Raw genomic sequence first — 144179 nt, forward strand, 5'->3', positions numbered from 1 at the left:
CAGGGACTTGTGACTTGAGTATGGCAGAGATGAATAAGAAATTTTCAAGTGGATCATAACAGAAAATGTCTGAAACTTAGGAAAAAAATTTAAATGCAAAGCAAAAATAAAATAAAAATACAAACAAAATAAGGTACAAGTGGGTCAAAGCTCATCAGACAGATTTAACCAAGTCTATGCCAAGATGTATCTTAAGGTAGCAATCACTCAAAAGGAGAATCCTCAACATAGATCTCTCAGACCAGTGAAGAGGGGCCTAGGATTTTTATAATGCTAAAGGAAAAGAACTGGTGATCTTTTGGCACTCTGCCAAGATAACATTTAGAAATGAAGGAGAGAAGGATACAGACCCAGACACACAAAAGCTGTGAGAATATGTCCCATCATATTCCTAAAATAAATGCTAAAGGGAATTCTTCACACTGAAAGAGAGACATTGAAAACTCATAGGAAAACATGGGATATTAGAAAACATCTCAGTAAGAATAACTACACAGACAAATAGAGAATGCTCTAGTATTATACACATGGTGCACAAACCATTCATATCTTCAGTATTATAACTAAAAATAAACATTAACATAATAAGCACATTAGTGTGTTAAAACATAGGTAATCGAAAGATGTAAAATGAGAGATTGAAAATTTAAAATGTAGAGAGGACTGGAATACAAGTATGAAATTCTTTGTTAGTATATTTTCTTTTCATTTGTTGCTTCCATTCTACCTTTTATGAAGACTTAATAATGTTGTTATCATTTCAAAATAGCTTATTATAGTCAAATATTTTTTATAAACCTCAAGGGACCACAAAGCAAAAATGTATAATGGATAAAACAAAAATAATAAATGATAAATGAGGCATCAAAACACACTACTATAGCAAATCATTTCACCACAATGAAAGCCTGTAAGAAAAGGAGAATACATAGACCAATGGTACAGAATAGATGATACAGAGACAAACCCACATAAATACAGTTATCTCACACTAGATAATGGTTTCAAAAACATTCAGTGGAGAAAAGATAGTCTCTTCAACATATGGTGCTGGGAAAACTGAAAATCCATATGTAGCAAAATGAAATTAAACTGCTCTCTCTTACCCTATACAAAAATCAACTGATAGAAAAAAAATATAGACCCAAATCTCCACCAATTTAGCTTAGAAACTAACTTCCTTAACAAGATCCCTAAATCACAAGAAGTAAAATCAAGAATCAATAAACGGGATGGAATCAAACTAAAAAGCTTCTTTGCAGCAAAGGAAATGATCATTAATGTGAAGAGAGTGCCTACAGAATGGGGGAAAATATTTACCACACACACCTCAGATACAGCATTAATATCCAGGATATATGAACACAACAAAAATTAACACCCAAATCACAAATAACCCAATCAATAAATAGGCAAAGAAATTGAACAGACAATTCACAGAAGAAGAAATACAGGAGATCAACAAATATATGAGAAGATGTTCAATACTACTCTAAGATTTCATCTCTACTCCAGTCAGAATGTCAATTATCAAGAACACAAGCAATAATAAATGTTAACAAGGATGTGGAGAAGAGGCACACTCATACATTGCTGGTGAGACTGCAAATTGGTGCAACCACTCTGGAAAGCAGCATAGAGATTCATCAGAATCCTAAAATAGAACTATTATTTGACCAAGTCATCCCACTCTGCAGTTTATACCCGAAGGACTTAAAATCAGCACATTACAGTGAATACAGCCACATCAATATTTATAGCAGCTCAATTCACAATAGCTAAACTATGGAATCAACTAAGTGGCCTTCAACAGATGAATGGATAAAGAAACTATTGTATATACAAAAGAATAAAATTATGGCATTTACCAGTAAATGAATGGAACTGGAGAATGTTATGCTAAGCAAAATAAGTCAATTTCAAAGAAACAAAAGCTGAATGTTTTCTCTGATATGAGGATACTAATTCAAAATAAGGAGAAGGGATGGAATAGAGGTATTTTGTATAAGACAGAGGGGACTGAAGGGATGGAATGTGATTTGGAGGTTGGAATGATAGTAGAATGAATCAGGCATTATTACCTATGTGCATATACAACTACATGGCCTATATAACTCTTCATCATGTATAACCAGATGAATGAAAAGTTATACTCCATTTATGTATGATGTGTTAAAATGCATTCTACTGTCATGTATAACTAATTAGAACAAATAAAAAAGTTAAAAAGTTAAAAAAGGAAATAGATAAATGCTAGAAAACAAGTTATCAAACAATTGTAGTAATATCATTTTTTATTGATAACAGTCTTAATTTGAAAATAGACTGAATACCAATTTAAAGTCATAGAGTAATTGAATGAATAAAAAAGAGAAGCATCTCTCTACAATGTGTTTCATTTTTTTTAAGAGAGAGAGAGAGAGAGAGAGAGAGAGAGAGAGAGAGAGAGAGAGAATGAGAATTTCAATATTTATTTTTCAGTTTTTGGCGGATACAACATCTTTGTTTGTATGTGGTGCTGAGGATCGAACCCGGGCAGCATGCATGCCAGGTGAGCGCGCTACTGCTTGAGCCACATCCCCAGCCCATACAATGTGTTTGTTTCAAGCAACTTAATTCAACTTTAAGGTTCACAAAGATGAAAGTGAAGGTATGTAACAGAATATTCCACAAAAATGAAATCCAAAAGAGATAAGGGGTCATCATACCTCTGATAAAATTGATTTTAAATCAAAAGCAGTACAGACAAGATAGATCATCATATAGTGGAAAGGTAGCCAATAAGTAAGAGGAAAAATAATTCTATGTATATATGCACCCAATATCAGAGCAAACAAATATATAATGCAATATTAATAGACCTAAAGGGAAAGAGAAAAGATAACACCATAATAGTAGCATTTTAACACAACACTTTCAACAATGGATAAATGGTCCAGATGGAAATTCAACAAGGAAACAATAGAGTTAAAGTTGCACTTTAGAGCTGGGGGGCCCAACTGACATCTACAGAACATTTCCTACAACCATAGGATATAAATTCTTCTCATCATCATATAAAACATTCCCTGGGATAGATGACATGATGGCAATGACAAACATCAACAAATTAAAAATACTGAAAACATATTGAGATCCTTTTCCGGCCAAAATGCAATAAACCTAGAAATCAATAGCAAGAAAAAATTAGGAAGCCATCCAAATACATGGAAATTAAACAATTTAGTCTTAAGCAATCAGTGAATCAAGACGAAATCAAGAAGAAAATTTTAAAAATTTCTTACAACAAACAAAAATAGAAACACAATATACCAAAACCTAATAAATGAAGTAAAAAGGGGGGATTTTATAGCAGTTGATGCATATATCAATAAAGCAGAAAGATTTATGGGACAAAAAACAACCCTTTCCTGCATCTCAAGAAAGGAGTAAACCAAGAAAATAAGAAAAAAGTAAACTCCAGATTAATAAAAAGAAAGAAATAATAATAAAAACAGAAATAAATGAGATACAGAATAATAAAAAATAAAAATATAATGAAACAAAAACCTGGTTCTTTGGAAAGATACATTAGTTTGACAGACCCATAGCTAGACTAAAAGGAAAAAGAAGACAGTTAAAAAATTGGAGATGAAAAGATGATATTACAAGTGATGTCACAAAAATGCTAAGGATCACTAAAGATTATTAAATACAACCATGTTTCAAAAAATTTGATAGGCCAGAAGAAATGGACAAATTCTTCAACTCAATCACTTTACAAAGACTGAAAAGTGAAGTAACACAATGCTTGAACAAATTAAGAGTAACAAGATTGAATCAATAATAAAATCTCCAATCTAAGAAAAGTCCAAGAGAAAATGGCTTCATTTCTACAAAACAAGAGAAGCAAATTCTTCCAAGCTCATTCTATGAATTTAGAATTAGCCTGATACTAATCCAAACAAGTGTACAACAAAAATGAAGGCTATAAACCAGTATCTGATGGACATAGCTAAAAACTTGTTCACCAAAGTACTAACACACTGAATCCAATAACACTGCAGTAATTATTCTCCATGATCAAGTGGGATCTAATTGAGGGATGCAAGGGTGATTAAACATGCAAATTAATAAATAAATGAATGTAATGCATCATATCAACATATTGAAGAACAAAATCTATATGTTCATCTCAATATAAACAGAAAAGTTATTAGATAAAACATCCCTTCATGGTAAAAACTCTGAACAAATTAGGAATGGAAGAAGCATACTTCAACAAGATGAAGATTATATTTAATAAACCGATAGTTAACCTTATGTTGAATGGGGAAAAAAGCTCTTTCTCTAAGACCTGGAATAAGACAAGGATACCCATTTCTACCACTTTTTTAAAACAATGGGTTGAAAGTCCTAAACAGAGTGTTCAAGCATGTAAAAGAAGTAAATTAAATCAAATGAGAAAACAGGGAAATAAATAGTCACTGTTTGCAGTTGTCACCAGAATACATTTAGGAATAATGAAGTAACTTAGTAATTATACAGAGTATAAAATTAACATATAAAAATCAGTACCTTTTGTTTATCAACCAGTAGAGAATTATCTGCACTAGAAACCAAGCAAGCAATAGTATTTCAATAGCTATGAAAATAATAAAATGCTTAACAATATATTTAACCAAAAAGGTGAAATAGCTCTATAATAAAAACTATAAAAAAATACATGAAAGAAATTGCAGAGGATGGACAAAAAATGTGGAAAGATGTCCTGTGTTCATGGATTGAAAGAATCAATATTATTCAAGTGTCCATACTACCCAAAGCAAGATTCAATGTAATCTCTTTCACGTACCACTGAAGTTCTACACCAAGATAGAAAAAAACAATTACAAAATTTGTTTGCAGCCCTGTGTAACTAAAACTACCTTGAAAGAAATGAACAAAGTGGGAGGCGTTATATAACCTCACCTCAAACTATACAACAAAGCTCTAGTGATAAAAGAGGATGGTAAAGAATAATAAGAACAACAAAAATAAAACATGGAATTGGCATAAAAATATACACACAGAACAATGAAACAAAATAGAGGCTTAGAAGTAAATCCACATATCTGCAGCCAACTGATTTTCAGCAGATGTGCTAAGAACACTGTGGAGAGCAGGATGTGCTGTCATCTGAGTCACTCCATGAAGGAGAAAACAGATGTTCTCAGGCTGTGTCTACACCTTTATACTCTGTTTAGTAAAGCAGTAGTTTGCCATGAGCTATTCCACTTTGAGTTTCTTTGCTGAGGTGGAATGACGTATTGGTACAAGGAAACAACAACCATCTGCCTGGAACAACAGTAAGGCATAAACTGATAAATAAATTAATCATGCCAATAATAATGAGCACATGTAAACTTATCAAATTACTCGGAAGCACGTGGATACATGGAGTTATCAAAATTGTATTGGAAAAATTAGGGCTGCCAGCTTATTGAACATACCAGGCCACCAAATGATGCAAACTCTCACTTGAGACACATAAAAGGAGGGGCACTTCCAGACTGGATATGGCATCCTGACCCCATCCCCTGGTCACTCCTCACAAGCTTTGCTCAGGAAAATTGCCACAGCAAAGAATTTCCAAATCTCTGTCCTTGAGCTTATAGCAGAGTGTGTTTCTTCTGCCTGTGAGAACCGTGCAAGTCCCACTTCAAGCTTATAACCTCACTTTGACATTCTGAGCCAACACTGAAACTGCCATCCATCTAGACCTCTGTCTGGAATAAGTTCATGAGCTCTACCCCTGAAGTAGAGAGCTTCAGCTGGTTTGTACTCTTATCTGACCACCTACAGTGACTCTGCATCCATATCTGCTGTCTGCCTTTGATCTCAGTTCTGAGCCCCTGTGGGCTGCCATAAAACTTTCTTAGCTTTCCCATAAACCTCAGATACAAATTTGATTCTAAAAATTAGAATTTAAATAAAAGAACTTTGATTGCCCAGCTTATGACCACTAGGTGACCCACAAGTATTCAGTGAACAACCCCCATTGATTAAAGTGATTAGCCTATGAATTTATTGTTGTTCAATAAATTCTGTCAATGTGAAAAGACACAGATCCATTTGGTCTATGTTAGTGACATAGCTTATGACAAATACATAATGGAGAAAGGTCAGCTCTTTTATTTTTTTTTCAAAAAAAATGGTGCTGGGAAAATTGACTATCCACACATGAAAGAAATTAGACCCTTATTTCTCACTAATTACAAAAATCAAACAAAACGGATTAAAGGTAAATGAGAGTCCTGAAACTGAAACTACAAGAAGAAAACAGAGGAAACATATTAGAACATTGGAAAGGGTAAGGACTTTTTGGACAAGAACCCCAAAGTACAAACAACAAAATGGGATTATATCCAACTAAAAGGTTTCAGCTCAGCAAGGGAAACCATCAACCAAAGGAAGAGTCGGTCTACTACTTGATGGGAGAAATTAATTGCAAACTCTATTATCTTATCACATGTTGGTATCCAGAATATACCTCAGAATACAAAAGCAAAGGAAACACACTAGTTTAAAAATGCTCAACATACTTCAATCAACATTTCTCAAAAGAAGACATACAAAAGACCAGTATGTATATAGAAAATTGCTCTGTGTCTTTAACCAACAGGGAATAGTAAATCAAATTTTAATGAGATAGCACCCCAGAACACTAAGAATTGCAATTATGAAAAATACAAAAGATAACAAGTACAATTAAGGATGTGAAAAAAGGGAACCCTGAAAACTGTTAGTGGAGCTATAAATTAGCACAGCCATTTATGGAAAGCACCGGAGTACTGCCTCAGTAATTCAATATAAAACTACCATATGATCTGGCAATTCCAATGCCAAATATGTAGCCAAATACAATGAGATCAACCTGTCAAAGAGACAGCTGCATTTCAGGTTAAATTGAAGCATTATTACTAAAATCAATCTTATTTTTTAACTTAAAAATGTATTGGCTTTGTTCCTTGATGCTATTTCAACTGTGTATGTGTATATAATTTTTCGCATGTGTTGTGCTTTGGGGCTGTCTCAAATTTCTTTATATATCCTGGGTAATTGGTGCTATAAACTTCATTATTCATTCTGTTAATTCATGCCAAAATTATTTAATTATGATTCTTATGTGTGTGTGCATTTTGGCCCTACAGATTTGTAATTAATTTCATTGCCATCAAGTAGAATTTTTATAAAGTATCCAGCATGCTTTGTAATGCTGCAATTTCCTAGGCTGCCAAATGCATTTTTCTTTTCCCCTGTGAGGGCAAGCTTCCTCTGGAGCCACATGATATCACTGTGTTGATTGGAAATGATATTATATCCATATCAGCCACTTCGTGGTAAGATGAATGTATAACTAATTTTAAATCACAGTCATTCTAGGGGGTGTGACAAGATGTCAAAGAAGCACATATTCCTTATTTTCTTCCTCAAACCAAACTGGGAAAAACCATAGAAGTAAAAAAAAAATAGATATTGATTAAAACAATCAAGGAAAACACAATTAGAGCTCTCTTCGAATACAGCTGGCCTCTGTGTTTGGGATTAAAACAGGAAAATCTTACCCCAGGGGTCTGGAGCCCAAGGTTAAAGGAGAAGTTTGAGGCCCCTTTCCCTGAACATGGTACTGGGTGGATCATTTCCTACCTTTTACCACTTTTTGGCAGAAGGATAGTCTCAAGAACAGGAAGGATTTGAATGTTTGCCCTGGTTTTTATACAGAAGTCAGCCACAGTATTTTGGATAATGGCAGAAGACCTACAAGCTTCAGTGCAATGAAAAAAATGTCGTTTTATTATACACAGCATTAGAAGCAGCCTGAGTATAATAATTTTCTTGCTGTTTCCCAAAGGCTTGATTCGCACAGGGCAATGTGACAAGGACCAGGTGACACAACAAGGATAGATGATGCATGCCCTTGTAGTGTTTCATCTGAACCCTGAGCGGAGAAAACCTGTATCTTTCTTAATGGGCTGTAGACGAACTTCCCTCCTGACAGGGTGAGAAATATTGAATCATCTTCCAAGGCTATAGGCAAACCTACTTTTTCCCTGAAGGGAGATTCTGTCTTCCTCTTAAAAAGCTGCTCACCACACAGTCATCAGTAAATAAGCACTCTCAAACCAGGGCTGCCAGTGCCTCTGCTTGAAATATGTGCATCAGTGTGAGGGACCCAGGAGTATTGCATCCCTACTGATAACAGCGGAAATTCAGGGCCCCAGGGTAGTATTGGGTGGCAGCAGAATCAAGCAGGAGTAGAAAGTAGATTATAATTAATACAAACACATTATCTGCCTCTGAGATATCCCTTGTCAACACCTCTCCATGTTTACTGAGGTCAGAGCTATGAAATAAAGAGAGAGCAGAGCTCTAAGAAAAATTTTAAAATAAGGAATGCTAAAAAAACAAAAACAAAAACAACAAATACACAAAAATCAGCCAAGTCAAATACAAAGAAAATTAGAGTTACCCTATTAATATCAAACAAAATAGAATACAAAAAACAAAACAAAAAAAACACAAAAAATAGCTTAAAGGGTATGGAAGGCTGTGGCATGAATTTTAAGAGGAACAGTCAATTAAGAAAAAAATGCTATTTGATAAATGGACACATAGCAGTTTAATCCTAAAATATAAAATAAGGTATTTATTTTATGCATATGATGTGTCTAATATTGCTTCAAACTTTAAAAAATTATTTTCTCTGGATAATTTTAATAACTCTATAGAGTAACTAATGTTATGCTGACTTTTAAAAAATAATTAGAACACCAATGCATAAATTAAATAATTTGTAATGATTTATATGTATACATAGGCATTGGGGATGCTATCATTGAATAACATTCCCAGCCCTTTTCTATCCCTATTTTTCATTTGGAAAAAGGCTCTCACTAAGTTTCTGAGGCTGGTCTTGACCTTGTAATCCTCCTGATCCTGCCTCGGCCTCTGGAGTTGCTGGGATTGCAGGTGTGAGTTACTGTACCCAGCTATGAAGTTAATAAATATGTTGTCCAGACTATAAACATTGAAAAATAAAGCCATCAATCCTTTTAAAACCCTCTTTATAGTGCGAATAATTATGAAGGTGCTCAGGACATGTTAGCTCTAGTTATTTAACATCTTACCATAATAACTAATATCATCATAAAATGCTTTGATCTGAGTTATGAAATTATAATTATCCTGTAGGAAGAAATAGATTTCTTTTCTTCCCTTGGCAGGATCAAGTCATATATATATATATATATATATATATATATATATATATATATATATACATATATATATATATATATATATAATTTTACTTGAGTCAAAAGTTACTGTCATGCTTTCTACATAATCTAAACCTAAACATCATATCCACTAAGTTCCTCTTTCCCTCTCTTTAGCTACCAACAGTAGAGGCACTTTAGTCATCACACTTACAATGAAAAGCTGCTGTTTAAATTTGCCCTAAGATTCATACTTATTTTTAAAAAATTATTCTCTGAAAGTATAACCTTATATCCACACTAAAATTGATGTTAAAGTTTCACAACTTACTTTAAGTTTTATTTCAAGTATAGATAAAAGTTTTAAATGATTTTCAATCAACTGAATTTTACATAGAAACTTGTGAATTTATTATTTTTAAAAGTTAGAGATGGACACAAAATTTGATAGGTACCCAAGTTTACAATTCTCTTGGCTTTATTATAAGTCTATTCCTTGGTAATGTATACTGTAGAGTGAATTTTCCATTGATTTTTAGCACATCACATAACTACTCTCTTAGTGGTATTGGGGGAAACAAAAGGAGGAAAACTTATATCCCTGTTTATAAGACTTGTCATTATTTAAAAAATACACACATTAAGAAAAGAAATACACATGAAAGTCTCCATAGATCTTAGAAAATCATTTGGCAAAATCCAATACTTAATTACTCATGATAAAATCTCTAAGAAAACTAGGAATACATCTTGATAAAAGGTATATGCAAAATGCCTACAACTAAGATCATAATTGAACATGCAGAACTGAATGCTTTATCCCTAAGATAAATAACAATGCAAGGTGTTTGCTCTTACTTCTTACACACAGCATTGTATTGGAAGTTTTAGCCAGAGAAGATGAGAAGTAAAATTGTCTTCATTTGTAGAAAACAAGATATTGCATTTAGAAACACTTAAAGAACACACACACACACACACACACACACACACACACACACCACTACTACTAAAATTAATAAAGAAGCTCAGTATGGTCACACAGTACAATACCAATACACAAACAGAAAAATTCATTATATACAACGAAAAATGGGCAATCCAAAACAGAAATTGAAACTAATTTCATTCACAAGAGTTATTCAAAAGAATAAGACAGTTAGAAATAAATATGAAAAATAAGTACACACTGAAACTACACATTATTGCTGAAAGAAATTAAAGATCTACATAAATCAAGTGAGATTCTACATTCATGAATTGGGGGGGGTCAACATTATTAAGATGGCAGTTCTCTCTGAATTTATGTAGAGAGCTAATATAATACCTGTGAATATCCCAACAGAATCTCCAGACATATGCAAGCTGACCCTAAAATTTATATCAAAATATAAAGGACTGAGAACAGCCAAAACAATGTTGAACGCAAACAAAGTTGAAGGATTTACATTTTCTGATTTTAAAATTTACTACAATACTATAGTAATAAAAATAATGCATGGAATGTTGAGTATAGTTGTTAATAGTTTAGGACAAAAGCTAAATGACTGTCTAGAAGGAATAAGCAATACAAATTGTTATTTAAAAATCCTAAAGTAGTAGATTTTAAATGTTCTCATTATAAAAACAAATAGAAGTGAGAAATGTATTAATTAGCTTGATTTATTAATTTCACAATGTATATGTAGAGCATTAATGCAATGTAGGCATTCCCACATTGTATGCAATTATTGTCAATTAAATTGAAATAAAAATATACAAAACAGTGTAGTGTTCATATAAAGATGGAATTTTAGCTCAGCAGTAGAGCACTTGCCTAGCATGTGTGAGGCACTAGGATCGATTCTCAGCACCACATATAAATAAGTAAATAAAATAAAGGTTTATCAACAACTAAAATCATTTAAAAAGAGATGATATTTAGATGTATAGAACATAATTGAAAGCCTATATAAAATGTCATAATCTTATAAACCTAAGACTTGTGGTCAAATGTCTCTGACAAAGACGTGAATTGTCATACCAAACACAAGTATTGATACCAAATGAATAAATATTTAAGCAATTAGGAGGGCTTAATGAAAGCCAAATGACTTGCTTGAAACTTTGAGACTTTTCAGACTTAATATTCTTTACTGTAACTTCTCTTATTATTTCAGCACCCTGGACATGGTCATGACTTAATTTAAGGAAAACTCAGAGGCAATTTTGACTGGTTTATGAGCACAAAAAAGTAAAAGTCAATATTAATTACAGCTTATGATTTTTTGTTTGTACTGGGAACTGAAGCAAGGGGTGTTCTGAGCTACAACCCAACCCTTTTTCCTTCCTGCCTTTCTAACTTACATTCATTTTTTTTAAACAGGGTCTCAATAAATTGTTGACGATGGCCTTGAACTTGTGATCCTTCTGCCTCAAACTCCAAATTTGTGGGAATTTCAGGCATGCATTTTTGTGCTGGGTGCTAATACTGGATTTTCCCATTTGAAATGACAGATCCCTTTGAAGATGCTCTATGTCAGATTTATTTTGTTTTCACATAAAAAATGAGAAAGTGTAATATTTGAACACAAACATATAAAATTTTGGTTAATTATAAAGAAGAATCATTTTCTGATTGAGGGTTGATAATTCAATTTTTAGATATTCTTAGGCACTAAAAATGTAATTTATAAAAAGAGTATAATATTTATTAAAATTAATTAAATTTTATTTATAAAGTTTCACTTTTCAGCAAACTTTCTTTGGCATAATTACCACTAAATGTTTCAACGCTGTCCTTAAGATTGTGGGATGTGATAAAATCATAGCTTCCCAGAATGTCACTTTACCAATGAAGCATTTTTTTTCATTAGAATGAGTCTATTGAACAACTCTTTCTCTATGTACATAGGTAAAAAGCAAAAAAAAAAAAAAAAAAATCAGAGATTATACCCTGTTTATATAATCATATGAATTTAGCTTCCAGTTATTAAAAAAACACTTTGTTTTATTTACTTATAAATCAATTTTGGAAAAAAAATTATTTATGAAGACTTTTACTTAAAAGATATTAGGATATTAAAATTCTATTTTAAAAGATGCTACCTTTAAATATTTTTTAGCCATATCCACTGACTACATTTCTAATTTATAATGTTCAATTTACTTAATTATCACAAAGCTGAAATATTTATCAAGGTATATGTGAGCTAAAATATCACATAAAGGGCATGCTCATTAGTCTATAATTACCAAAAAATGCAAATAATGTAGAGAAAGGCATGATTAATGCATCTCTGATTAAGACCCTAAATACTCAGAGCACTCATGTTATGCATTATTGTGGAGAGTAAGGCTGCAAAATGATTTTGAAACAATTCACAGAAAGTTACTTTATAGTCATTTGTTTAATAGCAGCATCAAACAGAAGAAAATATGATAGTACAATAGGAGAAATCTGCAGCATACAGAAAAGATTCTAACTCTCAGGTGCATTAGACACTGGGAAAGGCTGCTGCTACCACTTTCCAAGATCACCATTGCCCTGGCAGATGGTTTAGACCTGAAGTCCTCAGCTGGGGACAAGTCCTCTCTCCCTGACTACGAACATCTGGAGATACTTGGTTGCTACAATTAGGGTCAGAGGGTAGACAGGTTACTGCTGGCATCTATTAAGGAGGACTGACAGGCTTCTACACATTCTGCAGCTCACTGGACAGTCCCCCTATCCTCCCACAATACACACACACTGCCAGGACAAAGGATTATCTGGCCTCAAATATTGATAATTCAAGGATTGAAATGCCCAAATAAGACACTGTTTTACTTCAAGAAAATGAAAGGATTAACTAAACTCTCAAGAACTTGTTCATATGTCTCTTAGAAAAATTTTGTTTGGTATTCACCAAGGTAATTCATATAAAATAAAAACAATGGTATAAACACTCTATCATCTACAGGTACCTAATTATTCAGAGAGTACAAATCAGCTCAAACAACAAACTACACAGTTAAGGGCCACCTGCTTTCATCAAAGCATTGCTATAACTCAAACACCATGCTGAGGAATTTGATGCATTACTTCCTGATAATTCAAATAACATAAGCATATTTTTTTTCCAATAGAACTACAAGTTTGGAAAGCTTATGCAACTCATCAAATTATATATTGCTGCAAGGGGATTCAAGCACTATTTTATAGTTCTTCTGATGTAAAAGGATTGTATAATTATTAATAGGTAAGAAATAGTAACAATATTAATTTTCTCATTGTACCAATAAAAACTTTTAGCCAAATGAGAAAGCAAATTGAGAAATAAGGAAGGTCATGTATCATATCATGTATCATATTTCCGTTTTAATCATTCTTGAACTAACATTATCTCTTCAATGTCCTCACGTAGCAATATCATAGACATGATCTGAACTCTTGTGAAAGATTTCATCACACTCTGTTACAGCTTTCCTTTTCCCTGCAAAGCTCCTCCACTTGTATTCTTGGGATATCCATCCTGGTGTTCCCCATGCAAAGTCAACCAGAGGAGGAAAGGAGGACTTGATTCAGTCTTAAAATCATTCACTCAATAAAAATATACTATTTACACACAAGTATTAAAATTGTATACCATAAACACAAGCAGGGAGTTCAACATAGCAACAACAACATTAAAAATACCCTGCTATTTAGTGTAGACTACAACATGGTTTTCTGTGTGTATAAACTCTTCTTTTCATCAAGGAATAACACCCACCTTACTTGAGGTAAACTTTCCCTTTTCCACCTGAAATTTCATTTTGAGGATCTAATTTTGATGTTATAAAATATTGTAATACATCATACTGAGTAACGCAAATGGCTCTCACCAATGTGGGTGGATATCATCCAACCCACTGGATAGCACATGATAGAATTTTACTCTCTGAGACATCCATCTTCTCAAACTAGCAACATTGGTAGTCCTGCTTCTCAGTTTTTCTGATCTAGGGATGGCTGATAAACTCCAATAGGTTCAAAGACCTGCTCACTAGATAAAGCTCCCTAGGACTATTGTGTGTCTCCACAAGGCTCATTGTCTCCAGCAGGGAAGAAAAACTGCTGACTTTGCTCATTTTCTCCAAAATGTAGTATCCTTACTGCATTTTGGTATAGGCTAGTCTATGTTCTACACTCAGACCTTTACCTTGGTCCTTTCTATAAGGTAAACCAAGAAGCTGGTGAGGAAGCCATCTAGCAAGCTGTGCCATATTCCCTACCTTTGGGACTGCCACCAACCTAATGAACTCTTTAAGGTGAAAATGTCTGTTTACACTTTTTGTTTTTTTCCAGTAATGCTGTTGGTATCCCATTTGGTCATGTGACTCTGGTTCCATTATCATGTACTCTGAAACTAATCTGGGTCATGAGTTCCTGTGGATAGTCTGCAATCTGACAATACTGTACCTATTATCACCAAATCTACTAAATAAGGTAATGATCAGCAAGGTGTTTAATGATCTTCCATTCTCCCTGTCATCTTCAAGAATCTGATATTGTTTAGATGAGGTTAGTCTCTGAAGTCGTATACTCAAAAAGATTTCTGATTCTACCTCCCCCACTTCCACATAGTTCACACACCATTTGATGGTTGAATATTGTTCCAAAAGAGGGCATGTATGTTCTTGTACTTATTCAGGATTTTTTTGCTACTTCTCCTAAGAGCAGCCATAGGCTGGTATCTGGCTGTTGTGACTCTCCATGTGTCAGGCTGTTCAAGAGAATCTTAGGGATTTAAACTCAATTCTAGATCTGAGTCCCCTGGTAGTGGTTCAGACAGGCCAATGTTTGGGAACATAATTGGTCTCTCTAGTTTCCACAGAATGCCCTTGTTGCTCCTTCATTATACCCTTATGAATAAAATGTTTGGTTGACTTATGCCTCCGGAGTGGTCTAAGAGTCCTTCAGTTGTTTTGAGAAACACTACCAGTAGATCAGATACCCCTCATTTAACAGGAGATCTCTCTTAAATGAATCCATTCTTGGTTACATATTTATAGATGGGATAACTGAGTCATTATTTATGGCTACCTTTCAGGGAGTTCTTCATGTACAGGAAGTATCCAACCAGAAAAGTTGATATAAGAAGACATTCGGGTCAGGTGAATCACTGGGTAAATTATTTTGGCCTCTTGTAGATCAAGTTGTGAGATCTATGCAATCATGAATGCATCCTGATACATATATATAATCCTCATGTCAGGTAGAAAAAAAGCAGGTGGAAGCTCAAGGAACTACCATCTACCTGAACTTCTATAGTATATTTTGATTGTTTACAGAATTTGTTGAGGTCGTTGGCTCTTGAATCTGGAGAGAGATTGTGGGAAAACATGTAATTTGTCTATGAATGAACTGTAAATAGTATGACAGCCACATCTTTTTGTGTTCATTTTATAATTCATATTATTACAAGTTTATAAAGTACATGCTATTTATAGCATACCATTTTCCTTATTTAGAAAAATGATTCCTTTTTGTATTAATTTTTAAATTACATCTTTATAGCAAATTATCCTCATTACTTATATAGCATATTAATACATACCATATGTGCACTCCATTATATAAAATATTTTGCTATATTATTAGTTTTATAACATGCATGTTTTTATTCATGTTGATACAAAATATTATTATTCCTGCTCTTTACCAGTTCTCTGTCCTTAATAATATATTAAACATCTTTATGCTTCAGACTACCTTTGAAATGTAGATAAAACAAATGAATATATCTTTTAGAATTCTTAAAGGAATAAATTAATGCATATAAAATTAACACATTCATTTAATTTGTTAATGTTGTATAAATAACCTAGAACACTGATTTAAATATATTAGGCATTCACAAGATGTTAGTTTTTTTTAGATTCTTTTGTTGTTGTTGATATGAGTTGTGCATCTTTGACAAAAGAAATGAGCTTTTCCAAAGGGAATGTATGTACATTGATTTTTGAACTTCCTAGAAATTCTGTGAATACATTAGCTAGAATAACTAATACCAACAGAATAAGAATGGAACATGCTACTGGTATCGGTGCACAATGGATAACCTATTTACCTTCCTACAATATAAGTTTTTAAAGAGTTGGAATGTATATCACTCCTTGAAATCTCTCCTATTACCTCCCATGGTTCCTTTATCCTGGAAAAATGATGAATAATTGATGTTTCAAAGGAGAACATGAAGTTAAAATCCACACATATAAAATCCATCAACTCGAATCTTGCTGGCAGTTTTATTGCAAAGTATAGCACTGTGGTTAACCGTGTGAGCTCTAAACTGGGCTTCATCTCCAGCATTGCTGCTTCTCAGTTCCCTGTCTCCTAGGGATTCCTTTCAGTTATCTGCATATTGAGGATCATTACCCAATATGTCTTACAAGTTTGCTTTGAAGGTTAAATTATAACATGTAAAATACTTAGGATATTACCAGATATCATTGCCCAATTATTTTAGTTACTTTTAGTACATGGTTGAACTTTGTTTTATAAGAGGTAACTGACTGCTGGATCTTCCTATGTAGCACCTTGCCTCACTGGATTTCTTTGGTACTTGTGTCAAAAACAAAATGGCCCTAGAAGTATTGTTGTGTTTCTGTCTCTACTTTGTTTCAGTGGACTATTTTTCTTAGGCTTGTACCATGTACCTAAGTTTTTTATATCTTATGCTAACTTTTGAATTCAGGGGCTGTTTTAGTCAGCTTTTGTGTCCCTGTGATTAAAAAAAAAACCTGACAAGAACAACTTGAGGAGGAAAAAGTTGGTTTGGGACTCATGGTTTTCAGAGGTCTCAGTTCTTAGATTTGGCTATCATAGATGAAGGGCCCCGCAGAGGAAGGCTGCTCAGTTCATGGCAGGTGGGGAAGATGAGAAAAAGGGAGGGAGAGGAGAAAGGGGCTGCAGGATGAGCTACCCCAGGGCACACCCTCTGTGACCCAACTGTCCAGCCATGCTCCACCTGCCTGCAGTTGCCACCCAGTTAGGCTCATTCAAACTAAGATGAAAGGTCTCTGGTTTCCATATAATAATGCAATCATTTTCTCTCTGAATGTTCCTGCATTGACAGGAACTTTTAGGGAACACTTTACATCCAAACCTATAAAATTTTTAATATTGTTTTGGTGGTTGTCATTTGTATTTACCTATGAATTTCAGATTCAGTTTGTCAGTTTCTATAAAGAATCAGCTAGAATTATGATTTGGATTTTATTGAATACATAGGTAAATTCAAAGAAAATTAATATATGCCAAAAGTTGAATTGTCAACTCCACACACTTGTCTATCTCTTCATTTAGTTAGATTTCACAATTAATGTTTAGTATTTTTCTGAATAGAGGCCTATAATGTTTTTTGATGAATTTAAAACTAAGTAATTTTATTAGTGCTATTGTGAATTGAATTTTTATTTTTAATTGTTTTTAATATATTGTCATATAGTTCTTTTTCTATATTGATCTTATATGTTACCACTTTTCTACGTTTACTTACTATTTCTAATGATCTCAGAATTTTCTGAATATCCAGTTTTTCTCTATATGAAAAAAGGCAGATGTATCTCTTCCTTTCCTATATTTATTGTCTTTTACTTCATTAATTTGCCTTATTGTTCTGGCTAAGTAGTGTTTAATGTACCTTCTTGCATTAGTCCCAATTAAGATAATCTTAGGCATTTTCACTAGTAGGTAGAAAGTTACATATAGTTTTTTTGTCTGTGAAAAAAAATTAAAAATCTTAGTAGAGCTTAAGGAAATTTTAACCTGGATTTCTGCAGCCTTCATAGAATAGAGACATGGAGTGCCAATATCTTATGTTGCCAATATCTTATGCCAATATCTTATGCACCACCAAAAGAAAGGATTTATACTACATGCATGCACTCATGGAATTTTTGTATTACATTTTATTTCTTAAATAGTAAAATATTTGCCTCTTAAATAAAATATCATCTTTTATAATATTTCACATGGTTTATAAGAGATTAGTTTCTCAAAACATATAGAATATTCTTGAAAATACATATTCTTTAGAGAAGTATAATAATAATGACAATAGGTGTATACTAATTATAGCAAAAGTATTCTCAAGTAGCAACGCTAATTTTTGTTGTTATTGAAAACTGTACATTTTGCGTTTTATGCTATAGAGTTTTGCAATAATTAACTGTTCTTTTTCCCTTACTTCTGCTGAGTCTGTCACCTTGACATAGGCAGCCAATGATAACTCTCTTCAATTTTACTAAATCTTAGTTTTATTTTCTAGCCTGACTTTTTAAGAGTCTCCTATGTGTCTGCAGAGCTTAGTGGTCACCTAATAATTTGAGCAGAGGGTGTGCCCAGAAACCTCACTACTGTAAAACTTAGGCTATTTGCTGATGGATTTGTGTGTGGTTTCAGGAGTGCATTCTATGTTCAATCAGTTTTTAAGTCGGCCTCAGTTTTTAACTTTTCCCAGGTACTCACATTTCTTCCCTGTACATTCACAAAGATACCTAGCAGAAAGGGCAAGTTGTGCAGCTTGTCAGAACCATCTGTATTTCTCTTCTTTCCAGGATCTCTATATTGACTTTCTTGCTAGACCACTGCTTGCCCGCCCTTGGACAACAACCATAAAGAGATGTATTTTCCACAATCATTCCTACTGTATTTACTTTGTTTAAAAATAACACCAGGCATCCATTGTTCCTCTCTCTCCAAATTCAAGTCTATCTTCTGGGGCCAGAAGCTCCTGTGTTTTCATGGAAAGCCCTACATTGGTAGAACTTCTAGTCTAACTTAGCAGGGTGGGGGAAATATAGCAGTTGCCTGCAAGAAGAGATGCTGCCTCCAGCTGTTTATTCCCCAAATGTGAGCAATTTCTATATAACAAACCAAAGTGATTCATTTCTTACATAACTTTAATTTTCAAATATCATCTTAAAAATTACCAGCAAAATACCTGATTCAAGAGGGTTAGTTGTAAAGATTAATACATTTGACACAATAAAGCAAGATTTGAAGAGTTATGGTGCCTAAGTTATGGTGCCTGCACATTTTTTAAAACTCTCATTCAGCATGTGCAACACAGATATTCTATTAGCACATGTCAAAGTTTCCATGGATCAATGACAATATGGATGATATTAGGGCTTACATGCCTTAGCATTCACACCCACTTGCTCTCGAGTCCAGCCCTCCCACAAGTTTGAATAAACAGATTTTTATGTTTGGAGCTCAGGGAAGGTCCACATTCCTTTTCTTTCCTGAAAAAAAAGTGAAAGTGGGTGATGCTAAACTTAGTTTGAAGGGTCTCAGGAAAGGCCAGATGAAGAACACTTACATGCAAATTCCAAATTCAGGGAAAGGTGGTTCTGCCTTTAGACACTTGGAAGAACTTTTAACCAAGAAAAAAAAGGAGCTTACCAGAAACAAAGATCATTTTCTCAATTAACCTTGGATGTTTCAACAAGGTACAGAAATTAAGGAAACTGAAGATGAAATTTGTCCACACCAGAGAGTGCATTGAAAATAAATAATTGTAATTAGCAAAGTTACAGTGGTTATGTCTGCATAGGAATATGTAAATGTGTGTTTGCATGTCCTTTGTCATGAGTGAAGGAGTAGTACTTCTCAGGACTTAATTCATGTGATTAAATGGAGGCCTAATTATGAGTGGCAAGATGTTAATGTCTCATAAGAGCAGACTGACTTCTTTCTTATTGTAACAATTGCAGTTTGCCATCGACTCATACTATTAACAATTTCTGTTGATCTTGCTATATTTATAGCCACACACATGAGGTAAAAGTAGAATGAGACCTTTCCAATATGCTAACCTATACAAATTATGACCTAATTTATCTTATAATGACCATGAAACAAGATACATATGCTAATTCTGCATGGCTTAATTACAGCCAGTTTGCTCTGTCAGGGAGTTCAGTGGTGCCTATTTGTAGCTGCATAAGTAGCACTACTCTAAGTACTATTTTATTTGTGCATCCTTGGTATTATTCTACTCATATCCCTGCAATGCTTTCCACAATTTTTTAGCCCACTGATATCATGCTCGCAAGCCTTTGAATTTCCTAACTTTAAATATTCCAGTTTATTTTAGGATGACACAATCATGTATACAGAAGGATAGAAAGAAAGAAAGTTGACATATTGATTCTCAAAAGGGGTGATTTTTTAGAAAGCTGACTAGATGCAGCCATATATTTCTTGAAGAATAGTTAGATATAGAGGACTTTAAATAGGGAGGACAAAAATCACATTTATTATTATTTTTTCCTTTCTTTTATTTTTGGTTCATTTGTTTTTTAGCCCAACATCATCAAATAATCATTTTTTTTCCTTTTTAAATAATGTCATCTACCACAGAATGTGTGTCCTTTATCTCTGATATTAGTGTTACATTTGCTTGATATTTTTTACCTAAATATGTCTCTTATAGGAAAATCAAAATGTTCACTTTTAAAATTAATCAAATAGGTAAGTAGTAACATACCCTTGAATATCAGTATATTTTGTCATTTGGTAAAGAAACGCATAAAATGATTCATGATCTTTAAATTCTGCACCCTGGACTTTAAATTTTCTCTTCCTATATTATGTGGTCATAACCCCTCTCAGTGTTGAGTGGACAATTTTCTTATAGTGCTCCGCTTTGGGCATGGTTATTTCTTTGTAATAAAGACTCAATTTTCTGCCCTCTCCAGTTGTTAAGAATGACAAGTCATCTTGTTCATTTATTTTCCATATAATTCCAATGTGACTTTCATGTAATGCTTAGTTAATCCATCTGAAATCTTAAGACAACTGAAAATCTTTTGTTAAAACCTAAGGCTATGTGTTGTAGGGAGATAATAATGGACTTTGTTGTAAGTTTGGGAGAGGCAGGTGAATGCATTTGTTAAAAACTGGATGAGTGGGGCTGGAATTATAGTTGAGTGGTAGAGTGCTTGCTTAGCATGTGTGAGGCACTGGGTTCAATAAAATAAAAAAACAAAACAAAGGAACTGTATAAAAAATCTTTTAAAAATTCACTCTTTAAAAAAAAACTGGGTGTGTACTTACGATTTGGGCATTTAATTGCATTCAAGTTTTACAGCCAAAGAAAACTGTAAACAAACACACTGGATGACAATGTGCATATTGAGGTATTCACAGAGAAGAGTAATGGTATCTACAACTTTCAAATACATCAAAAATAAAGATGTTTTAATGGATGGATAAAGAAATTACATAATAATATACAGTATAATATAATGATGGAATCTAGCTGGTGGGGATGTGACTGCCTACTGTAAAATTCTTTCAACTCTTCTGTGTGTTTGTTTGTTTGTTTTTGTTGTTGTTATTGCTGTTGTTTTCCACAACAGTCATTGAGGGGAAAAAACAAAAATGTTCTATATTTTGAAAAGTCTAGTCATGGCTGGTACTTAAAGGCATTAGCATTACGAATTTCAGATTTTGGTTTTCTGAAATGATTTAACTACAAATCCAAATTTTGATAAGGATTTCTTTAGAAAATAATACTGCTGACTAATAAAAAGCCATCTTTACTACCACTTCTCTAGGTACTTTGTATGCATTATCTCATTAAATCTTCACCATAATACTGACAGATAAATATTATTCTCTTCATTTCCCCCCCTGTGGCTCAAAGAAGGTTTATTGCTTAGGCATAATTGGAATTGCTGCTTGCTATAGCACACTTTCTTTATATTATAGTATGTATACTTGCTTTCAGTTGAGTTAGTAAATATCAAGGACAAAATTCAAATCTAGCTTTTCTGATCCCTAAATCCTTATTCTCTGCTTCTTTTTTTTTAACATGGTGCCTTTTTAAATTCTCCTTTTCTGACTTAAACCAGTGAGTACCAGCACAAAAGTAAAACATTTGAAAGGAAACTTTGAATGCTGTCTTTGTCTTATGTTTTCTGTTAGCAATAATATTAACTTAGAATTTTTATGGATAAGTAACTTATTATACCCTTAAAAGCTTTCATTTGCTTTTAAATCAGGTGTCTGTATTATTAATGTCATTCTTATTGTGTGATTTAAAATGCTGAAATTGAAAAATCATTAAAACCAAGTGGTCCTTTTTTCATCTTTCACTACCTATATTCTCCTAAATCATGATCAATGTGAATGTAGAATTTGTGACTGAGAGGTGGTGTCAGGTATTTATCCATATTTTCTCATGAACTTTCTTGGCAGGAGAGTTTAAGCATATTTTTCTAAAGAAATCACATTACTAAAATGTTTATCTAGGAGTCAAAGATAATAAATTTTATATCAATTTTTAATACACTGTTTTCAAGTGTGGAAGTAGATATGATATCATTTAGTGAGAGACAGCTTTTCACAAAACTGTCATTTCTTATGGTGTTCATACAGTTTCTAGAGTAAATTTTTATCCCCCCCCCTTTTTTTTAAGAACTCTGTGAAGTCACACAAAATGAAACAAATTATAAAACACGATTTCCCAAATGAATCTCCACATTCTCCATGACTTAATTTGTTCTGAGAGTTTTTGTAACAAAAATGGAGTTTGCTTCTGACAGGTGCAATTAGGTTTGGTGAAGCACATTTATCTCATGTTACTGAGGAAGTAACTCAACTTAAATGGAGAAATATCTATGGCAGGATGGACAGTGCAAGAGAAAGATGTGATAAATTTAAGTGAATTAATGTTGAGTTGGGATCTACAGAACATGAAACAAAGCCATAAACCACTATTATAAAAGTTTAAGCAATTTTCTCTTTAAGATGCAATAAATTACATAATGTTATGTTGCTTTTTAGTTTCAGAGTTGAGATGGAGAGAGAGGAACAACATATTAAAGCACACACATGGAGGAGAGTAAGACTGGGATAGAGAGAGAGAGAAAGAGAGGTATCGTCTATTTAACTATTAGAACTTTTAATGCCCTAAAATTACATAAAAAGGAATAAATGTGAGGCTTGGACAGATCCCTTGCTGCAGTCTGCATGCATTTCCCTAGATTATTATAATACAACTTAGTTGCCCTATGATAGTGTTAAGGGGTGAGGCTTTTAGACCTTTCATAAAAGGTGTGAAGGAATTGTTGCTCACTACCCTTTCTGCCCTATTGGCATGTGAGGACAGCATTCAGGTACCATCTTGGAAGTAGATGGGCCCTCTCTGGACTCTTAAACTTGGCCATGCATTGATTTTTGGATTCTTAGCTTCAAGAACTCTAAGAAATAAATTTCTATTATTTATTAATTACCCAGTATAATATATTTTATTATAGCAGTACAAGTAGACTAAAGTGCCCCACAACCAAAACACATGCTTAGTAGCCTAATAACATCTGAAATTTTCCTTCGAAATGTGGATCACTTTTGTAATTACATTTGGTTACCTACTTCACAAGGCTGTGGTCTGCATATTGGCCAAGACTATTTCTGGTTTTGCTCAACATTATTTCTTCATTCTCTAGCACAAGGACATCACCAAAAAAAAAAAAGGAGAATCTAAAATATTTATAGAATAAATAAGTTCATGGTTTCACATTCTGAAATTATCTCACAAATTGAAGCTACTTACCATCTAAATTCTTGCTTTAAAAATTCCCCATACTATAGTTTTGGTAAAGTATAGCTTTTATAAGCATGCATATACAACTCATTATTTTAGGATCTTGTAAGAACTACAAGTCAAAGCCTAGTGCAGACTCCAGAGTTCTCTTCATTGTGCCATCTGTTTTACCAATGTATGTTTCCCCCTAGGTTTTAAAAACATTTCTCTGAATAAATATTATTATGTACTTCTTGAGATTGTATAGCACTAGCACTTAAAATACGGAGCTATACAATATCTGTGGGGAGAGATAATGAAAGTTATTGAGAATTATTTAGACTAGATGGATTTTTGAAATTTCCCTAATCCCAGATTGAGAAAATTAGGTTGGCCATCAAAGTAATAAAACTCCTAATAAGTAGATGTTAATTTAAAGTATTCATTTTCCCACAGTCCTGAGTTGTTCCTACTTTCTCCTAGTTTTAGGAAATGTGAGACCATATCTACCACATAAACCAATTTGAAATTAAAAATGAGTTAATCAAACAATGGATTCATAGCCATTTATCAACCTTGCTGCAATATTAATGAAATTGATAGATAATATCTCCAGAATTTAAATAATTTCCAGTCATCTTGATCATTTGTGTCCCGTAGGGAAACTCATGTACTGGATCGAGGAAATGGGTTATTATTGTACAACTTTCTAGATATGTAGTTCTGATTTAGGTAGTTTTGAATGTAGGACTGAGTATTCCTAATTGATTATAGGGAATTTAGTCCCCCAGACTTTATGTCAGATTCTTGAGATGTATAGGTAATTTATAATCTCTGTGTGACGCATGTCACTTGTTTAAAACAGAAAGCTCCAACTTCCTGCCAGTCACCTTTGGAAAACTTACTACAGCCCTGATTGCAAGCTGATCCAATCTCTCAGTGATCCATTTTTCCCCCAAACATTGATGCTGATCTCATTTACTGTTCCTGAGTCACAGTGAATTCAAGACCATAACTAAATTTTATTGTTTAATAGTTTTGCTGGAAGGAATTTCGACACAGAACAGAAACAAATTAAAACAGAGTACCACAAATCATCTCTCAGATTTGTTTTCCCTCCTTAGGACATGGACTCCAGGCTCACAATTTGTAATGGAAGCCTGTTCTTCATCACCACTGAGCTCTTTCTCCTAATCTGTCCTCCATTAGGAAGTCCTGGCAAGAGGAAATTGTAATACACTTAACATAAAACAATGTTCTCTCCGAAAGAAAATGAACTTCACTTTTAGAATCATGCAATTTCATTTCCTAATTTATCCAAAACTCTTCACTCTATATACTGCTTTAGCTTGGTATAATCCAATGAGAACTATGAGAAAACAGAAGAAAGGATAATTCAAAAAATGAATTACATTTACACTTGACAAAGTAAATGAAGATATCTTTGGAATAATAGTTTTTTTTGTTGTTGTTGTTGTTGTTGTTTATTTTGTTGTGAGTTGGGTTCTGAAGGACTCGTGATTGTAATGGTCAAGGGACCTCTGGTTCCCTTCCTTTCTAAAATATTTTATAAATTACAACATAGTTGAGGGGAGCCAAACAAAATGTCTTCCCTTTTCTAAACAAAACCAAGACTCTTAGCTTTTATCTTGCTTAAGTTATATTTTTATCTTTATTCTTTGTTCATTGACTTCTAATGGCTATACCAAATCTTTACCAGTTGATCACATCTTGATTATTGGGATTCTTAGAAAATAAACTAGAAAATAACTAACCTATCAATTTAGTAAGAAAATAAAGTTTGTAATATAAATCCTCAAAATTTTCATCTCCCCCTTGAAAATGTATCTCCAGGATTTGCTATTTACTTTAAAATAAATTGCTTTTGTTTTGATGATCTATTGCTATCATCTTTCTTTTTCCAATTACATTGCTCACATCTTTATTATATTGTCTATAGTATTTATTTATGTATTTTTGTTCTTGAAATAAAAAATAGATTATTAATTTGAGGCTTTTCCTCTTTTCCATTATGTTAGGTATTAAATGGTATAAATTTCCTTCTTACTAATATTATTTCTGGGTACCTGAATAGATGATATTTTCTGTTACACACAGAATGTGTTATACATGTCAATTGTATCTGGTTGGTTGATCATGTTGTAGAATTCTACATCCTTGCTGATAATGAATAGTTATATCACTTGTAGAAAGAAGAATGTTGAAATATTCAACTGTAATTGTGATTTTTGTCTATTTTTCTTTTCAGATTTATCAGTGTTTTTTAAACATGATTTTAAACATAATTTTTATTACATATACATTTATAATTGCCATGTCTTTAGTGGATTGATACATTTATCTTTATAAAATGACTATCTGTGGTAATTTTCTTTGCTCTGTATTTCCTATATCTGATATTAATATGCTCATTTTTATTAATGTCTACATGATACATGATTAAATTTTCACTTTTTCATTCCTAAATTGTTTATATTAATATATTTAGAGTTTCTTGAGGTAGCATATATTTGAGACACACTTTAATTACTCTGCAAATATTTGTCTATACTTGATATTTTAGGCCATTTACATGCATTCTAATTATGGATGCAATAGAGCTTAATGCCTTTTAATACCATTTATTTGATGTTTTTATTCTCTCTGTTTTTTTTCTTTTCCACATTGTAGGTTTGTTGAACATTTTATATAATCAAATTTCAATTTACCTATCTTTGAAGTGTATCTCTTTGTATAATGTTTTAATATTTCTTCTAGGTATTATTTATATATAAGATACGCATATCATATTTCAGTATACCGATAATATAATTATCTAACGCTAAATTAGAAGGCAAAAAATGTCAGACTGAATAAAAAGGAAAGTCTCAAATGTATGTTTTCTACTTGACATAATTTAAATATAATGGCCAAATTTAAAGTTGAAAAGATGAGAGTATATTAGTATCAGAAGGTACTCTAATATAATATTATTCTATTAATGTCAGAGAGTACATTTCAGACAAGAAATTTATGAACTCATAAAGAAGAATAATAGAAAATGATAAGGAGGTCAGTTAAGAGCACATAGTTCTAAATTCATGTTTATATTCTGCGAGAGCTTAAAATACAAAGGAGAAATAGAGAAATCCATAATTACAATTATAGACAAATTATCATATCTCCAGTTGATGGAAGAAGTAGATACAAAATCACTGAGGGCATCAAGACCTAACCAACACCACTGTCATACTTGACCTACTTGGATATCAAGAGAACATTATGTTCTACAACAGCAGCAAATCCATTTTACTCAAGTGACCCTCAGCATCTGCTGCAAGACACTGACAATCTTTTGGATAAGTAACACACACACACATAATTTTCTTTGTTAAATATAAAGGCAAGTTTTTGTTTGCCTTGAGAGTGCAGGACAAAAAATAAATAACTGACCAAAGGTAAGGAAAAACCTTCAAAATAATGTAGGAGACAAAGGGTAGAAGAATAAACAAGAGCTAAGGAAAAGAGGGATAGTGGGAAGGGTAGAGGGAAAACAAGACATATTCTCTTTTTCAGCTATTTCAGGCATATTCTCTTTTTCAATTATTTCACTCATTTCCACCTAAATAATGTACTAATGTCTATCTAAAATGTGACGTGTGTTAACTGTTTTCATACTGATTCCATGGATCATTTTATATTGCTTAAAATGTAATATAGTCTACACATTCTAACACAACCTTCTTTGGTTTTTGAAAAATTCATTCCTGAAAGGAACTTCAACTTCTGAGATACTGCAAATTCACTTACTTAGTACTGTTAGCTTACTATTATATCAGTAATAATCTGCAAGAGTAAGAACCATATAAATAGATACTAAAAAATTGTTTTGAAATTATTATATGGGTATTTTCAAAATGGTGTTATCATCATTAGCTTTTTGAGTTATTTTTATTTTCCAAAATGATGAACTTATATATTTATTTGTTCTCTAATTCATATAACAATTTTTCAAAATTTAGAGTGATATAAAAAATTATCTATTTTGAAAACAATTACCAATGTAACACTGGTAATAGTCTCTTTGTCAAAGTTATAGTTAGAAAATAAAATTTAAGTTCTTTGCAAATATTGGTTGTAAAGCTGTTGCTTTCTTTAAAATTTGCATACGTCATGACTTATTGTTAACTTTCTCTTTGAAACTTAATAAAAGCAGGCTTATTTAATAAATTAAGCTGAAGTAGAATTTCCATGTTTTATCCTACCCATTTCTAAATCTACTAATTTCATTATATATCAAAGCTTTAACTATTCAATCAAATAATCACAAGTCAGATTCAATTATTCATCATTTGTATTGCTATTTTAGTCTCATCACCTCTATTTACATAAATAATATAAAAAAATGTAGCCTAGGTAAACCTGAACAAAAATACTAAAAAATGCCAATTGTCCTGATAATCTTTGATTTTTTTCTACAATTGAGATAATAAAAATAATAATAAAGTATCATCTAGATAAAGAAATCTTTTGCAATATTTTATGGCCAGTCAAAAGCAAATGAAAGTTTAAATTACCAGCAAGCCTAAAAGACATTCAGACTCTGTATGGAAAAAGAGAGAACGAATATTTAAAATGGGGAACTAAATCAGGACACTTTTACAGGTGAAAGTGCTCCGTTCATTTTAAAACACCCAGAAGACAGCAAGTAGACATCAGGTTGAAAACTCATAGAAGGAAAGACATAATGAAAACCACAGCCAGAAATATACAGGGGAGAGGAGGCTAAAGTAAGCAGAAGTTCTCAAAGATAAATAGGAAATTATAATGAAGAATCTCTGAACAGCGCCATGAATGAAGGGGGAAAAAAAAACAGAGTGCACTGAGGAAGTATCATGGAAGAAAACAGACTTATGAAAATAAAAAGTTTTCAAAATAGGTAAAATTAATCTTCTAGACATCCCTGCATTCATACATGGCATAACTTGTTATGAAGAGGAAAAGTCGTGTAATTATAGAAACAGCCGGGCACAGTAACACATACCTGTAATCCCACCAGTTCAGGTAGCTGACTGAGGAGGATTGTGAGTTCAAGGCCAGCCTCAGCTACTTAGCAAGACCCTCAGAAACTTAGCCAGAGTCTTCCTCCAAACAAACAAACAAACAAACAAATAAGGCTGGAGATGTAGTTCAATGGTTAAGCACCCTTGGGTTTAATCTCCAGTATGAGGAAAAAAAAAAAAAAAACTGTTGAATCCATCTTAAATGGGAATGTCAGAGGAGCTGAAATGGCATCTTATTTAATGACTGAAAGACTAAAGAAAAATATTGTGCAAGATGAAAAAAATGACATGAAAAGATGATAGAAAAGAGAAAAACATTTGGAGAATGAATCTACAAACTTAACACTCAAAATATTAAGCTTTGCCCAGGTTTCAAGAAAGACCAGTGTTAAAAATGAAAAGACTGAAATGACTAATTCACCTAGTTAAAAAGGCACAAAGGAGATAAGCAATAAAGATTTGCATTTTCTGTTCCCACACTGGCTTCATTTATCATTTTGACTTCTAAATTTAATGTGTTCTTCAGGTTGTAACAGAGGTACTTTACAGAAATCACAAGAAAGTTTTGTCTACAATTCTAGACAGATAAATTTTAAAACCGACATGAAATTAATAAACCTCTAAGAAAATAATGTTTACCCAAACTGATTACAGTAGATAGAAAATACCTAAAGAGTGCAGTTTCTGTAGAAAAATTATAATTCATAAAAAGCTGTTGAAACTCCATCCTGTATTGTGAAGGTTTGGAGTAGGAAATGGAAAAAAAAGTACCAGGTTGGAATGTATTCTCAAATGATTTCTACCAGATTTTGAAGTCACTGATGTTATGCTTGCTTTAGAGAATTAATTGAATTCTTTTTCAGAGACATGAAATAAAATAATATCACTAAAGCACATAAAGGTGAAGAAAACATTTACAATTACTATCACTTATGAATAGTGATACAAATATTCTTAATTAAACAACAGCAATACCAATCTGAATGTACTGGGTGTAGGACTCTTTAGATTCCATTTAGATCAAGTTCTTCAACATTGGTGACCAATTCCAGACATATATAATATATTTGAACTGCTTGTTTTCTAATTTGCTGAGTGTAAAATTCTGCTCTAGTGATTGTAGTTGTGTTCATTTATTTTTATTTCATGAATTCAAAAGCTCTGTTATATGAATACAAATAACTCATTGTTTGTCTTCTTGAGAAAGTGATTCTTTTTGCCCCATGATATACCCCTCTTGTTTTATGTGAACACTGTGTGTTGAACTCTATTTTCCTTATGTTAACGTAGGCACACCAGGTTGCTGCTTATTGTCTGCTTTGTCTGCTTTCCCATTCATTTATTTTTAAGATTCTCCATAGGAAAACAATGATTGTTTGTCTCTGAAATTCTAATCATAAAATCGAGTGGAAGAATGATTATACCTATATATCTGACAAACTTCAATATATTTTCCATACACATCTGAGGCTTTAATGTATGCATCACCCTAGACTTATCCTAATGAATAATGAAATTACTGACTGCCAAGAATTATTTGAAAAAAAAGAAGCTTACAAGTTTCCAGATAGAAGGTTCAGATTTTGGGTTACAGATTGGTATTGCAAATTACACATTATATCAAAATATACCCCAAATTCATTTAATAAAATTTAGCATCCTTTTATTGAAAAACCCTTTAAATAGAAAAACTAATAAAATAAAGTATCCTCCAAACCAACAGGGGAATGTTGAAATCATTTTCAATGAATGCCCATCAGTAAATAGGAAGTATTGATAAGAGGTGAGGATTTATTTATAGTAGCAGAAAATGGGAATCCCTGTTAGAGAAAGAATCAAATTATAAAATTTAGGAGACAGAGTGGCAATCTGCCATGGTGTTCTGGGTAGGAACAATGCATGCTGCTACTGCTTGCATTTCATCCCAGCACTAATATTATTTTGGAAGTATGATCACAAATGCAGAGTGTGGTAGCAGAGACAGCATACGAAGGGAGTTAATATCACCATCATGGGTCAATGCTACTTGGAGATTCTAGTTAAAAAGAGGACATGATTATAAGCAAAATTAAAAAGAAGAGAAAACTCACTGCAAATAGAATTACATATATAAAAAAGGTCTTTGCAATTATAAAATAATATTGAAGAATGGCTGAGTAATATAAATTCATGGCAATCAAAAAACATGTATGCCAGCTATAGAAATTAAATTAGAAATAAAAAGAACTTTAATTTTTTTTAAAAAAAGATTTATAAAAATATTTTTTGGTATGTCAAGCTAAAATGTGAAAAGAGGAAAAAAATATATAAGGCTGTTTCAGCATGATTTCCATTCCAGATTCACCTTTGTTTTCATTGGTGGATCCCACTCAGTCTCTGAGGATTTGGTGGTCCCCACAACTTATTGCCAGGTGCTCTTCATTATAACCAAGGGATCACTGACAGGGCTTCCAGGGCCCTGAAACTTGTTTTAGGGAAATGTCTGACCTTCTGAATTTGAGAATGTTTAACTTTCTGCTACATCTCTTATTTTGGCATAAATTTCATAATTTGCCAGATACTCTTTGGTAATTATGGTTTGTATTTGTTACCGGTTGTTCCTTTCCATTCATTTATAAAGATACTTTCATTGCATTTCAATTTGGGAATGCTACAATGAAATTATTGAGGAGTCTTTTGCTTTTATTTTGATTCAAAGGCAGATATATTATAGAATTAAAAGAATGTTGGTGTTTTTGCTGTTTTGTTTAGTTTCTACACTAACTTTCAGTGTCTTCTGCTCCATTTGGCTGCTTGATTAATAAGAAATATGTGGTTTAATGAGCCTTATGATTTTAATCACTGTGGTCTAGTGTTAAATGCAAGTATTCAGAGAACATTCAAGAGATATGTGCTACAATTTTGATCCAGCAAATGGAGCACTTTAAATACAAAGATACTGATAAGAGTAAAAAGAAAACAAAATGTTTATATAAATATCAAAGTTGTTGTGAAAAATAAAGAAGCACTTGTGATAATGATGACGTCAATTGATGAAAATGACATAGCAACCCTAGTATACCTAATTAATAATGATCCAATATACCTAATAACTGGTAGGAATGAGAAGCAGACAACTCACAATTATGGTTTGATTATTACTTCTCTTCAATTAATTAGTACAATATAGAAATAGTAAAGTAATAGGAATGCAAAACACTTACACAAGTGAATTAACTTGCCTTAACTCATAACTTCCTAAATTATTATATCCAAGTCTCTGCTCATAGCCAATTTCTCTACTTCTATTCCAGTACCCTGAAGTTTCCTGGGAAGGGGTGAAACCATCATTATCATACACATTTGGAATTCACGTTGTCTAATCTCAGCCATGAATTCAGTACTTTTTGGAAATCTATTAATTTAACTTTTAATTTTTCTATATCCCATCTCTTGGAGCAACATCCTCAAACTTTGTTCATACCATTTTAGGCTGGCTTTATTATGGTGCATGAACAGAAAAGGCTGGGGACTTAGCTCAGGAACAGAGCACTTGCCTACCATGCATGATACAGGTATTCTTATTTAATTTGCCACTTTATTGCAAGTTCGTCAAAGATAGAGAATTTGTATGCTATCCTTTTTTTTTTTGTAATAGTCACAATGTCTCACACAAAAGAAGCACTGAGATTAGATGCTAATTTGAATTTATTTTAAATTAAGCCAATCCAAATTGTTCTGAATGGATCTGTGGAACTTCACTAATTTAAGGGCCTCTTTACCTATATATTCTTTCCAATCAAAAATTATCTCTCAAGAATATGGGAAAACCATACTCATGTCCACAAAATTGAAATTTTATGTACAGAATTTATAGCAAAAAAAATAAGCATTGTTTCTATCCACTGACTGTGTGTGTGTGTGTGTGTGTGTGTGTGTGTGTGTTAACCATGAGGATTCAAAATAATATACATATGCCCTACTACATCATCCATCTCATCATTTAAATTAAGAGGAATGAGAGTTAGTAACTCAAAATCATGTGTACAATGTGTCAAAAAGAATCCTACTGTTATGTACTATTTAGAAAAAAAAATAAAAATATAAAAATAAGTTAAAAAAGAATATAGTCTTTGGAACCTAGTTACTTGGTTACCAACCCCAGATGTACTATCTACTACATGTGTTGACTTGGATAAATTTCTTACCTATTTTCCAATTAGTTAATTTCTTTGTTAAAAGAACAAACAACAGTACCTACCTAGGAATTATTAGAATTAAATATGATATTTGTAATATAGGCTGAGGTGAACATTACAAAGATGATAAAATTAATAACAACGTACTGTGTCATGACACGCAACTGAATCAGTCAGGGTCACTCCAAGTGAATTGGGCTGGCTAATAAATAACCATACAGAGATAGAAAATACTTTTTTGGGGAGTTCAGTCTTGGCTCCTCAACCTCATCTCCCACAAGGGATATTAGAGAAGCAGGCAAAAGAGAGAGAACATGCCCTGGACCCTGATTTTTTATTGGGGAGAGCTGTTCAAAAGAACTTTCCATTAAAATAGAAAGGTTTGGGTTTCAGAGGATGGAGTCCTGCTTGGTGATATCTTGTGGTCAGCAATTTGATTGACATCTTGGATAGCCACACCTGTCTCAGGTGCTGTGTGGGGATCATAAGCAGAGCAGAGCCAGGGAAAAGGACACATAGGTTGCACAACCAGTCAGAGCAGCAATGTCAATATAGTCCCCTCACGTGCTCAAATGAACATGGCTCACACACACAGCCAGTGGCTGGCTGGCTACAATACTGCTTTTTACTTCCCACACATGTATCTTTAATTAATTTTAATTTTCTTTTATCTATCTAAAGTAGAGTAGTACAAAGGGCATTTTGTTTACAATATGTATTTATATTTGCTATGATCACAAAGGTGAAGCAATAAAATCCAGTTAATTTTTGAAGTACTTCCAAGGTGATTATCCAATCTAAAAATGAAAGCACTGTAGGCAATTGAACATGAATGTTTTCTTTCTTTTTTTATGACACCTCAGTTCATGAGATTCTCAGAAAATGTTTCCAAACTTGTGTCAAGGTTTTCTTTATTGGTGCCATAATTAACAGGTGTCCTTGCCTTTAATTTATTTTCTATTCAATCTCTTCTTCTCGTTAAACATTATATTAATCTTCCCAAATCTGGACATCACTGTTCTTCTGCCTTCTCTTTCAGTTTATTAATTTTGGGGTTTGTTAAGTTGAGGATGGTAAGAATCTCACTTTCTGATTGATGTAAGTCCCCTCAACCAGAATTAAGCTCGTCTCAGTGTTAACAGCTTTATTTTCTGTCTTCTTTTAGACAGTATTTATTAGTTCCAATCTCTTGAGTTGAATAATTTACAATCTGTTTATATTCATTTTTGTCAACATTTTGCTTTTGATAAATTAATTTAAAGCTATGTACTTTGCTTTAACTTCCATTTTGTTTTTTATTTTCCATAAAGTTCTGCCAGTTGTTTCTTGACATCCTTTAAATCTCTATCATATGTTATATAATTGTTATGGCTTCTTGTTTTATTTTAACATTTCTGAGTAGGTGATCTCTACCTTTGCCAATATGCTTCTGTTTTTTCTTCATTATTAACCCATGAGATTCAAAGTTTTCAATTCTGCAAACATGTTCACAAAATAAACACAGGTGCTTTTAAATAGATTTTAAATAATAATCAAGAGAGTGCTTAGATATATATTATTATAGCATTAAAATTATTGCATCATAGTATAATCATTCTGTTTTTTATTTCTTTTTTTGTTCTTTGTAATTATACTCTATGTATAATTACTCATATAAGAATCATTATAGCTAGAACTGATAATTACAATGATTCTTATATTATTATATTACCATGTTATATACTATGTTGAACTCTTTATATGTGTTCCATATCTGGGACATGGGGAAAAACGCGGATTATGTCATTTTACTTTGTTAATATCACTATTTCTGTGTCCCCATGATTGTACTTCTCATGAATGTTTTCTTCTTACTATCATTTTCCATTTTTGTGATTTCTTATTTGTCTCAGGTTGGAGATACATTTTTGGATTTTGTTTTCTACTCCAGTTTTAGAAATTCAATCTTTTTTGGGGGAATTTAATCTATTTGCATTGCTTTTTTATTAGCATTACTTTTTTAAGTTTATTTAACAGTTCTTAAAGTCAACCAACTGTAAGATTTTTACAACATATTTTTGTTTTTCCTCTTCATGCAACAGTAGATAATACAAGCAGCATGCTTTTGAGACAATGAGTTTCTTCTTTGATGATTCTATTACGTACTTTATTTTACTATGGGAAATAGTTTCCTTTAATTGTTCAATGATACCGAAGTGTATTCACCCTGATTCATTTTGAAGTTGTTTCCCTGAGAAGGCAAGCTCTGCAATACACTCTCAGGTTTCTTTTTTTTCCCTTTTCTCTCCTCCCATTCCTACAGTATAAAGTTTTAGATAAAGTGTTCAGTTTTAAGTGTTTTTAATTTTTTAATGTATAACTTGATCTATATAAACCTGAAATTTCTTTAGAATAAAAATTAATATTTACAATATCTTTTATCATACTTATTGCACAATCTCTTGCAACAAATGTGGATTTATCTATTTTTTTACTTGTTTACATACTTTTTTACAAAACCACTGTCAATGTAAGGTTTGATATGACAAATCTAAATCCAGACAGTCCTCACAATGTTCTTTAATTAAACTCTCACATTTTTATGATAATGTGATGAATAAAAAATATTATTATTTTCCTCTCATTTTTAAAAATGTCACTCTACTACCCCTCTGCTTCCAAAGCTACTACTGAAATTCTCACCCCAATCTTACTGTTATCCCTTTATGAGTAAACACATTTTCCTTTTAAGCTTCTATTATTCAATCTTTTTTTTCCTTTTTTATTGATTGTTCAAAACATTACAGAGCTCATGATATATCATCTTTCATACATTTGACTCAATTGGGTTTTGAACTCCCATTTTTACCCCAAATACAGATTGCAGAATCACATCTGTTACACACTCACATTTTTACATAATGGTATATTTGTGACTGTTTTATTCTGCTACCATTCCTATCCCCTACTATCCCCCCACCCCTCACCTCCCATCTTCCCTCTCTACCTCCTCTGCTGTTGTTCAATTCTCTCCCCCTTTTTCCCCTCCCCCTTGCCCCTCACAACCTCTTATAATTTTGTGTATCATTAAAGGTCTCCTACCATTTCCATATGCTTTCCCTTCTCTCTCCCTTTCTCTCCCCCCATTCGTCTTTGTTTACTGTTAGTCTTTTCCTCTTGCTCTTCCTTCCTGTTCTGTTCTTAGTTGCTCTCTTTATATCAAAGAAGACATTTGGCATTTGTTTTTTAGGGCTTGGCTAGCTTCACTTAGCATATTCTGCTCTAATGCCATCCATTTCCCTGCAAATTCTATGATTTTGTCATTTCTTAGTGCTACATAATACTCCATTGTGTATAGATGCCACATTTTTTTATCCATTCATCTATTGAAGGGCTTCTAGGTTGGTTCCACAGTCTAGCTATTGTGAATTGTGCTGCGATGATCATTGATGTGGCCTTATCCCTATATTGCGCTCTTTTAAGGTCCTCAGGGAAAAGTCCAAGAAGGGTGATAGCTGGGTCAAATGGTGGATCTATTCCAAGCTTTCCCAGGAATCTCCATACTGCTTTCCAAATTGGCCTCACCAATTTGCAGTCCCACCAGCAGTGTACAAGTATACCCTTTTCTCCACATCCTCGCCAGCACTTATTGTTGTTTGACTTCATAATGGCTGCCAATCTTACTGGAGTGAGATGGTATCTTAGGTGGTTTTGATTTGCATTTCTCTGACTGCTAGAGATGGTGAGCATTTTTTCATGTACTTGTTGATTGATTGTATGTCCTCCTCTGAGAAGTGTCTGTTCAGGTCCTTGGCCCATTTGTTGATTGGGTTATTTGTTATATTATTGTTTAATTTTTGGAGTTCTTTGTATATTCTGGATATTAGGGCTCTATCTGAGGTGTGAGGGGTAAAAATTTGTTCCCAGGATGTAGGCTCCCTATTTACCTCTCTTATTGTTTCTCTTGCTGATAAAAAACTTTTTAGTTTAAGTAAGTCCCATTTGTTGATTCTTGTTATTAACTCTTGGGCTATGGGCGTCCTATAAAGGAATTTGGAGCCCGACCCCACAATATGTAGAACGTAGCCAACTTTTTCTTCTATCAGATGCAGTGTCTCTGATTTGATATCTAGTTCCTTGATCCATTTTGAGTTAACTTTTGTGCATGGTGAGAGAAAGGGATTCAGTTTCATTTTGTTGCATATGGATTTCCAATTTTCCCAGTACCATTTGTTGAAGATGCTATCTTTCCTCCATTGCATGTTTTTAGCCCCTTTATCAAATATAAGATAGTTGTAACTTTGTGGATTAGTCTCTGTGTCCTCTATTCTGTACCATTGGTCCACCTGCCTGTTTTGGTACCAGTACCAAGCTGTTTTTGTTACTATTGCTTTGTAGTACAGAGCAGAAATTATTCAATCTTTTTATTTAACCATGTTAAATTTATTGAAAGTGTGGGTATTACCCCCAAACAATAGAACTCTTTCAATCTGAGAGCTTTAAAATGTCTTTAGATCTAGGAAATTTATCTTCAGTACTTGTTCAAATTAATTCATTGATATCTTTGTTTCTTCTATTTTCCTATGACATCTAATTTTATAAAGCTAACAATACTGCTTCTATTGTTTAAAATTGCCTGGTTTTCATTTTACATACTTCATCTCTATTTTCATTTTGGACACTATCTGAAAGAACTTTTCAACTGCTTTTTCCAAATGCCAGTTGACTATTCAGCTGTTTCAATTTTAGTGTTATCTATTAGGTAGTTTCTAGAACTATTATGAATTTTTATGTCTAATATTTACATTCAGCCCTTTGTTATCTTTCCTGTGTTGTTTCATATTACTAATATCTTCCTTTATATATATCCTGGCTTACTTTAAATTATTTTTTTCTTCTTTCTCTAAGTCTGCTTCTGATGATATGTTACTCAGGTTGTTTTCATTCTGAGAGATCTAGTTATTCTGACCTGTGAGCTCATGTCACCTGAGGTCATCAGCCAACTAACTGTCTGGTAACTTGTATCAAAGAAGTGTTCAAAAAGGCAGGCATAGTTTCAGTCCTGAGGAACTAAGAGAAAATAGGATGAATACAGAGGAGGTCAACCCAAGCCCATTCCACAAATGACCACTTTCATTTTGTGACTCTGTCAAGCGACTCACCTGGTGAAGATTTCACTTTTAAACATTTACTTAGAATCAGTATTTGGAGGAGCTAAAACCCACATGTGCAAAGATTTAAGGGAAAGGAATAAATACAGAAATTGTGCAAGTTAGGGCATTAATCCACACTGATTTTCATCATCACCTTTCCCTCCAGTGGCTCCAAAGACCCAGGCCCTGTCCACTAGTTTTCCTCCTATTCCTACCCCTTGTTACCTCTGGCCCAGCACATTTGCCTAGTTCTTCACTATGTACCATGTGCTGGTGTGCATGTTGATATGCAGAGTGTCCACACTCACTCTTTCTGCCTAGAATTTGATCCTCCTATATCTTTGCAGGACTATTTCCTTCTTAGGTGCCCTTTATTCACCGAGATCTCTCTTGCTGTACAGCTAATATAGCCCCTCAAAATCCTCATCTTATTTTCTCATTTGTACCCAAAATGGTTTTGTTTACAACTTTGTGTATAGGTATTGCCTACATGTACTGGAGAGAAAGAAAGATCATTATGTAAGATAGACTGAATGTCACCAGTTCACTATATTATATTCTTTGTATCTACAACACAAATTCTAATATAATACACTTTAAAAAATATGTTTATTGATCTGTGGACACTTGGAAGATCTTACTTGGACTGTTAATTTTTGTTGTTATCTTCTCTGCTGGATCTTATGTGTCAAATAGAAAAATTGATATTATTAATAGACCCATAGGATTACATTTCTTTGAAACTGGATGTAGGATAAGAATCTATTATTAAAAATTATCTAAACATATGAATTCGGTGTTTTTTTGTGTTTGTGGACATGAATATGTGGAGTTATGACTACAATGATTGTGACAGAATGACTTGAATTTATGTCATGAGTTAACGGGACAGTGACTATAACTGGTTCTTGTTTTAAATTCCAGAAGAGATGAACTAGACCATAAGTTTTCTTGCTCAACTGTGACACAGAATTATTTTTATGCAACTAAAAGCTGTCATCCCAGAGACAGAGACTGGGTGATTCTAGGAATGAAGTATGCGATAGGGTTGATGTGAAAAGTATCTTATCACTCAAGGGAAATTAAACAGTGGTGAGTAGTATAACCAAATAATCTCTTAAAAAAACAAAACCTCTGATTACAGGTAGAGAGATCATATCTGTTGCTTTCAATTTTTCAGAAAGGAACTTATCATTAATCCATAAAAAATACATTCGTCTGATTTACTTTTTTTGTTGAATGTTGGTATTCATGACTCGTATATCTTTTCCTTGGTTTCCAACATTGACTCTTAAATTTTAAACTTAACAGGGCAAAGATAGTTTTCATGAAATCCTGTTCTACAGGTACATACCCTCAGGCCATTAGGACATAATTAACATTAATTAACAAGACAACTTCCAGCTCTAGAAAAGCTTATTGTTCTGGAAGCTCAGTACTTGGGCAGTATGGATCAAAGAAAAATGCCATTTTCTTCATTTTATGGGGAGTCAGCGGATAAAAAGAGCCTTATAGGAGATATTTTCGTGGTATGTGGCTTGATCTCTGACTCATTAAATTTCTAGAGTCCTAGGGCCTAAACACTTGCCCAGTGACTTGGCTGACAGAAATAATGCTATTGCCAGTAGAAATGAACAAACTGCTGGAGAGCTATTTGCTAAGAATTTATTTACTATGTTCATTTGGGCAAGGTGTAGGAGCAGCTGATATACTTCCTATTCCTGGGTCAAACGGCATTCTTAATAGAGAATGTGTGAAGCCCAAATCACTTGACTATTTGGGTTAATAGACTTTTGCAAAAGCTAAACTGTTTTTAATATTAAGTACAATGAGAAATTTTCTGATTATAACAAAATGGACTTTGTTACTAAAACTGCTTGAATGATTTTTAAATTCTTATCAACTCTATTCACTTCTAGAAAACAACCAGGAGACAGTGATGCTTGAAGCTCTAGCATTATTATTGCATTATAACATGGGGTAAAAAAGTAAATAAAATGTGAATAAATGTACAATATGTGTGCAATTATTTTATCTTAGTTTTTATTTTGATGAAAACTATTAAAGGTATTTTTAAGTAGATTGTTTTCAGTTATAACTATGATCAATAGATTGGTAATAGAAACACAGGTAAATGTGGTTTCTGCTCTAAAAATATTTTCTTCTGCCCAGGTAAAATCAATTGCATTAATGGAGGTAGTGTGATTTTTGAAAATTAGGGAATTACATTAAATTGAAATCTTCCCAAATGAATAGGTCATGATTACCCTTTCAAAGAATTGCCTGAATGGGAAACATACATACTCTTTTGAGGCCTTAAACCTATTGAACATTATCCCTAAGTCCTAGGTTTTTATCTTCTGTTTAACAATATAACTCAAACAAATGTCATCATTGATTTTATTTTAGATCCCTACCCTAACTGATTTCATGACACATTAACTATGATAAGCAGAAGATGCATGGTGCTAATTACTATACTGAAGTGATCCATTTGTTAAATGGTGAGAATATCAATAATTCATAAGATTTAGCTACTAAAACATTTAATGTCAGACAATCCAAGACTGGCAATTCAGATTGTAATCTTTTGTGTGTTCTAGTTGGCATTCAGACACTTCCTTTTCATTATGAAATATAAATACATTTTCCTTCTCACAGCAGTTTGGATTATAGAAGATGGCAGATGTATAATATGTCTAGACTGATTATTTGAGGAACTAAGCAGACCCAGCAGACAGTCAGCAGATGTCTCAGACTGAGAGAAAATCAGCCTTGTAATTTTATAAATAAAAATAGAGGGTCATCTGCCAATATGAATCGATTATAATCATCAAAAATGTAATAGCATACATATAAAAATACGTAATAATTATTATTTTTTCCTAGGAAGGGAGGAAATTTGGCTTCTAATATTAAATTGTGTTACTGGACTTAGTCCAGTTCTTATTTTAGTATTTTTCTAAAGCTGTACGTGTCATCAAATCATTAAATCTAACATTAAAATTTTATCTTGACTTATTGCCTTAATATCTAATATATGCTAACATTCATTTAAATTTTTTTTGCCATTTCTCTAAAAATCTCATTTTTAAGAATGAAGCATTTATTAGTCTCTTAAAACACAAGAAAATGTCAGCAAATGAAAAGGTGTTTAATTGTTATCAATTTTAAAAAATAAGACTAGCAATAAATACACATAATAAATATACCTAATAACTGTGACAAAAAAATATTAGTTTGCATGTTATTGCTGTTGTGTGGAATAAAACTATACCCTAAGTAACTACAAAAATCATTGCATCAGTAGCTTCAACAATAAAAAAAAGGACAGATGTTTACTGAGATGAATACTCTTTCAGTTACAATAAGAGGAAATAGAGATTTCTAATCTGCAAAATCAAAGGGAAAATCCATACATAACCACACAGCATTAAAATATTGTTTTGGCAAATGATTTCCTAATGCCTCAAATAAAATTTAATGATGGTCTTATAAAACAATCTTAATACACACAAGAAAGTAAATAGCTTAAATCCCCCAATCCTTAAATCATCAATGTTTCATTCTAAATAATTTTGCTTGGGCTAAATCCATGTAGAGTTCTTTATTTTTCATAAATCCCAATTGTAATCCTTCATTAAAATTTCGATTAAGTACAAAAAATGTAAACTTCCTTTAGATGATTCTTACTACTGGCACTTTTTGCTTTGAGTAGAATTAATTTTTATCTTCTATCATACCTTGATGGCATAACTGGGGGAGGCATTTTTAAATTGATCATAACATTATATAATTCTGACATTTTTTCCTGGCTTTCTAATGAGATCAATGTTCTGAATAATGTCAGTTTTCACCATTGTTTGTTTCTTATCCCACTTAATAGTTTTTTTTTTCATTTAAATTTTCATGATGTTAAGGAAAATTTTGGATAGAAAGGATTTTATATCTATCAAGCGCTGCTCCTGGTATCATCACAAACTATCATGTATCACTAAGATTTACAGTTTCATCTCCTAGTAATTTAAAGAGATTATATAGTCTCACAATAAATAATTTTTTTGCCTCTTTTTTTTTTTTTTCCTACGGGAACCAAGCTGAGGAAAACTGAGATCAAATCAAGTAAGAATACATTCAGGTGTTGGCTTCAATTTTATTTTATTAGAAAATATCAGTGATTATTTAATCATACTAGAAAATGTATCAAGACAAGTAATGTGATTTACCCTGTTTCTAGTCTTGTCCCTGAATTAACATGAGAACAGGATTTCTTAAATCAGGACCATAGAGGGAAGAGATGGCCATGCCCATGTCACCCATAGATTTTGGTCAAGTTATAAACATCCTCTCTCTTTTCTTTCTCTCTCTCCCTCCCTCTCTCTCTCCTTCTCTCCTTTTCCCTCCCTTCCTCCCTGCTTTCCTTCCTCCCTCCTTTTCACTCGATATCAGCTTTTAATAAAAATAATTGAATCTTTTTCAGCATCACAATTAGGCAGATGGAAAAAGGAAAACCCCCTCTCACTACTTCCTACAGGTCCTTTTGAGACCTTTTTATAATATTCTGCCACTAAAGATGCAGCTGGAGGGAGATTGAAAGCTGGGAAGAGGGGAGATGTAACTTTCTTCCTATGTTCCAAGAAACAGCAACAGCTCTAGACTCCAATCAAAAGCTTCTGCTCTCACTCTTTGCACCAGTTGCATGAAATTTCCTCTTGATTAAGAGTCCAGCAAGAGCCCTCTGACATTCAGAGTCTTGCAGCACTGTTTTCTTCTATTACCAGTCCTAGTGGTATTAGCTGTTTCTTGTAGCCATTCAACTCTGCATTAACCGTAGTTTTGCTCTTAGTCTTTCAACACTGCAGTAATTAATTTCTAGTATTAAATAATTTTTCTTGAAACAACAACTATAATTTTCAGTTTTCCCTACTGAAAAGCCTCTGGGGGATATTAAACAAGGTGCTGGCATTATTGTACCTGTGTTCCAGATTTATTATACTGGTTGCATTGTAGATAACAGATTGGAAGAAGGAGCAGCACAGATACTGTGCATTTAACAGTCATTAGCAGTTTGAGGGCTCTTTTAATAGATCAGAAGAGAGACTGTCTAAATGATCATGACAGTAATGAAAAGAGATAGATACAAGATACAGAATGATGAACCAATATGGATAATTAGAAAGAGGAATAAAAGATGTCACAGGATAAGATTCAGTGTGATATCATTTTACAGAGATAAATATTACTGAAAATAATGAGATAAATGGAAGTAAGATAGTATGCATAAGAGTAACTCAAAAAGAAATGTCCAATAAGAAGTTTTAATATTTAATATGAGTTGTTATGTGAGTCCAATAATAAGAAAGGTCTGGGTTGGGGATATGCATATATGTATGGTGCTTTGAAACATAGATTATAACATAATCTATGTGTTTTGAAACATAGTATTATAACATAGATGCTGATGTCAGGGGTCAAGATTAACTAGATCCAAACTTGAGGAAACCCAGTATTTAGAGACCTGGTAAAGAGTAATAGTTCAAAGGAAAAAGAGAAGTATCTAGAGTGGTAAGAGAAAGACACCATGGTGCTGCGTCCTAAAAGATAATGAAGGGAAATGCTTAGAGGAGGAGTAAGTAGCCAGCATTTTCAATGGAGGGTAAAACTAGACTTAAATTAGTAGCTCAACCAGTTTGAGTTAGTGTATAGTGCTAATATTGGAAAAGAGGGAGTTTCTAATTGGTAAGGAAAACCTCACCCTAGTTCTAATGAAATCATGAATAACAGGCTTAACTTTAGAATCTGGTCACTACTTCTATGTAGCAAATGTTTCAAACCAAGGCAAATGGTTACAATTACTTGTGGCATCTTTCTAACCACAGATGCTCTTCTTCCAGTCTTTGGCTTACATGTCTTACTCTTAGAAATAATTTGAACTGACAAATCACACATAGGCCCCAGTATCTGCTAACAAACGCACACCATATAAATTTTGGTGATGGTATCTATAATTGCATTTCACAATGAGTCAGAAAAAAAAAAAAAAAAACTCTTCCTGACTCAGGTCACATGAAAGCATGACCAGGAATATAATCAGGTTCTCCAGGCCCATGGCATTTTGAATATTGACATCTCTGTTCCTTAAATAGGAACATGGCTTATTATCATCATAAAGCTTTAACAGTCCATTAGCTCCAATTCACAATCTCCTATTTCTACAGCCCTACCTTAAAAAGACAATGGAGCTTGTAACAATTCTCAGTGATCACCGACATTATGAAAATACATCATTACTGAGTAAATTTCCATTGCAATTTTGTCCACAATTACCACTTTATTGAAAATCTATGATGTAGTGCTCCATGGTCTAAAGCCTGATGTTTAAACTGAAGCAATAATCATTGATTTTTAAAGGCTTTCAATACCTGGGACACAGGTTATTAATAGCAGAAATTGACTGCTCAGGCAAATGAACCAGCCATTTAGTGATGGCTTTGCTAATTTCTTGTTAAAATACATTACTTAGAGGATATAAAGAACTTTATTTAGTTACTAATTAGCTAATATACATAACTCTTTGATCTAGCAGTAAGTGGGTCTGTATTATTAGTGTTCTTTGTAGTATTCTTTTGTACTGTTCTTTTTATATTTCTGCTTCCAAATGGTACCATTGAGCCATCATAGAACTTCAAATGGCAGGGTGTAGGCTATATATGTGATGTAGTTTCTGTCTGTATATTTATGATATGATATTAGACACAAAGTATTATTTCTGGTTTTACTTCTCAGATCACTAGCTGCGCAAGTTTTTTAACTTCTCTAAGCCTCACTTTGTTCTTGGCAAGATGGGAATCTAAGCATCACTCACTTTACTGTGCCATTATTAAGTAAGTTAACACATTCAATTTGTCACACAAAACTTGTCCTCTTTTTACTAGCAAATAAATGTTTGTCATGTTCACTTGCAAAGAACTCTGTACCATAATTATATATGATGCAGAAGGTTTGTCTTCACTAAAGTTTTGCCTTTGAATAAAGAAGAGTGCCACAATGTACTTTTTTCAATAATATGAATTCATCCATTCATTCAACAGATGTTTTTGTAGTACCTAATTGGTAAAAGATAGTTTTCTATTCCTTAGAATCATGACATTGAACAAGGAAAACAATCACTGCTTTCAGAATTCATAAAGTAGGAAAATAAATTAAATCAACAAAAAGTTTCAGTAATCAGATAGAAACAAACCAACCAAGAGGTCAGGTAAGTACAATCATCTTTGAAATAAAGGATGTATAAGTGTATGTGTGTGTATATATGCAGTCAAATAATTGATAGTCATGTGTATAACATATATATATATATATATATATATGTGGGGGGGGTGTGTGCGTGCATGCATGTGTGTGCATGTGTATAATTCCAAAGATTCTCTATATATCAGTGTATGGCCAAATACAAGTACAAGTGTATGTGTGTGCATATGTATAATTTTTCTGTTTCAAAGATTCTAACATACAGTACAGACAAAACGTAAAGGGCAATGTTTTTGAGGGCAGCTGCTATGGTGGAGGACGGTGGATTGTGGTGATATGTGCAGAAAGTGGATGGGAAATTTGTTCTAAAATACAGTACCAACATTTAATGGGTTGGATGGGGTGCTTTCCTCTTCAAAGGCAGAGACTCACCATGCACTTAAAGGGCAAGAATGTTTTATAACTTGTTCTCCTCACCAGAGACTCCAGAAGAAAACAACCCCAAGGACACCACAATTTGAAACTTCTAGCCTTCAGAATTGTGAGAGAATACACTTTTGTTGTTTTAAACTACTGTACAGTTTGGTTTGTGTGTGTGTGTGTGTGTTTGTGTGTGTGTTTTCTTATGCAATCCCATAGAAACTAACAAAGAACCCTTCTGCCTTTTTTATATAAATATTGAATATTAGTTTTGGTGTTTGGGATACCTCATTGCCAATTTGTTATACACATGACTATCAATTATTTGACTGCATAATAAATTATGACACATCACGTGTATTTTTTTTACCTTTATACCTTTATTTTATTTATTTATTTTTATGTGGTGTCTTTCACATGCTAATCGAGTGCTTCACCATGGAGCCACGACCCCAGCCCCATATCATGTGTATTTTAACTCTTCTGTTTCCATGTTTGTTTTTAGTATTTGGCAGTCATTTCAAAAATATTGTTCTGCTTCCAACAGCCGTCTATTTCTGCTAGGCTCATTATCTGAGAAAGTACAACTGCTCAATTTATGTGTGTTAATACAGAAGAAAGTGCTCTGCATGAGGATGACAGGTTTTGCACATTTTTGTCACTTGTATTGGACGGATGCCCACAAGTTTTTACATTCATGTCTATATAAATGTTTGTTCATGAGAATCACAGTTACCACACTCTTGTCATTCAGTAAGAATATTTTTGAATGATAGAAACTATATTAAGTTCAGACACTTCCAAGTGAATCATTACAATATTTATTTTTAATTTTACAATCTCCTCTTCTTGAGACCATTTTTTTCAGATGGAGCACACTAAGCCATAGAGAATACATTACTATTTATACACTAAAAGAAGGTGCTATTTTTTCCTTAAACAGTTTTGGAATAAAATGAGCTATCAACGATTTAATAGCACTTTCGTCTAGGTAAAATTTTGATGTTTCCATTTCTTCTGTTTGAGCCTGGAAAAAAAATTTCACCTGACAAATTCCCAGAAATTCAGTAATGTAGAATTTGTCCTTATCAATTTTTAAAGCAGCACCATTTGGGGTATATTGTAAATATCTAGCTTTCAGCTTGGTGACAGACCATCTTTCTTTTCACTGGCATTTTAGAAATGTCTGAGATTATACTAGAGAAATTATGAAGAGAATTTTGCATGACTAATTTAAAACTGTAGAAAAGACAGATGGACAGATGTTACTGCTAATTATTAATTAGGAAAAGGATTTAATTTCCATTGTTCCTTACAAATGTTCATGGCCTTATGTTATATTTATGTTTTTTTCCTATATGTTTTTTTCTTTGATAATAATATTAAAGATTGTAGTTGATTATGTTAATAGTTAAAATTTCACCTTAATCTTTTATTTGCTTAACTTTTAAAGAATTTATTGCAATTAGCTCAGACTATACAAGAAACTTAACTATATACATATTGTACATCATTATTTATTTTATTCACTTGATATATTTATATTTTTCCAAGCCATAAATAATAAATGAAAAACCAGTCTTTTCCTATCTAAATCAAAAAATAAGAAACATTGTATTTTTATTATTATAAAAGTTTATACTTCAATTATTTTCAAACTAATGACATTTTAAAACATGCTAAATTACCTAAACACTTTTTTAAAAGAAATTTACCTTACATTAACTGCTTGATTCTGGGTGAGGGTAGGAGAAGGAGTATGGGCCAGGGGTTGTTGGTCCCATCATTTTCTATAATTCTGTTACACTGGCACTGGGCAGTATATTAACATCTGGATCTTAAGTGGTGGAAGTCAGGTTCCCATAACAACTCCTCATCGGAAGTGATGAAGGAAAAAATCAGTTCAGTCTGTTTATTAAATTTTACTATATGTTCTAAGATATTATAGGGATATGTTCCAAAGAAAATAGGATTTCTGTGGACAAACGTTGGTAAAAAATAATTATTCTTCAGTGAACAGTATAAAAAAATCTAAGAATAAGAGTTAGAAATTATTAAGAAGTATCTAAAATTTTTAATTAAAAATGTTATTTAGTAATTTTACATGATATTATGTTTATGGATGAAATATACTGTTTAATTCCCCAGGATTATAATTGGACTTTTTTCCTATATTAAGGGTGGTACCTGGATATTAAATGAAGTCAGAAATAAATTGAGATACATTTAAACTGTTTTTAAAAGTTTGACTTTTAATCATAACATCTTTTCTCACAAGTATTTTTAAGACTTATTTCCAGCTATTTGGAGAAATTTCTTTGGAAATTTGTACATATAGATTTTTAAAAAAATACAAATCAGGTGCCTCAACAGGAGATTAATAAGTGATTTAGGTCTATAATAGCTAAGAAATAAGAAAATCTTTATTAGCAACATTCCAGGTGGAAATAGAGCATAAGATGTTACAATTGAGTAAATCCCAAGCTTCAAAGAATTGGCAGATTATGTAAGATTTGTCATCATTCTACAAAATGAATATCAATATATTGATTTAGAATGCATCTTCTCTAAATATGATGAAATTTGACAAAAATTTTGAATAAACATTGAGGAAAATGAATTTAAAGTTCAGATGGATGAATAGTTTATAAGAAAATCCGTTGAAGTTTTCAATGAGTCTGCTCTCCAGGTTTAGACAAGGCCTTGCAGGACAGGGAGACATTTCAATAAGGAAATTACTGGCAGGGGCTCTGAGGGGTAAGGTGCTGGAAAATGGTTGCTCTGATCCTCCAAGAGGGAAAGGATGTGCATTATGCAAACCACATATCTGTGACCTTGACATCAATTCTCCAAAGGATTCTAAATCCAATTATTAAACGCATGATTTGTGAGCACCTCCGAGAGGAAGGCTGAATCATTAAGACGCAGCATGGGCCCTCTCTGCCTACTTTATGTCACACCAATCTGATTCCTTTTTCAGGCAGGTTTACTAGCCTAGCAGATCAGGGAAACAGATATAGAATGTCAATAGAATGCAAATACCTGCAGCAAAGGACCATGACATATTGGATATTTCAAGAGCTATGTTCTGTATTTTGGGAATTTAGCAGGGACTTTGCTCAGGACCTGAGTTAGCTCAGGGGTAGAACTGGCTGATGACAGCCCTGAATTCCAGAGGTTTCCTTCCTGATAAAACACCTGTGTGACTGGGTAGAATGATTCTACTGTTTATGGTGGTATAGAAGGTCTTCCCATTGCCAAGTAAGTATGAAGAGCCCTGGGCAGAGTGGGGAGAGTGTTCCTGGAAAGTAGATTATGGTGCAACCCCTCAGTTCTACCTAGTCCAGTCTGTAGGACCAGTGCTCCAGAACTGTGTACATCCCCACCTGACTACATTTATGATTTCTTTCAAAAAGTCCTAACACATACTCACTACTGGAGCTAGAGCTATTTGACCATAATCCCTTTGCAGAGATCAGAACTTGAGAGAAATTCAGAGAAAATCCATGGTTAAGATTACATGTGTGATCTGCTTTAGTTCTTTCATGCTTTTATTTATTTTAGTAACTGTCTCTTGATCTTTCCTTGATTCTTTAAAAAAAACTCCCCCAGCATCCCAGCTCTCAGTTCTATATCTTGTCACTTAGTTTTTTAGAATTGTTCAAATATCAATGTTTAATTCTTAGGCTTGTTCACTTCTATCTTTGGCTGCATATTGACTGCAGAACTGATCTCACCCCTTCCCCAGGGCAAACTATGTGGCTACAGCTGCTTGAAGTAGAATAAAGCAGCAATTCAGACTCCAAGGCTTAGGATCCTTCTCTGTCAGGTTGAGGGTAGAGATGAGAAAAGGGAGATGTCTCACGTATGACCATCTGGAAGCCCACTGTGAGATCCTGACTGGCTCAGTCAGTATCTGTATAATGTTGGTAGCTCTGAATTTACTTTTTGGCTGTGAATTTGTGTGCTTGAGTGCTTTAGCTTAAGGATGTTTTGTCTTTCCTTTTTCTAGCCTGAGAACCCCTCCACCCAAAGAGATATTCCATATGACCCTTTGTACGTTTTAGGTTTTTATACCTCATTCTTTCTCTGGGATGGACACAGCAGTCCCATGGCCTCCTAGTTGCCTATATGGATGTGCTACTCTGCCTCATGACCAACTTCCAGGATCCTTAGGAGAGAGCCAAAATAACAGGCTCTCCATGTGCCACCTGAGTAGGCTGAAACTTGGAACAGTGTGGAGCTCTTCAGGGCAGGCTAGCATGAGGATGTGCCACCTGCCTTCAGAAACCTCCAGATTAGAAGATGGCAATAAGCCCCACCCTCATTTGTGCCCCTGAAATTCAACCCACTTTGCATCCCACTTTTTTTTCAATAATAATTGGGGTGAGTCCATAAAGGCACATTCCAGCACCCTGAGGTTCTTAGGTCCCCACAGGGTCCTCCCATGAGCTTTTTTTACCATATTGCATTCTTATGGGGGCAGTAGGATAGATCTATATACAAATTCTGCATGTTGGTAACACCCATCAGGAAAAGGAGCTATCGCTATCTCCCTCTAGGAAAATGATTTTCTTGGAATCCCTGATGCACATGACTTGAAGATGCAGAAAGACACTTCCCTGCATCCCCATTAAGAAGTAAGAGAATAGCACAATATTGTGTATTTTATCCACAAAGCTAGACATAATCCTCTTTTCCACCCTCTTTTTTGACTAATCGAGGGCCAAAGTTGGTGGAGTAGAGGTTCCTGGAGGTCAATGCTGCCACTTGCAGGGCACTTACTAGCTCCAAATGCAAGCTATTCAAAGATACCATTCTGAAGTTCAAGAACCTTGAAAAATTTACAGAATCAACTTTGTGTATAAACCCTGTCTTACACTCATCTGGGCTTTTCTTCACCTCTCACACTAACAAAGGTAGTTCATGGAACTTCTCATGAGAAATGTCATCTCATTGGGCTGCCTGACTCTTTTGTTTTTCCTTCTTGGTCCTCTGGTATCCAGCATTGGTCAATTAAATTTACCAAGTAACTGAGATTTTGTCTTTTCAGAAAAACTGTGGAGATGTAGAGTTGCATCAGTATTTTATAAAGGATTTGGAGAAAAAAAATACCAATTCTGGATTTGAAGAAAACTTATAGAGTGAAGAGACAGAAGGAAATAAATGAATTAAGCACTATAGAAAGAGAAAGAAAATTCTTAGAGTCATTCATAACCAATCTACTTAATGTTAACTATTAACCATTCTACTTAATAGTTTTTCTGAAACCACAAAGGCATGTGGGAAATACTGTTAGAAATGTTTTAAGGTGAATTGATCTGTAAGCGTATTGTTTCAGCAAAACTGCCAAACACTCTTTTCATTAGAGGTATGAGCAAGGAAAAAAAAAAAAAAGATTGTGATTTGTAACAATTTCATAGGCCACTTACTAATGTCAAAACAAGTTCTGGGACAGTCTATGGATATTATTGCCTGTCTGCTCAGATGAATGCAGGCTGATGAGGTCAGAAAAAGTATTTGATGTTATAAGAAAATTTTTGAAAATATTTTAATATACTTTATGGAGAATATAATATCTGAAAATATTTTTAAGTTCAAATATAGGAATCAAGTTAGGCAGAGCTTATTTGTGTATGTAGTAGTGGTTTCTTACTTGTACTTAATGCATTTATGCAAACAAAAATCAGACTGTAAAGAATCAGATATATTGTGAGGATAATTATTCTACAATTGTTTGCAGAAAGTATCTTAAAATTACATTTTATTGACTAAAATACTTCTGATCCTTCAAATTTTCTTTCTCTTCTTCCACTACTGTATTACAATTGTGAAAACTGTAACAAAAAATAATGGTTCATAAAGCAAGTGAGCTTGCAGAGGTGTTTACACCAGACACAAGGTCCTGGGCATATTGAAAACTAACAAATATTTTCTTTCAATGTGGATGAGAGCTGAATCTTTTCACACACAGTAGATACTGGCAGACAGGGTTGAAATTATTATGTGTCAAATGATGTATGAAAAACAACATTTTGCATAAATATGCAAATTTTAGGCATCAAAGTTGAATATATAAAAATCTGGGTTATATGAAAGTCAAATGTTTGAAAGTCAGGGACATTTCCCTTAAGATGACAATTGTAATTTAAAATGTAGTAAGAGATTTTCTTTCAAGATGTATTTCTTTTGCCCACACCGGCCCGGCTCCGTGATCCACCACCGGCCGCTGCCAGGTGGCTGCAGCGAACGTGGGAGCAGACATTGACCACCTGGGCCCCCGCCGCCCGGTTCTGTGAACCGCAGCCAGCCGCTGCTCACACGTAGCAGCAATCTAAGGAGCGGGCGGGCCTGCCTGGGCCCACACCGGCCTGGCTCTGTGAACCGCTGCTTGCCGTGCCAGACGAGCGGCCCACACGGTGCACTGAGCTCAGGAGCAGGAGTGGCCTGCCTGGGTCCACACCGGCCCGGCTCCGTGATCCACCACCGGCCGCTGCTGGGTGGCTACAGCCCACAAGTTGCAGCGAACGTAGGAGCAGACATTGACTGTCTGGGCCCCCGCTGCCTGGTTCTGTGAACCGCAGCCAGCCGCTGCTCACACGTAGCAGCAATCTTAGGAACGGGCGCTCCCTGCCTGGGCCCACACCGGCCTGGCTCTGTGAACCGCTGCTGGCCGCTGCCAGACGAGCGGCCCACAGGGTGCACCGAGCTTAGGAGAGGGCGCGGCCTGCCTGGGCCCACACCGGCCAGGCTCCGTGATCCACCACCGGCCGCTGCCGGGTGGTTGCAGTCCACACGTCACAGCGAAGGTAGGAGCAGACATTGACCGCCTGGGCCCCCGCCACCCGGCTCTGTGAACTGCCGCCGCCCACACGCTACAGCAAACTTAGGAACGGGCGCTGCCTGCCAGGGCCCACGCCCGCCGCGGCTTTGTGAACCGCCGCCGGCTGGCGCCAAACAGCCGCTGCCTGCAACCTTGCAGTGAGTGGGGGAGCGGGCGCTGCCTGCTCAGCACCGGCCGGCCCGACTCTGTGAACCTCCTCTGGTGTTTTGGAGCTACAGACGACCACCCCCCACCCGCCAGCCCAGTGCTGCAAACGACCCCTGACCAGCTCTGGGAAAGGCCCCGCCCACAGCAGGAGTGGAGACTCGCCCAGTCCAGGAGGAAGAACTGCTGCACAGTGATTGACTCCCGCCTACTGAGAGGAGAGACTTGGCCCGGTAGGCATAGCTCCATCTATTGGAAGAGCAGTTAATCGAACTCTAGGACTACATTTATAATTTTTTTTTTTGCTGTCCTTTTAAATGTTTTTTTAATCCATCTTATTTTATTTTATTCTATTTTTTTTAATTTCATTTTTCATTTCTACTATTATTATTTTTTTAAATTCTTTTAAATTTTCTATTTTGTTCTTTCCTTCTTTTCTCCTGCCTTTACATTTCTTTTCAATTTTCTTATTCTCCCTTCCTTGAATTCTACCTGCTTACTCTCATTCTCTTTAGTGACTTCTTCCCATCCCTTCTAATACCTTTCCTCCCAAGCATCAAATAAATTTATAGGAGTAAACAGTAACTCAGCAGTCAAACAGAACAAGAAACAATATGAACAGCATGAAAAAGCAAGGAAGAAAAGGAGTGCAAACAATGCAGGGCAGCCTAAATATTCAGGAGGATATAGAGTCACCAGAAAAATGGTCATATAAAGAACTCATGGATCACCTGAGACAGATGGAACGGAACCTTAAAGAGGATACGAGACAGCAAATTCAAGCAGCAAAAGAACACATTGAGAAGGAATTACATAAACAGATAAAAGAAGAAGTTAAGCATCTTTATCAGGAGATAGAGACTATAAAAAAGAATCAAACAATGATCTTAGAAATGAGGGAAATTATAAACCAAATTAAAAACTCAAATGAGAGTATCATTAATAAAGTGGAGCAAGTAGAAGCCAGAACGTCAGATAACGAAGACAAAATATATCATCTGGAAAAGAGTCTAGCCAACTCAGATAGGCTGGTTAAAAATCATGAGAGAAACCTACAAGAGATATGTGATAATATAAAAAAAAAAACAAATTTAAGAGTCATTGGGATAGAGGAAGGGATAGAGATTCAAACCAGGGGAATGAGTAATCTACTAGATGAAATAATTGCAGAAAACTTTCCAGAAATAAAAAAGGAAACAGATATACAAATTGTAGATGCATACAGGACACCGAGCATACAAAATCACAGTAGACCAACGCCAAGACACATTGTTATGAAGATATCCAATATACAGAACAAAGAGAAAATATTAAAAGCTGCAAGAGAAAAGAGAAAGATTACATTCAGGGGTAAATTAATAAGGTTAACAACGGACTTTTCAACTCAGACGCTGAAAGCGAGAAGATCCTGGATCAACGTATTTCAAACACTGAAAGACAACGGATGCCAACCAAGAATTCTGTACCCAGCAAAATTAAGCTTCAGATACGACAATGAAATAAAAATCTTTCACGATAAACAAAAACTAAAAGAATTTGCAGCCAGAAAACCAGCGTTGCAAAGCATCTTTAGCAAAACACTTCACGAGGAAGAAATGGAAAACAATAACCAAAGCCAACAGTGGGAAGTACCTCAGTAAAGACAGACGGAGCGGGGAAAGGTAATCATGGAGAAACAAATGAAATATTAAAAAAAAAAGAGATAAATAATCAAACATGGCTGGAAGTACAAACCATATATCAATAGTAACTCTAAACATTAATGGTTTAAACACTCCAATAAAGCGACATAGGCTGGTAACATGGATTAAAAAAACAAATCCAACAATATGCTGCCTCCAGGAGACACACCTGACTGGAAAAGACATACACAGGCTAAAGGTGAAAGGTTGGGAAAAAATATACCACGCACACGGTCCGCGCAAGCAAGCAGGTGTGGCCATCCTCATATCGAATAAAATCGACTTCAAGACTAAGTTAATCCAAAGGGATAAGGAAGGACATTATATACTGTTAAAAGGAACCATTAAACAACAAGATATAACAATTATCAATATTTATGCACCAAATAACGGTGCTGTGAAATACATAAAACAAATTCTCCTCAAGTTCAAGAATCAAATAGATCACAACACAATAATTATGGGTGACTTCAACACACCTCTCTCACCATTGGACAGAACCTCCAAGCAAAAGTTGAATAAAGAAACTATAGAACTCAATACCACAATCAATAACCTAGACTTAACTGACATATATAGAATATACCAACCATCATAGAATGGATATACTTTTTTCTCAGCAGCACATGGATCCTTCTAAAAAATAGACCATATATTATGCCATAGGGCAACCCTCAATAAATATAAAGGGGTGGAGATTATACCATGCATTTTATCTGATCATAATGGATTGAAACTGGAAATTAATGATAAAAGAAGGAAGGGAAAATCCAATATCACATGGAAAATGAACAATATGTTACTGAATGATCAAGGGGTTACAGAAGACATAAAGGAGGAAATCAAAAAATTCTTAGAGATAAATGAAAATTCAGACACAACATATCGGAATCTATGGGACACAATGAAAGCAGTTTTAAGAGGGAAATTCATCGCCTGGAGGTCATTCCTCAAAAAAAGGAAAAACCAACAAATAAATGAGCTCACACTTCATCTCAAAGCCCTAGAAAAGGAAGAGCAAAACAATAGTAAATGCAGCAGAAAGCAAGAAATAATTAAAATCAGAGCGGAAATCAATGAAATTGAAACAAAAGAAACTATTGAAAAAATTAACAAAACTAAAAGTTGGTTCTTTGAAAAAATAAACAAGATTGACAGACCCTTAGCCATGCTAACGAAGAGGAGAGAGAACTCAAATTACTAACATAAGGGATGAAAAAGGCAATATCACAACAGACGCCACAGAAATACAGAAGATAATTAGAAATTATTTTGAAAACCTATATTCCAATAAAATAGAAGATAGTGAAGACATCGATAAATTTCTTAAGACATATGACTTGCCCAGACTGAGTCAGGAGGACACACACGATTTGAACAGACCAATATCAATGGATGAAATTGAAGAAGTAATCAAAAGACTACCAACCAAGAAAAGCCCAGGACCGGATGGGTATACAGCAGAGTTTTACAAAACCTTTAAAGAAGAATTAATACCAATACTTTTCAAGTTATTTCAGGAAATAGAAAAAGAGGGAGTTCTTCCAAATTCATTCCATGAGGCCAACATCACATTGATTCCGAAACCAGACAAAGACACTTCAAAGAAAGAAAACTACAGACCAATATCTCTGATGAACCTAGATGCAAAAATCCTCAATAAAATTCTGGCGAATCGGATACAAAGACACATCAAAAAAATTGTGCACTATGATCAAGTAGGATTCATCCCTGGGATGCAGGGATGGTTCAATATAAGGAAATCAATAAATGTTATTCACCATATCAATAGACTTAAAGATAAGAACCATATGATCATCTTGATAGACGCAGAAAAAGCATTCGACAAAGTACAGCATCCCTTTATGTTCAAAACATTAGAAAAACTAGGGATAACAGGAACTTACCTTGATATTGTGAAAGCTATCTACGCTAAGCCACAGGCTAACATCATTCTGAACGGAGAAAAATTGGAGGCATTCCCTCTAAAATCTGGAACAAGACAGGGATGCCCTTTATCACCACTTCTATTCAATATAGTTCTCGAAACACTGGCCAGAGCAATTAGACAAACGAAAGGAATTAAAGGCATAAAAATTGGAAAAGATGAACTTAAATTATCACTATTTGCAGATGACATGATTCTATACATAGAAGACCCAAAAGGGTCTACAAAAAAACTACTAGAACTAATAAATGAATTCGGCAAAGTGGCAGGTTATAAAATCAACACGCACAAATCAAAGGCATTTCTGTATATCAGTGACAAATCTTCTGAAATGGAAGTGAGGAAAAACATCCATTCACAATATCCTCAAAAAAACTAAAATACTTGGGAATCAACCTAACAAAAGAGGTGAAAGATTTATACAATGAAAACTACAGAACCCTAAAAAGAGAAGTAGAAGAAGATCTTAGAAGATGGAAAGATATACCCTGTTCATGGATAGGCAGAACTAACATCATCAAAATGGCAATATTACCAAAAGTCCTCTATAGGTTTAATGCAATGCCAATCAAAATCCCAATGGCATTGCTTGTAGAAATAGATAAAGCAATCATGAAATTCATATGGAGAAATAAAGGACCCAGAATAGCAAAAGCAATTCTGAGCAGGAAGTGTGAATTGGGTGGTATAGCAATACCAGATTTCAAACTATACTACAGAGCAATAGTAGCAAAAACAGCATGGTACTGGTACCAAAACAGGCGGGTGGACCAATGGTACAGAATAGAGGATACAGAGACTAATCCACAAAGTTACAACTATCTTATATTTGATAAAGGGGCTAAAAGCATGCAATGGAGGAAGAATAGCATCTTCAACAAATGGTGTTGGGAAAACTGGAAATCCATATGCAACAAAATGAAACTGAATCCCCTCCTCTCACCATGCACAAAAGTGAGCTCAAAATGGATCAAGGACCTAGATATCAAATCAGAGACTCTGCTTATGATAGAAGAAAAAGTTGGCTACATTCTACATATTGTGGGATCAGGCTCCAAATTCCTTAACAGGACGCCTATAGCACAAGAGTTAACAGCAAGAATCAACAAATGGGACTTACTTAAACTAAAAAGTTTTTTCACAGCAAGAGAAACAATAAGAGAAGTAAATCGGGAGCCTACATCATGGGAACAGATTTTTACTCCTCACACTTCAGACAGAGCCTTAATATCCAGAGTATACAAAGAACTCAAAAAATTAGACAATAAGACAACAAATACCCCAATCAACAAATGGGCCAAGGACCTGAACAGACACTTCTCAGAGGAGGACATACAATCAATCAACAAATACATGAAAAAATGCTCACCATCTCTAGCAGTCAGAGAAATGCAAATCAAAACTACCCTAAGATACCATCTCACTCCAGTAAGATTGGCAGCCATCAGGAAGTCAAACAATAACAAGTGCTGGAGAGGATGTGGGGAAAAGGGTACTCTTGCACATTGCTGGTGGGACTGCAAATTGGTTCAGCCAATTTGGAAAGCAGTATGGAGATTCCTGGGAAAGCTGGGAATGGAACCACCATTTGACCCAGTTATTGCCCTTCTTGGTCTATTCCCTGAAGACCTTAAGAGAGCGTACTACAGGGATACTGCCACATCAATGTTCATAGCAGCACAATTCACAATAGCAAGGCTGTGGAACCAACCCAGATGCCCTTCAATGGATGAATGGATTAAAAAAATGTGGCAGTTATACACCATGAAGTATTACGCAGCTCTAAAAAATTTCAAATTCATGGAATTTGCAGGGAAATGGATGGCACTAGAGCAGATTATGCTTAGTGAAGCCAGCCAATCCCTAAAAAACAAATACCAAATGTCTTCTTTGATATAATGAGAGCAACTAAGAATAGAGCAGGGAGAAAGAGCAGGAAGAAAAGATTGATATTAAACAGAGACACGAGATGGGAGGGAAAGAGAGAGAAAGGGGGAATTGCATGGAAATGGAAAGAGACCCTCATTGTTAAAAAAAAACTACATAGAAGAGGTTGTGAGGGGAATTGGAAGAAAAAACAAGGAGAGAAATGAATTACAGTAGATGGGATAGAGAGAGAAGATGGGAGGGGAGGGGAGGGGGGATAGTAGAGGATAGGAAAGGTAGCAGAATACAACAGTTACTAATAGGGCATTATGTAAAAAGGTGAATGTGTAACTGATGTGATTCTGCAATCTGTATTTGGGGTAAAAATGGGAGTTCATAACTCACTTGAAACTAATGTCTGAAATATGATATGTCAAGAGCCGTGTAAGGTTTTGAACAACCAATAAAAAAAATATGTATTTCTTTAGACTTTTAATGTCTTACTTATTTCTAAATGTTGCCATTCAAACAAGTTGTCTTGCAATTATCCAGTATTTCTTGAGATGCATCATTATATGTCATTTCCATTAGTCTTTGCTTCTTAATCACCCCTTTGCTTTACCTTTTCCCACAAATTGATCATTCTCCAGTAAAGAAATATGCAATAAATAAACTTAATGAGAACATTTTGAGATGTTTTCAAGAGCTCACTTTTCTTAATGGAACCAGTCAATGTAACACCACACTTTGCCACTGTTTCTCATGTATATGGACAGAAGCATACGCATATGTAACATTATCTCTTACTTCTCAACATGTAAAGACAGTTTTACACACTTTAAAGGTCACCTTAGTATTAAAGACAAGCATCTTTCACAGATGTTTTGTCTCCATGCATAACTACGGAACCTCCAGCATGTAATGTGTATCTGCTATCTTTGAGAGCTTCTATCATTTACCTGTCTTCAGTAAAAATTCAAAGTGCTGGATCAAAGAAGTGAACATGGATGGTTTGGGCCCATTTATACTTTGGGGCCCACAGTTGTTGGGAAATGGGATTGTATGCCCTTAGGAAAAATCAGGTTCTATTTCTTAACTGTTGCACATTTTGATTGTATGTGAGGTGGTGTTTTTCTCTGGCTTTTATTCAGAGAAATTAGGTCAGTTTGAAAAGTGGTTGAAATGAAACATTATGAGCATATGGAGATGTATAGAGGAACACGGTAACTAATGCAAGAACTTTAAACCTTGATTAATATCTTACTATAAACCTATTGCTAACATAGCATGAACAAGGCTAACCTGGCATTGGCCTTGCCAGCTTAATGAATAATTAACTAATTAACTTAAGTGTTCTTACATATTAAAAATCACTCTATTCTTGGTGACCATTAAAATATTATTTCTAGGTCAGGAACAGTGGTGCACACCTGTAATTTCAGCACTGGAGGCTGAAACAGGAGGATGGCAAGTTCAATGCCAGTCTTAGCAATTTAGCAAAGCCCTAAGCAATTTAGTGAGACCCTCAAAATAAAAAAATTAAAAGGGCTGGGGATGTGGCTCAGTGGTAGAGCACCGCTGGATTAAATCCCCACTACTATTACAAATATTACTTCCAATATGAAATCTCTTAATTATGAACTGAGTATGATATGGGAAACCGAATTACATTCAAAGTTGTTGCATGAATTATCGACATCTGAACTTATGCCTCATGATCTATAATAAGTCCAGAGCCACAAAATTTCAAAAAGAGTAAGAAGAGGTCAAAAGTAACATTTTAAATATTATTCTTCACTACAATTTATTACCAGCCTTCTGTCTTTATAAGTAAAATCTTGAATCTACAAAGAAATGTTAAAACACATACATGCATAAAATTCAGTGCAAATATACATATTTCTGTTGATTTCTTCCAAAATCAGAAAAGAAGAAATCACAGATCATGGTATAAAATCTTGAGTAGACAATGGATTTGCTTCACATTTTCATGAAAATTAATGCTATTCTTTTAAGAAAGCTCTAGAGATACCAAATGGTAAGTGTTTATGAAAATAAGCTTGATCCTACTCATAGTTAAAATTCTAGGTTGTACACTAAAAAAGAAAAAAAAGCCCTGTAATATAAAAATGAAGATGTCAGCAATGACAGTATTTATCTGAAGGAAAATTTCCAGCTTAGAAAGCTATAATTAATTCTTAACTGTTGAAAATACTGTAGAAGACCTATGACATACATTATTATAAACCTGAGATAATTTGTCTGCATATCAAGCAATAGTTCCTAGCAATCTATAACATTTACATTTAAAATGCTGGATAAGATATTTTTCTCAATAATGTACAGATTAACTTGTGTAAATTCCTTGAAACACTGCAAAGTATGGTAAAAACATAGTAACTACTATGTAAATACATAACATATTCTCAATACCATTAAAACTGTTATGCAATTGAACATGAAGTGTTGTTTACAGCATATACATATACAGAAGGGAAAAAATATTTTGTTAATATTTACAAAGAGCTATAAAAGTGAGAACTCAGTCTTCATTGCCCTCTTTAATTCAATTTTGAGCATACCAATAATACTTTCTTCCTACAAATTCCATTTGTGATTGGAACTCTCCCACTGATTCTGGGACAAGAAAGAATTAAAATGTAATTTTGTTCAGTTTCGTTAATAAGTGTCTAGAGAAGTTGTTATAAACTGAAAAATGAACTCATGACCTCATTCAATCTTGGCCTACTCTGGGCACTAAATGGTGATGAACAGGAAAAGTATTTACAGGTTTGGTATAAAAACGGCAATTCATAAGTAGAAGACAGTGAATGCTCTTAATTGCTAAACTCTAGCAAGTATTTGTTGTTGCTGTCATTTTACTACATTGTAAAATTCCTCAGAGTGAAGTAAAAAAGAAGGCAGAATAGGAATCTTATACCACAATCACCCCACGTTGTGCTGATTTAGTAGGCAACTATTATGCTTTGAATATGAAGTGTCCCCCCAAAACTCACGTGTGAGAAAATTCAAGAAGGTTCAGAGGAGAAATGATTGGGTTGTGTGAGGCTTAACACCATCAGTGAATTAAAACCCCAATAGGGATTAACTGAGTGGTAACTCAAGTGACAGGCTATGTCTAAAGGAGGTGGGAATTGGGGCATGGCATATGGGATAGATATTTGTATCTGGCAAGTGGAAACCTCTCTCTCTGCTTCCTGATAATGATGTGAAATGCTTCCCTCTACCACACTCTTCCACCATGATGTTCATCCTCATTTTGGGCCTCAAGGAAGGGAGCCTGCTGCCTGTGGATTGAGACCTCTGAAACTGTGAGACCCCCAAATAAACTTTTCCTCCTCTATAATTGTACTGGTTGGGCCTGTTAGTTGCAGCAGTGTGGAACAGCTGTCAAAAACAGCAACCATAAATAAAAGTATTCTGTGGGAGTCCAAGCAGCTAATGGGCAAATTTAGCACATGTTTGGAGCAAAAACATCTGAAGAGAGACACACTGAAGAGGGCAAAATATTTATCATTTTGCCCAGGTCACTCTTCCTGAAAGACAGCATAGCTCAGTGACAAGAGCCTTCTCTTTGGTCCTTGATTCCTCCCACAGGAGTTGAATGCAATGAATGAGAATCCAGCTTCTGTAGCTGGGTAGGAAGCTGCCCAAGAAGCTTTCCTTTCTTATTCTATCAGGAATATTAAAGGCATCATTATGGTTGAATATCTGGGAGAGGCTGGGATCAGGGAACAGAGGCAACCAAGGTTTAAGCTCAACAAGGATACATGGATCTTCCTGACCACTTTGCAGACTTCACCAGGAAACCTGCCCATGAGCCACTCCAGAGGCCCTTCCTGTGGGCCACTTACACCTCTAATGATCTGCACACTTTACCTACCTCATTCCCTGTAGCTGGCTGCTGTAATATGGCCTCAGAACACTGAGTTCTTTTACAGGTGGCTCATGAGCAATGCAACGAGACAGCTCAACTCTGTGGTCTGGGAGAAAGCATAAAAAGTTGAGAATTTCAGGACACCATCCTACAGAAAACAATCAGGAGACTCTCAGCACCCCACCTGTTTTTGACGGACAGGAAAATGGCATATAACCTTCAGAATTCCTTACTCCCAAGGCAGGAATGAGGAGGTATACATCTACAGAAAAATCCTGGAAGAGCCTAGAATTGCTAATCTCACTGACTGATGAGATTAGCTAGTCATTAGAGTCTGGAGGTGCTGTCTGCTTCTTCAAACACTAAGAATTTTGTGATGCAAAACTTTAAGGAACAAGAAAAACCAAGAAAACATGAGTCTACCAAAGGAATATAATAATTTTCCAATAACTAACTTCAAAGAAACATATCTGTGAATTTGCCTGTCAAATGCAAGGTAAAGTGTATCTGTTAATCTACTATGCATGGACTATGTAAGAAACCGTACAGGCCAAGAGGGAGTGTGATGATTATCCAAAGTTCTGAAAACAAATCAGTGCCACCAAGATTATTTTACCAAAAGAGGTATTCTTCAGAAACAACTGACAGAAAAAGAATTTCCCAGGAAAACAAAATCTGAGGAACCCCTTCACCGACCTGCCTTACAAGAAATGCTAAAGATATTTCATCACTCTAAAAGAAAATGACAGTTATTAGTGACATAAAAACATGGTAAAGTACACATTCATATTCAGAACTACTCTAATACTGTAATGATGGTATATAAATCAGTTTTGACTCTACTATAAAGGTTAAAACTAAAAGCATTAAAATAACTATAGCTACAATAACTTGTTGATTGATATAAAATATACAAGATAATTATATTCACTCTTGCCACTCTATTCAACACAGAACTGGAAGTCCTAGCAAGAGTAATTTAGTAAGCCTAAGAAATAAAAGGCATCTAATTTGAAAAGAAAGAAAATGAAAAATTCAAAAATGAAATTAGTAAAGTAATCCCATTCACAATATGATCAGAAAATTAAATACTTCGGAATAAATTTAACCAAGGAGGTGAAATAACTGTACATTGAAAGCTAAAATGCATCAATTAAAATACATATACGTAAATGAGACAAAAATAAATGGAAATAAAATTGATATTGCTAAAAAATCCATAGTACCTAAAGCAACATACAGATTCAATGTAATCCCTATGAAAATTCCTATTGCATATTTTTTATACAATGGAAAAAAATAATCTTAAAATTTTAAAGTACCATAAAACCCTTATTAAATAAAGCAATTTTGAGAAAGAACAACAAAGGTGGAGGCATGGTATTTCCTGATTCAAAGGAAGAGAGAGCTCAGAAATGAACTGAAACATATTGTCAACTAATTGTCATCAAAGGTCCATATTTACGAACATGTTATAGGAAAACCAGAGATCCTCATGCAAGGTGATGACATTGAGCTCTTAACTTTCACCATACACAAAAATAAACTTGTAATGGATTAAATATTTATATTAAATTCTCCTTGCCTGTATATACATACTCATATCTGATAATGGAAAAGACCAAATATTAGGCCCAAAACTTAAATATGAGAATAAAGAGCTCAAGAGAAGATTGATTTTGATATTACCTATTTTATTTTTATGATTTATTTTAAAACAACCAATGCCCTTGAACAAAGAAATAGGAAAACACAGAGGAAAAACAAAGTGGAAAGCTATGGCTCAGCTTTCCCACAGTAAAGAGATTTAGTGTCATGACAGACTTCAGGAAAAGAGACTATTAGGATTCTTGTTTAGCTCTTCAAATTTAATTTAAGATAGCACCCCATCTCCCAGGCTCTGGGGTTCCCTAGGAGCCTAACTTCAGTGGGTGCCATACTCTGACTATAAAACTGCCTCTTGTTTTTTTTTTTTAATCTTTTACTGATTTTATTTTTTTTAATACACGATCGCAGTGGAATGCATTACTATTCCTATTACACATATAAAGCACAATTTTTCCTATTACACATATAAAGCACAATTTTTTGTATCTCTGTGTATAAAGTATGTTCATGCCAGTTTATGCCATTATACATGTAACTTTGTTTTCTTTTTGCATTACAATTCACATATATACCTACATTTTTCATAAATGTATATAAAGTATGTTGACACCCAATCAAGTCTTCATACATGTACTTTGTATAATGATGTCCATCACATTCCACCATCCTTGCTAATCCCCTGCCCCTTCCCTCCCACCCCTCTTCCTTATCTAGAATTTATCAAATCCTCCCATGCTCTCCCTCCCTACCCCACTATGAGTCAACCTCCTTATATCAGAGAAAACATTTGGAAAACTGCTTCTTGTTCAAAAGATAAGAGTTAACTTTTCTTAGGTGTAAGGCGGGTTAGCAAGACAGGCGCCCAACCCCACCTTTCCCTCACTGTGTTCTTCAAAACTCTCACACTTTGGCTCAGCAGCGATGAGTTCAGACTGAGCTGTGTCCTCTCCCTGCTGATGTATTAACTTGAATCCTCTTCCCTGCCTGTTCGACTTGGTCCTGTGCAGCATTCATTTTGGCAGTGCTCTGAGTAGAAGAACCAGGATTTTTACCCACATGGTCTTCTCAATATTATAGTACATGAGAAGGCCTCGATCCTCAGATAACAAAACTTGTGTATAGACCATTTTGCGCTAATTCTACAAGAGTTACAATATTGATGAATAATACAGTATTTTTTCATATTTCACTTCAGGGCAGGCTGATAAACTTTAGTATCATGCTGTAAATATTTTCATAACTATTTCCTGAATAAAGGAGACCTCATATGAAACATTGACTAAAAGCTAATTTTTTTTTCCATTCTCTTTTCCCTAAATGAATCTAGAGGTGTTTATCCCCAGACAACACATATTCAAAGCTTTTTCATAATTTATACCCTGCTCAGGAGATTTCATTAGGGATGCAATATTAAGTATACACACTTAAGGAAATGCACTGTTTTCATTTTCATATGATTTCTGTGTATTGAATGTAATTGTTTTGATTTAAAAGACAATTAACCAAACTGCTACAATTGTAATTTGATGACAGTGCAGAATAGGCATAAGCAGTGGTTGTTTATTTACTGTTTTGATCTATAGTCTTTAATCAACTTGAATATTATTAAAATTTGACTGCTAAACTTCTTTTGTAGATCATGAATCATAAGCACATTATCCTGTTAAATGAAGTTAGAAACAAAATTAATAACTAAATTATGGAAGATAGCATCTTAAGAATCCTTATAAAAGAATCAGGTAACAGGATCCCTAATATATAATCATAATTATTTTGCCTATACTTCTCAAGCTAGAAGGATCTTTATTTGCCTATATATATATTATTTGCCTATACTTCTCAAACCAGAGGGATCTGGTTTTGCAAACATGTAAGCGATAATATTTTCCAAACCTTCTTAGATAAATCCTGAAACTTTTATGTCTCAAGAGTCCTTCTCTGGCTTTATAGATATCCGTCTGCTAGTTCTCCACATTCTCACATCCCAACCCAGGAAGAGGTGGAGACTATTGTTTCAACAATTAAAAAAACTTGCAGCTGAGCCTTCTTCCTCTGAATAATTATTTTGTAGTCTAGGTTAACAAAGAAGGCTACAATACATAACAATGGGAGGGTAAACACATCACCTTATCATAAGATTGTGTTGGTAATATACACAAGAATATTCTTTCCATGACAGGGACCAAAATTGCCTCATTGTATTCAAGACAACATGATAATAGACACCATTTAAGTAAATTTTTCTTGAATGTATTAAAATTTCAAAGAACATGAAAATTCAAACTTTCTGTGGATTTTAATAGTAATAGAATAATTTTAATTCAGTATCATTTCAAAAAATGGATTCTTGTTTTTTGTCTATCTTTTCATTACTATAAAAACTTGTTCTAATGATATTCAGAGAATTTTGTAAAATGTTTTGAAACTATCCTTGTCCTTTCTCATAAATTTTATTTCACCATCATTTTTAAGTGCTAGTAATATCAATTCTCTTTTCTAAGAGCAATTTTGGTTTAAAGCAGCATCAGAAATTCATAGATGTATGGTAAGAATTAGAAGCAGCCTCTTCAGTTAACATTATCAATCATAAAAGGAATAAAAGCGATAAAAGAAGTAAAATGTACATCAGATCCAGATAAATCTAAGCATTGTAATATTTTCTAACACCCATCAGTATGTATGATACCTTTGGAACATTGTTTTACAGTAGACAAAGAACAAATAAGCATTAAATAACTGTGCACAGATTAATTTAGACTAATATTAATTTTCCTGATTTAAATATTTCTTGGCAATGCAATGTCACAAATAACTAGTGTGTGATACTAAAAGCTTTATAGCTGCAATTTTAATGTTATAATTTTTAGAAAAAATAAAGCATGAAGGATGCAACAAAATAAAAAATGGCTGTATTTTTGTGAAAAATGTCCTTGATATTGAGGTTTAATCAGAAGAAAGGAAAAAAAAACAGAAAATGTAAAGCCTCAGAAGGAATTGCAGCTCTAAGATATACAGGTTCTTAAATTATTTTTACTACTAAGGTAACAGTGATCATTTATTTCCATAAAATGACCTGATGCAACAGACAAACTCAGATGCCTTTAAGAACAAACTGGATGGAACTGATATAGAAGGGTAGGTTGTTGGGTTTGGATAAGTTTATACAAGGTGTTGGGGGGAAAGGAGAGCAAGAAGCAATGTAATAGGTGAACTGGAGAAGCAGAGATGGATTGTAAATTTCAGAGAGAGATTGTGGTTTATAAGAACAAATATCAATCAGTATTTATGTGAAAATCTTAAGAAGCTTTTACCTTGAAAGTATTTTTTAGACATAAACACATACAATTCTGAGAATAATTGAGCAATTAATTTTGATGAGTACAAATTTTGAAAATGTTTGTATTTTACCCTTATCTATGACCCTAAAATTAATAAGTTATGCATGCCTTATTAATTATGAAAAAGTTATTTGGACATGAAAAATAATTATTTTTTATTAAAACCTTTAAAATATCAAAAAGAAAAATCTATTTGACATAAAAATTAACTTTAAGGTGCCCAAATATTTATAAGATTATTTTTGATATAATGACATATAGCATTTCATTTTTCTTCATATTGATTTTGATTTAAAAACTCCAAATAAAATTTTTCATGAGTTTTAGAACCAGAAATGCCTTCCCATTACTATAAAATTGTGTGCCTGATTTTGTGTAAATATCATGTTAGAAATGTCAAGTGACTTACCCAAGTTAGCATAATACTTACAGCAAACGTATGACTAAAATTAAGGTAGCTCTTTTATTCTTTAAAGAATCCAGTTTTTCCTGTGTTCCATAATCTCTGGACTCTATGTCCAGGACAAATACAAATTTCTTTTTGTGGTCTACAAGATGCTACATAATCTGGTCTTGGAATAATTCTTTGAGCTTATCTCTCACCATTGCAGCAGCTGAACAGGCCAGTTCCCAGGCCATTATACCTATCTATCATTCTGATTGATAGACATTCTATGAGGCAGGTGCACTAATATTCTCAAATGACAGATTAAAACACAGAGGCTGCAGGTCAGTAAACTGCCCAACATTATGTCATGGTGGGATCAGGATTGAACTGCAGTCTCTGATTCCATTCTCCATGTTTAAGATCTGATGCTCCAGCTATTTTCTGGCTTCTGCTTCTATAGCCAGACTGGATCTTTGCTTTCATCAGTATCTAAGATCTTGGTCCTATCTGAGCCTTTCAATTCATTTTTCACTTTGCCTAAAATCATTTTCTCCCAAGTATTTGAATGCCTTTGTTTTATACATTTCTCTAAAGTATGCTCAAATATTTTTTACCTTAGGCTTCAGTGATAATCTGACTAGGCTGTGTTTGGCCCCCACCTATGCACAACTGCTGATGTGTACTCTGATTACATATTCACTAATCCTGTGCCAGAAGTTTCAGTTCACTTCCTTCTCTCAACTCCTAAACACTTCCTGAAATCCTATTGTCCTTCATTTATATGTTTCTCTATATCCCTTACTAGAATATACTTTAAAGATAACAGGCCTTATGTTTCATTGATTATTCAAAAACTGTTGTAAGAGATATCCAGTACAGAGTTCTTTAGTTAATTAAATAATTTCTATATTCTGGAGAGATTTTAGATATACTTTAGGAACTGAAAGAAGGATAATGAAAGATTATGATTATAGAATATTACCTATGTTTTATTCTAATTGTACTTGTTCTTTAAGTCATCTACTTAGGTAAATATTTATTCAATAATCATAAAAGTTAATTTGCCATCTATGTTTTAACAAAATAATTTCTGTGTCCTTTCATACTATGACATTTTCTTGTTTTATTCATGGATTCTTTACAGAATATAGTAAAATAGAGATAAAAGGGTGCTCCTGATTTAATGCAAATTTGTTTTGTCCTAAACATGGTGCTCATTTAGAAGGTAGAGCAAATGTGTGATTTAAATAAATTGCATTCATGTAAAACTTTAAAATATAATTGCAAGAATTGAAGAATAATAGGGAGTGAATGTGTAAAGAATTGAAAAATAAACCAATATTGTACTTTTTCAGTGCTGTGATTCTTAGATCAAGAAACCCAATAGGTCTAATGAAACCTTATATTATATCAACTTCATAGCAGATTATCCTAGAGCTTTGGGACTACAGAAGAGAAAATACAATTTATAAGGAAGTATCTGTGTTTGAAATGCTGTCTGTGAGTTGAAATTGGATTTCAGAAGCATGGCTTAGGGTCCTTTGATTTTAGTAGACTTATGGACTCAGTATCTGTAAACCAACATACCAAGGCTACTTAATAAGTAAACTTAAATTAAGATTGAAAACAGGACAGTAAATATCATCTTATTGGTATCACTGTGACTTTGTGAAATGAAAATCAAGATTGGAAAAGTAACAATGTGCAGTGGGTATTCCATAGTTGAAATAAATATTCATCTTATGAGGAAAGGCAGAGTGAAAAGTGTCGTTCTTCAAAGCATGTGTCTTATTGCAAAAATATAAATGTGAGGGTGGAAATTTGCTGATAACTCAAGGAGAATAAGACTGTAATGATATCTATGAAATTTTATACAGATGAAAACAGTTGATTTTCAAAGTTACTTTTAAAAGCTTTATTAAACTATTCATTTGAAAAATACACAGTGTGAGAAATTATTGAATTTAGTAATTATCAAATTATTTTGAACATACATTTTTCTTTGAGAAATCAAATAATAAGTCAGAGTATCTTTTTGCCCATTATTAATTCTGACTTGGTAAAAAAATATGAAAAAAAATATGTGTGTATGTGCAGATACTTGTGTGTGCATTTTTGGTGCAAGTGAAGTGATAGGTCACTTGGAAGAATGCAGTATTTTTATATTAAAATTCTTGAAAATCTTGAAAGAAAATGTTAACTGTATTATGATGTATATACTCTACATAGTACTCACTAAAAGTTATTTTAAAAAATTATTCTAAAAATTTCAGGGAAATTTTTCATCTTTTCTGAAAAAAACACATACTAAGCATTCTCCCAAACAGACCCTACAATACTGCCTCCTGTGTGTCGTCATAGAGAAAGGATCAATGAGAAAACAATTTGAGAAATGATTGTGTAGTTTCTTTAACATTACTGTATCATTAGCCTGTGGAAGTTGATTCTAGTATCTATTGCTAAATAACAAACCACTCCAGAATTCAATGCTTCCAACAATTTTATTCATTTAATGCATGAATCTTCAATGTAGGAAAGACATAAAACAGTTTGTGTGGCATCAGCTAGTGTTGGGTAAGGCTAGAGCTGGAAACACCTTTACCTTTACCTTCACTGTCTCAGTGCCTCTGGTTGTCAGCTGGAACTTCAGTTGGAGATGGTGCTGGAATGCCAATATGGGGGCTTTCTTTGTGATTGCTTGACTTGCACAAAGCATGCTGACTGCATTTCCAAGATGATCCCTCCTGCATTAGCAGATGCAGCAAAGACTGCATGATCTGCTCCACTGCTTTTACATCAGATTGTTGCCTAGAGTTGAATTGCTAATCCCATTTCACCTTTAGTGAGAAGAAAATGAGACAAATTCTTTTGATAAGAAGACTACCAAAGAAGGTGCATAAGGGGTTAAAATCCATCATAGAAACTCTGAAATTTTATAAAACAAATTGAAATTGGTTTTGCATTGTCTGATTATCTTTCTCATGGAACATTTTTTTTTTCAGATGCCATTAATTGCCATTTATAAAGTTCTTCTTAAAGAATGAATTTAGACTGGCCTACAACACATTACTAGGAAAAATGTAACCACACCAAAATGAAAATCTATGCCCACTTATTTTCAATCCCAATAACAAGTAGATATGCCAGGTTTGGTCTTTTCTTTACCTTTGTTTTGCAAGTTACAATTCACTCATCTTTGATCCATTAAGAAATCTTTGGTACAGTTCAGCGAAAGAGACCAGACACACATACAACTACTAGTATGGTTTTAAATAGAAAATCAAATTTATTAGGTAAAACATAGAATCAAAGAATCTTTAAATCATTTGTGGGATTTCCCTTCTTTGATCATTATACAAATTGATACATTTAGGGCAAAGATAGCTTCATTTGACACACTATACAAAGAACAATAGAAAGGAGATGTTGCCTCACATCTTTATAAAGAAAAAAGGAAAAAAGAGTGCATACTTAAACCTCAAAGAACTCATCGACTCATTAGGAATAGCAGGTTGCTTCCTCCTTTGCACTTTTGTGTTTATTTTGAACCATTTCCCAAATCCTCAGTGGATCATTTCCTATCCATTCTTGTTCCTATCTTTATCTTCAAATTATATATCGACTTTTGGTATTTCATGACTATTCTATTTAAATAAAAATCGAATATCTAGAATATACATCTGCTGCTTCCTATTAAAACCGTTTTGCTAAAAAGGTATGCCTATTTTGTAGTTCTTTATTCTTATGTTATATTTGCTACAATCTTAAACCTTCATTCATCACTCCCTTGATTTTTTTTCTTCCTAAGTCACCCAAACCATGCCAGTTAGGAAATTCAGTGGCACATTTCAAAGCTTTCCATTAGCCCTCTTTTCACTTATGTTTGACATCGTGGATCACACTTCCTTCTTCTCTCTTGCCTTCTCTAATGTTCAGTTGTCACCAATCTCCTAGTTTCCAAATATAGTATCACCAAAATCTGTGCTATTTCAAATTTAACATCTCAAGAAAATATATTTTAATGCTTCCACATGTCCCAAGGGTAATAGCTCCTGAAAACTAGAGCTTTCTTGATGACCTGTTTTATCAATCATTTCCTAAAAGTCACCAAGTATAAATGATTTTGTCAGCTTTTTCTTTGGCTGAAGAGCAAAGACCTGATAAAAACAATTTCAGAGGAAGAAAGTTTGTTTGTCACTTACTGTTTCAGTGGTCTCGGTCCATAGACAGCTGGCTCCATTCCTCTGGGTCCAAAGTGAGACAGAAGGGCATGGTAGAGGAAGAGTCCTCAGTCACCAGAGACAAAATATAGACCCCCAAAGGCAATGTAGAATTGATTGCTATATAACTAGAAAGATTTACTTATGTGGATAAGCACCTAATGGCAATATAAGTAAAATACTTTGTAGGATGTTTTAGGAAACAGAATAAAAACACTTTCTACAACTTAGAATGGGTCTGTACATGAAAATATTTCTTCGTATTCAAATGATGTCATTTTATTAAAATGATATTTTATATTACTACCCACATAGAAAAAGAAAAGGAATCATAAATCTTTTAACTCCTGAAACAGTTAAAGCTGTCCTACTTTTCTATTTTATGCTCCAAATCAATATCAATAAATCAGCAAAAGTCTGTTATCATTTTGCAAAAGAATTTCTGATCAAACCTAAAATCTTTTAAAGACCTAAAAGCACAAAACAGAGAATTACCTCACAGGAAATGGACTTTTTCCCATATTCTGTTTCCCAATGTGTCCCTAGTGTCCTGAACAGTACATGGCATATAACAAATGTTTGTTCAACCACAAAATCTGATTTGAATACACAGTGACATCCAAATTGGAGACCATCTATCTACTCACCATTTTCCAGGAGATAAATATATTCATACATATATATGAATATATATGTATGTATATGTATACACACATAAACATTATATATACTTATCTTCCTATTATTTGCAAATCACTCAGATCTCCATGATACCACATGTATATACATCCAAAGGGACAGAAAGGGCCAATATTTTAAGTATGTCACAGGAGTGATTTAGACTTAATAGAAATATATTACATTTAGTTTTTAATGAGAACCACTTTCTTGGGACATTATAGCTTTTTCTCATTCACAAAGAGATTTGATATAAAAGAATATTTTGGAGGAATGAGGTGGGGATAATTAGTGAGCTACAAGTATATGGGCTCACAGCATTTACGTGATGCCCCAACTTATGGGTAAAGCTCCTTCTGGGAATATTGAATGGCATCTGTGAATAACCATTGTGCAGAAACATTTTTGTGCCTGTGTTTTCTATTGTTATAGGTTTAATAGGCATCACTAAAATGAGAGCATGAGGAGCAATTGCTTTCCTATGTGCACTAAACTCACTGTTCTGTGAACACACCAAGCAGCCATTTGCCACTGGTCCTTTGCTTTTGTTCCTATCTATGTGTTATGGTTTAGAGATGAGGTGTTCCCCCAAAACTCATGTTGGACAATTAAAGAATATTCAGAGGTGAAGTGATTGGGTTTTGAGATCCTTAACCTAACCAGTGCATTAATCCACTGATAAGGATTAACTATGTGGTAATGGTAGGCACATAAGTTGTGGCTAGAGGAGATAGGTCAATGTCGTGTGCCTATGGGGTTTCTATTTTGTTTCTGGTGAGCAGAGCTTTCTCTATGCTTCCTGGTGTTCATGTCCTGAGCAGCTTTCATCCACCACACCCTTCTGCCAAGACATTCTGCCTCAGCTTAGGACCAGAGCTATCAAATCAGCCAGCCATGAACTGAACCTTTGAAACTATAAGCCTCAAATAAACTTTCTCTTCTCTACATTGTTCTTGTCAATTCTTTTGTTCACAACAATGAAAAAGTTGATAAAAATACTCTGGAATGTCTTCTTTCTCCAATGCTCATTCAGCCTATTCCCTTAATTTATCTAGGTCTGTGGTCAAAGCCCTTAATATCTCTAAAGTATTTTTATAATCCCCTGATATTTTCTAATATCTTCCCTCATCAACAAATCTCTCCTCTCCCTTTGGTTCATTTTTCTTCACAGTACTTGCTAACTGTTATTACTACAAAAATATGGATGTAGTCATTAGTTTTTTTCATTTTATTTTTTTATATTAGAATATAAGATCCCTGAGAGTAGAAACTGTGTTACTTTTTGTTAGTATCCCCCTGAATAGTAATGAATATATATTAGGTGTTTAATACATATTTTAAATTAAAAAAAAGACAATAATGAATGAGAGCAATGAATTTGATTTGGGGAAGATGGTAAGACATAGTTTATTAATAAAATAAATGGGATAATCTTCATCAAATTAGGGCACTTTTTTTAAGAAATAACATCTTATTAGATCTTATCCCAGAAAGCATAGCCAATTGCTTGGTTTCCTTGTATATCTTTTGGAAGGCCATATCAGGTACTAGGTCTTAAAAGTGCCTTTCATGGGTAAGAGAAGAAGAATTTTTCCAAAAGTTCTTGGTTAAAAACCTGTCTTGCACTGGTCAATGTCCCTACCGGGCATCTATACTTAACATTTTGTGTTGTGTATCAGCACATCTTCCTGTTGTCACTAGGGAGGCCATATCCTCTCTGAAGGTCCACTCTGGTCAGGGCAACTGCAATAGTCTCTGTCTATTAGCCTCACCAAAATAGGGTTTCTCAATCTGTGGCAGTCATGACAGCAGCCACAGGGGGCTGGCTGCTTGGTCATGTTGGACTTACTTAGGAATCAAAACAAAATGTTTAAGTTCTCATGAGCTTCCGGTGAAGAAAATGTAACTTTTTTCATGCAACCTCTCATTATAATAATTAGAAACTAGAGTAACTATTAAAGAAAATGTTCTGAGCAGTTTATTTGCCCATTGATTGATTTAATTATTTGTTTTATTAATGTTGAGCCTTTTGGTTCTTCATACATTCTGGAAGTATGAGTGATGGGGCCTTATCCAAACAATGAACAGATTTTTATTTTAATTATTATGCTTGCAGTCCAAGTGTTCTTAACAGGTTAAAAGTATGTGCTGGATTGAACCTTTAAAATAATTTGGAACAGACAGGTATTTAAGTTATGAATTGATCTATTGCATAGACTTGGTCATTAAACATCCATTATATAGATACACCATAAAAAGTTACTTTTGCCTACTAAGGGAATATTCTGTCCTTGTAACCTAAAATTGCTCTTAATAAAAAAGGTAATAAGAGGTAAATAGCTTAATGTATTGGATTGAGTTAGGCAAGTGTAATTACACTTGTTTGTTTGAAGCAGAAGGGTAATTAATTACCTCTGCATATTGGCATGAGTTAAGAAGTAGGAACTATCTACCAGAAATCCAGCCCAAAATTCTTCTTATCACTATTCATATAGCAGAAGTCCCATTAACACAGGAAATGAATATATTGTATTCACCTATTACATAATAGGTGATTAAAATATTCCTGTGGTCAAAAAAAAAATATTCATTGCCCCAATAAACACCTATCTCCTGCTCATTTTACCATCTAAATCATTTTCTCCTTTCATTCCTATATTCAAGTCCTTTGTGCAAATGCATCTTCATACATATGTATAATTTATTATATGCATTTAATAATTACATGTAGGTTGTTATGTATATGTATATATGTTTTATATACGTATGTTCATTCACACATGTATGTTCATTTTCCATGTATATTTGTACGTACATACATACACCTATACAGGTACATGAATGTATGCATCACATATATCACTTCTCTATAATAATTATGAATTTACGTCATATATATATATATATATATATATATATATATATATATATATATATTTCCTTTGGGTTTTACAAATTAAAATAAATGATAATTGTTATTTAATTTTGTATTGTGTATTTATTAATATTGATATTCCTTCTATTATAATCCAAAAATATTCTTGGAGACATTCTTCAATTTTGGTAGTATTTTTTCAATACAAGTATATTATATTGCTTAAAGAAGATCTACATCTAATAAAATGTTAGTGATATAATTGAAGTTACCTTAAAATGAAAAAAAAATCTAGAACTATAAATTAATGTAATCAGATTAATGAGGGACTTTTAATTCTACCTGGGCACTGCTGATCATACATAACTACTGACTGGAAAAATGTTCTTGGACGATTTTGGGCTCTGGACTCTGATAGACCTGAATTTGAAACATGATACACCATATACTAGTGGTAACACAAACAAAATCATGGAAACTTTAATTTCCTCATCTAAAAGAAAACAGGTATTTATAGGATCACAGGTATAATTTGGGCTTAGAAAGAACAAATTACATACAATATAGTAGACATTCTGCATTTCTTATGCCCTTGAAAGTTTTGTGGTACTATCAAACTATTTATATGTGATTGATATTTGAATTATTTAATTCTTTTGAAATTTTCTCTTCATTAAATCCTAAGCCATTTTCTTCTGCTAACTTTACCTTCCCTCTTCTGCAGATGGACAATGTGAGTATTGTGAGGTATGTCCCAGGCCCAGAGAAATTACTCTGATTACACAGTGTGTTAAATGAGACTTTGCCTGTTGTAAAATTTTGGCAGAGTCCTCATAGATGAAGAAAGGTAGAGTGAGTGTTATAGCACCTATGTGAGACTAGGTAAAATATTTTGAAACTCATTTGTGACCTTTAATGTATTACCCAACTCAGGAACATAAATGAGATTTGTTTGAGAGTTGTAGAAATTGGAGAGGGTGAATTTATTTCAGAGGAATTGCCAGTTTGCGATGCTTCTGAAGATAAACCTTTATCACTGTAAGCTATGTGAAAGAAAGTTCAAGATAACTATTTGTGGACTGCGGTATGTGTGCTTCAGAAATGGAATAGTTCAGGGAATGATATCTGACTTACCAATGAAGGGTCTAGCTTGGCATCTGCTTTACAACTGGAGATTTATAAAGGACGCAAAAGATTCAGTGGACCAGATAGGGACTCTGGAAAACGAAGTCCACTCTGAGCCATTTCAAAAGGACTTCACATTAAGAGGGTCTTGTTTCAGAGGCAAGGCGATATCAGCAGAACAATGTTGGCACATATATATTCAGTACAGAGACAAGAGTCTAGGTTGTATCCATTAGGTAGAAAGGGAATTTTCTGTAGCCGACTGAATGTGCTTCTACACTTCTATGTATGATATGATGAAGAAATATATCACGTACATCTCTACTCCCAGGTTCCACGAAGAAGTAAGATCAAACTAAGGGTATAGGGAGGATGTACTCAACTGAGGAATATAAGAGGCATATTTTGCATAGGACTAGATTATCTAATGCCTGAAAAAGATATAATGCATATATGTAATTATATACATGTATGTGTGTGTGTGTATATAGACATATACACACATATATATTTACTGTGACTGTGTATACATACATATATTTCCTAAGAGTGCTGGGTGAAGATATTTTTCTTTTTGAATCCCAATGAATATAATTCATTCAATAAATATTTCCATAAAATAGGTGCCTTGTAACATTTTAGTTGAATGGATTCAGCTGAGTTCTCTCTCCTTTAGAAATGAACTAAACTATATTTTAAGTCAGCTAGGATTCCATAAATATGATGTTGATAAAGATCCATGAACCCAAATTGCACTTAGGGTAAACACAGATATACTACCCAGATCCTTTTTCAAGGAAGCACTTTCTGCCTATCTGTGAAAAATAGTCAAGAGACAGTTACTTTGTGGTTCCCAGGGAAGAATGACTCTTGAATTTGTATCAGAACAAGGTGGGGTTAAAAAGAAACCCAGACACTTTGGCCTAACATAGAACAATCTGAAGGCAGTATGCATTCTTGAACTCTCCATCATGTCAGCAAAGTTAATCAAGTTCTACATTGCTGTTCATCTTCTTCCTTTACTTATCCTGCTCATTTCCCTTCTTTATAAAGTTATTAATTATTAACAATGCACATCCACATCTGTCTCAACATGCTTCTGGAAAAAGCTTATAAGATGGGGTTTTGGAACTATATATTCATTTCTTGACTGCAAATGTGGACCCCATCAATGAATAAAATGTGATATTTCAGCTGTAAAATTATTCACCAGAGTGACTATAAACTAATGCAAACCCATCCAAACAGTTGTTGCCAGTTTAGCTGTTATGCTAGTTCTGATAGTTTAGCTATAGTGTTTTTTTCTAACCCTGGGTATGTGGTATGCAGACATTGATTTGGTGAATATGTTATTTTCTATCCCAATTAGTAAATATAACAAGAAACACTTAAGATTCAGATGAAATGAATAAACAATACTTCTAGTTATCTCCCCAATAAGTTCTCTACCTGGTGACACAATATAGTCCCAGGAAACAGGGAAAATCCCAGAATCCTTCAAAGTATAACATCAACCCATTACATAGATGACATTCTCCCTAGATGAACAAGAGATACCCTAGAGGTGTTGATAAGACATGTGTGCTCCAGAGGGTGAGCACAAGTACATGGTTTGAATATTCTACAGATTCATGACCTGAATATTCCAGATATATGTCCTGGATCCATCTAAAATTTTAGGAGTTTAAGAGTCCAGTGGTCAGAATCATGGCTAAATCTACCCGATAAAAACTAATTATTACATTTTGGACCTCCTACCATGAAAAGGAAGCACATTGCTTGAAGGGATTCTGAGTTCTGAATGCAGAAAATTCCACATTTAGGAATATAGCAATGCCTCAGTTACAGAGCAACATGAAAGACTTTCTTCTCTGAGTGGAGTAAAGAACAGGAACAGAAACTGCAGCAAGCATGAGCTGTGTTCTAAGAAGCACTGCTGCATCAGTCATGTGATTATTAACAGAATTATTTTGGAGGAGAAAACCTAAAACCCTTTTTAAAATCAGAAAGCTTCATCACTCAAGAGAAATATTGGAAAGTTTTACTTTGACCTCAAACTTATTTGAATTATGCTTTACAAGATGCACAGAAAGTGGGGAGAATCCTTAATGCTCCAACAGACACAGTGTCTATTAGCCCAATAGACCTAGTTACCTGAGAAGTTCATGGGCTGGACAGATGGTGGTTTGAAACACAGCAGCACTAGATATAAAACTGACTTTTTGAAGCAGTACTACTGTCCTTTTGGAAAAAGACTACTACATTTACATTCCTATACACTTTACTGATTTTAAGTGTTACACCAAAGATATAAGAATTAAATAAAGAAATTATGAAATTGGATGATCAGCTAATGTCCACATACCTGATTCTAATAGTTCATTGCTTTTTAAAATATTTCTATTAGTTCCTTTCTTTCTTTTCTTTCTTTCTTTCTTTTTCTTTCTTTCTTTCTTTCTTTCTTTCTTTCTTTCTTTCTTTCTTTCTTTCTCTTTCTTTCTTTTTCTTTTCCTTTCCTCTCTCTTTCTTTTTCTTTTCCTTTCTTACTCCCTCCTTCCTTTTCTTTCTCCCTCCTTCCCTCTCTCTCTCCTTCCTTCCTTCCTTCCTTCCTTCCTTCCTTCCTTCCTTCCTTCCTTCCTTCATTCCTTTTCTTCTTTCCCCCTTATTTTGGACTAGTTTTTGCATATCAGAATATATTTGGTCTTTGGCTTTTGGTATCTGGATTATTTTATGTAGCATAATGGTCTCCTCCAGTCCTAGCCTTTTACCAGAAAGTGCCACAACTTCATTCTTCTTTATGGCTGAGTAATACTCCCTTGTGTTTATATGTGTGTATAGACATATATGTATATGCATGTGTGTGTGTGTGTGTGTGTGTGTGTGTGTGTGTGTGTGTGTGTTTTATATTGACTTTATTCATCTGTTGACTGGGACCTTTTGGCTCCATTGCTTGGATATTTTGTTTTGCTACTACAAGCTTTGATGTAGTGAAATCTCTGTTGGATGCTAATTTTAAATCTTTGGGATATATACCAAGAAGTGGGATGGCTGTATCACATGGTGGGTCTATTTCTAGTTTTTTAAGGAATTGCCATAATGCTTTCCAGAGGGGTTGGACTAATTTGTTTTCCAACCAACAATGAGTGGGTGTACCTTTTTTCCCATATCCTCACTAACATTTATTATTATTTGGACTCATGATAATTGTCATTCTGACTGGAGTAGGAAGAAATGGCAATGTCAATGTAGTTTTGATTTGCATTTTCTTGACTGCTAGAAATGTTGAGCATTTTTTTTCTTCTATTTTTTGGCCATTTTGTATTTCTTCTTTTGAAAAGTGTCTGTTTAGTCCTTTTGCTGATTTATTACTTGTACTATTTGTTGTTTTGCTGTTAAGTTTTCTGAACTTACCACTGCCTCAGGTTGTGAACCTAGGGTGCTGCTACCTATGCCGATGTGACTAAGGCAGCATCCATCCAAACACTTGCCAGCTGTATCCATGAGTCACTGGCAATAGCTCTCTACTTCCCTGGACCCAGGAACTTTCTACTTTGACCAAACTCCTGATGGCTGTGTCAACCTGGTCACTGTCTCCTTAGGCTTCCTCTACACAGGCAACTTCTCACCATGATTCAGCTTCCTACTGGTTGCTGCCAAGATCCAGCAGTGGATAGGGATGAAAGAAGAGGAAAAAAAATGGGCAAAAGAGAAAAAGAACAAAAGAAAGAATAGTTAGAAAAGGATAATATGCACCAAGGTAAAAAGAAGAAAAATATGGATGGGGAGTATTCGTGGCAGTAGCAGACAATGTAAGAGGGGTTAAGAGGTCTTTTCCCTCTATGCTGCTGGAGCTTCTTACCGTGAAGGGCCGCCCACCAGCCAGCCATGGCAATGATTCCTTTTCCTCTCTCCAGGAACCCAAACTGCCTTCCCATTTGGATTTGAGTTCTCACTTCCTGTCGCTGCAAATTGAGGGCATCTGGGCATCACTCCAACTCTGCCCTGGCTCCTGAGGAAGCTGTGCTGAGTTCTGGTCCAAGCTCAAACTTCCCAGTCCAGGTCTCTCCACCTACTCCCCTTGTTAAGGGGGAGGGGAAAGGGTTTTAGCCCTCCCTCTACAAGTTTTTTTCTAAATGGACACTTCAAAGATCTCAGTGCAGAGGGTACTCCCTCTGGTTTAATTTATGGCTCTTTGGAGGTGAGGAGATGCCACAGTGATTTAATTTCCTTCCAGGTGACTGGTCAGGTCAGATGTGGGCTTCACAAAATGGCTACCATGCCCAGAGGGGTTTTTTTATCCAAGGTTTGGGTTCAACTGACTAATTTCCTTCATTGACTCAGCTGCTCCCATTGAGTTTTAATGTTGTCTGCTGCTCTTTCCAGCTGTTGTTAGGGCGAGCTTTGGTGATTTTCTGCTCCCTCTTTCTCTCTCTTTTGCCCCTCCAGCACTCCCTCCTTGGTCCTGGTTCAGGGCTAGGGAACTCTGCCTTATTTTCTACTCTGGCCACCAAACTTCCAGGTCCCAGACTATGTAATCTAGGTTCTTAGAGCATTTATTCTGTCACCCACTTCTCAGGTCCGCTGTGCCTTCACTGCCCCCTTTCTGTGTTGTGATCAGGGAGCCCTGCCTAACTCCACCCCACCACGGATCTCCAGTCCTGAGGGTTCTTAACACTGGGGTGAGACTATGTTCTCTAGGTTTGATCCTGATTCTGTTGGCTCTTAATTTAGAAGTAGACCAAAAACTCCAAACAGAATCCTCCTCTTAGTATTTTTCTTCACTTCAGTATTCAATGTGTTATCTCTGGAGTTATAAATCTGTCAGAGGATGACACAAATAACCACCTTCCAAAATAAGAGAAAAACATAATATGTATGGCAATTAAAACAAGTGCCACCAGAAACTTGATATTTACATATGACTCTTGGAATAGTGATATACATCAGGATTGATCATGTCTCCAAATTATAATGGATTGTATTATAATATTCAAATTATCACAATCCAGACTCGATTGCAGAAGGAAAACAAGGCAGAGCCTGAGAACTGGGAAAGCCTCTCTAAATGCAACTGAGGAATAATAGACAATCTGTGCCAGTGTTATTTATTTGTGTCTTCCAGAAAAATTTACAAGGGAAATATGAGACTCAGTAAATAACGGATTTCCCAGAAATCCCTTACAGATTAATTTATCAAAGGCTACAGTAGACTTACTTGAGTGAACTCTTTGTCTATTAAGCAATAAGCTCCCATCAGAACCAATGATTTGCTGCCTTTGCCTTTCTTAAACTATTATATCACAGACTGGACCCATTCTACATCAGCATACCATTAAAAAAAATGCTAAAACCTACCTACCAAAGTCCAATAAATAACCCACATCTGACTTTTGACTTCTGGACTTCTGAAACTTCCCTTACCTCTATTATTTTCCCTAAATACAACGAGTTTAAATATTTCAGAGAGTTCAGTGGTATAGGATTGGTTTCTGTTACATTCTTTGCCAATCAGAGTTCTTTATGTGGGATTTAGTTTGAAAAATATTTTGACTTTTATACCATTATCTTTTTGAAAAAAAGAAAATTAAAAGCTGTTAACTATCATCTATGCTGTACTATGTTCCATAGGATGAAGAATAAGCAGAACTGAAGTTATAAAAAACAGTTCAACAAATACTTAAATTGTGTAAATGAGAGTGGGAAAGAGAATTTATAACATTATACCAGACTCATGTTCTAATCTATTCTTAAATTTTGTGTATTTTTTTTATCTTGAGGCTCATTAAAGTTTCCTATTTTTGCTTATAAGCATTTCAACAGGATTTTACTCAATATGATCCATGAAATCTAAACACATAGGAAAGAGATAGAGCATAGAGAATTTTGAAATCATTCTTATAAACTAGTACTCTATCTGTAAATAAGTAGATTAATTTAAGTGATAAATTGGCAAGATTTGGATATTAAAAGATTCCAGTTTTTTTAGCCTACTGAATATAGTAGAAGATAATAATAGATGTAGAGAGGGCTATTAATAACCTATTATGATAACCCAGAGAAAATATATTGGATATCTTGGAATGAACATGATAATGGAATCAGAGATATGCATATAAGTTCAAAAGGTTTTTTGGAAGGTAAGCTAAAAACTTTTCTCATATATTTGAATATAATTCAGGTTGTATTAAGAACACAATAGGAGTCAGCAATGGTTCCAAAGGTTCTGTTTGAACCAAAAGAATTATTTTCCCATAACTAAAAATAGAGTATTAAATGAGGAGCAAATTTTGCCAGTGAGGGGGGATTCTTAGAAACGATGATATTATCCCTGGACATGGTGACTGTATTATCTATAGATGGCAAAACCAAATGTCCAGTAAAAGATTGGGTATATAATACTTCAAGCCTTGAAGATCTCTTGTGCTGTATGTACAAGTTAGATGTATCAGCATTATCCTAGTAACCAAACCAAAGAAAATGATAAGATCATCCAAGGAATTAGAACAATCCAAAGAGAGAAGCTGAGAACTAATGCTCAAATCTTCCTATAAAATATTTTAAAATAGTCTAATAAACAGAAATTGATGGAATGGCCAGAGAAATAGAAAAAGTTAAGAAGTATATTTGCTATAAAAATTAATCTGGGAAAGAATCTATATGGAAAAGAAATAAATCTCAAAAATTGCTAAGTAGTCAGCAAGGGTAAGGACTGAAAAGAATCTCATTTACTTGTGGGTAATCAGTGTGATATAGAAGTTAGCAAGGAGATTCTCAGGAAAGTTTCTAGCTAAGTAAATAATATACTTAAATGATTTAATCCACAAATAAAGAAAAGCCACCAAGTTTATTTTTCTTTTCCTTCTTCTTTGTTTTTAAACTGGGTATTGAATCAAGGGACAATTTACTACTAAGATACAACCTCAGTACTTTTTATTTTTTATTTTTTTTGAGTCAGGGTCTTGCTAAATTGCTGAGAGTCTTTCTAAGTTATTGAGGATGGACTCAAACTTGTGATCCTCCCTCCTGGGGAGCCTCCCAAGTTGTTGAGATTATAGGCATAGGCTTAGTTACCAAGTTTCTGAAAATTCAAATACTCAACTAATGAAATAAAATATTTTTTAAAATATTATTTCTTGGGGCTGGGGATGTGGCTCAAGCGGTAGCGCGCTCGCCTGGCATGATCCTCAGAACCACATACCAACAAAGATGTTGTGTCCGCCGAAAACTAAAAAATAAATATTAAAATTTCCTCTCTCTCTTTAAAAAATATTATTTCTTTTATTTCATCTTCTGTTTACTTAAATGAGACAAAATATGCAAAACTTTTAAAGAGGAAAAAAACAAAGATGAAAGGCTAATAGAGTAGATGAGGGCAGTGAAGAGAAGGAGGAGAGAAAAGTAGTAGAGAGGAAAGAAGAGAAGGGTAATTTTAGGGGGAAAATTATATTATTTTGACGATTTTCTTCCCTTTCACAAATAATTTCTTCTTTCAAATGATTTGCATCATTTTATTCAGAATTGCTAATGGTGGTGCTCAGTTGTACACAAATCAAAAGAAGAAAACCAATCATTCAAATCCTGTGAGCATGTGCTATCTTTTCTTTGTTTTCTAACATTCAATTTTTGAAAGACTGTTTCAGAATATTTATCTTATATTCATGATTTGGAAAATAGTGCACAATGAAGAATGTCCTGATCTCTGTATCTAATTTTACTTAGCCATTTGTCCATTTTCTCTTTTTGGTGGGGCTTATCATAAACACATGAACAATGTAATTCATATTTATTTAAGAAAATGCACTACTCGTACTGCCTTCCACAGAAGTTTTGTAATAGATATTAAAATTTACTTCTTCCAGATGTCTTTGTATGATTTACTACAAAGCACTCCTGATCACAAGTGTACTATCTGAGAATACCTTTCTAGGCTGAGAGCCATGGCAGAAAGTACAATAAATGGTTCCTTCAGTGAAATAGTGAGGAACTTGAGAACACAGGTGGGATATAGAATTTTCCTTTCTCTGGTTGGTTCATTCAGACTAGATCAAATGAGTGAAACTGTAGCAAACATTTTCTAAAGTCTAGAGACTAAGGGAAGGAAGCAAAATCTCCATTAAAAAGTTAATTGTCAAGAACTTTTATTTAAAGCAAACTTTGTGCAATGAGAATTAATATAATTTTTGAACATATGAAAAGCAGCTTTCTTGCAGTTTTGTGTGATCCATAAGCAAATCAGCAGAACCTCTAAAATGTTCTCCCATCCTGGGATACATTTTTTTTTTACTGACACTGGTTAAAAGTAAAATTTATAGAACATGCCTCTCCATTCGTTAGTTATCATTTGTTTAAACAATGATATGCAGTTTCCTTTCTTCTTAGAGCTCATTGATTTTCAAGTAAATAAATATCTTTAATTTTTTTTTAAATGCTAAGTAAAATTGACCATCCAGATATGGTTTAGGATAGACTGTGTAGGTTGTTATAATCTAGTTTCTGATGTCAAACATAACACAGTCATAAGTACCAATATGCCATTAAACCTTAAGATGCAGTCTTAAATTCTAGTATCTGTTATTTAATTAAATTTAGAATACTGATCGTGTCTCTCAGGTGTCAATTATTGTGCAGGAGTTAGGTGGGATCAAACATTGTAATTTCTTCTACACAGAAGTCTTTCCACAACAAAGGTGGACAGTAGTGCCGCAGTCTGGCTAGGCACAAAATCATGAGCCACTCAAGCAGGAACAAACTTTATTTTTTGAAACTGCCGCCAATGCCCTGTAGTACGCCCCGGGAAGAATCCCGATGGACACAGCAGTGTTCTCCCGGATCCTAAGAGGAAGTTCCTCCTCCAGAAATCCCTCCTACCGCACTTCCCCAACCAATGGGAACTCTCCAGGAGTCCCGTAGCAGGCCAAGGTGGACAGCAGGAATCCAATATCCATATGAATGTAAATCTTAACATAATCATATCATCTCAATGGCTAGCTGGCGTCACCTTTCAACCAAAAATGCCATGCATCATATTAATTGGCTGTGGCTCTTTTAGACAGTAGCATGGGGATTTTTACTCTTTCATGTATGTCACAAAGCACAGTAACACTCTGCATTGCTTTCATAGCCTCAAGTTTGGAAACGCAGCTCCAATTTTTGAGATAGGTAGGTGGCCCAGACCTCAAGTACAATTTGATCAAAATTAAAAAAAAAAAATAGGTCAATGAGTCTTGGTGGTCCAGTAAAATTCTTTACTGATAATTTAAAACTGAAACTATTAACTTTTATATCCACTTACTCTTCTACTTTAAACACAACAAATATAAACTTAGGATGTATCTTGTGGCCATGCTCTGCACATAGTGACTGTAGAGCAACAGAGAAGTATGGTTTTCAATTGAATTGTCAAATTAGAAGAGAAAAACACTTATCAAATTGTGACATATTATTCATTAATAGAAACTGAAGTAAAGATTGTTTTTAAAAAGAAGAAACATGGGCCGAGGTTGTGGCTCAGTGGTAGAGCGCTTGCCTAGCATGCTTGAGGCGCTGGGTTCGATCCATGTGTGCACGTGTGTCATTTAATGAGAATCTATTTCCACCCAGCATGTTTCTTCTTTTTTTTTTAAGTCCAATTTTCTTTACCTTTATTTTTTTGCTTATATAAATCCTAGATAAGATAGGAATATTTCCAGAAAGAAACAAACTACTGAAACTGACTCAGGAAAGAATAGAAATATGTAAAGATCTATGAGAAATAAGCAAATTGAATAGAGAAACAAATAACTAGTGAGAAAGAAATGCCTAGACCTAAGTGTCTACAGTGTCAAATTTTTTCCAAAAGGAAAGGAAGGACTAACATTAATCCTTATAAAAGCTCCAAAAAATAGAACCAGGGGTAGGGAAATACTCCATTTATCCTATAAGAACAGTATATCTGATATCCAAACCAAAAAGATTTAAAGGAAAAATCTTAAGAATATGGATACATTCATATTCAACAAATGCTACAAGCTTAAATTCAGCCAAATGTAAAAAGGATATTATAACAGGACCAAGTGGGAGTTCTACAAAAAGAAACACTGGTTCAATACATAAAAAATACATCAACATAATAAGCCACACTGAAATGGAAGATCAATGTAAAAAAATTCAAATTTGTATATCTCAACAGTGGCAATGAACAAATTGAAAATGGAAATAAAAAGATGATTTTATTTATAATAGCATGAAAAGAATTGAATCTGTAGGAATATTTTTTTAATTTTTTAAAATTGTTTTAATTAGTTATACATGACAGTAGAATGCATTTATGCATTTTGCTATATCATACATAAATGGGAAATAATTTCATTTTTCTAAGTGTACATGTTACAGAATCATATTGGTCATGTAGTCAAATATATACATACAGTAATAATATCTGTTTCATTCTACCAACTTGCCTATCCCCACAACTCCTCCTCCCATGAATAATTTTTAAAGTGTACACTTTATACTGTCTTAACTACAAAATAGTGGTTAAAGAAATTAAACATCTAACTAAATGAAATTCATCACATGTCATCACATGTTCATAGATCAGAGAAATAGTATTACTAAAAATCTCTGTATTTCTGAAATTGATATTCAAAAGCAATGTACATTTGACAAATTTTCAGTTGGCTACTTTGCAAAAATTGACATACTGATATTAAAAATAATATGAACATTTCAGGCAACCAGAATAGTAACCAATCTTTAAAACATAAATAAAATAAAATGGAGATTTCACACTTGCATGACTTTGATAATATGTGTGAAACTTTTCCAACAGTGTATTCTATTATAAGGATAGATGTAGAGATTAATAGAATAGATTGAAGACTTCAGAAGTAAGCCTGTATGTTGAGTTGATGGTTATCTGAGTTTTGACAAGTGTGCCAAGACCATCCCAGGGTAAAAAATAGTCTTTCAAAAAATAGCATTCAAATAAATGGCTATTTCTAAGCAAAAAAATGAATAAATTTGAAGCCTTACTCAGATGGAATACCAATTTATTGCAAAATGAATCAAAGACTTGACTGTAGAAGCTAATATTTTAAAACTCTCAAAGAAATAATAACATGACTCTTTGTGACCTTGAATAAGACAATGATATCTTAGACATGACATTATAAATTTTAGTAACAAAAAGTAAAAAAGTTATATCGGATACCATCAACATTAAAATATCACTTTTGTCTTTTCAAGAACACAATTGTACAGTTAAATGGCAAACCAATTTGCATATAATACAGAGACAAATTGAAAGCATCATTAAGCAAAAAAGAATCAGATCTTGAAGATTCTCACACTATCCATATCACTAAAGTTAGGAAATGTGTTCTGGAAAGAACACCAGGGTGTGGCTGAACAAGGGCTCCACAGTGAATTGAGCTGTAAATTTCATCAGCCATCTGTGGAAGCCAGGGACAGGGATAGGTTCACACCAGCTGACACTGCCAGTTTGAACTAAGAGGAACAGAGCTGGAATGAAAAAAGACCTTCAGGACAATATAACAGAGCTATTAGTTTCACATATGCTTTATCCTTTAAGGAAAGGGAAGAGTGACCTTAGTGATGCTTCCAAGGCCATCAGAGCTGCCAGAGTCATGACAGGCCCAGGGCATACTGGCTATGATCAAAGCCTATTATTTCACCTGAAGGGGATGGGGCTGCAGCCCAAGGTCATAGGGAAAACAGCTTTACCTCAGTAGCATTAGGAAGAACAGAGGACCCAGTACACAGCCAAAGAGGATTAGTTACAAAACTTATGATCTAATGGAATTAACTTTGCTCTGTTTGGGCTTTGAAGGACCCATCTCCCTTCCTTATTTTTGATTTCTCCCTTTTGGAATGGAATGTCCAAATGCCAGTTGCACCTTTACATTTAGGAGGTACATAAATTGTCTAGTTTCTAGACAATCTAGTTTGGGATTGATGTTGAGCTAGGTTACGACTTTGGGGGCTGCTTGGATGGGGTAAATACATTTTTCATGCAAAGGACATGAATATTGGGGAAGAAATAGCCAGAACACTATGAAATAAATTATGTCCCCCTAACCTCCAAACACTGAAATCCTGGCCCAAAATCTCCTGTTAAGGAGGTAATTTAGGTTAAAGTCATAAGTTTTGGACCCTAATACAATGGGATTAGTGTCTTTATTAGAATAGGAAAAGACGCAGAAATTTTTCCAAATGGATAAAATTTATTTGAAGATGCCTAGAGAATGTGTCAGCCTTCAACAAGCCAGGGATTGGGGCTTCACCACATTCCAATCCTGATGACACCTTCATTTTGTTTCTTGGCTCCAGAACTGTGTGAAAATAATATTTCATTTTGTTAGTTAAGTCACAGCATTTTATTATAGCAAAAAAATGGCAAACTATAGAGTTGATTGTGATACAAGTTCTTAAAAGGTTAGATGATAAATGGAGCTAACTTCACCTGATAAAAGCTATTACATCCCTAAACTTATAATTAACAATACTAAAAATGATTTTAAAAATTACCATTTATTTTATAATCATATTGGGATAAGAACCTCATTTTTGTCATTATTTCTAATTAAAATACTACTGAAATTATTACACAATATACTAAATATTTTTTTAATTAACTAGGGATTAAAGAAAGGATTCTGAGTTTAATATCAGTACATAAAATTCATCACATTTTAGTCAATCAGCATGAAATGCTGGAATATGTAATCAAACTAAAACAGCAAGTTACATGGACCGAAATCTGAAAATATAAGCAAGAATATTACATAAAAAAATCACATACCTTTATTTAAAGATGCTAAAGAATTTTTAGATTAATTGGAAGATATTCCTTACTCTTGGATTTGACAATCAAATATCAAATATTGTCAATTTACTAATTGATCAATAGATTCAAGGTAACACCAAATTAAAATCTGCAGCAATAATATATAGACAAGGTGATTTTAAAGTCTATATGGAAAAAGTAAAAGTCTAAGCCATGGCAAGGTTTTTGCACTAATGGTTCTCAAACCACTCCTCCTCTATATAGCTTTCACCAGAATGGTTCTGTAGTGTGCATCTCAATCACCTGAGGTAGTGGGGAAGTTATCCAGTGGTTGTAGGAGCTGAGGGCCCCAACCCCAGAGATTCTGATTCAGTCAGTTTGGGTGGAAGCCAAGAATATACCTTTCTGACATGTTCCCAGGATGAGCTGATGCCCCTAGAGCCAGGACCATCCTTTTGTAATAAATCATTTGTGTGTACACTGACTCTCTAGAACTTCCAATAATTTCATTATGGTACAATAATTATAAAATCTTAGGCTTTCTGCAAAAGCACATGAATTTCTACAGTTAATGTGCCAATTTCTTACAATGTGCTCTAGCTCTCAGTTTATTCATATATGAAATTCAGGGATGGGAACAGGTAACCTTGATGCTCAAACATTCTTGGTACTATTTTATAATCAAGAGCTTAGATATCATGATCAAGTGTAATTTGTTCATGAATAAATACTAAGACGCATGAAAGTAAGTTAGATACTACTATTTATTTGTCTGTTTCTATTTCAACCTAGATTGATCTGTTTTGACTTAAGTCATGTATACTGTTGGATATCTAAATATAATTAGAGGGGAAGACATTTCTAAAGATGCCAAGATTTATTGATATCAAAGGTTAATTTTTTGTTGAGGTTTTGGGAAACAAAAATTATTTCCTAGACCGTGTTTGGAAAATCTAATAGACATAAAAGAAAGTAACTTAAAAACTTCAAGTCCCCTTTTATTTATTGACAGCATTAGAATTCCACTCTGCACCCAAGCCAAAGCAAGCTGCTCCCCAGCCTGAGAGCATATTTTCCTCCTGCTCCCTCAGTAGAATCACAATCCCTGGGGACCATTTTCCTCTCACTGAGCTACATCTCAATTAGTAGACAATTCACCAAGGAGACTCAGTTTGAATTCTTGCTTCATCTAGTCACAGTCAATTGAACATACAGGCCTGTGATCATTAAAGGGTCCGCTTTCTCCTGACAGTTTCATGGAAGCGATCCAGAGCTACTCAGTGCCTGAATTTCATATTCCCTTGAAATTGGATCTGCACACCATGCAGTATGTGACCTTTTCCTGTAGGCTTTTTTTTCCTCTCTGCAGTTTGAAAGGTATAGGCACATCAGAGAAATTTCACCGAGGACAATCATGTAATAAAATGTGATAGGAAAGGTCACAATATACACCAGATATTAATTTAGTTCTGACAAGTAGTGCTACTCTATATACTGTTAAATATTTAGGACTACAGATAAGATGCAGGTTTTTCTGTGAGTGATTTAAGTAGATCTGTCACTTGAATGTTTAAACTGTTTAATTCTTATCCAAGAAAATGTTCATTCAAATTCCTTTATTGGTTGTTTGGGTTGCTTTTTGAGGATCGAAATAATGGGCCTAAGCTATAAAATTATTATTCTTAATTTATTTCAAATTGTGACTCAACCTACCCATTTCAAATTATACTTTCCTTTTTTATCCTTTTATGAATCATGACCTTGATTTTTGTTATATTGTTAGGTTTTTTCCATTATAAAATTATTACCAATGACATAAATACTAATGGCACTCATTTCATTGAGTCTTGCCATAGAATATTATCACACAAGCAAAGTAACACTTTCTAAATACATTAGAATTTCTTCTGAATAATATATTAGTCAGATTATTTGTCACTCCAAAATAACTGACACTTAGATGAGAAGAAGTTTATTTTGGCTTATAGTTTCAGAGGTTCAGTTCATAGCCAGCTGACTCCATGGTGCTGGACATGAGAAGAGGCAGAAAATCATAGTGGAAGAGTGTAGCAGAGGAAACTATTCACCTCAGCAGAAAGAGAGCAAGAGGAACCATGGGCAAAATATATACTCTCTAAGGAATGCCCCCAATGACCCACTTCTTCCAACCACACCCCACCGCTCTCCAGTGACCATTCAAAATTAGTCCACCAAATGGATTAATCCATGGATTGATTAGGTTACAACTCTCATAATCTAATCATTTCACCCCCTACATTAAGCCAGGAGGTTTTGGAGAACACCTTATATCCAAACCATGACACATAATTTCGCTCCCTTGAAGACTGCAGAGTAGTTGCAGTTTTTGGCACCACTGAGAGGTCAGGGTAAGGAAAAGATATAAATCAATGTGTCCCTGTAAAGATATTTAAGAGAATTTAGAAAGCTAATGCCTTAGCCTTGCATAAGTCAGTCTGTAATATTTCATTTACATAATTATTTTTCTGCCTAGATAGAAATGAGTGGGTGCACATACTTGCATATGAGTTTCCTGTCCAAGAGGAATGGCAGGAAAAAAGGAAAAAGCAAGAGAAAGAATAAAGCACAGAAGCCTATTACCTCCAACATCTGCTTCTCATACACACTATTTACAGCTGGCAAAGTCAGTAAGAGAAGTAATGGGTTAGGATTTTGTGTGATCTTTGTTGAGACCACTTTTGAGCCAGATTTCGTACTGTAAAATTCAAGTGATGATAATCTCTACCCCTGAGAAGCATTGTCAGAACTTGCATTTGTCATTAAGCTTACATTTTGTTAAGGAATTGTTACATAAAATGTACAGACAATGTGTAAGAAACTAAAGGATAAAGTAAAAGATACATTTCTTGACCTTTGCCCCACATCATTGATGGGGTCATTTGTGTGTTAGTGTGTGTTTGTATGTATGTATACAAGAGTGAGTTTGTATGTATGTATACAAGAGTGAGTTTGTATGTATGTATGCAAGTATTCCTAGCAAGAAAATTAACTTCACATGAATATGATGCAATATGTAAACACTGACCACCTAGTTCATACCATAGCAAAGGAAACTGTAGCAAAACCCAACTACATGTTTTTAAAAAATAATTCTGATTCTTGAGATAAGAGATAACATTTTCTTAAAATTCAACTTCCATATAATGGAACACCAAGGAAACATTTGGTAAATAACAGCTTCACACATAATGGGTCTAAGTCAGATAAAAAGAAAAGATAAAATTAGAGAAAGAAACACTTACATTATGATGCTATCTGAGTCAGGTCCCTTAGGAAGACAAAGTACTTAAAGAAAATTTCACAAAGTGCTATAGGAATTGCATGAAGATAACTAGGTTTTATAACTGACCTAGATCCATAAATTGAGTTGTAAATAAATTTTATGCCTATTTTTATGAGTATACTAAGTCTAGACTCCAAGATGACTATAATGATATTCTGCTTCCTGATACATCTACTGGCTGCATCAGAATCATCAAGGAGCAGTTCAATATTAAAACATTCCTGTTTTCTACCCAGAATTTGCTTTATTCACATCTCCAGTAGTGGAATATAAAAATCTGTATTTTTAACAAGTTTTGCAGTTTCCCCAGGGTAAAACCATCTAAAGGTCACTCTGAAAGGAAGGACCAAAGACAGTGAAGGTAATGATATGCAAAAATTGCTTCTACCTTGCAGGCATAAAGTAAGCTCAGGGCATGTCTAATGTGTCATTGTGCTATAATGACCTTCAAAATATCACATCAAGATAGATAAATCCAGTTCTTGAACCATGGTCTTTTGCTTGTCTGACTGATCCTTTTTCTGGTACTTTAAAATCATATGCTAACATTATCCCTGAAGGTGTAATTTATACTGACAGATAAATGTGATGCTTTATTGATTAGCTGGAAAGATAACAGAATTCAAAGGAAAGGCAAGGAATGTGCCACTAGAAATACCTAATATTTCTGTGCCATTTTTTTTCAGTTAACAAACCAGTAGAAAGGACATGAATTGATGGTTACAACAGCCTTATGAAGATAAAGAACAACCACTGGTTTACTCTGTGGGCTGCTAAACTGGTTCTCCAGTGTCATAACTTTTTATTACAGAAATGTGAGTGATGTCCCTAAACTATCTGTCATAAACATAGAAAACTTTTTGAATGTATACAAATGAAAATAGATAGAAACATCTCTTTTAAAAAAGAAAAAATATATACACACTTCTTCACTCAGTACACTAATTTTAAAAATATATGGAATTACTAGATTTAGAAGCTTCAACAAATATATTAGTCCTGTAGAATTAAGCACAAAAGAAAAGATACATCTAGTTATTCTGGAAAATAAAAGTATGTATCTATTTTGTTAAAGACTGAAAGCAAATAAGTCCATAAGAGGAAAATAATAAAGAAAATGAGGTAGAATTTCACTTTTTTTAAAAAATGTGTTACCTCCTCTGAGAAATAGTTTTGTTTTGTTTTTAATATTTATTCTTTTTTAGTTATCGGCTGACACAACATCTTTGTTTGTATGTGGTGCTGAGGATCGAACCGGGCTGCACGCATGCCAGGTGAGCGTGCTACCGCTTGAGCCACATCCCCATCCCAGAATTTCACTTTTTTTAAAGGCAGAAAGTAGGTATTGATTTTCCTCTTGGTACCATGGTCTTCAATACCCTCTGCAAAAGTCTCTCTTCAGGAGAATTAGCATAAAAATGACGTGTCTGAAAGCTTTTTCACTGCTTTTCTTGGATTGTGGGGGAAGTTGTAAAAAGTCTGGGGAACTTGCAGGCCATGTGGTGCAATGAAGAAAACAGGTGGGGAATCAGCCAGATTGTGTTCTGGACATGCTTCTGTCACTGTTAGGCTTGAGTGTGTACATGATCCTCTACAGAATCCTCTGGAAAGTTGGCTTTAATGACTTGCAAAACAGTGGATCTGAGCAAAACTGTCTCTAAGTACTTTTATAATTAGTGGGTTAATGACATTTGAAAGTATAGATCCAAGCCGACTGAGGTTGTTAGCAGGTCAATATTCATGTTTACATACAAAGCACTGTGTAGAATATACAAAACTCTCTAGTTCTTATCAATAGATAGGATAAATCATTAAACAAAGTTGCCCCCAAATTTGTTCACATTCGCATCTCTGGAACCCATAAGTTTGTTACCCTCCCTGTAATAGGGACTTTACAAATGTCATTAGAGATTTTGAGATGTTTCACCTGAATTATCTAGTGGGTTAATATAAACGCAAAGGGTCTTATAACTGTGATAAGAGAAAGTCAGTGTAGAAGGACATGTGACCATGGACAGGAAGTCAGGATGAGGTGACGAAGAGTCAAGGAATGCAGACTGCTTCTAGAAAGGAGAAAATTATGGAATTAATTATCTCACAGAGCTCCTGAAAAGAACACAAACTCTGATCATAGTCCCATAAGACATATTTTAGACTTTCAACCTTGAGAACAGGAAGACAATAAATTTGTATTGTTTTAGACCACCAATAGTTGTGGTGATTTGTTACAACAGTAATAAGAAACTAAGACAGGAGAGCCATGAGGATGTTCTACTTGTGATGGAAGCTTGCCAGTTTAAAAACTATCTGCAAAGTCTGGACATTCTACACACAGATGAGGGATATTATGTCATCTTTGATTATGTTTGTGCTGCAATTTGCGATTTATTTATGGTAACGAAATGCAAAGGAAGTGAGACTGCATGAAGTCTGCATCTAAGTCAGAAAAAGAAATTAGCTGGGACTCTGATTTGTGTTGATAGAATTACTCTTGGAGTCTTTAGCTATTTTCTGGGCCTCACATGGAAATGAGCAAGCATTTTGATCAACTGCCCAGTCGAGTTTCCAACCAGCAGCCATGGGAGTGGGCTATCTTTGACATCAGTGCAAGCTCAAGATGACTGTAACTTTGGTCAACAATTGACTGAGATTTCCGGAGAGACCCCCAAGCAAGAACTGCTCATGCAAGCCCTCCCAAATACCTGATACACAAGCTCCTTAAGCATATTCAAAGGGTAGTGGTTTTAATCCAAGAAGTCAGAAATAATAAAGGGAACATTAGTCAATAACATCTCTATCACTATAGACTCACTGTGCATCAATAGCTGTATTACAGTTTTAAAGAATATATCACTAAGTTTGGTGGATTTAACCATCAATGAACAAATAGTGGTAACATCTTAGTCTATAGGTTAAACTTCTATTCTCTGCTTTAACTCCACATAACTGATAGAACTTTCATAACACTTCAAACTAGGAATATTAAAGAAATTGAATGCTTTCCCCCTTTCACCCTGTTTCAGATGCTCTTGGTATTATATGCCCTCCCCACCACCTTTTTTTTTTTTTTTTTTGCAAAGGACACTATTAGTAAACCAATTCCAAAAACATGACATCTGAGCAGCATATTCAATACCTCTCTTTCTTTCTTTCTTTCAGTCACGAAGTCAAGCTATTCTTTGTCTTAACAATTCTCGATTTAATCTAATTTTTTCAGCTATTATTGCCAGGGCCTTCATTATGCACCTTAACATTTTTGTACTGAGACTAACTAAATGAGTTCCTAAATATTTTCTTTCTCTTTTTTTTCCAATTCTGTCACTATAATTATCTTCCTAATTTGTGAACATACTTTTCCCTGATAATACCTTTAATGATTTGCATTACAGATGCAAAAGTTTGGAATTCTGTTGGATCAAATTTTCCAAATCCCCTGGAGATACAGAGAAATAAATGTCTATAGAGATGTATCAACCCCGTAGAACAAAGTGTTCTTTAACTCACCTATATGCCCCAGCAGGTGTTATGGAGTTTGAAGTGTCCGTCAGTTTGGACACTGACTAGTGATAATGACAGTCGGCAATAGAGAATCTCAAGACAATGATGCTAAGTTTTGAAACATAACCATTTCTTCTTTAGAAAGTGACTTCTTTGGCAAATCAACTGGTTATTTCACCAGACTCTGATAGATAATGGATGTGTGGCTCTTAGATGTAGTTGAACCATGTGACTAGAGCTGCCCATCATGACTCAAGTGGCTTCACCTACCTCTAGCAGCAGAGTCCTGGGAACACTCCATTATCAGGGGAAATCTAAGGTGTAATACTTAACTCTTGGCACAAGTTAAGTTTCAGGATACCAATTTCTTAATAATTCCTTTAGTTGGACTATAGGATGAGTACAGCACCTGTCTCCATAGACATCTATGTATCTATAGGGAGTTTTGGCCATTACTTAAATTAATAGCAAAACACAGTTGAGCCTCTCCTACAGAAACTTCTGCAAAATATGTTTGTATGGATTGAAAATTATAACCCCATTTGGGACAGCCAGAGAGGACATTGGAGAAGGTAACTCTTACATGTGAAAAATTTTGTAAGTCCCTTATTGTCCCTTTACCTAGAAATAAAGACGACTAGACACAAAGAACCAATAGTTTCTCAGATGACTAATAACTTGGAATAGCAAATAAGAAGATTGATATGAAGGAGGTTTTCTGTTAATCTGGAATTTGTATTCTTGAGAACCAAATAGCCATCCAATGGAATGCTAAGTTGACTCAAATTCTATTGCATTTTATCAGAATTTGAATTACATTGTATAAAATTTCTTAGAAGATATATAGCTTCCGTGTATTCTATTTATGAAGACTTATCTTTTGTGTTTCTAAATGTCAAATCCAAGGTTAAAATATGTTTTTTGGAACATGTCACTGTTTTAGTGGTTTTTTTTTAATTATTAATAGAAGGATGTGTAATGGTGTCAAACAGATAAAATGCAAAATATACCCGGTATGATTTTTTAATAGTCTACCATTGTCTCTTGTAGTAGAGCAACATGAAGTCTGTAAATTATGGATTCAAGAATCCTGTGACATGAAATTTCCATTAAAATCCTTTAGAGGCAATTGCATAAACTTTGGAAGACAGAAAAGAAAGACAATGTCATTGTGGTGCAGCCAGTCAGCTTGGAGCATTGGGAGACAATGTTAGGAACTTTCCTCTGTGGCTAATAGGCATCCTTCTGACAACTGTCCACATTACATTGCTGAATGTTTGCCTTGTCATCAGCACCATTTTGGAATTCCCTGAAATGTTCTTTAACATTGTCCTTCTGCCTTATCAGTGGCTATGGAAACCACTTAATTTCCCAATGTAACTTTCCACTAAGCGTACTTAGAGTTGCTTCTGTTTTTATAACTGAACCCTACTAAAAAAATACAAAAAAAGTCTGTTTGATGAATATTTAACCGAGTGAAGAGAATACTTACATAAAAATTAACTAACAGAATAATGATGTAATATTTTATTTAAAAATTCATCAGGATTCTACTGGATAGCAGGAATTTTTCTGCCAGGCTCACTTTCCTTTGGCATAAGGTCACTATCATCATGACCAGGTACACAGGTGTTTATCATTCTGGTGTGTGGGCTATTGCAATGACTCTTAGGCTGTGCTCCAGGATAAACAGGTGCTCCTCAGTGTAGACAGACATGTTTTGAAAATAAAATGAATAATGGCATTCTTCCAAATTTCAGAAGAAAACATATAGAACATATAGGCTTTTTTTTCTCTATTTGAAATATCCCCACATAATTAATCAAAATTCCGTGGTATTTTCTAGAAAGGTAACACTAGGATGAAAACAAATACTAAAAATATGAACAGAAAACTTTTCCAAATGGCAATAATTCCTAATTTTACCCTTTGTTTATATTCAATGACATGAATAGATAAAATTAAGTGTGAACCATTTTGCTTATTTCTAGGTCATTAAAGTTTTAAACAATTAAATCAGATATCATTGTTCATAAGAATAGTACCTTAAAAGCAGATTAACCATGGATGACCAAACAATGACACATCCATACAATGAAATATTACTCATCACTAATAAAGAGCTTTAAATTTTTTAATTAATTCTACCAAAACTTTAAAGGGTCTGAGATTATACCCAATCTAGACATTAACACATAGACTGCCATGGTTTTATGGAGGCTGATAGAAAACACAAGACCTCAGGTTCAGAGATGAAGGGTGATATGTATTACAACAATAGCAATCAGAATATCTTTATTCTTAGGCATATTCCCTGAGCCCCAATCCCAAAATTAAGAAGATCAGATAAAGCCTGCATGCACAGAAGTTGTGTTATAGAAGAGAAACACTGAATTAAAGGAGTACAAAAATTAAAAATTGGCACTGTTACATGTCCTTTGTTTTGGAGGGAGATAGTCTTTCTTCTAAGGTTGTTTGCTATAAAAATAATTAAAAGGTTAGTCTGGACAACAACAACAACAAAAAAAAAATCTGAGACCAAGTATTTCTTGGACAATGAAAACACCAAAACAACAAACATGAGAACTCCTGCCTCACCTAATATTAACAAAACATTTTTGAGATAGATAGCAGACCAAAAAAAATGTGTAAAAACAGCATAATTCTATGGTAGCATTGTCAAAGGTTTTTTTTTAGGGATAATAGAAAATAATTGGCTGTAAAGACAAAACATGGAGAGATTAATCTTTATCAAAGTGTTAACTTTGGTTCATAAAACACATGTCTTCTTGTTTATTTATTTATTTAATGAAAGAGCAGTCACAAAATGGAAGAAACATTTGTAATTCCTCTACCTGGAAAAGTTCTTTTGCCCCCAGAATATAAAACAGCTTACATAAATCAGTAAAATCAACCTTAAAAAATATCAAATAAAAAACTAAAATTGGCATGTGACTTAGATTCTTTTCAAAATATATATACAAATAAGCAGTAAGCATAAACAAAAAACTCTCAATATCCTTAGCCATCAAGACAATGCATATTAAAAAGATAGTGATGATTTACTACAAGGAAGACAAACAGCGCCAAATGGGAACAAGGCTCTGATAATATATGAACTTTCAAATATCGCTATGGGGAAGGTAAAATGGTACAGTTCCTATGGAAAGTAGTTTGACATTTTGTTAGAAAGTTATAAATACATCAAACACATGACCTAGAAAAATGAAAACATATGTACACGAAAGAACATAAAAATGTTTACTGCAAATTTATTCAGAATAGTTACAAACTGGACAACCACCAAATGCATGATTAGAGAAGAATAGATGTTAAAAGTCCTGTCAGATGCTTATAGTTAAGTACTACTCAGCACTGTACAAATACAATGACTGATATGCACAACACAAAGAATATTTTTTAAATATGTGAACAGAAGGAAACAACATAAAAAGGCACACGCTTCATGAATTCATCAATGTGAAGTATAAAAACAAATTTATTGATAGAAAATTTGGTGATAGAAATCAAATGAGCAATTGCTCATTGCATCTCAGGAGTGCCTGAAAATGGGTCCCAGGGAAATTGGGGGTCATTGTTTTATATCAAGATCTTAGATTTGTGTAGTAACACATTTCCAAACTTGTCTATTCTATATCTTAGAATTGTGCTTTTTATACTCAATTATGTTTTAACTCAAAAGCCTAGTAATAAGGATTTTAAGTGATTTTTTATATAAAGTCAAAATTATATTATCAAAATACTTTTTATTTTCAATTAATAAATTATTTACAAGCAGAGTATTAATTACACAACTCTCTGCTTTATTTTTTTCAATTAGTTATTTGCAGTACTGAGGATTAAACTTAGGGATGTTCTACCATTGAGCTACATCTCAGCCCTTTTTATTTTGAGAGGGTGTCTCTAAGTTTCCAAGGCTGGCCTAGATCTTGAGATTCATCTTCTTCAGCCTCTGGAGTCACTGGAATTAGAGGCATTGGCCACCATACCCTGATCTCTGCTTTATATTTTTAAAAGACTATACTTAAAAACTATTCCATGTCTTAATAAAGGTGGGATCAAAATTAGTCTGTGACTGAGTTTTCTGACTATAATTGGACCCTTGTTGACCAAGATTTTCTTTTCATTTTATTCTTTTGGAGTGGATTCCTGTAGTCTCTATTAGAAATGCTAAAACTTAAAGAGGAGAATTCACAATTTCTTTATACTGAATTTTTAAATATTTGCAAAACTTCTTATGTTTATATTACTCCCTGTTCATGCAGTTTTTATATAACAAAAAGGTAACCTGGGCTGTGCACTTGATACTCTAGGAAGCTCCAAGGCACTCTATACAATGTTACCTTCATCTCTCCACCTCTGCCCTTATGGAGCCTCACCACAGGCACAGGATATTTACAGGATTGCCTGCATCAGCACTTCTATTTATTGAAAAGGACATTATACTTAAATTACCATGACAGAGTCTCAACTCCATTTGAACATGTTACAGGACATATATGCAAATATGTTTCAAATAATAACAGCCTATAGTTGTATTAAATATTTTTTGACAATCTATACATTTACTAGCTGTTAGGAAAATCCTTCCTTCTACTCCATCTCTATTGCCATGGGTCTGTGAATTGACTGACAGTAGATGAACTGGAAAGAGAGACAGGTTTTTTCACATCCATAGAAAACACTCAGTAGGGAATAACTCACGGAATTGCCATAGTCAAGTTTTATGAAATGCTTTGACAAAACATGAGGTTCCTGGCTTAAAAAAATGGAGGGTGCTGATGATGTTTGTTTGCACAAAAATTTTGACATGTTCTGGTGCCCAAGATGCATCATTTTCCTTACTGGAGACCTCTGTAGGGTGAGTGTGTGGGGCCAGGTGAGGAGTTAAGCTGCTCACTCTCATAAGATCCTGCTTTAGTTGTCTAAGGGAAGTACAAATTTCTCTCCATCTGCTGTGGGGTTTTTTGTTCCTTCATAGCCACTTTCGACAACCTGCTCAGATCCTCTTAGCTTTGCTCCTACACAGAGAAGGGTGTTTCTAGTAAACATCTGGGACCACTCCCCATCTATCTTTCTCTTTCTCCCTCCCTTCCTCATTCCTTCCCTTCTTTCCTTATCTCCTTTCTTCTTTCCTTCCTCTCTTCCTAGACATAGGTGAATATCTGAATCATGCACAGGACCAGCAGATAGTTAATGGCACCAGAAGCAGCCCTGAAGGAAGGCAGACAGGGATTTTATGGATAAATATATCACTTCACCACTCTGCTGAATTACTTTGTATTGTTTTCCATGCTCTTTACAAGAGTTCTCCTGGGGGATTGAACTCCCATTCCCAACAATGGTAACAGGATTGGTAAAACACATTGACTTTCTTCTCTTTCCTTTTAACTTTCTTACTTATATTTGCTCCAAAATGAGCTATATCTTCATTCAGTTTTTAACACATGGTCTGCTTCTGTTATATCCCAACCAAGCACATATGTCTTATTCTAACTTGACTATTTTTTAGTTAGAATAAGCCAGTAATACTAATATCATTAGTATATTGTGAAACTGAAGAGAAAAAAATGTCATTTGAGATGTTCTTCTGAATTTTCTAAGTGAAGAATTTAATAAAAAGTGGTAACACTCAGGAATTTACATGCTATACCTTATATGTCTACTGAGAACATAATGTAGTGTTCAATTATCTCAGGATTAAAGCTTAAATTGCAGTTTAAACTCAGACTGTTTCGTGCAATGGTTTACAAGTGACTAAAATTTGTCTTTTGCAATTAATATTTTGAACAGAAAATGTTCATATTTTCTAGTTTATCTTACCTTCTACTTACATGGTATTATTTACTCAATGCCATGTAAGTCTCAACAATTTGAACAGATATAATATATAAAATGGTGATCAGACATGTAAATTTTCCTAGAAGCTAAATCAGAAGAACTTAGGAAAAATCATCTTCTACAAATGCCAAGCTTCGTTTTGCTGATTTTGAATTACTTATTCTCATGAAGTAATGACTTATGATTGTCTCCCCAATTAAATCAAGCATTGATGAAGTCAAATCAAAACTAAGGAAATGAGGTGGTGGGGATGAAGAGGCAGACACAGGGACTACCTTTCAATTTCAGGAACATTTTCAAATTGACAGATTCACTAGCAAAATACTGTTCCTGAACAACATGTTCTAGATTTAAATCCTGGAATCATTTGTACCTCATCTGATTTGTAGATGATAAGCTAAAACATGTGGCTAAAACTGGAAAATGATCGAGATTGCAAATTCAGAAGAGAATTGCTAGGTTTGACTTCCATGTCTTCTGGGTTTTTTTTTTTTTATTTTTAGCAGCATTGGTAATGAATGAATTTAACCTGTTCAAACCCAGTTTCTTCTTCTGTAAAATAACTACATAAAATGGTTGTGCACAGAAGGACTAAATGAAGTAACATTTGCCAGTCACTTAAAATAGTGCCTGAGAAATAGTAATTTTGTTACTTCTAAATAGAATAAGCAAAAATAATAATGAAAGAGGTAAAATGTCATATCCCCTAAAGTATAATATGCAAATTATAGAGAAAAAAATTAAAACTTCCTTTTACATTGCACTATGATAGAAAAGATATTTCAGTAATTTTAACATTTACCCAAAAAAACTATGTTGACATTGAGCTTCACAAATGCTTAGCAATGATTTCAATACTGTTTGCAGAAAGAACATTACCAAAAACTTCTTAAAATAATTAAGTAAACATGAATTCAAAGTAAATTAAAATAGAGAGAATTAAAATTTGTATAAAGACATTAAAATTTTAAATTAACCAAGTTTGTTGCTTATATAGACTTAAATGTCATAATGAAGACTTTCTCAGTCCTTTTGGGTCCTATAACAAAATAGCAGAACCTGGGAAAATTTCTCACAGTTCTAGAGGCTGGGAATTCGAAACCAAAGTGACAGCAGATTCTGTGGCTGGTTCATAGAATTATATACCTTCTTACTATGTACTTATAAACTTGAAGGGACAAGATGGCTCTTTTGGTCCTTTTTTAAAGGGCACTAATCCATTCACTTGGGCTTCACCCTCCTGATGCAATCACTTCTCAAAGGTCTCATCACCTAATACTTTCATATTGATCATTAAGTTTTAACATATATGAATTTTGTAAGGGTACAAACATTCAGAACATGGCAGAGACTTATTTTAATTTTATTCAGATATTTTTTGGCTGTGACTCAATTCATTTTAATTATTCTTCAGTAGATAATTAATTTTATGTGAAGAACAAAGGGAGGAAGTGGTCTATGGTGACTCCCAAGGTTCATGCTTGAGCCAAAAGATAAAGAGACTCTTGATAATATAGAAAATGCAGATGCTGAGAAAAACAAAAAGTGCATTTAGTGTTCACTTGTGGGACATGAGATGCCTTTAAAGACTGCCAGATTAAAAGGTCTCTGTGGCTGTTTGAAGTTATTGTATAGCATTTTATCAATGCTATTCCAAAATGGTGTGGGTTCTAGAAGTGAGAGTGTTCATAGTCAAAAAAATATCAGAAGGTGTTGAATGCTATAAACCTCTACAATTTCTATTAACACACCAAGGGCTCTGAAAAACCTTGCATAAAATAAGTTACACATGAAGTCAGAAAAGACCTATTTAACTTACAAAATAAGGAGTTGGCAAGACCAGGGTGAATTTACTTTTCTGAAATAGATGAAATTTTTTTTTAATAAAAAACTTTACAATAAGCCATGAAAGCAATAAGAAAATTCCCTCTCAAAATGATACTACCAAACATTCATAATTCACACCAATAATTTCAGTCCTTGCCTTAGAAGAGTTCTTTTACTTTAGTCAAGATGATGGGGAAACCCTACTATCACTATAAGTTTTTGAAGGATGATCAAAATGTATATTTTTCTCAGCTAAAGTTCAGCTTTATAGAGGAGCTCTGTGGCTTTTACATAACCTCTTTAAACAAAACTATCCTCATAGTCCATTCCCCCACTGGAAACCTGTTAGATGAGCAGGCACAATACTATTCTTTAGTAGCAAGATTAAAGATTTAGTAGTGGGCTGGCACAATACTCATGGTTTAAGATTTCTCACAAAAATTATGCACACATTACATGCTCCCCTCTTAGCTGCAAAGTTAAATGTGTGTTTCCTAGAGCTCTCTACTGAATGACGCTTCATTCACCTCCATATTGCATATAGTGATTCCTAAGTCTTCTCTTCAGGGAGCCATGTTGTTAGGTGACAGTTTTTAGGGCAAAAAATGGAATATTTAGTGGCATAGGAGAAAGATACAAATTACTTAAAAAATAGTACTTTAATAGTAATTCTGTAAGATGTACTATTTAAAAATACAAATAAATGTGATAATGGAGCAAATAAATAAATAAAAACAAAGTGCCAATGGGTGAATTGGTAAACTTATATTTATTTGTGAATAAATTATTAAATACAACTTAAGAAGAGCTGGTAGTACAAAACAAAGTATAGAGAATTCTTTTTATTTCACAATTTAAAAAAAAATTATTTATGTTAATTTATTATACCTGATAGAAGAATGCATTTCAATTTTTTAAATCATCCCCAGAAATGGAGATAAGAGATATTTTTGCTTGTCCAGTTTAGATCATTTTGTGTCAGTATTTTAAAACTACACGTTTGTAATTCACAGATGATAATAATTTAGTAATCTTGTATCACTTATAAGGTTCCATTTTCTCTGAGTAGAAATAACTGCTGTCAGAATTTTCAGTGTTCTGAAAGTCTTTTGAAGTCCATCGCAGTTTGTCATGCATTTGTAATCTAACAAGTATGATGGTAGTTATATGAACTATCTATGGGAAATAAATTTTTATGAATTTTCATGTATTTGCATCAAAACTGTGTCTTGATAGATATATTCTACCAAGATAATAATATCATCTTTTCTCATTCAATTTTGCTATAATACTCCCATCTTCCATGCACGCACAGACATACACACTCACACAAAAGAAAAAAAAAAAAACTTCATTCATTGTCAAAAATCCAACACCTGATATTTCACTTTTTGTTTAAAACAGAATTAATTTCATAAAGGAGATTGATATCACTGGTACAAAATTCATTATTCATTTAAGAGGGGCAATATATCTTATGAACCATGAATATCTAAAAGCCTATTCTCAAATTTCTACATTTAAAAATATATTCTAATATTTTTAGTTGATAAACTATAAATTCAAGGATTTTCTTTTCATACTCTAACTTCTAATGTTAAAAAAAGGCATCTTTTACTCACTGCCATTGTGGGCCTTTAATATCACAAAGTAAAAATAAAAGTGTTATCTGTAGGGTGCCATTTATGCACAGTCAGAATATAAAGGGAGAAACAGGGAACTATTACAAAGCTAAAAGAAAAAATATCCTGGTTCTAATGGATTTTTGATTGCCATTTTCAATATTCCTGCTTTACATTTCCTTCTAATATAAGCATTCCTTTCTCAATAGGACGCACACATAACTGAGCAATAATAGTAATGTTACATCTGATAATGACTTGACACAAGTTCTCTAACAAAATTGAATTTTGGTTTCTAATATGACTAATGTATGCTAATATGATTTAAATTGCAGAGAACTGAGAAATGGTTGATTTTATGCTGCTAGAAAAACTATTGGTCTTAATTTCACAGAATGAACTATTCCTGTGTTCTAAAAATCCTATATCCAAAGTGCTTATATGCTGAATACATTTTAAGAGGTGACAATTTTAATATACAATTTTAAGCTGACTTTAACACACATTTGTTGTATTAATAACTTGTAATCGTTTACATTTTTTTTCTGTTTCAGTATTCCAAGCAAGGAATTGGGGATTTAATTCTATTTAGAAAAACATTTGTCTTATTTTAGCCTATTCATGGTTATTGTCTTCCATCTTAAAATATCATCCTTAAAAAAGATCAATGTTTATTAAATATTTAGTAAAAAGTTATCCAGTCATCCTTTAAATGGAATTTCCCTGAATCACTTTAGTTTAAAAAATAAAATTATTTAGGTCTTGAGATAAATTTCAGAGCTTCCCTTAACAACACACCCATGATTTAATAATCCCATTCACAGAAAAAAATTGCTTAGATTCCTTATGTTATATATAAACTCCTCATGCTCCGAACAAAACACATGTCCCCTGGTTGCATCCTCTGCAGAGATTGAGAACAGTTGGCCACCAGCCTTTCTAATAAGAACCTTTGAGTACTTGAATTTCATTACTAAATTTCCACTTAGTCAATAAAAGAATCTATTTGTAAAAGTTCCTGTTGGGGCCTCTTAGGCAGCCCAATGTTATTAAAATAACAGCATTTCCTATGTACACAACAGAAAATACACTTGGATTAGAACTTTTGTAAAAGGCTGGTCTTGCCACTGTTGAGAAAGCTTGTTAAGGAATTTTACCTTTAAAGTAACACCCTTCAGGTTCTTTATGTACTTTTGTCATTATTGTTGTTGGGTTTTTATTTTAATTTAATTTAATTTTTATTTTTTTTTTGCTGAAGCTGGCTTTGAACTTGAGATCCCCCCTGCATCCCAAACTGTTGGGATTATAGCCATGCACCATTGCCCATTGTCTTTATGTAGTTTTGCTGTGGACATTTGTTCCTCTTGCACCAACCATTTGTCTTTATCTTGTTAATATTAACTGCTCCTTTCCTTCCGAATCCCTCCCTCTCCCATTCTCAGCCACAGGTTTTGGGTGGGATGGACTCCATTGTTAACTCCAGGTGAACCCTTAGTGCTCAATTGGTCCTATTTCATTCCCCTTTAATTTACCAGAGCACTACCATCTTAACTGATGGAAAGAATGTATCCACACTGTCTTCATTAGGTGAGTGACACACAATGGGGGAAAAAGGGTTTTCTCTGTTGCCTGAAATAGCAGCAGAACAGATGCTCTCTTTCCCAAATGGTTTATGCACTGTGGCTACTAGGAGAATAGCCACACTGGAAATTAAGCTGCTGAGGGAGCCCAGAGCATAAAACCAGGGATCTCCTGATAGAACGAACTGACTTAGGCCTTCTGCAGAACTGGTACATTACTATATACACACATAGCTTGCTTTCTTGCTTTCTTTACTGGAGGTGGGAGGTTACTGGGGATTGAACTCAGAGGCACTCAACCACTGAGCCACATCCTCAGCCATATTTTGTATTCTTTTAGACACAGGGTCTCACTAAATTGCTTAGTGTCTCACCATTGCTGGGGCTGGCTTTGAACCCAGGATCCTCCTGCCTCAGCCTCCCCAGCCACTGGGATTACAGGCAGTTGCCACTGTGCAGGCCATGTAGCTTTATTTGTATAAATTATGCATACATTTATATTTTTTGTTGTTTGGCTTAATTGCAGTTTTTGTAATAAAACAATTACTAATTCATGAAATAGTCTAGTTAATTTTTTTTAATTTCTAAAAAGTTTAATTGATAACAAGAGCCACCTAATAAAGGCTTGAGGGAAATAAATGTTTAAAATACATAAAAATTAATGAAAAAATATAGAACTACCATGACACAGCAATCTCTCTTTCGGAAATGTACCTGAAGGAAGTAAAACCACCATCTCTCTCTCTCTCTCTCTCTCTCTCTCTCTCTCTCTCTCTATATATATATATATATATATATATATATATATATATATATAATGTATATACATATATATACATATACTATTAGTACTCTTTATTATCAGGAAATATTTCTTTTTTCTTTAACCATAAAATCTTTAAAACTAATAAATATGATTGAATTCTCCAGAAAAACAAACTTTAATTCCCTCAAAAATGACAATCTTAAATATTGGATGTGCTAAAGACCTTTATGTGATTAGATGCAAATAAGAAAGCAATTAAATCATTATTCATCAGTACTAATGAGCATGTTATTCAGGCCTATTCTTCAATTAAAAGAAAATAAGGGCCTAACATGTGAGAAAGAGTGATTGTAAGAACAGAAATGTAAGTACAAGTCATGTTGCACTGAGTGACTGGTGGGACCCACTGATCACCCCTTCCCAAATCCTATCAATGGCAACACTATCTGTTCAAGTCACTTCACATTTTATATTACTAATAGGGAAAAAACTCTTGAGAGTCAGGTGTGCATTTTTCTAAGTGAACGTTCTTCCTGTCATCTTTTAAAAATATTTTTAAGGCCTCTATGACCTTGTTTTTTCAAAAATGTTCTACTATCTCTAAAAATATATTTAAAATTCTCCCTTAACTCTATTGTTTCTGTAAACATTCTTTTCCCAGGCATATTACATTGCTATTATCACTATCTACCCCAACTGTAGCTCTCTTTCCTTTATAAGATCTAGAGATCTCTCCATGCATTGACCTTTATCAAACTTTCCCACATGCCCACCACTCTTATGTCACACATATATGCTATTTTCCCCCATTAAATAATGTTACATAAATTTGTGACTATGATAGACTTGCTGATCAACATTCATGTGATTGGCTTTATTTCATATAGTACCAATATGCGCTATTCATACATTTATTTATTTAGCAAACATTTATTATTTTTTTTGGTATGGGCAATGCTTTTGGCATTGCAGATATAATTGGAAATTAGAAATTTTAGGTAGTTTTTAGCTGAGTGGTTTTGTTAGCATTTTGCTAGTTTATATTACATGGAAACATTCGGATGTGGTGTTAATATGTTCAAACTAGATTGTGTGATCTTGAATTGTAGGGATATGTTTATTTCATTTGCATCCTGGGGCAAAATCTGGAGGACTCTATTGAGAAAGTATTAGGAAAGAAGGAATCTGAAGATAAGTTGTAACTGGAATTAGAGTGGTGAAAAATGCTGCATTAAAAAAATCTTGATTTTGCAAGATTGGGGGCATGTGTTTTAGCTGGAACTTTCGGCAATACATTCTGGAAGAAAAATTGCTCCTTATCTCTTTGTCCTGACATCATTTTGAATATTGAAATGGCGAATTCAAAAATATTTTATAATATTTTATAATTTTATAATATAATTTTATATATTTATTTATAATTTTATATTTTATAATATAATTTACATCAAAGGCATAAATGCTTTAGAATGCAAAGTATATTTGTGCTTTAGAATGCAAAGTATATTTCTTTCTTTCTTGACACCTCATTAAACCTTCATCATGTAATTTTATTTAAACACACTAGCCATTGGTCCTCAGCAGACATGCCACAGTGTCCAACTTGCATACATTCTTTCCCATATGCATACTCAGACATAAAGCCCAGGCCAGTCAGTGTCAACTCTGTGTTCCAGACCTTAAAACCCATGGCATCATTTTCTGATAGTTTTATACAAAATGCTGATTCTGATACAATCAAGAACAGAAAACAAAAAACATCTCTTCTCATAAAGATGATTGTATTCTCCCAAGTCATCTGCCACTGTCCAGCTCCCTGTTGGGCCACATGAGGGCATGTGAAAACAATGACTATGAGACAGGTTTCACAAGTCTCCAAGTTTTCCAGGAAGACTGAGCTGTGGTTGCTCTTTGTAAGATGGATTTGCAACTTTCTTCACTTCCCTATTTCAAATCCAAATTAATTTCTTGAGCTCCAATCCTTATTTATGGATTGGTTTCTGAGGAAAACCCAGGCCAACATTATATAAGATGATTTTGGGGCAGCACTAAAGTGGCTAAAGAAGTTTGCTAAAGAAGGCTATGGTAAAGTGGAGCTTTTGAAAGAGGACTCATTTTTTGTACCAGCTTTTGGTGGAGGATTAGATTTTTGTATCCTGTAGCTGCACTGAACCCCTTAACCTGAAGCCTAGTGACTGAAAACAACCCTTTCCTATACTTATCACCATGCTGTGTCCAACTGGTTGCTCTGATGCCTATTGGGCTCCCTCATTCAGCTGCCCTGGGTGGGGAGAGGTCACTGTATGAGTAGTTTAGCAGCTAAGAGACCCTAAAATTTGGTACTGGCTCTTCTTCTTTTTCTGGGGGTCCAGAGTTCCTCAAGACCTGGGGGCAGTGGGGAAGGAGGTTGTGAAAAGCTCTGAAAGCTGGTGAGGTCTAGATTCTGAAACTGCCCCACATAGCTTCCTGTCACATCTTATTAAAGTCAAGGCAGTTGAACAGGACAGCTCAGCATCAGAGGTGGGGGCAAATCCCACTGCTATTGGCATAAGGTTCACAAAATTACAGCTATGTTTTTTAAAGACCACAAATGGAAACCTTTGAAAACTTGATATTTCATATTAATTCCCCACCAGAGAAAAACCAAAAGCACACATATACCAGTTCTCTGTCCATTTTAAAGAAAGCTGATCTTCTGTGTTACCTTAGAATCAGGATGGTCTGATTCAAACAGCTTCCATTTTTTATGGATTTAATTCTACATACTGTTTAACATAAATAAACAGGAAAACCACAAGATAAAAACATTTGTCCATCTGTACCTTTTTCAGTGTTAGATTCTGTATTTATTAAAAATTGCATTTTTATTCAATATAACATGATTTTTACAGAAGTTAAGGCTGAGAAACTTGAAATATAGTAGTTCAACAAAAACTTATAACTTTTGGAAAATATTTTGTTTGACCTCAAATGGAACATTACTCACATAACAAGATGATAGTACTTTTCAAGTTTTATAAAAAGCTTTTTATTTTAATCAATTTGTCATTCTGTCTCTGATTACATTCTTTTAATCTGAGGAGGTTAAAAGCAAATAATTTTTAATCTTCGGCAATCATGGGTAGAAGGAGCTTCCCTCAAAGAAGAAAGCAGATATTATTTTTGCTTAATTAATGTGCTTTAAAAATATGTTGAAGCATATGAGCATTTTGCAAAAATAATTTAATAATTACTGTAAATTAATAATTGGCATCAGTTAAATCTTCTCAAGATACATTTCTTATTTGATAGAATTTTTGTAGTGAACTGATTTTATAATCCCTGTTGTTAGTTTAATTGGGCTAACTTTAAAGTGAAATCAATGAAGAATATTTTATTACTTTTATTTTTATGTGCATTCATTATTTGCTTCTGGAAGAATTTAGAAATTCCAATTACATAAGTGCCTAGCACTTCAGTCTGTAATTTGTAATGGATAAGAAAAAAGCAGGACTTTTAGATATGTACACAAGTTAAATAAAAGAAACCTGGCACAGTTCCTGAAGTACAGGAGAACCAAGGTGCTGCCATTGGATGCCACACGGGAACCTGTAGAGAGAAATAGCATAATCAAAGTATGCTCAGATGGGAGCAGCGACCGTCATGGTAAAGTTCATGGTAGGGGGTTATATCAAGAGCTCATTTATCACACATGAAAGTAAATGAAATAAAGTCCCAGTTGAAGCAAGGTTATAGAACTAAACCCAACTTGGGGGTGACTGTCAGGGAGAATCTTTGTTCAACTGTATTTTGCCCTGCTGTTGCTGGCCTTTGAAGATGGAGAGGACCATAAGTAGGGATTGGAGAATGGCTGCAAGGAGCCAAGAGTGACTGCTGCCCAAATACCCAGGAGGACACAGGAACCTTAGTCTGCAACTGCAAGGAACTGTGTTCCGCCAGCCCCAAGAATGGGCCTGGAAGAGGACCTGATATTCCTGAGGGAAACAAACCAGTGGGACCTCAGTTGTTCCTACTGTGACTCCTTGAGCTGGGAACCCAGTTGAGTCCTGCTAGACGTCTGGTGCACAGAAACTGGGAGGTAAGTAGTGGGTCCTTTTTTAGTTTCTAAGTTTGTGATCATAGGTATGGAAGCAACAGAACACTGATATAAATTCTGGTACCAGCCATGCTACCATAACAAAACCTCAAATATGTGCAAAGTCTTTTGGAATCTGGTGGTAAACTAAGCCTGCTGGAATTTTGAGGAGAATAATGATAATTTTAAAAGCCTTGATTGCTTTAAAGACTGCTATAACTATGGACCCTAAAAGGACTGCAAAGGAGTGCTCAGAAGAAAGAAATCCTCATGTTACTGGAACAGCAGGAAGGGAGACCCTTGTTCCACCATGGCTGGAAGCTTAGGAAAATGGTTCCCTGCAGTCCTTTAGGAGGTAGGACCTGTCATTGGTGAGTTTACAAGTTGGGTTGAGGAAATGTCTAAGCAAAGTGTTGAAGTGAAAACTGTTTTCTTCTTTATATTTATAGTAAAATTTTGGGGTGGGGAGAGAGAGGGAGAAACTGAGGAAAGAGCTGTCAATGTGGGAAATCCTCATCCTGTACAGATGGCAAAAGGTGCTAAAAATAAGAGATAGCTGCTCTGGAGGTTAGCACAAACAGCTGAAGGTGTGCAGCAGTACAGCCCTTTACTGCAATCTCAGGAAGATGGAAATGTCCCAGCACTCAACACCAGGGGTTCAAGTTATGCCTGTGGGTCTTCTCAGTCCTTTCAGAGAACCACCAGGGAGCTTCTTGGAATGATCCTTCAGCCACCCCAGAAGAAGCTGAAAATGGAAAAGGAATGACCTCAGCAAGATGTGAGCACATATTCTGTCTCATGAAGCATCCACAGGGCCCCACAAGGAACTGGGCTGTCTCATAAGCAGGAGAGCGGCCCATGGGAATGGACAAGGACAGACCTCAGGACAGGGGAGATGCTCAGAACTATCAAGATCTCTGGCAGGAGAGGGCTGGGCAAGCCACGCGGCTACTAACACAAGCTCCCTTCCATGCAGAAGCAAGAAGACACAGTGAAGCTCCCAGAGGGCAGAGATAATCCAGGTGGGATCTTCCCGGGCCTGGGGACTTAACGTAGAGGAATTCCCCCATTGGATTCAATTCTCCCCATGTTTAAAGAAGAATGCCAGTAACTGTCAGTTTTCAACCCCCATGTAACAAATTAGCACAAAGGTAGTGACTTAAAACAGCACAATTTTTTTTAGAACCTGTTGAGAGCCACAGCTGAGTCAGAACGACGCCTGGCATATTGCCAGAGGGAATGGTTGAAAGGTGCTGCCAGCGAACAATTGAGATGATGATTTGAGTTAAGCTGTATATAATAGTTGTGGTGCTGGATTGATTGAGTTGTATATGGACCCTGTGGGGGGGAGGGAATAGGGCGGCTCCGGGAATCTGCCTCAGGTGCCCAACACTTTGTAGTTATGTTGCAAGGCCCTTCTTTTGGAATTGCTTTCAGAGTTTATTGGAAATTTTTGAATGGTGACAAGTCTTGTTCTCTAAAGATTAATTAATTAATTTTCAGCAGTAACTACATTTCCTAAAATCAAAGTATGGTATATAAATTTGGGCTCAAAATTAGACAAAGGTTATGAAAGGACTAGAAATCAAGTAGACATAATTTCCCATATGGCTTTTAACTAACTGTAAAGAAAACTCAAGAAGAACATTTAGAATAGTTGAAATCAGTTGTAACTTCCCATATTAACTTTGCTTTTATAATTAGTTTGACATTATCTTAAAATCTAAGTACTTTCATATCATATCAAACATTTTAGCAGATAACACTAAGTTGAATCAGTTACTCTTAGTTTCTTTACCTACATTCATTGTATTCATATAATAATAATAATAACAATAATAATAATAATAAATGTGTTAGGCACCATTCTGCTGCAAAGGTGTTTCTATCAAAATTTCTGTGAAATTGCAAAAAGTAAAGTAAGCTTTTACCTTGTAGGTTGAGTTCTGTTGCCTACTATAATAAGTAATTGCCTTTTATAATAAGGTGATTCTGTGCAGAGTTCTCTATTTGCTGTAATTCTAAATTTTTATTTATATTGTCAGAGAAGCTGACAGGTAAGGAGTAAGTTTCATGAGTTACACTTAGATCTAAAGACCTTGAACTTTACTGAAATTGTTTAGTAGCAATGAATCACAGCCCTTCATCACCTGAGTCCTTTTCATATAACCAGAACATGACTACAGCAGCAGCTGACTGTGTAGATTTCCATACAGGCTACAACCAAGAGCAATTATTAATCTCCTTACTATAAACAGCAACTCTAGAGTTAAAATGTTGACTTTCAAGAGAATGTATGTGAGGCCAGAGACCTATCAGGTGACCCGATGATAGTGTACCACTCCAAACCAAAAATTTCACAGTAGGAAAACTGTGGCAGATACCTAGAGTAGAAAGTTGGAAGACATCAAATCCAGCATGTTTTTTCTTCTGTTGATAAACTTATAGATTTCTTCTGTAAGAAAAATTCTGAAGAAAGGAATTACCTTATTTTCATAGTAAATGTTTAACTGATTATGTTTTTCTGCCTCTTCTGTTAGTTTTGGAATGATCTTCAACCTTGACTTCTGTTTATCCTTCTCTTTACAATGAATGCTATCAGAGCAGTCAGTTACTTTTATGTTCATGGTGCATGGCACAGAGAAGGTCATGAAGAAATCTTTTTGTTGGAACAAAGAAAAGAAATAAATTATATTACTGGATTTTGCAAGCTTAAAAATAGTTTTGGAGTCAAACTTTCTGTATTAAGATTTTATTTATTATTATAATGTTGGTGAATAAAAAAAAAGCATTTCCTCCCACTGAACATTAACTATAATACTGGGGTATAATTTGACCAATCTAAAAACACTGTTGTAAAGATTAAATGAGATAATACAAATAAAGTTGATAATATAATAAGTAGGTATTATATAGTGTTCTGACTGTAAATAGCTTTATACCATTTAACTTTTATTATTTCAAAGAAATGTTATCAATCTATTAAAGAATCTAATGGAATCCCCTCATCATCCCCTCATCATTCCATAGCTTTAGCAAGCTCTTCAAACTATCTAAGCACAATTCACAATAACTAAATTGTGGAACCAACCCAGATGCCCCTCAGTAGATGAATGGGTAGGGAAATTTTGGTATATATGCACAATGGAATATGACTCAGCAATAAAAGGGAATAAAATCATGGCATTTTCTGGTAAATGAATGGAGTTGGAGAATATAATGTTAAGTGAAGTAAGCCAATCCCTAAAAACCAAAGGCCAAGTATTTTCTTTGATATAGAATACTGACTCATAATGGTGATGGGTGGGGAGCATGGGAGTAATAGAGAAACTTTAGATAGGGCAAAGGGGAAGAAGAGGATGGGAGCGGGTATGGCAGTAGGAAAGACTCTGGAATGAGTTAGACATCATTACCCTAAGTTCATTTGTGAAGACACGAATGGTGTGAAAATAATTTGTGTACAATCAGAGACTTGAAAAAATTGTGCTCTATATGTGTAATAAGAAATGAATTGCATTCTGCCATCATATAAAACAAATTAGAAAAAAATAAATTAAAAGAAAAACTACCTGTGTGCTCCATATCAAAAGTCACTCACTGACACTAGTTACATTTTCTCCCACTTACATATAATGATCCATTAGTGAAATGAAGTCTACTTATTTCATAGGGACTGATTTTATTTGGGGGGGGATGACTTGCCAAGGATTGAATTCAGAGGCACTCGACCACTGAGCCACATCCTCAGCCCATTTTTGTATTTTATTTAGAGACAGGGTCTCACTGAGTTGCTTAGCACCTTGCTGTTGCTGAGGCTGTGTTTGAACTCAAGATTCTCCTGTCTCAGCCTCTGGAGCTGCTGGGATTACAGGTCTGTGCCAAGGTGCCCAGCCCCATTATGTTTTTAACTAATATGAACAAATGGAATGGAGTGGAGTAGAGTGCAGTGGAGTGGAATAATAGAATAGAAGAATAGAGTCTATGTTTTGCATTTAGTGGGATAAATAAAGGTAAACATTTTGTGAAACTTCCTTAAGATGCATGTGCATAGTATGCTTATGCGCCTGTATATGTATGTTAGGTTCAAATATATCTTGCTTGATCAAGATGGCTCACACAGAGCCTCCTGCAGGTTTCTATGCCTTATCATTTTCATCACCCTTGCTGTTCTTAGTTTCACCTTTTTTTGATTTATTTCCCAGCATTTAAGCACAACAGCTACATTTGCAATACAACTGATTACAGAGATCACACTCATTTAAAAAACAGATTAAACCAATCAAGTGATCACATTATCAATTGATCACAATGATTGTATGCTAGCTTCACTGATAACACAAAAGGTCATGTTCAGAAGGCAAGATGCATCAAATTTTGAGTGTTCCACATAGATGACCTATATTCCAAAGTTTCTTAGAATATGACCCCGGAGCATGTTATACACAAAGCATGAAAATGAAGGTGCACTCTTCTAGATGATGTCAGAAATTGTTCTAAGTCAAACTTTATATCAGAGCATGATGCCTTACAGTAAAATTATAATGAATAAATATTCCAGATTTTTGTAATTAAGATGCTTTAAGCCAATTTATCCACTTTCTTAACTTGAAACTAGAATCAGAACATGAATCAAATATGTCAAGTGGTTTTCTTACAACACAGAATTCCACAACTATATATAAAATGTTTTTGTTCGAATGATATATAGTAAAGACTGTTCACAAAAAAAAAAAAAACTAAAATTCCTGCAGATGATGGAGAAATTGAAATTCTCCATTCCAAGGACCATTAATCTAATTTTCTTCTTGAATTCATATCTCTTCAAAAAGGATAGTTTCTCATTGAGTCTCTGAAATACAGTGTAGCTGTCCTCCCTAATTGTTAATTTCTTGCTTATTAAACTTTTCCAAGAACTTATCTAATTAACATTGAGTTTACTTTTTAAGACTTGTATTGTTTCACAAGAAAAAGACATAAAATTATTTGAGAAAAAAATGCAAGCATTTCTTGTTTCTTACCTGGTGCATTTTTACTCTTTTTTTTGCCACAATAGTGATTTAATTTACACTGAACAAACACAACTCTCTCCAATACAGTTTCATTTAATGCAGCTAAATTTGTATTTGGCAACAATGTACTATATTTAAGATAGACACATTAGTTAAAGTAGCACAAAAACAAAGAATTTCTTTTTGATATTCTATGAACTCAACATTAGAGATTTTAGGAAGATTTGCCAGAGGAATTCCAGAAGTTATAAGTCATTATTTATTTAATTGCTCTTCCAGGGAATGTTTGGAACTTTTCATGAATCTATATCTCATGTAGATGTTTGCCTTAAATGTTGATTGAATGAAGAATTAAATAGTCAATGTGTTAGAAATTAAAAACATAACTAAACTTTTAACTTTAGCAATTCCTGGTCTGTTGACTAAAGATATGTGGATGTTCTTTGAGGCACAACATCTTCAATAAGCTTTAGAATATATATGTTTTTGAATAGTGTAACTTCATGTATATTATGTGAAGAGTTGAAATAAAGCAACTATTCAAGCCAGATTAAGAGTATCAGGAAACATATCATTGGTGTAATAAAGGGTGCTTTGTGCATGCAAATTTAGAAAATAGAATTTACAGGCATAAAATAGAATTTGTAACAATGGCAACAAAAGCCAAACAACCAGAATATAGTCACATGATATGGTTCCTTAAAGAGCATTAGCTCAGCAGTCAGGAAGTCTTCATTTTATTTTTCTTATTGTCATGACTATTCTTAGTTTGTTATCTTTTGTAAACTGAACATCTAATTATAAATGTGTGAAACAAATACAAAAGCAACATTTTTGTTTTGGAAATAAGATACTAAAGTAGTTGCTTTAGTCACAAAGTTCATATTCAGGCAATTATGACTACCCTTTTAATGCCTGTAATAATTATTTTTTTCCAATAGCATATTTTTTTTGTTCCTTCAAATGGTGACATTCTTGACTAATTTTATAAGTACAAAAATTATAAAAAAGTATATGATCTCCAGGAATGCCATTCATTCTCTCATAAAAACTGGACAGAATTCTAACTGCAAATTAAAAGAAAGAAGGATGGACAGACTAAGTCATTTTCATTTATAATCCTTTATATCCAGTCACAGAATATAATTTGGAGTCCAAACAGTGAGGGTAGGGACCACATTTATCTTTCACTGGTCAAGTTACCAGCCCCCAGTAAGATTTCAGTTAATACAGTTTGAGTAAGTGAAAGAACAAAACTAAATCCAAGAAAATGAAACATGATAAAAAACATTTGTGCCTTTAACATAGAAGAGCAGAGGCTTCCTACCAAGCATTTTTCTCTTGAATTTTCCTATTATAAAATAGTATAAATTTCTTTAGAAATCTAAGCAATTTTTTATTAATGTGTTGTCCATGAATTTAGAAAAACTTGTGATTTTCAGAATTAGGCTAATTTTCTCCACCAATAAGAAGAGGAGGAATTGATACAGTAAGTTACAATGTCTTGATCCAAAAATATTGGATGACACTAGGCAAGTAAAGGTCCTAACATGCAAAAGAGTGCAGGTCCTGAGCAAACCCACACTCAGACAAACAGAACAGTTATTTTTCATGTACTCAGAAGATGTCTTATCACTCACGGCCTATCTTCTGTTTAGCTGTGGTTTTTAATTGATAGAAGCACAAATGAAAGGCTATGGGGTGGGATGGCCAAGTTTTGCAGAACACTCTGGAGATGATGCACCTGCCTGTACTATTTAGCCCAGGGACGCCCAAATTTGGGTTGACACATTTTGAAGTCTGTGATAAACGTTTGCAAAATTAAACAATATTGACAGTGAAATGAGATTTTTATTAAAGTATTTTTTCAACTTTAAAATCTCATTTTAAACAGAAGTTTTTACATAGAATATTATTGAATAGTAAATTTTGCTGTTTCCAAGCTCAAATAATTTTAAACTTTAGATAATTGGTAACAGAAACACATTCTGAGATTGCATTAAAAAGAAGAAAATAGAAAACATTGCAAGTGCAAGAAGAAAACATTAGATTAAAGGAACAACTTTCAGTGTCTCTATTTACAACTGCCATTCATTGATGAAGACAGAGAGTCTAGGAGTACTATGAATGGGGTTCCTTCCTCTTTTATTCATCCTTTGAAAGAATCCAGCTACCCTTGATACTTCTGTGAAAAATGGCATTCAATTATACCAAAGGAAAAAGAAAAGAAAAAAAATGAAAGGATGCCTTTTTTATTAAAGAATGAAAATGGCCTTGGTTCTCAAAGGCTCTTTCTGTTTCATTAATTTATTCGGACCTGACCAAGTTAGGATGGAAAGTCTAACAATTTACTGTATAAGTTGTGCACAAATGCAAGAAAAAAAAAGCAAAACAACACTTACTCCAAAATAAACTCACTCTACTTAGGCAAATTGTTATTACCAAGTTATGTTAAATTTTAAACAATAACTGATGTGCCTGAATTCATTTTTAAAAGAGCTAAACATATGTTAAACTTTTATACAAGTATGATTTAATTATTAAGAGATCTACTTCAAAGTTCAGAGATGCATGAAAACTAATATATTTACTTTCATAGAAGTCTTTTTAAGAGAGGGAGCCTGATACTTCTTCAAAATAGTTAAGCCAGGTTTCCTATGAAAGTGGTGAATTGAAGTTTTTACCCCAAGATTATTTACTGTAGGATTATTATGTAATTAAATTAATTTATCATGTGAAAGTATTAAGTGTAAATTCCCATAATTTTTCCTGGTAAGTAAATAATCAAATAAAAATCCATAAAACATACCCCAAATCACCAGTGTATTGGGGGACTATAGCAGAATCATGGTACCTTTGAGCTAATGTCATTACCATATTCTCTCAGGCTTTAAAATAACAATTTTCCTTACACATTTACCATACATTCACACACATATACACACACAATAGGTGCATACACTCACATAAATACACACACATGCATAGACTTTAACCCATTTGCTTTACATTTAGACATTTATAGCTAAAACAAACCACTATGTGCCCTATATGACTAAATAAAACTTTAAAAACTTTCCTTTGGGGAATTGTTAATTTTTGTATATCATTGAAAAATTTATTTACTGCCTCCAATCAATTCTGTAGGAGAATCAAATGAGTATAAAGTAGTCTTGAAGATTTAAAAGACTGAAAACAAGTTTGTAAGAAACACTGCATCCTAAATAGGACAGATAACATATATGTAATAATGAAAATGATACACTTAGGCAAGGGAATTTGGAAAAAGTTGTAACAACAGAGAAAATAGACATTTAAACTCTGAGCTGGACCCAAGTATTTAGATTTTTCTTTTCAAAGTTACTCATATGTTAAATAAGGATAGTAGTAACTACCTCCTTGGTCATTGTGGAGATGATCAGGCATGTTAAATGACTAGCTCTGGAACAAGTATATTTATTAGAATTAGCAAATAAATGTTCATTATTATTAATGGTACTTGATGACATTAATAGTTATAATCATACTTGGTTGTGATCTTCTTCCCCAGCAACCCCCTCACACTGAAGCTTACTTTACACTTCTCTCATGATCCTTTTCATCTGTCTGATTATTAATATTCTGCTACTAGTTGTTGAACTGTGTGGGGTCAAGTATTATGATGAGCTGATGTGTGCATCCTACAAAGCAAGGTCTCTCCAACTACAATCTGGTTACCATGATTTTATTCTGTTTTATTTTCATTAAATTTATTTTAACTGATACATAAAACATGAAAATTACACAGATTTTTGGAGGCTATCATGTAATGTTTCTGTATATGTAAACATAACTTACTTATTTATCTACTTAACATACTGGGGATTGAACCCCAGAGACACACTAACACTGAGCTACATCCCTACCATCTATTCCCCTCCCCCTTTTTTGAGACAGTCTCACTAACTTTTTGAGGCTGGTCTTGAATTTAGGATCCTCCTGTCTCAGCCTTCTGAGCAGCGGGGATTACAGTTGTGTGCCATTGCACTCAGCTACATGTAAATACTCTCAATAGTTCTGGATGGAGTTCCAAGGTTTTGCACTTTAACGATGATTCTGGTTCCTCTCATCATGCTTATAGTACAAAGGTGCTACCGTACTTACCACATTGCAAGATAGTCTATATTTCTTGAATTAAAATTACAACATCAAACACATGATTTAAATTGTAAACTTAATGTTTGAAACAAACATTTTTCAAAGATGTTCAGAGGGAGAAATTACAGAAAACTTTATAGGAAGAGAGTTTTTTCAAGTTCTAAAAATTATAAAAACAAAAATGGCCAAGATAGAAAGAAAACAAATTTAGACTTGTAGAAGACTTTGAACCAAATTATGGATGGAGCAGAATGGAAGGAATGTTCATGCATTAGTGCAGCCTGCATGCTTTTTTGAAACATAAACTTTAGATTAGATTAAAAATAAGTTCAAAAATATTAGTTGATATAAATGTTTATCTGAAAATGAACAAACATACTACGTTTTTAAGTAGAGTCTGTGAAAAGATCATGATGTTTTTAGGACAGCTATTCCTTACAACCATATAAGGTAGTTTAGAGTAAAGAGAAATGTGGAAGACAGGTGCTTCAATAAGGTCTTAGCTTCAGCTTCTATCTGTATATTCAGTGAGATTGCCAGAATTTAAATGTAAGATATCCTTGCACATGCTTCCTATTTCTATGTTAAATCTCATGCTAAACCAAAGACAATTAAACAAGAGTATTTGTATATTTTAGCCTCAAAATAAACTTGTTTATGGTTCCTTCTGCCAATTAAATCTGTTAATATGATGCATTTTTCCTGATTTCAAGCATCTCCAAATTTTTGAGGTCTCTTACAACTTTCCTAACTGCATTCTATTGGGAGACTCATATTTAGCAAATAACACTGTTATTTTCTCATATAATAAAATTTCAATGAAACGCTTAAAGCATGAAACTATTAACAACCCATGGATGGGGTGTAAAAAGTAAGCCAATTGCTTACCTTCTGCAACAAAGTGAAAAAATAGAATGCAGCATTGCCTCCTATATTTAATAACAGAGAAAACAGTCATGTTTGTGGAAAGGAGTTTTGATTGTATTGTAAAATAATTGACAAGTTTTGACCATAAATTTTTAAAGTTTACAGCTGAAAAAAAAAACACTCACTAATATATATTTCATGGGCTGGAGATGTGGCTCAGCGGTAGCGTGCTCGCCTGGCATGCGTGCGGCCCGGGTTCGATCCTCAGCACCACATACCAACAAAGATGTTGTGTCTGCCGAGAACTAAAAAATAAATATTAAAAATTCTCTCTCTCTCTCTCTCTCTCTCTCTCCTCTCTCACTCTCTCTTTAAAAAAAACTAATATATATTTCACTGTATCTAATTGCAGTTTTTCCTATTATGTGATTCATTTCTAGGGAGAAATAAAATGAGACTTGTCCCATATTATTTAGTAGTAACATCTAACTATAGTATATAGCTGGCATAAAATAATCAAAGCGTAACTCTCACTAGTGATGTCTAAGATCAAGTGATTTAGTGTACTGCATCACTTAGAACCAATGAAGTAAAGTAAGTAATTGGCAGAAAAAGTTTTTTAAAAATAGTAAAATGGCAAAGCAAGGCAACTACCATTAACAACAACAACAACAGAAAGTAATGACCTTATTATAGACATTGTATGCCGTCTCCACTCTAATTTTCACAACTCTGGATTCATTTGCCAGATTTGTAATAATGTTTTCTTCTACCACATAATTTTAACTTTAATTCAAGTGTAAAATAAGAACACTGTTTAATACTGTTTAGATCTTTATTACAGGTTTTACACTTAAGTTGCAGTGTTTCATATGCCCATGTGCAGTATGGATTAATACAGTTGCTTTCCTGCCCCTTCTTTTCTAATCTGAGATATAGTAATTCATTTACATATAAAAGTCTGAAGGTAAGGATCCATTAATCCATACTATGTATGTGGTAGAAAAGATTATTTTACATGTGGAAAACTCAATAGAAATAACAGAAAATTCAAAAGATCATTGTTATAAGGCCTTTTAGAAATAGATCTCAGATTTTTGAACTGTGAGATCTGATTTAAAAATTCATGAGAATAACTTTCCTGTGAGAAGGCTCAGGGAATTATGAGTACGACAGATAAAATCAAAATAAAAATAAGAAACTCAAAAAATCTGGAATTCATTCATTATGTTGGTTTTATAGTTTATTGTCACTGATTCAGATAAATCTTGGACATTTTTCTTCAGTTCACAAACTGGAAAGAGGAAGTTTTAAACTACCTGTGTAAAATTGTTTTGGAACCATATAATTGTAATTAGATAGGTCAGGATAAATGAAAAGACAATCATATGCAGTAAATTCTGTGATATTTTCTAATTGAACACAGATTCTATTTTCAGCTTTTCTAACAGTGTTTATTCTTACAACATTTTTTGTTTTAAACTTAAGAACACTATTTAGAATGTGTGTTCTGCATTAATTTTTAATCATTGAATTTTCTTGGACTTTCTGTTTTATTGCTTCATAAATAAATAACTTGTAAATTTGTCTAATCAATTTTAGTTTCCACATAGAAAACTTGGCCTTAAAAAGAGGAAGTTAATGTTCTAGATATATAATAAAAATATTTGTGAAAATGTACTTTATCATTAAGCATTATAATAGGGGATACATAAAAGAGAAACACAGCCTCTTTTTTCAAATACCATACAATCTTTTTAGTTGTAGCAATGATTGATTTAAAAAAGAGTAAGTCCGATTATTATTGCATATATTCGTGTACATAATGTTTCTAATGAATAGTAGGTTAAAAGTGTGGTTGTAGTTACATGGTGAGTGGCACACACCTATAATCCCTAGCAACTCTGGAGGCTGAGCAGGAGGATTGCAAGTTCAGAGCCAGCCTAAGCAACTTAGCCAGGTCCTTATCAACTTAGTAAGACCTCTATATTATATAGGGGTGAGTGTGTAGTATAAGTGCCACCGTTGATCAACACCATCCAGTTCTATGAGTAGTAATGAAATAGGGCACCTCCGCACCTCCTGCTTGTATCCTTATTAATTGTGCCAGTCTTTTCTAGAATTTTGGGCTTTATTTGAAAATAAATGTTACAGTATTCTGCATTGCACAGTATGATGCAATTATATTTAAGAGTGAAATTTGATTCACTGTGTGACACTGGTTGAATTGTTGCCTTTCTCTTTGTAAGATTTTCTTCCTATTATTAAGAGGTAAATTATATATTTCTGCCCTATGCAACACATAATGTTCTTTGGAAGTTCAAATTAACCTTAAATAAAGGTGCTTTGAAAAGTACACTGTCTTAAAGAAATACATCTCTATGAAGGAATTTCTAATGAAAACCTCAGGCCTGTGTTCTCATGATCTTAAGTTCCCTCCCAGTGCTATGATGTGTACTCCAGTCTCTTTCTCAGAATTTGTCTAATATTTTATCTAGAATTGGTCAACATCTCCTCTGATTTGTGCACAGTACAATTTTCATCAAATACCACAAGGCTATTAATTCAATATAACTTCAAATAAGTATTTTGTACAGCAGAAACCTAGATGAAATTGGAAATTGAATTCACCATTTCCACAAACCCTTAAACATCTGCCATGTGCCCAAAATTGTGCTTGTCACAGGAATACAGAGAAGAGTCTGCCCTTAAAGAGCTTTTCATCTAGTTGAAGAGAAGAGCAAATGAGCATATAATGAGGTATTTTAAATATTATTACTCTAAAGTGGATAAATGAGATAAGTGAGAAATGTTTACTCATTTTAACAGTTTGATTTTATTTAATTTTAGGAGTTACCATACGATTCATAAATAGAAGTTACAACTAGTAGTATGATTACATTCCAAATATTGATTTATGCCAAATTTTCAAATAAATGCTATTTTAAAGAATAAAGTTCCTATTGAATGTTACCCAATATAGTTTATTTAAGTTCTAAAGGAATAGATTTTTAATTTAATTCACTAGTCAATGTCTTTCTGGCAGTCAAATTTATGGGCTTCCCATTGAGCTAACCACTTCTATTGAATTAAAGTGATATGTTTTCGTCTATACTGCAGTTTAAGATGGAAAGATTATGGCAATGACTCAAAAAGTTTAATCAAGATTTTCATGTTTATAGAAATGCACATAGAATTTATAATGGATTTAATATAACTAAGTTATATAAAATATAATAAATAAACAGATGGCATTTATAACTAAGTATGCATAATATTTAACCCATTTATTAATTCATTATAAGACAATAAGTAATCCATCTATTTACAGATACTTAATAATTACAGTTCCCATCACTTTTCCTGGGGAGCCTTAATCCAAAGTTAAGCCATCAATTATTCTATAATAAATAGTAATTGAGAAATTAAGGGAAAAAATGGTTCAGCCAGAGAGATTAATAGAAGAAATGCACATTTTGGCTTTAAAAACGTTTTGTTCTGAGAAACTATAGCAGCATTTCTTTATAATCTAAGAAACACTAATTGCAACAAACTTACAAAGATATTGAAAGAAAAGAAATAAGATTATAAGCCACTGGTGCATTATAAAGAAATAAACAAAAGACTCAGAATAATTAAGACAAAGATTTTAATTCAGCCACCTCTTGTGGAGTAGAAGACAATGTGCAGAAAACTAAAACTGTAAAAATCAAACAAACCTACAAACCAAATCCAAGCTGTTTTCAGTTAAGTTTGGGGTAAGATCCAGGTCCTCTTGGAGCTACTTCATCAAATATACAGTGGCAGATCAGCATAGACATTCCATAGTCCAAGGATGAAGGGAACATGTAAATTACAAGGCAAAGAGGCAAAATTAGTTCCAGCATTGCCAAATCAACTGTAACTGTCCTTCAGGAACTCTCTGAGGTAATCTTAAATTTTGAATGATGTCTTTTTCATCTAAGTCAGGATTTAAGGGGAGATTTAATATGTAATTGATATGCTGTTGTATTCGATTTGCCAGGATTTTATTGAGAATTTTGTGATTCTGCAACTTGTATTTGGGGTAAAAATGGGAGTTCATAACCCACTTGAATCAAATGTATGAAAGATGATATGTCATGAGCTATGTAATGTTTTGAACAAGCAATAAAAATATGTAATTGAATGCACTAGCAATACTGTTTCTCTTCATGTATAGCTATCATAATTTTTTTAAAAAAAATGATGAAAGCAAGACCTGGAGGGGAGACATTCTTTCCCTCCATTCCTGGGAATTCTAGAGACAGGGAAGAGCATATTCCTTGAGCTTAAGAGTTCATTTCTAGCCACCACATAAATGGATATCACCCTAGGAAACTTCTATAATTAAACTCATATTTACCACATTTCCTACACCATTTCTTCGTGTGGCTTTTCTGAATTAATTCAATAAATTTTTATTGTGTTCATACATTGTTTCAGGAGCTATTCTTCTGTGCCAGTGAAATCCCAGTAAAAAACCAAGGCCCAATCCTGGGGGACTTATATTTTGGTCAGGGGTTGAAGATAAGTAATAAATAATGAATAACATAATGCAGGTTATTAAGAAAAATGGACAAGGGGTGCAGGTGATACTGGGAGTCTTGTAACAACTCTCTGATAAGGTGTCTCTTCAGGAATTGCTCAAAGAAAGAAGAATGTATAAATTTAAGGGAAGAATTTCCAAAACAGGAGAAATGAGTTGAAGAGCATTAAGAAACAGCTCATATAAGTATCAGAAAGAAGGTGTAGGTGGTTGAGCAGGGTAAGTCAGGAGAACTGGATGAACTGAGGATGGGTGGGGACACAATACAAATGACACAGATCTTGTGAAGAGCATTTGATCTGATTTGCACAAAGTAGAAATTACTTAGTGAAAGATTTTAAATTAATCCCTCTGCCCGTTGAATAATGAAGATAGTGTACTGACTGGGTTAAGGTAGAACTTGCATGTTAGTTAGAAAGTGATTGCAATAGTGCTGGTGAGAGCTGTACTGGCCATCGCTGAGAGTGTTCCTTGGGGCAATGAATACTGACTACATCATGGACACATTGAAGGCTGTTAGATGGGTGTGGAATGTTTGGAGAGTGAGAATTAGGTAATGATTTTGAAGTTTTAGTCTTAAACAACTGGAATACTAGAGCCATACTGAAACAGAAGGGTGGGAATTAAGAGCATGGTTTTGATATGCCATTTGAGTATCTAAATGGAGTTGGTATGCAGGCATTTGGATATGTATGTCTAGAGTACAAGGAAGGAGTTGAGCTTGAAGTTATAATTTGGGCATCATCAGCATTAAGATCATAATTAAAGACCTAGAAAATGATTGTAACAAAAGAAAAAGTCCCCCAACTGGCATTTAGGGAAGATAAATAAGGTGAGCATACAATCTTGGTGTTTCTCTTGTTAAGAGATAAGGTCTCAAAAGACAGTAAGCCAGTCATCTTGTAGTGCTCAGCGCTGAATCATTTGCAGATAGTTTGCAAGTCACTTTCACATTGATGGGTGAGACCCAAACTGTGTTAATCCCAGTATACAGAGACAGTTATTCTTTTGCAGGTACAAACTCATTAACATTTTGGAATTAACCAACATATTGTAGAATTCTAAAGGAGGAAGTGTGAGACAGAATCTTACTGCATGGGCAATAATCCGATTAAGAGTCAAGGTACTGTGGCATTTCTTTGATTAAATAAAAGTCATTTTTTCCCCCTAAACTATCCAAAATTTTAGATGTGAACATCCATTGCTTTAATTATAGGAATACCCACCTATGATTGATCAAAATCCATCCCTTAAAACATGGATGGTAGGTAAAATATTATAGCAAAAAACTCTTGACATTTATATTTCATAACAACTTGTTTTTAATATTTGATAATGGAAAACATAGTAAATAAATATTCATATAATACTAATAAAATGTATTCATATTGCCTATGTCATTAGGGAATTCCCGACCTGTTGAAAGAATGAGAGATTTGTGGTGTCTGGCTTAATGTCTACTCATTCATAGATTTTTCTCCATCTGGTTTCCTAGGAGTTTTAAAACATTTAAGTTAAAGTTTTTCATTTTTGTTTGTTGTTGTGTTAATGTGAAAATTATTCTTGCCAGAAGCATTCTGTTACAATCTTTTAAGAAATAATTGAAATTAGGTATATGTGCCTGTTAATGTTATGAGAATAGTGCTAACTGCATCAGCTAACTAAATCTGTAAATTAGAAAATCTTTGGTTTAGTTATCACATCAGCCTTAAGGAGCTGCAGTTTAAAAGAGATTAAATGTATTCCTAACAATTGCTTCCAAAGCTGTTGATAGCAAAGGAAATGAATTCCTATTATCTTGAGAAATGTCTGCAAATTTTATTAAGGTAATATTTTGATCTTTTTTAACTCAGGTGGCATTATATTAAATGTAGGGTATCGTAAAATAGTGCTTTTGCAAGTTTAAATAATAATGCTTAAAATCTTTTTCTATGGAGACATTATCTTTTGAAATATTTTCTGAGATGCCAGAATTATCCAGAATTTATACAGAATTAAAATATATTATATGAGGAAGCCCAGCATTCAGATAGTCACAGAATTGCAGTTTGAATCACAGGGATGTTAAAAATCAAAACTGGAGTCTAAAGTTATTGAAACTCATTACTTTGTAAAGGCTTAAAATAATGCAAATGTGAAAGACCACTTTAAAAATGCAAGCTTTTATAGGAACATTTTTCACTTTTTAAGAGGATACACAGAGAAGTCAACATTAGATTTTCCTCTGGCAAGAAATAAAATTGTATATTCTATTTGATGCAATGCTTTCTAAAACAGCATATTTAACTATTATATGAAGTTTGCATTCTGGATGATATAGAAAAGAAATGACTGTTGTTTGAACTGCATATTCTATTAATAGGTTGACTTTTTATGTGTAAACAGGAAATGTGAAGAAATTATTTTATATATAGACACCCTATGTGGTAATAATTGTCCTTATTTTATACATGTATTCAGTATGTTGTGGCTTCATAGAATGAAATTGATAGTATAGTGTCTCAATCCATGATGTCAGGTCTCCCAACTGGATTTCAAGTCCTTGTCATTATTTTAACTAAGACCTCAATTTCCTCAGAGGATGAATGGATTTCTGTATATTTTTATAACCTCCCTAGGATGTAACATGGTTTCTATATGATTAGAGAAGAGCAATTCCAGTAAATCGTATTCATAATGCAGCATCTGCTATTAAAGTCTCCCAATTTCTATTTCAATAAAAAAGAATATCTCATAATTCTGCAATTTGCTATCATTATGATATAATTTCAGCAGTATACATACAGACATGCTGAACAGTAGAAAAGAAGGGTATACCTGCAGAAAATAAATAATTCTGTCCTGCATTTCTGTATACCTTAGTCTAAGAAATTGAAAGTAGTTAAAAGAAATGAATGTTGAAAATCAGAGAAAACTACCTGTAAAATATAGTTACCACTCTGTTTAGCAAGGTGAAGTATATACACACTGCATAAAATAAGAAAATTGCTCTCTCTGGAGTAATATGGAGAGTGAGAGGAGTATTCTTAATATATCTTTTACTACTTATACATAGTGATTTTTCTTTCCAGAAAAAAAATAGTGAAAAAATTACAATTGGCCCAAATTTTCTAAATTGTGTCTTTTTTTCCTTTGACTCCTTTACTAAATACAATAGTATTCACTATCCACAGGGGTTTTGTTCCAAGACACCCAATGGATTCCTGAAACCACATACACTAAAATTTTTTTCCTATATAAACCTATCTATGATAAGGTTTAATTTTTAATTTAGGCACACTAAAAAAATTAAAAGAAATAACTGAAAATAAAACATAATAATTATAAAAATAAACATAATAAATGTTATGTGAATATTATGTCTCTTCAAAAAGTCAAGACAAATATTGACATTTTTGAATTGTATTTCTCCAAGAGTAACTACACCTGTAAGCATGTGGTGACCACTACACTGAAAACCAAGATTTATTTATTGCTCTACATATGATGAATACAATTCACAAATTAACCTGCTAAACCCTTACAACATCATAAGGTATTATGTATCATTTCACAGATGAGGAATCTAGCAAGAAGAAGTTGGGTAGCCTGTCGCAAATCCCACAATAAAGAACTAAGGTTAATATGTTGCTCCACTATCATTCGAGGTAGCCTTTGACCTTAGAAGGACTCTATGTTAGACCAGCCAATACCGTCCTCATTGTTTGTCTAGAGTCTTCAAAGAGACATAAAGAAACCCCACAAGTGGCCAGGGCTCACTTTCACTCACTAAATGAAGGGGAACCTCCAATCACATAAGGAGAGCTCTGAAACCTGTTGCAGTCCTTACTGGTAGTCAAGCTACAACATAAATAATTCCACTGCTAACAGCACAGTTACGGGCTTGATTACCCATTATGAATCACACACATAAATCCTTGAATTTTTGCAATTTCAAGTATTGAGAGAAATGTCTTTTTTTCCTTCTAAGAGGAAGTAAGAACTGAATGGAGGCAGGGCTAACCATGCCTGTTTTTTCAATTGCACTGATATCCTATTATTTCCTACTATTCTTACAGCTAGTTGCCCTTTCACTTGGACTGTTCAAAGGAGAACAGTGCTGTTGGTTGTAAAGCTCCTGTTTAGAAAAAGTTGGCAGGGAAAACAGAAGAGACTAGTTCATTTTGGAAACTATGAATCTTTGTCAGTAAAATCACATTTCAAGCATGGGTCAGAGCATCAAGGTACAACATGGAACCACAGTATGATCGTGAAAGGGGAACCAACTATGTGGCAGTATAAAGTGGATGGTCAACAAGTAGCAAAACACATTCAGAATGACACATGCTGTTTCCTACAGAATAAAGTATGATTCATAGTGACTCTCCTTAAAGAAATAAAAGCCAGGTTTATGCACATATTTATCAGAATTATAATATTTTATTCTCCCATAAATCACATGACTATTAATTTCCTACTTTCCAAATGAAGAAACAGAAGTTGAGGAAGTTTAGATGCTTTATCAAAATTATTTGTAAACTGTGAAGCCAAAATTGGAACACAGAATTCTAATCTGTAGCCCACGTTCTCAACCATTTTGCTATTTTGAGTTCATCACATAACCCACAAACAAGAAACTTCAGCAGTAAGGCCTTGCCTCTTAAAATTTGGCAAGTATTGTATTATGACTAAGTAAACTTATAAGCCTGAAAGAGAATCAGAAATTTGTGTTCTATAGAGAATCTATCAAGTTTTGAGTTGGTTAGGATACCAAAGATTTAAAATCTGAGAGGCAAAATACATTTGAAGTTACTCAAGGGTGAGAAAAAGTGAATTCTATCATATACACGAAAGCCAAGGTCATGAAGGTAATGTCAGTTGTTCTAAATATTAACCACTGTGCTCTGCATTTTCAGGAACTTCTTATCTTATTTTTTAATTTTTGTTGTTTCTTTTTAGTTATACATGACAGTAAATCCCTTTTGATATAATTATACAAGCATGTAATATATCTTATTCTAATTTGGACCCCATTCTTGTGGATATAGATGATGGTAGGGTTCACTGTAGTGAATTCATATCTGTGCATAGAAAAATTATGTCAGATTCTTTCCTATACCCACTCCCTCCTTTCATTCACCTTTGTCTAATCTACTTAATTTCTATTATCCACCTCCCTTTATTGTGGGTTAGCCTCCATATATCTCAATGTTTGCCTTTTGGGGATTGATTTATTTCAGTTGACATGATAGTCTCCAGGTCCATCCATTTACTGGCACACAGACATAAAGTCATTCTTCTTAATGGCTGAGTAATACTCCATTGTGTATACCACATTTTCTTTATCCATTCATCCAATGAGGGTCACCTAGGTTGGCTCCACATCTTAGCTATTGTGAATTGTGCTCCTTAAAACACTGATGTGGTTGCATCACTGTAGTATATTGATTTCTAATCCTTTGGATATATACTGAGGAGTGGGATAGCTGGGTTAAATGGTGGTTCCATTTCTAGTTTTTTGAGGAATCTCCACACTGCTTTCCAGAGTGGTTGAATCAATTTGTAACCTAACCAGCAAGGTATACCTTTTTACCCAAATCCTCACCAAAATTTATCATTACTTGTATTCTTGATAATTGCCATTCTGACTGAAGTAAGATAAAAACCCTGTGTAGTTGATTTGCAGTTTTCTAATTGCTAGGGATGTTGAACATTTTTTCATATATTTGTTAACTATTCATACTTTTTCTTCTGAGAAGTGTCTGTTCAATTCCTTCACCTGTATATTGACTAGGTTGTTGTTGTTGTTGTGTGTGTGTGTTAAGTTTCTTTATATATCCTGGAAACCAACATCATATTTAAGGTGCAGGTCATTTTAGACAGTGCAAAATTGATCTAATTGACACAGTGTAAAATTTGGACAGTGCACATTTAAACCTTGGGCAAGTAAAAATTCAATTTCTTGAGCTTTAGTTGCTAAAACATGTTCACAAGCAACAAACTTTTATTGAATAAAATACTTATGATCCCTTCATACACCAAAAATTTTTGTTGGTTTGAGAAAACATGATGTGAACACATGAAAATTATATATAAGGATTAGATAGCATTACTTAACAATCCCAAGATCTCTGACCAGTAGCTTGTCATCTCAACCTGAACATCTCAAACACAATTTATACTAACTAACATCAACACCAAACAACCGTTGCGTTCTATTTTCCTTTTACTCTCATCCTGAAAATGGTCATGAAACTTATGTTTCTTGTTTTATATGCTTGCCCATCATTTTCACGTCTATAGCTCTGGTAGCCAATATGGTGCCTGATAGTCATAAATATATTGATATTCAAAAACTGACTCATGTAACAAATAAATAAAGGAAGGAAATATCAATACTAAATACTTGGTTTCCTAGAATACCACCACTATATCATTTTGTCTCAAAACCCAATGGGAGACCTAAGCATTGGCTATGCATGATACCCCCAATCATCAATTATGTTGGTGTTTCATGTAAATACTGAATGCTGAACAACACAATATTTCCTTTTCTATAAATTGAGATGCAAAAAAATACTGAGAACATATATAAGAACTACACATATGTTGACAGACATAAGGGAAAGAATGAGACTGTGTGTTCAAATGTGAAAGATTGACAATAACAGAGATAGTGTGGTCAGATTCATGTTACCTGATTCAGAATCAATTCCCTGAAGCATACAGTTATTCCAGCGAGGCTTCCATATAAGTAAGACTTTTGATCTTTATTTTAAATTGTATTCAAAGTCATAAAAAATTCCTTGGAATGTCTTCAACTTTGCAATTATTTCACTTTCAAATGTCCTTTTGAATTTTTTAAACACCCAAATTTAAGAACAATATGTACAGTGAAAATAGTTGCAAGGACAAAAAGCATTTTGTTAGTTTGGGGGAAAAAAAGAATAAAACTGAAATTCTTGGAAAAGTCTTAAATTCTATGATAACAATTCTTTAAGAATTTCTAAAACATTTAGAGCAATGGAATTAGGAAGATTTCAAATGACAACATCCATTTGTTTGCCTAGGACTATGGATGTATCACATAGAAATCTCTAGTCCATTGGCCCTGGTGGTAAATATTGGAAACACAGCTGTGGCCTTCCTACTCCAGAAGCTACCATCCTGTGTCTGAGGAAAGTAGTTTCTGGGTTTCCCCTCTAATTTCATATCTTTGCCCTAGATTTCAGGTTTACTTGTTTGCTCCTGCATCCTGTTATTCATTCATTCTTTTATTTAATGAATTATGCATTACAGAAGGGGCATACAACAATGCTCTAAAAAAGCAAAAACAACCCATTTGTGGGGTAGGTAGCAGGGAAAAGTCTATTATAAGCACAGACAGTATAGGTTATGGTGTGTAAGAGCATTGCAAAATTTGCTAGGAAGAACTCAAGCTAGCAGCAAAAGTCTCAATACAGCTATATAAAAAGTTTTCTTCCTCATTATGAAATATTTATGTTTGCACTAAAGAGTGTAGAGCATGTTTCTTTGTATTTTAATAATGCTTCATGGTGATGTTTGCTGTGGATGTTATTATTTTTTTGCATAATTAAGTAATGAAGCAATTAGCACAGCAGGCACATGTCAACTAGATAGTGGTTAAAATTTGTAATTAACTAGATATTTTTCTGTGTTTGCCAATATTCTCCTTATTACCAAATAAGCTGTACTCTTTTCACTATGAAAGGATCAGGCTCCTACATATTTGAAGCTTTGCCTACATAATAATGCAACTTGATAAGTCTTAGCAAAACTTCTAAGAAAGTCATTGAGGTTAAACAGGAAAAAAATCAAGTTTTCAGCATTTTTCAGGACACCTTTATAAAATATCTCAAGTAGCACCATCACTCTTCAACTGTTTTACACTGTGTCTGTACATTTTCTGACAACTAGATACTTTATGATTGGGAACTTGTAGAGCTATGAACAGGAAAACTGTCCCCTACAAATTGCAGCTTTGTGGCTCCATCATGTAGACAAACTGAAGAAAGCAGATAATGCATTCTGACTCAAGGACCATGTGTAATTATTTTCAACAAACATGTATTTTCCTGTTGCTCTGTGACAGCACTTCACTCTCCTCTCAGAGCCAAAGATTAGTAAGCAGTGGTGTCTTTACCCTTGAGGACCATACTGTCTACACTCAATAAGGAAACAGATTTGTGTGTGTGTGTGTGTGTGTGTGTGTGTGAGAGAGAGAGAGAGAGAGAGAGAGAGAGAGAGAGAGAGAGAGAGAAGGAGAGGGAGGGAGAGGGGGAGAGATTTTTGGAAGTAAAAAGCAAAAATATAGATTGTCACGTGGTCAATTCCTCTTTAGTGATAGTCCACTAAGGGTGTTAATTTTAAAGCCTCACTTTCCAAAAATGATTATTTTTAGAAAATGGTTTTCATTTGGTGCATTGTATGTATTGGAAAGAACTTCAAAAGTCATCATGCAATACACCTTGGCACTTCTGAATAAAACCTATAGAAAGATATTTTATAAAAACCATGATGGCATTGATTCAGGGACAGAAAAGAGAGAAATTTCAATCTGTTTTTCTGAAATCATTCACTTGGCAAATGGAAGTGAAAGGGAATCACTCTGGAAAAGCATAGATCCATAAGGTCCTCTTTTACAAAGGAATATTAGGGAATTTTCCTGTTCAATATGATATGTTTTTAAGTACAGAGAACAAAGCTGGAGATGAAGTATAGCTGATCTTTCACAGTGAATAAAATGATTCCTTCTGATGGATATGAGACTCACAACCATCGATCTCTGTCCCTTCAATTTAAAATTTGGTGCTCCTGGTTGTAGCAGATATCAGTGCAACTACACCCCTTTAAAAAATGCTTCAAGTCTCTCCTTATTTGCATCACTGTTGCTCACTTAACATAGCCTGGGCATAGTGGTTTCTAATAGGTTCATGTCAATACTTATCTATCAGGACGAACTACTGCATGCATAAATTAAGTCCAAACTAAGGATAGGAGAGATTTAAGCAAGCTTCATTCCAATGTTCAGAAAGATATGGGAGTAATAAACTTGGTTAATTCAACCCACCCCTCTTTAAAGCTGAAAAGACTGCATGCCTTTCTATATGTATGAGCAGTGAGGACAGCTGTCCTATGCCAGCACATACAGTGGCTATAAACTGACAACAGTGCCACCTAAAAGGGTCTCTATCTTCCAGAGGTGGAGTTTGTGTCAAAGCCTTAGCTATTTTTTAAGTGTTTGCTTACCTATTATAAATGTCCTTATAACTCTTATTCCTACACATATGCATCACGCCACTTCTGACACATTCATTTTTTAGACTTATCGATATTTTAAATGTAGCTTTTTAAAAATAACATTGAATTCTTTCAAATATTGATTATTCAGCAGTATTTCTTCCTTCTCTCTGTGGTTTTAGCCTACCCTGTGGAGTGTGTTGATGAAAAGTCTTGTAATATAGTGAGCCTTCCGTGAAATTTATTGTCCTTTTTAGATGACACATATAAATACCCTAAATGAAATGTTGGCACTACCATCAAAGTACTAAAATATGTCATCATTCCTCTCTAGCAATTTCATATTTTATGTGTGTTTGATGTTAATGTGAATATTATATTTGTGCTTAATAAATATATTGTACCCAGAAAGGTAAATGTCAATAGGCTTCTTGAGCTCTTTCATTAAATGGTTGTGTTGCATGAAAATACATCATAAACATAAAAGGCCTTGTAAATCTTGTTCATCAACAATGCATAGCTCCATATATTTAAATGATTTTTATTTGCATAAATGTGTATTTCCATAGAGAATGAGCTAAAGTTCTAACACAAATTCTTCAAAAATATCTGAAAAGAGGAATAATTTTATGTTAGTGGTTTTGCAACTTTGGTTGCTTCTGATAGTTCATGGTGTAACTTCTTCACTTGCCTTCTTATTCTGTAAGATTCCATCCAGCAATGGAGAGATCCAACTGGGACCATGTTGGTGATATGATCTGGAGGTTTTGCTACAAATTCTCCTCATTGGAGGATTATGGACAGAGTCAGGGGAAGGAGAGCTGGTTGAGGACTGCTATCTCCACAACCAGCATGGTCTACCTAATTATCTGGAGAATTAAAACAGACTCTGATTGAAGTCCTCAGGGCTACATTGAGGCCAGCTGCTTAGTTAATCTGGCAGATCCAACTAGCCAGACTGTAGGTAGGCATCCACTCATTCAGGGGCTGTCATTTTGGCAGCCCTTAGCTCCTTCTGTACTGTTGAACTCAAGAACATATGGAGAAAATGAAACAAGATGATTTTCTTAGAATGGATATTCCAAAAGACCCTTTACCTCTGGAGGTAGGAGGAAAAATACCTCCTCCTCTGGAAGGAGGTAGCCAAGAAAATTTCCAGCCAAGGCTTCCAAGCCCATGGGCATGCTTTTAGAGACCAAAAGATTCTGTGACCTTGTGTAAATCACATTGGTAATGAACGTTTTCTCCAAGTTCCTACATTTCTTTCTCTCTGGGTATCTAACTCCCACTGACTTTAATTGGGCTTCTCCTTGGGCTTCGAGAAGCACCCCAGGAGAAAATGCCCCCTAGTTGCAATGGCTGATAAAACTTCAAAGTTTCTCTGGTTACTATCCATTCAATGGCATGAAACAAAGTATAGACACTCTTAATGACAGAATTACATCATTAAATTGAGAATGTTTTAATATTAGATATTCCTTTTAAGTGGGAATCATTAACCTTTCTAAGCAGTGTGTGTGTGTGTGTGTGTGTGTGTGTGTGTGTGTGTTGCACATTGATACCTTAAAACCTAATTATAAAAAATTTCCTGGAAAGCCTAACTAGAGTTCTGCATTATGAAGCATAAAAGATAATGAAAACAGAACAGAAGAAAGAAGGAATGAAATAAAAGCACAGCAGTTTCTTGTCCACCTCTGAACATGTAGCCTGCAAACCCAGCCATTGTCATTGCATTCTCTGACAAGAAAGTTAGAGCTCCTCAGACTTCCTTATCCTTTCGGTTGCTGGGATTTTGCTGCCTAGTTAAGTTCATGTAAAAAAATACTTTATTGAACAAGAATCTAATTAAAATCTTTCTGATGTTTGCTCTCAAGAAGCTGATATTTCAAGGCTTCTGTTTCTCTGTTACATTATGAAATCTGACTATTGCCAGTTCTTTTTACTAGTTGCTATTTATATTACAAATACATCCCAGAATCAAAAATATGGATCTTGCTCTCAAAAGACAAATCTGAATCTTGATCTGTCTTTTTCATTACATTTGACTTGTAGACTAATTTTTATCATGTGAAATATTCTACATGGATAAAATTAAATGCATTAAAGAAAAAGAAAGATGGCACAGTATAAATGATTTTTTTTTGTTTTTGTTGCTGTTTTTCTCTTCTGTTAGATGTTATGCGTCCTGAAGGCAGAAACCATGTTTTATGTCAAACATTCATATACTATCTGAAGGTTTGAAAAGCATTTCCATACACATTATCTCATTTACATCTTACTTTTTCTATGGATCAGATAATACAGATTGAAAAACTGGATCTAAAACAACTTAAAGTCTTTGTGAAGATTTACAGATAGAAACAAAACAACCAGGACTTAACCATGTGTTTTGATATCAAAATCATATGAATTTTTCCAGAGCATGTATCATAATTTCTATAATAAAAATTTCAATTCTTTGACAAGTGCCATTGTATAGCACTTAGGATTATCAAAAAACCCCCTCCAGGTACAACAGCACTAAGCTTTGTACATGGTAAGTGTGAAAACATGTTTGCTAGTGAAATAAATGACAATTTCAGAGCAGTACATATTGGAATATTTTATAAAATGAGATGCTATTCTCTAAAGCCATTCAGTATTCCACATATAAGTATTTCTTTGTGCCTAAGTAAGGAACCAAGATTATTAGCCTTGGAGAATGCAGTTTTAATCTCATGATTAGCATTAACATAACAAAAATGAAATACAATTAGCAGTCTGCATAAGATAGGCTGAAATTTCTGAGCAGAAAACAGGATAAGAAGAATTCTAACTTGTGAAGTTAAGTATATCATACAGTATAGAAAACTTCCATATACTCAGAACAATTAACCTAGAAATATAACACTCTCAATGCAAAAGCAAGCTCTTTTCACACAGGTATATGATTTGATCAAAGCAAAAAATATTTATGTTAGATTATATAGTACTTCATTGTGAATGCCTATGAAGATTTTAGGCAAATACATGTCATAGTATTTCAGACTTCAAGGAAATAATTTCAACATATTAAGTCTCAAAGTCCTTTTAAGGGCCCATCAGTTCTTGTGACATGATAAATAAGGATCACGATGACTTTTTATAAAAAAAAAAGGGATTTGAAATACAATCCCTATTATATGATATATGTACTCAGCATGTTACAAAATAATTCTTATACTTTAGTTACATAAAAATTTAACCCATCTCAACATGAACTAAAGTATAAGAATCCTTTTGGAAGAATTTAAAGTATATTAACCATGAGTAAAACAGAACAATAATTGCTACCTAGAAAATATTTGTATGGTATATTTATTTTTAATTATGTGAATTCAAGGAATAGCCATAATAAAATAATTATCTTATTATATAATAGCTTTATATATCATTATTTCTAGTTATTTTCATGGTAATTAATAGAAAAAAATCTAATCTATGTTTATTTCCTCATGATACCTCATCAAAAATCATCTCAACATGAACTTTAAAAAAGTATATACACACATATATTTTTTTAAGTAAGACATATTTAAAGTGTAGTTAACTTATATCTCAGTTTTTGAGAACTTAATGAAATCTTTATAAGGACATAACCTACCAGGATTGAGGTATAGGCTAGGACAGGAATTTCAGGATGTTACAGAGAAGGGAAAAGATTATGAAAAGTGGGACAAATGACCATTATGACTGGAGAACTGTTCATTTCAGGGACTTCCCTGTTTCCACTCTACTGGAAAATACAAAGTCACATACTAGGCCCATATATCCCAGTCAGACTGTACTGACAAATAAAATCTAGAAAGGTAAAAGCAGTAAATAGACCTGTTCACTTTACCAAGGAAACTGCTAAGATAAATGGCAAAAAAAAAAAAAAAAAACAATTTCTAAGTCCCTGGAAAAGAACAAAGTACCAGAAAATGTCCATATTTAATCTCTATACTACTAAATCATGCCACCATAAAATATAGCAAAGTAGCCATTAGCAAAGAATTTGCTTTTGCATCCAGTTGTGTTGCTTCAGCTAGGTTAAATGTTCCTTATGGGCAGAATATTTTTGTCATTCCCACAAAAATTGTGTTGTACACATCACAAAATTTTAATTCATAGTTTCATGATGGTTTTAGTTTCGTTTCCTTGTAAAGATTCATTACTATCAGAAGCCTGGTGCTTAACTAAGAATATTTTTATTTAAGCCAGGTTTCATGGTGCAGACCTATAATCTCAGCATTTTGGGAGGCTAACACAGAAGGGTTGAAAGTTGAGGTCAGCCTCAGCAATTCGTGAAGACTTTGTCTCAAAATTTAAGTTTCAAAAGGTCTGGAAGTGTAGCTGAGAGGTAGAGGAACCCCAAATTCAATCCCTCAAAAAAGAAAAGAAAGAATATTTTTACTTAAGATCAAGGTGTTCAGAAGTTGTTTGTAAACCTAATATATATCCCCTCTTAAATCCTGCACTGGAAAAACCTATTGTTAATAATTCTTCTAAACCCTGCTCCAGCACAGAGTTTGGTCCTGTCTAAATGTACAGGTTAAAATCAGATTGCATTTTAGCTAATTTGTAGCCACAGCTGTTAACAGTATCTGGCCCATGGCACACAGTTAATATTTATGGAATGGATTGACAGTTACTCTACTTCATGTGTTGCTAGTCTTCTCCTCCCCACATACAGTTTTTCTGTTCTTGCTCTCTGTAAATGTTTTATGTGTCCTATGTCTGCCTTTAAAGTCTCTCTCTGCCTACTGCAATGATCTGCATTCAGAGGACGTACATTGTTAAATGACTCAGGAAATTGGTTTAATAAAACAGTCCAGAAGTAGTTCTAGTCCTAAGAACAAAATGAGGAATTTGTACAGAACTGTGGCCCTAGGCCCTATTTCTCTAGAAGCCTGCCTGTCCTGGCCACGTGGTAAATGGCATGCTAATACACAGTTACGTGTCCAAATGACAAGATCCCTTAACTTCCTTTGGCTCAAGGTACAAACGCTGGGCACTTACAAGTTCTATTTTCCTTCCATTTAACAAGAATTGGAAGCCCTCACATTTAGGAATGTGAGAACACAGATACCCCTCTCTAAGGATCTGGCTCCAGGATGTGATTCTGTTATCTTTCATGCAAACCTTTACTGCAAAATCTCTGTCCTTTAGAAGGGCAAAAATGTGGCCCTAGGAAATTGAACTGAAGTCTGCTGGAATTATTTTGTATTCCAGAGATTACACAATGACAATCTGTCCCAAGGGTTTTTTCCGCAAAACCATATGTGACCCATTTAACACAGCCCAATAAGTGAGGCTGTGTTTCAGAATGAGCCACGAGGACACCTCTGAAAAGCGCTCACCTTACAGAAACCATTCTATGACACTCACAATCCTTGCTCTCTATGGCCCCTCATCCTCCTATTTCCTTTCCCTCCTCACCAAGAGCTGCTTCTTTACTCTTGTCCCAGTGGCTCAGATTTTTCTTCACTTTGAGATGCAATCCTACTCTCAGACATCTTTGTAAGAAACAGAGTCTACATTTGTGGATTGTGATTCATTTAAAAGTAGATCCTGTCTTCCAGTTTCATTTATGCTAATTTATTTTCTGTCCAGACTCTCATTTGTTTTTTGTGTGTTCACATCTCATCACCCTCTTCATTGATTCTGAGTAAGGCAGCATGCAGTGAAGACTTTCTCACCCTCAGATTATCTGGATGGCCACATGGCTTCCATTTTATTGAGAAAAATAAGAACAAAATGAAGTGTAAAGATTACTTTCTAAATGAAGAAGCTATCTGAAGTAAACTGTCACGTAATATACAGATTATCATGCCAGTGGGGAGTCAATAAAATGAAATAAATTGTGAAATAATTGTGTTTTTCATCTCAACAAAGAGATTCAATACTTCCTTAGTAAAAATTATATTCCTTTAGAGAGACAATTTTAAAAATGCATTTTCTGCTAACCAAAATATAAGCCTCACTTTAGTTTTTGAATCTCCCACCCCCCCCCCCGATTTTATTTACTCACATTTGTTTGAACTTATGGAAAGGCAATTGTAAATCTTCTTTTCTTTTTTAAACATTCAGATCCATTTCTCAGATATACATCATTTTCAGTTAACCTAAATGATACAGAGTTCACTGAAATGATATTGGCTTGGGAGTATTTACTTTACCTGAAGCATCCTAAAGTAATACCTACACCACTAGGTATTCAACTTTTCTTCCAGGATCGTGTAAGTTTATCTATTCACAGCCTGACCCTTGTGAAGAGTTTTGTCCATATTAACTGACTATATCTGAATTCAGAGACCTACAATCATAATTTGCCTGAAGTTAAATGTCATATTAGCATGTAAGCCACAGAGTTGGCTTTCCCTAGGTTGGCCCCAGGCTGCCTTGCTTCCCTGAGTGCCCTTGAACTCAGTTCTCTGTGGCTGGTAGGAAGAATGAGAATAGTACTCTGAAAGAATTAAATAACACATTAATGAGGTTTTTGCATAACAAATTATAAAGACAAATAGATTCATAGATTGATTGACACAGAAAGAAAAGATCCAAAAGTCAGACTAATAATTATCTCTGATTTAAATGTTGAAGAAATTGAGCCTAGAATTATTGGAAGACTTTTCTAAGGACACCTAATTAATTAAGATGGCTTATTAATTCTTACATTAATATCAGGTCTTCTGATAAAATTTGACTTTTGAGGGATTACAACACAGTGTATAGTGACTTTGTAAGAGATGTTAGTAAGATTATAAGAAGCATAGGAGCCATTTGTAAAAAATGTTATTCCAGTTAGAATACATGGCTATGTTGTGTTTGGGGGCTGCTGCACTAGACTGTATATGCAGTGCTCTTGGAAGTCTAATTATTGAGGCCTGCTAATCTACATGGGTATTTGCTAATTTAAAAAACTTAGGGAGATATCAAATTTGAAATTTAAAATCAACCAAAAGCCATTAGTGTACTCCATTGACATAGAGCTTGTAAGTAGCCCTGTTCCTCCTTCTTGAGGAAAAAAAAAAAAAAAAACTTGATTATAACTGAGAATGTAAGTCTTATTTTGAGGCTCAGTCCCTAATTCTGCCAGAAATTAATTAAGTGTTGTTGGAAAAGTCTCCTGTATTTTGAGGTTTACTCTCTAAGTCTGCCAGGAATTAATTAATTGAGTTGCAGTGTTCTCTTCATTTTTGTGCCATCTAAATTACTCTCAGCTGCTAACTGCTGGGCCCATAAGGTATGCCTTGTCTGTTCCTTTCAGGATTCTTTCTTTTCCTTCACCACTCTGTGGAATGTGTTTCTGCTTTATATTTTCTCACTTGTCTTCTTACAGTCTACTTGCATGCCTGTAATTCCAGTAGCTTGGGAGGCCAAGGCAGGAAGATCATGAGTTCAAAGCCAGCCTCAGCAACAGTGAGGTGCTAAGCAACTCAGTGAGACCCTGTTTCTAAATAAAATACAAAATAGGGCTAGGGATGTGACTCAGGGGTAAAATGTTCCTGAGTTCATTACCCAGTAAACTCCCACCAAAAACATTCCTCTTCTGTCTTGCTTTTTAAAAACCTGCACTTTACAAACTCATTCTTTCCAACTTACAATTATTATTATCTATATTATTCAATTTTGGAATAATAGATACTTAATTGTGCCTTTATTATATACAATGAAGATTTTCTCACACTCTTCAAGAAGAAAAAAATATTAAGGAGCAAAACAGTTATTTTAGGAAGAAAGAAAAATATTTTTACCACAGTCCTTTTCTTTTCATGCAATTAAAACAAAACAAATCAAAACCAAACCTAACTGCCATTCCTAACATTCCTGCACTTAGGCCTGCCTGTACAACTAAGCAAAACTTTTGTATACATCTATATGTGGTGAAAAAAATATTCATCTCTATATGCATCCCAGATAGAGCAGTCTAATTGAACAGAAGAGAATATAGAACTGAGAGGTGGAGACACAAAGAGGTCCTACTCTAGCTATCAACATTCCCCAGAAATCAATAACCTTTAAAAAAAAAAAACAATGGAAGGACTCATTATTAAATCATTATATGGAGACTCTGATATAAGAGAACTAATCAAAAGCTCTCCTCATGTAGTCCTGGAAGAAGGACTTGGAGAGCTATAACGATATTCTAAAAATGGTCTTAGTTAGAGCAATTGAAGTAAATGGAAATTAACTATCTCTATGGAGTTTATTGAACTGCACTCAAAGTTGGTGTTTGAAAGGCTCACCACTTCACAACTACTGACATCCAGCTCTAATTTGAATTCTTTCTGCTAGAGTCAAGAAGGACCTCAATAAAAGTTAAGCAACTTATAAACTTCTTTGAACCTCTGCAGTGTTCTCATTTTGTTATCAGTTTTGCTCCTGTGTGCTTTCTCTTAGCTATTAGTAGGCAAACTTTAGTGTGTGGAGGATAGATTCTTTGGTAATAGCAAAAAACCAAAAGGAACTGACCCTCTCTACCATCCTTCACCAGGGAGTAAAATACGCAGGGACAGTGAAACAGTGACAGTTTTATCATAGAATGATCTAGAAACAGATCTCACTGACTCTTCAGGA

The sequence above is a fragment of the Urocitellus parryii genome, chromosome Y, assembly GCF_045843805.1.
Source record: "Urocitellus parryii isolate mUroPar1 chromosome Y, mUroPar1.hap1, whole genome shotgun sequence".
Taxonomy (NCBI): Eukaryota; Metazoa; Chordata; class Mammalia; order Rodentia; family Sciuridae; genus Urocitellus; species Urocitellus parryii.